At 33.0% G+C, this 144,179-nt stretch overlaps 1 protein-coding gene across 1 annotated transcript; it reads right to left on the bottom strand.

Annotated features, from left to right (window-relative positions):
• Window positions 1–28,820: 28,820 nt before the first annotated feature.
• Window positions 28,821–130,378, bottom strand: LOC142334062 (uncharacterized). Its single transcript, XM_075381730.1, has 5 exons — window positions 130,210–130,378; window positions 114,837–114,873; window positions 55,752–55,877; window positions 46,467–46,570; window positions 28,821–28,991 (listed from the first exon to the last, which is right to left on the bottom strand). Exons 1-5 carry the CDS (start codon window positions 130,303–130,305, stop codon window positions 28,821–28,823), a joined length of 534 nt encoding a protein of 177 aa, XP_075237845.1. The 5' UTR covers window positions 130,306–130,378.
• Window positions 130,379–144,179: the final 13,801 nt, after the last annotated feature.

Below are 144,179 nucleotides of genomic sequence, written 5' to 3'. Positions count from 1 at the left end.
CTTTAGAACATATAAATAATATTACAAAAATTAATTTATGATTTAATAACTTTTTTAAAAAATTATTATTCTAATAATGTGTTAAACAAAGATGATACACCAATATATAATACGAAAGGTAAAGTTGATAGATGGGTGGAATATATTGAAGAGTTATACGGAGGAAATGAATTAGAAAATAGTGTTATAGAGGAAGAAGAGGAAGTTGAGGAGGATGAAATAGGAGAAACAATACTGAGATCTGAATTTAAGAGAGCATTAAAAGATTTAAATGGCAGAAAGGCTCCTGGAATAGACGGAATACCTATAGAATTACTGCGCAGTGCAGGTGAGGAAGCGATTGATAGACTATACAAACTGGTGTGTAATATTTATGAAAAAGGGGAATTTCCGTCAGACTTCAAAAAAAGTGTTATAGTAATCATACCAAAGAAAGCAGGGGCAGATAAATGTGAAGAATACAGAACAATTAGTTTAACTAGTCGTGCATCTAAAATCTTAACTAGAATTCTATAAAGAAGAATTGAGAGGAGAGTGGAGGAAGTATTAGGAGAAGACCAATTTGGTTTCAGGAAAAGTGTAGGGACAAGGGAAGCTATTTTAGGCCTCAGATTGATAGTAGAAGGAAGATTAAAGAAAAACAAACCGACATACTTGGCGTTTATAGACCTAGAAAAGGCATTCGAAAACGTAGAATGGAATAAAATGTTCAGCATTTTAAAAAAATTAGGGTTCAAATACAGAGATAGAAGAACAATTGCTAACATGTACAGGAACCAAACAGCAACAATAACAATTGAAGAACATAAGAAAGAAGCCCTAATAAGAAAGGGAGTCCGACAAGGATGTTCCCTATCTCCGTTACTTTTTAATCTTTACATGGAACTAGCACTAGTTAATGATGTTAAAGAACAATTTAGATTCGGAGTAACAGTACAAGGTGAAAAGATAAAGATGCTACGATTTGCTGATGATATAGTAATTCTAGCCGAGAGTAAAAAGGATTTAGAAGAAACAATGAACGGCATAGATGAAGTCCTACGCAAGAACTATCGCATGAAAATAAACAAGAACAAAACAAAAGTAATTAAATGTAGTAGAAATAACAACGATGGACCACTGAATGTGAAAATAGGAGGAGAAAAGATTATGGAGGTAGAAGAATTTTGTTATTTGGGAAGTAGAATTACTAAAGATGGACGAAGCAGGAGCGATATAAAATGCCGAATAGCACAAGCTAAACGAGCCTTCAGCAAGAAATATAATTTGTTTACATCAAAAATTTATTTAAATGTCAGGAAAAGATTTTTGAAAGTATATGTTTGGAGTGTCGCTTTATATGGAAGTGAAACTTGGACGATCGGAGTATCTGAGAAGAAAAGATTAGAAGCTTTTGAAATCCGGTGCTATAGGAGAATGTTAAAAATCAGATGGGTGGATAAAGTAACAAATGAAGAGATGTTGCGGCAAATAGATGAAGAAAGAAGGATTTGGAAAAATATAGTTAAAAGAAGAGACAGACTTATAGGCCACATACTAAGGCATTCTGGAATAGTCGGTTTAATATTGGAAGGACAGGTAGAAGGGAAAAATTGTGTAGGCAGGCCACGTTTGGAATATGTAAAACAAATTGTTAGGGATGTAGGATGTAGAGGGTATACTGAAATGAAACGACTAACACTAGAAAGGGAATCTTGGAGAGCTGCATCAAACCAGTCAAATGACTGAAGACAAAAAAAATAAAGTTTTTTATAAAAAAACTAATTTATTTCATAAAATGATTACTGTGATTAACGGAATTATTTGAACAAAGTAAACGTGCTTTAAATTGATACAATAATGTAATATTCTATACTAATAATGTAATAATATTCTGAAACAACAACGTGTAATGTTAAATGAGATATTTAGTTTTATTATTATTATTATTACTGCAATTAAGCCGTTGTAGAGTGGACGCGTCTCGGCCTTTCACCCGAAGATCCTAGGTTCGAATCCCGGTTAGGCATGTCATTTTCTACATGCTACAAAATTCATTATCATCCATCGGTAACTACAAAAGGGATTGTAAGATTGTTGTTGTTGTACAAAAAAATTATTTTATTAAATATCAAAGTTCTGTATGTACAGGAGCTAGACCATACCAGAGGATGTTGGGGAAACCTAATGGATTGATTCAGCACTTCAAATAAATAAAAAAATATATATATAACCTGACAAATATCTTACGCGTTTTATTTTCGTTTGTCTACTAATATATATATATATATATATATAGCTCTAGAAGGGAAATTATTGTAACCTGTTCAATTTGGGTATATGCGGTTTTCTCCGGATATTGACGTTTTTATCCCTAAGGAATCAAAAAAAAAAAAAAACAGATGAAAATTTGTCTGATATTAATATTCTAACGTACGTGTGTTCGGTATTAGCCTCTAAAACACTTTATATTTCCTTTCTTTCTTTTTCTATTTTGCCTCCGGGAATTACCGTTCAGGTATTACTTCAGAGGATGAGGTATGAGTGTAGATGAATTTTACAACTAGACCACTATTAACCAGACATGGCCAGTAAACAGCTCCCGTTATGAATTTTTGCGGCCCGCCAAAAAAATTTCATTATTAGTTTTTTTTTTTTTTTTATAAGCAATTGAATATTGGAAAATACGGGAATTTAAAAAAAAACTTGGCAAGAAATATTTAATATCTTCAGCTCAATTTTTATATTTATGAACAAACCATTTCTTTAATAAATCTAAATAAAAATACAAAAAATTCCAAAATAAAATTTTGATTACTTAAATGAATCGTTTTTATATTTAACATTTTTTAATTTTAGTATTTCGTTCGGCCCGTAAAAAAAATTTTCTTTCCAATTCGGGCCGGACGAAAAAGTTTTTATTCTTTTTGTTTAACCTCCGGGACTACCTTTAGGTATTGCTTCAAAGGATGAATAACCTGTAGCGTGTGTGAAAATTCCTAATCGGGAATCGAACCCGGGTTCTCCGGATGAAAAGCCGAGACACAACCATTCGCACCACGCAGGCCAGCAAATGGGCTTTTTATTTTCCTGTTTAGGCTCCGGTAACTACCGTTCAGATAATACTTCAGAGGATGAATGAGGATGATATGTATGAGTATAAATGAAGTGTAGTCTTGTACGTTCTCAGTTCGACCAGTCCTGAGATATGTGGTTAATTGAAACCCAACCACCAAACAACACGGGTATCCACGATCTAGTATTCAAATCCGAGTAAAAATAACTGACTTTAACCTCTTCTTTTTTTCCTCTCAGCTCCCCTGGGCCGGACCGACTTGTTTGTATTACGCCACCCAGGGGAGTGTCTTTATACTCAAATAGGCCTTCCCGCCTACCAGCTATATACTGACATGGCAGGTCGGCCTACCGGTAGCTCTTTTTGAGAGTAATCTTTTATTTTATATGCCCCTTTCAGACACCACGCCATACCTGGAGTGTCATGATGTGGTGTCAAGGTCTTTTCTCTATCTCTTGTGTACTATTATTCCCTAAACTATATCCCCAGGGGCTCATTGGAACCGACAGACCTCGGCATGCCGGCCCTCCCAGCTGAGGCTGTCCTCCCTTCCCTAACCTAAATCAAAAACCCAGTCTCCTTTCGTCGATGTTTTTCTGCAAAAAGATCTGTCTGGTGTAACACGCTATTTTCTTCCAGTTGGATTCCCGACTAGTCATAAAAGGTACTATAGCTTCAGGAGTCATCCCGTCGATCGCCATGTCAAATCTGAGGGCGGCCCATCTTTCACATATGAAGAAAGTATATTCTGCATTGTCGATCTCTACGCAATATGTGCAGATCGCCTCTGTTCTCCTTCCTACTTTATTTAAGTAATTATTAAGTGAGCCATGCCCGGTGAAAAATTGCGTTAAAAAGTGATATATCTCGCCAATACCTCTTCTTATCCACGGTTCGATCTCCGGGATGAGTTGTCTTGTCCAGCGACCCACACCGCTATTAGTCCACCTCTCCTGCCAGGTAGTATTGACTTCATCTTTGGCCTCTTGATCTGCTCTGCCCTTCGTTCTTTCACTCTATATCTCGCGATGAGGTCTATCGATAGTACTCCGGCGAGAACACAGAGGGCTTCATAGGACACTGTCCTATACGCAGCCACCACGCCTAGGAGCACTCTCCTAAGCACCCTCGCTAACTTCTCCTTGTTACGCCTGATATCTATAGCGTGACTCCATGCGGGAACAGCATACATCAACGAGGATACTATCGTTGACACCAACAATCTGCGTTTTGATGCTCTAGGGGCATTCTGCGTTGTCATTATAATATTAATGGTAAAGTACCATTGCTTCAGCTTTCCTACATATGTTACTTATATGGTCAGTGTATCTACAATTCCTCTGGAAGGACTCTGACTCTAACTTTAACCTACACTCACTATAATCTAACCGAATAATAATACTAATAATCTAACCGAATTTAACCTACACTCACTAATTAGGTTAGCGAGCAAAGAGAGTGTAATTTAAGTTTTATTAGATTACATTTATCACCCAGCGGGTGGGTCTAGTGGTGAACGCGTCTTCACAAATCAGTTGACTTGGTAGTGTCGACTACCAAGTCTCGAGTTCCAACGTTCAAATCCTAGTAAAGGCAGTTACATTTATACGGATTTGAATATTAGATCGTGGATACCGGTGTTCTTTGGTGGTTGGGTTTCAATTAACCACACATATCTCAGGAATGGTCGAACTGAGAATGTACAAGACTACACTTCATTTACAGTCATACATATCATCCTCTGAAATAATACTTGACGGTGATTCCCGGAGGCTAAACAGGAAAAAAGAGGTTAATATTGATTTATAACTTAGAATTATAAGCAATAGTGAAAATATATTTCATTTTTATATAAGCTGGGGGTATTGCAATAAGCTTGATTTTTCTTTTCATCTACAACATATATATATATATATATATATATATATATATTTATTTATTTATTTATTAGTTACTCAGGAATTAATATAACTGATGATGATTGTTTCACAATTAAAATGCATAATTAATTTACATACATATATATTTTTACATATACATATATACTTATACATATATATATATTTTTAATATTGTTTTCTATTTTACAAATTAAATTTTTTTTTATGATTGAATGAAAAATTAATTAACATAAAACAATTTATCACTGTAACAATAAATGTATAATCTTAAAAGAAAACTTTTAAAAACATATGTAAAAAAAAAAATAAATAAATAAAAATTATCAACATTTATCTAATATAGCATAAAGGTCATTTGAAGTACAACAAATGTTTAAATTGAAAAAAAAAGAGAGAAGTGTTTTTATATTGATAAATGATTAAATATCTTTAACAAATCATTTTTCCGTTTTAAATGCAATTTGTCGTTATTTCTTTTTAAAAAGAATTATGTTAAAATATTTTTTCTCTTTTGTAGAATAAAAAAAAAAAAGAATTTAATATCAACGATCATGTTAAAGTAATCTTACGACTAAGTATAAAATAAAATTTTATTCCGTACAGAAAGTTTAAATGAAATAAATAGGAATGACAAACAATAAATGCGGTCTAAACATAAAAAGAGTCACGTATTATATTACGTAACTTGTATAAACAATTAAATATTGTAAAAAAATTATTCAGATATACCATAATATGGATAAAGAAAGAAGATGGGTTAAATCTTTTTTAACATTATAATTAAGAGGTAAAAAAATAGCTGAGACAAAGTAGTTCTAATTTCCTGGTTTGGTGATTTAATCTTATATATATATATATATATATATACACAGAGCACACAAGTGAGAAGGATAGACGTTTGCCGTTGTCTTTGTCAACTGAACTGTCAGCTGGCTTTGGTTGAGGCGTTGGTGCGGGGGGGGTTTGTTGTAGACCTAACCCGATGACGTCATTCGATTACTAATAACATTTATATATATATATATAATACTAACACAACTAGTACAGTAGACACAGCAGTTGGTGAAAAGCAAACTTAAGCTCACGTAATATTTGTATATATATGTATATTTGTATATATATATATATATATATATAAATAAAAAAAATCTCTAGCGTATCTCTGTAGTATATATATATATATATATATATATATATATATATATATATACACTGAACTATATATATATATATATATATTTATTTTTTCCCCCAGCACTTTTTCAGCTACTGTCGGGTTTCTCTCTGTCTCTGTCACTCACTCTTTCTCAATCTCTCTCGCTCATTCTATCTATTTTCCTGTAACTCTGTCTCTCTTACCCTCCCACTGTCTCTCTCGCTAACTCTCTCACACTCTTTCTATCTCTCTGGCTAACTGTCTCTCTCTCTCTCCCTCCCCACCTCCCTTTCATACGGTGTGTGTGTGTGTGCGCGCGCGCGCGCGCGCTCGTGTGTAGGCAAATGCAAGTACAGCACCAGCTTGTCAAGGACTGACATAGCTGCATTATTATGTGTAAATTGCCGGTAAACATGTAGTCTTCAACAGACTCAAATCGACCACTCCTGAAACGCATGGTTAATTGAAACCCAATCATCAAATAACACCTGTATTCACAGTCTACAATTTAAATCTATATAAAAGCAACTTCTTTTACAAGAATTTCGAATTCTCGAACTCAAAAATCAGCTGATTTTTAGCAATGACGAGTTTAATAACTAGACTAACCCGGAAGGTTGATTATTTTTAACGAGAGATCTGTTCAGAAAATAACCGATCATTTTTTTTTAATTACGCGCTAACGGGTACATTTAGTGACGTGATTGTACTCCACATAACCTCTTCTGTACTCAGTGTTCTTGGGTTGTTGGTATCTCGTTTAGTTTTCGTGTTATTGTTATTTGAATGGAACGTGTTTAAGAATTAGTAGCGATTTTTGTAATGTGCAATTTTTGCGAGCAAATATAAAACATAAAATTTTATTTCATTAATAATTTCTGGTTTTTTTTCATACTTTTTTTTTATTGTTATTGATTTATTATTTATTACAATTTTTTTTTTACAATCAGAGGTTAATAATTATTAATAAATCAATATATTTAAATTAAAAAAAAAGTTAAAAAAAGGAATGAACGTGGGTTCTTACTGATAATTAGTAAATTATTCTGATTTTTTCTTCCCTTGTAAGAACAAAATATGTCATAAATTAAAATTTTATTTGGCTATAACTGTAGAACCAACGAAAACAAGTACCACGTATGATATATCGTTGATAAGCTCTCAATAAGGGCTTATTACTGCAGTTAAGAAAAATTCCTGCCATGCCGGACCTACTACCGGCAGGTAGGGAGGCCTGTTAGAATCGCAAGGACACGCCTCTGGACTGAGTCATGCTTGACACCAGATCCGGTCCAGGGGAAAAAACTTTCTACAACTTCAAGTCCTTAAAAGCTAAAATAAAGCTATCTATTTCTGAAAACCGATTATATATTCTTGCAAACCGCAATATTATTAATCAAAATTTATAAATATATTATTAGTTTCTGATCTTTTTATTGGAAAAACAAAACAAAAAATAAAAGGAAACGAAATTGATTAGAAAACTTTACCTATTAGTTACGACTTAAATATAAATTCATTTCATTTAGTTTGGTTTAATTCCAGATGAAAATGAATTTAATATAACAATGTATTCTATATCGATTATCCCATGCATATAAATATAACTTCCAAGGCTAATTACGGTTAATCTAACAATTTACTGGAAAATTAGTTTAGAACTTAGATTTTAATTAAACAAAGAAGATAAGCCTTAAAATCTAACTTTAGATAAATGAAAGGACAAAAGCTTAAACAGTTTTTAACATAAATCTTTTTTTATCAAATTCAATCTCCAATTACGGTTTTATCCTAGGTTTTTCTATTACATAACACGAATTAATTATATATAAAAGGACTATACAAATTTAAAATAAAATAAAAAGCATTTTGATTAAAAAACTAAACCTAAAAGAGAATTTTTATTATTAATTAATTTTTTGTAAAAAATAAAACTTTGACTGAACAGCAATTGGTAAACCACTAACTTTTTCCTGTTTAGCCTCCGGTAATTACTTTTCAGATAATACTTCAAAGGATAATATGTATGAGAGTAAAAGAAGGAGGTGTAGTCATGTACAATCTCAGTACAACCATTCCTGAGATGTGTGGTTAATTGAACCCAACTACCAAAGAACATACGTATCCACAATATAGTATACAAATCCGTGTAAAAATAACTGACTTTACTAGGACTTGAACGCTGTAACTCTCGACTTCCAAATCAGCTGATTTTGGAAGACGCGTTCACCACTAGACCAACCTGGTGGGTTTATTTTCCTATATAATTCTTTCATTAATAACTTACTGAGTGATTACGTAATTACAGAGTAGAATTCCTTTCCAAACCCATCGGGTTGGTCTAGTGGTTAACGCGTCTTCCCAAATCAGCTGATTTGGAAAGTCGAGAGTTACAGCGTTCAAGTTCTAATAAAGCCAGTTATTTTTACACGGATTTGAATACTAGATCGTGGATACCGGTGTTCTTTGGTGGTTGGGTTTCAATTAACCACACATCTCAGGAATGGTCGAACTGAGAATGTACAAGACTCTACACTTCATTTACACTCATACATATCATCCTCATTCATCCTCTGAAGAATTATCTAAACGGTAGTTACCGGAGGTTAAACAGGAAAAAGAGAGAGAGAATTCCTTTCCAACGAAAGGAATTCTACGTCTCAGGTTTGTTGTTGCAAATTTTTTAAATTTCGTGTTTGCACAAGTGTTTGCACTTGTACCATATTCAAAGAAATTTAATTTAATTTCCTTTTCCCAGAATAGTAATCTGAATAAACGTATCGATGAATGAAGATTCTTTCCAAAGTTCAGACAACTGTTTATTTTAATGAGTTGGATAATTAATATTATACTGAGTTTATTAAAAAGGTGGGAAGTTGTTGGTTTAAATGTAATTAACTACAAGATGACTATATAGAAATATAAAAAAAAAAAAATATCTGAAAAAAGCTCGTGTATACTTATGTACGGACGTAAGAAGATATATACTTTTTTGGCAGGAATAAAAAAGAATTTTTTTACGCATTTAAACAAATTTGACCGAGTCAAACGATCGATAGACGATATTAAATACTATGAATAAAAGTTTGAATAAATAACACTTAAATTTTATAGATTTTAAACAGTATTCAAATATTCGTTGTCATATAAAACAAAGTTCAGAGATTGCAGGAAAAATTAGTCTAAAAATTTCATACGAAAAAACTAAAATTATGGTGAGAGGCCCACTATGCATAAGCAAAGTAAAAATAAACAATAATGACATAGAACTAGTAGAGAACTTTAAATATTTGGGGGAAAACATCACACACAACCTCCAAGAAAATCCAAACTGGAATAAAAGAATAAATAAACTCATCAAAGCCGCAAAAAAAACACAAAACATCTATAACAAAAATGCATGTCCATAAACATAAAAATAAGACATTATAACTCAGTTATCCGACCAAAAATACTTTACGAATGCGAAACCATATTTGGACCGTACCAGACAAGGTTTACCGACAAACTGGAAAAGATTGAAAGACAGATTCTACGACGATACATCGGGAAAAACATTAAAAAAGACGGTATTTGGAGAATTATTCCAAACGAAGAGATTTACAATATCACGATAACTAATAAATTTATAAAGAAGAGAATTTCCTTTCTAGGACATATTTTCAGAACGGAAGAGACCAGACTTATCAGACGGATAATCGAACTTTTCTGGAACAAGAAAAACAGACCGAACTGGTTATAAGAAGTACAGAAAGAAATGGAGGAGTTAGATATAACCCGTTAAAACCTAAAAACGAAAAACCGGAAACTATGAGAAATTAAAAAATAAAGAAACAAGATTCCTATCAAAACCCAAGCCGGGTGTACTCTGAACAAGAAGATCTTAGAAATTACTGGTAAAAAAGAAAAGCTGAAAAACAAGAAATCAGCAAGAAAAGAAAGTACTTGTAAAAAAAAAAATGAACTAAAGTGATCCATTATGGTCTTAAAAGTAAAAAAAAAAAAAAACTAAGTTCATCGAATATATTTCGATTAGTTTAGTTCGATTAATTCTTCGGATGACGATTAAACAGGCACGAGGGTATCATATGAAAAATATGATACAAGTAGTTTTATTTTATAACAGTGTATTTTATCAAAAATTATATTTTTGGTAAATTTAAAATTACATATATACAAAATCAAGAATTTATCTGATGGGTGCTATTTGTGTCATTAAAAAATATAATTTTACTCATAAAAAATAATATTTAAATAAATATTACCTCAAATTTTGATACAAAATTTTCACAAAAATATATTCTGCAATATAAATAAAGTTTTATGTATACAAACAAAAATATTCACAGTTTAAAATATATATTTATTACGACTCAATATCTGTTACGTTTATAACACGTACCAAACACTTAATCGCATCGAAGGACTGACTAAATAAGACAGTAGACGCATGTACGTGCAAACTGATCCACTTGGGCCTGCCCAAATCTTCATGGTGTGTTACATAGGCGCGCACAACTTCCGTAACTTGCTGAAAATATACTCTGAACAGTTTCTCCTAATTCGTCAAAAAAAGTATAACTTCAAAAAATCTTGTTATTTTTGTCGTCAGAGAAATTTTCAAACGGCCCTTTTTCTTCATTTTTTTCACCTTCTCTCCTTGACCGGATCCTGTAGTTAAGTATAACACATCCTAGGTACAAAATAAAAATCAAACAGCCCTTATATCTACAATAACTTACTATACTGTTTTGATTCTGGAGATATTGATTTATATGGCATTTCTCCCACCCCATTTGTTCGCCCAAAAGCATAAGACCGAATGTTTGTGCCACAAACGGCTACTGAGCCTCGAATCAGTTTACCGATCCTAACTAGCTCCTAGAGCTAATCTATTTGCGTGAGCGAACTAAGCATGGTGCCACACACCACTTCCTTTGTGTCCCACCGCTCACTTTCACTTATCATATATTCTAAAATGGGTAGACGCACTCCGTCAACTACTAAAATATATATGACATTCAATAAATTAAATTTATAACTTCAAGACAGTAATTCGCTGCCTCGCCTAGATAGCTGAATGACATCAAGTATCTGTCCACCAATATTAAAGCGCTTGGAACTTTAATTGGCTGATGGCCAGCCATAATTCTCGGGTAGCTTCCCACAGCAGCGTGGTAGGAGTCTTTCCCTTAAATAAACTACTGATTCCGGTAGAACAAAGCAACGTCATCAAGGAACACCTACACGTCCGACAATGGGGCTCACGCCACATTGATTCGCCGCTTATGACTGACCAATTTTCCCCTTAATCTCTTGTTCCAGGTTGGCCTGAGTTCTGGCCCCCCCAAGTGCCGGGCAGTCGAACATCATATGTTCGTTCGACTGGTCCTCCTTGCAGACGCACAGCTTATCAGCTGCCAGGCAGAATCGAAACAAATATTGGTTCAACTTCGCGTGGATGGAGAGCAACTGGGCACCCTTTGCCCTTAAAATCGAAGAAGAGGCATACCATCCCCCCAAATCCTATATAAATCTATACAAGAACGTTCCCTTAGTTGTGGTGTACCATTCTTGTTGCCATGCATCCATCGCGAAGCTGTAAAGCTTCCTCCTTAGGCGAGAGATGGGCAACTGAATGAAATTTATAACGCATGCATTGTTATTAACGTTCCGCTCCCGTACAGGCCCGGCTCGAAACCGCATCCCAAATACCTCGCCCTCCCACCCTCTTCACAACTTCCACACGGCAGCCCGAACTTTCACCACTAAATCGATTAGGAGAGCCTGGAGGTATGATGGAGTTTAATAAATTCTCATATAAATTCCAATTAATTACAAAATTAGAAATTTTTGATCAAATGTAAATAAAAGCTTTATTAGAAGGGCGGGTAGTAATATAGCTTGTATGATTTTATTCCATTTAAAATATAGCGAAATATCGATTAAACGTTTGGTATAAATTATTTTATAATATATGATTGCTCAATATATTAAAAACCTGAATTCTAAAACCCGTGTTAAATGAGTATAAAAGCTTTTCGTTCGCTTCTTACGTCAGGCAGGGGATTTATTCAGCCACCTGCTACACCACAACAATTATTATTTTTAACTTTATATGAAAAAACAGAACATAATTTAATTATATTCATGTATATAATTAATATGATAGGAATGCTGAATTTTAATTATCATTTTTTTTTCTTTTTTAATGTAATTGGTTATTTTACAATCATTTAAGGATGGTTTCCAATTAATTATTAAATTAATATTTATGGATACGATTTTTGACCGTGACAGAATATTAATTTCCTTGTGATGAATTTAGTAAAATAAGGTAAAACAAAATATTTTAATTTAATATATAATTACATTTAAATATATATATTTATATACAGGATTATCATAAAAGAATGGTGCAGTTTTGAAAATGGTTTAAATTAAAACAGAATTACTTACAGTTTATGTTTTTTATTTTTAAAATTTGTCGTCTCAAAAGTTTTTTTAAATAATTAATAAATTTCATTATGTACGCCCTTAGTCGCTCTACAAATGTCCAAACGATTCTCAACTTCTCAATTCTTGAGAAGGATTGAAGCAGGCTTCATTAAACAGACTTCATTAATCCTGTTTTTTAAGCGTTTAGGTCGCAAATTTTTTGTGTATAAACGCTTTTGATGTACCCCAAAAAAAAAAAAAAATCGCAAGGTGTCAGGTCTGGGCTCCTTGGAGACCAAAGTATGGGTCCTTGGCGGCTTATCCATCGATCTCCAAATTTTTCGTTCAAAGCGTCCGTGACCGATGCATTGAAGTGGGGTCGAGCACCATCTTGTTGGAAATGAAGTCGATGAATGTTTTCGAGTTCATCCGGCTGAGGAAAGCAATAATCGGTTAACATGTCAAGATACACGACTCCATTAATTGTTTTTTCACCAACAGAAAAAAGGCCCTATTACACGATTTTTCATCACAGCACACCAAACATTAACTTTAGGCGAATCGCATTGTTTCTCAATAATTGCGTGTGGGTTTTCAGAGCCCTATATTTGTGAATTGTGTCTATTAACGCATCCGTTCACATGGAATGTAGCTTCGTCTGTAAAAATTATATCGTCTAAAAACGATTCGTTTTCACTTATTCTGTCCGACATTTCAACAGCGAAATTGTAACGTTTTACACCATCATCGAGTTTCAATTCCTGCAGTATCTGGATTTTATTAGCGTGTAATTTCAATTTTCTACGTCAAACTTTGTGAACTGTTGATTTTGGAATACCTAATTCGACGCTTCGACGGTGGATGGACTTCCCAGGACTTCTAATTGCCGATCGTCTAATTAGTTCAACCGTTTCGTCCGGTACACTTGGTCTGCCGGTTGATTTCTGTTTCTTAACCGATCCGGTTTCTTCGAATCGTTTGAACCAACGTGTTATGTTATTTTTGTGCGGTCGATCTCTTCCGAATTCACGTCGAAACGCACGTTGAACTAAAATTACGGATTTTAATTCGGCCATCAATAAAACACACTTTGGTTTGTCTTTATCTGAGAACATAGTAACTCACTAAACTCACCGCAACAACAATTCAAAAACTGATGTCGTGGTTACAACTGCTGATATATAAACTTTTGGGTTGGAGGCTTTCAGGGATACTGATATAACATCTAGAAATTTCCTTACAATCTTCCTATGAATTTCTGAAACCGCACCATTTTTTTATGATAACCCTGTATTTACTTTAAAATTGTCCATTTACATTTAATTTATAGTGTATAATTTTTGTTAAGGTTTTTTTTTATATTATAGAATATTAATTAATTAAAATTTTAAATATGTCAATTTATAACATTTATAAAATTATATGTATTTTATTTATTAATTTCTAAAAATAAATATAAAGTCCCTTTCGACACGCCTGAACGAAGAGATACGATTTTACCAGTGCTAATTAGGGGATAAAAGAGATTACCACCTTAAAGTTAAGAAAAACTTCAAATTTACTTATTACTGTAGTGATTCATGAGTAAAAATTTTTACATGTTTAGCATACGACAAGCCCCATTTTACAATTCCAGCAATACTTTGGTCATCCCTTCCGTAAGGGTTGGTCATATCAAAAATTGTTTCAGACATATTTCTAGGTAATGTTTAGAGGACTAATTACCACTGTGCCTATTAACGGAGGTATGATATTTTTGTCTTCGAAATCCCGTTTCTTCCACCTCCTAGGCCAGTGGTTGGTGATTTACTACCCAAAAAAAAAAATAATAGGAACTTTAAACGAATTCGATATTTTATTTAATTATAAAGTTATAGCGATATTTTGTTTTTTTAAAAAAAAAAAAACATTTCCACCCCCATGGTTTGATTTTGGCCGTTAACAAACTCGGCCGAGAATTTGGGACGAGTTAACATCAACGGAAAACATTACGTTTTCACTTTTTTGTTCGAAATAAAGGAAGTACTGTGATCGCAATAATTTCCGCTTTTCATGTTTTAACGGAAATGTTCATTTTGACAATCCCTAAATCCATTTTGTCTAGTTTCGGCGTGATGTCTATACACATATATCTCACATATCTCAAAAAACCATTAGCCGTAGGATGTTGAAATTTTGGATTTAGGACTGTTATAAAATCTAGTTGCGCACCACCCCTTTTGATTGTAATCGACTGAACAAAAGGTGTCCAAAAAAAGTCCAAACAATTTGGATTTTGGACTTTTTCATAACTGCAGTAAGAAGTTCTCATTGAGAGCTTTTCAACGATATATCATAAGTGGTACTTAGGTATTTTCATTGGTTTCAGAGTTATAGCCAAATAAAATTTTAGTTAATGAATAATTTGGATTGTAAGAAAAATTCAATTTGTCAGCCTCAGCTCGCACAAAAGCCAACCGGAAATATAAATTACGCATATGGTTAGAAAGGGTAGATTACGGGAAGTACTACTATCTGAACGGTAATTACCGGAGGCTAAACAGGAAAAAGAAAGGTATTATTTCACAGGATGATATATATGAGTGTAAATGAAGTATAGTCTTGTACAGTCTCAGTACGACCATTCCTGAGATAAGTGGTTAATTGAAACCCAACCACCAAAGAACACCGGTATCCACGATCTAGTATTCAAATCCGTTTAAAAATAACCGGCTTTACTAGGACTTGAATGCTGGAACTCTCGACTTCCAAATCAGCTGATTTGGGAAGATGCACGCACCACTGTACCAATCCAGTAGTTTTCAATCTATAATCTAATTGACTACAGCATAAAGTTATAAAATTTTACATTTACCTAAACAAATTTAATACACATTTTTCAATAAAAAAATTAATGCTAAATAAATGCTTAAAAGCAAATTTCATCCGCTTCGTTTAAACTACACAAAATACAAAATAATTACTTAAAACAGGTATCAAATGAAAATTTTATAAAACTTTCCCGAACGAACAGTCTTATTATTATTACTGTTCTTCCAATTATCAATTCATTTCAAATTAACGCATTCTGAAATTCTGGGAAGGACAATTAAGGGGCAAATTCAACTGTTTTATATCGGTTTTAAGCTGGGAAATCGAAAAAAAAATAGGTCCCAGAACTGTATCTCTCTTAGTTTCTAAGATATCCCATGTAAAACGCCAAATATAGGGACAAAAATTCATAGGGACATTTTTTTACGTTTTACGTATAATAACGTTGTTAAATTGGCAATAAATCACACATTTTTTAAACATAAATTGTTTTTTTTTTGTCTTCATTCATTTGACAGGTTTGATTCAGCTCTCCAAGATTCCCTATCTAGTGCTAGTCGTTTCATTTCAGTATACCCTCTACATCCTACATCCCTAACAATTTGTTTTACATATTCTAAACGTGGCCTGCCTACGCAATTTTACCCTTCTACCTGTCCTTCCAATATTAAAGCGACTATTCCAGGATGCCTTAGTATGTGGCCTATAAGTCTGTCTCTTCTTTTAACTATATTTTTCCAAACGCTTCTTTCTTCATCTATTTGCCGCAATACCTCTTCATTTGTCACTTTATCCACCCATCTGATTTTTAACATTCTCCTATAGCACCGCATTTCAAAAGCTTCTAATCTTTTCTTCTCAGATACTCCGATCGTCCAAGTTTCACTTCCATATAAAGCAACACTCCAAACATATACTTTCAAAAAATTTTTATCATTATAATTTTTATTATAATGATAAAATTAGCATTTTATCATTATAATAAAAAACAGTAAGTATTCTTTCTTCCTCCAGTTATTTTCCACTGTACATAACGAAAACGTTTTTTCCATCTGTTAAAAATTAATCTGTTTTGTTGTTAATAACATTCGACATATTTAAAATTTTATTATCTTCTTATAATTAAATTCTTCACAATTTATGTTTAAAAAATGTTTGATTTATTGCCAATTTAACAACGTTATTGTACGTCAAACGTAAAAAAATGTGTTTTTTGACTCTAGTTTTGGCGTTTTACATGGGATATCTTAGAAATTAAGAGAGATACAGTTCTGGGATATATTTTCTTCGAATTCCCAGCAAAAAACCATAAACAACTGAATTTGCCCCTTAACTGACCTTCCCAGAATTTCATAAAGCCTTAATTTACCCGGAGGAACTGAAACTCGGGCGAAAACTTTCACTCTGTATAACTCGGTAACGAAGTGTTTTCGGACCTATGTTTATATTAATTTTATTCTTATTTTTAGCCTCTAGAATCAGTTGTCAAAGTATTGCCATAAATTCCTGAATTACCCTATATATGTGTGTGTGTTGCTTCAAAAACACAAAATAAAAGCAAGCTTAAATAGGTTTAAACTTTACCCTCCAACTGATATATTCTGGGAATTTAACATGTTAACAATGAAACAGCTGAACGTCAATAGCATTGTTTTAGCCTACCCTACTAAAGAGCATTTGTATGTGTATCTCTCTCTCACTCTCTCTCTGTGTGCGTGTGTGTGTGTGTGTGTCATCCCCCTTAGCTTAGGCACCAGATTGCACCGTTCATTAGCGGCAAATCCCAAATTCGTTATTACATGTCTGGTGGTGGTCAGTTGTATATTTGTTATATTATTATATATCGATATATCGCATGTATATCGATACATATGCAAAATAAATAATAAAAAATATTTTTTTTTATTATTTATTTATAGGATTGTTTTTCTTCATAAAATAATCAAGTATAACCAAAAAGTAATTATTCAAATTAACCATGATACGACTGGAAAACTGTTTTTTCTGACCATCCTTTTCCATTTAATTTATTTTTCATAATTATTATTTATCGAACATTCATTTTAATTTAAAAAAAAGGAACTGCTAACTTTTTTTTATTATTATCAAGCAGACCTGGTAATGCTTCGTTACTGCTAGATATATATATATATATATATATATATATATATATATATATAGATTAAATGAACACAATTGAAATTTTGATAAAACATTAACAAAATAAAAATTACGGAACTTCACAAAATTTAACCTTTCCCTTTTTCATTTTTACCCTTTTCAACCCCTTTCTCCATTTCGTTTTCTCCTTTTTTATTTTTTTCCATTTTCCCGTTCTTCCCTTTTACCTTTTTCGATTTTCCCTTTTCCGATTTTTTACTCTTTCCCTTTCTCCCATTTTCCCACGCGTAAATCGGTCCAGTAATTTTTTAGTTTATAGTGGACACATATCGGAAACATTGAATCATGAAATATTTAGTATAGCGTGTTTTGCCTTTACGTCCAACAGATAGCGCTGTTTTTAACTGTCACAGGTGTGACATCTTAGGTATATAAATAGTAGGTATATAAAAACGAGCGCGTATTCGAATGCAAAGTTGTTTCAAAATTTCAAAGCAATCGGTGAAAAAATTTCGGAGATTTAAGATTTTGAACAAACGAAAATTTACATTTTTATTTATATAAATACTAATGTTTTAATTAACCTTATAAATTCATGTTTACGATTATTAATAAATATTGAATGTTTATTAATTTTAAGTACTGAGTACTGCGCAGCTGAAAGCAATAGTAGAAAACTTCAACAGTTTTTCTTCTAAGAAAATGTAGCTCTCTGCATTTTCATATAACAAAGATGGAGGCGTCTTCCTTGGTAAAATATTCCGGAGTAATAGTCCCCCATTCGGATTTCTGGGTGGAGAATACTTAGGAAAGGGTCATCAGAAAACGGAAAAATAACATTCTACGAAGAATGTTAGAAGTCTAAAAGAGGTTGGTGGGTTAGAACATTTAAAAAGGGAAATGGATACGATAAATATAGATGTAGTAGAAATTATTGAGGTTCAGTGGGAAAAGGAAAACGACTTTTGGTCAGGTGATTTTAGAATAATTAACTCAACTTCAAATAATGAGCAGTCAGGAGTAGGTTTCATAATGAACAAGAAGAAAGGGAAGAGAGTAGAGTATTTCAAAATACATAGCGATAGAATCATTGTATTAAGGATAAAATCAAAACCTAAACCGACCACGATTGTTAACCTATATATGCCTACAAGCGCCCATGATGATGATGAGGTTTAGTGTGTATACGAAGAGATTGATGAACCAATTAAACTCATTAAAGGAGATGAAAATTTAATAATAATTGGAGATTGGAATGCAAACATTGGAAAAGACAAGGAAGGAAATGTAGTGGGTGAATACGGGCTGGGCAAAAGGAATGAAAGAGGGTACCGACTTATAGAGTTTTACAGGAAGTATAATTTAGTAATTATAATACCCAGTTTAAAAATCATAATAGAAGAATAAACACATGGAAAAACCGGGTGATACTGCAAGGTATCAAATAGATTAAAAGTCCTACGATAACCAAGTTATAGCGGGGTTACACTGTATTATTAAATCTAAAAAGTTGAATTTTAATGTACAGGTGCAAGTTTTCATTTGTTGTAGTATTATTATGTTATATTTCTTTATTCTTTCGTCGTTTTTCTAAGATAGTACCTTTAAATTTTAATTGACCTCAATCTTTAACAATTCAATTTTTTTTTTAAAGACCTTTAATTTTTAAAAAAATATTTATAATAATTAAATTCCATTTTTAGAAATTTTTATTAAGTGGCTCTACCTTGTGCACAGGTTATCATTTGCAAATATTATATTTCTTAATTGTAATTCTTATTTTAATGTTGTAATTTTTACAAAGAAAATAAAGGTTTATTCTTTCATTCATATATGTATTTTTTCAATTATTAAAAAGTTAGATTTCTACCATTTTTCGAAGTTACACATGATTTACAAAATTGTTATTTATATATTTTATACATTTTAGTATACCTTACATTAAAACATTGGAAACAATTTGATAGCTTACATCGTTATTGCGTATTGATTACTATAAGATTTTAGCGGGCATTATGAGGCGAATCCAACGGCTGATCTCAGCCATTTATGTACTCCTAAAAAGATGTTTAATTCGAATCCGAAATAAAAATGAAAGACAAAAGGAGTTCATATAGATACAATTGTAATGTGATACTATAGGGGAATGTTAAAAATCAGATGGGTGGATAAAATGACAAATGAAGAGGTTTTGCGGCAAATTGATGAAGAAAAAAGCATTTGAAAAAATATAGTTAAAATAAAATTCGCATGGCATTTCTCCCGTCACTATCTCATTCGGTCGCCCTAAAGAATAAGACCGAATGCCTGTATCACAAACGGCTACTGAGCCTCGAAACAGTTTAGCGACCAGTGTCCTAAATAGCTGCTAGATCTAATCTACTTATCCACACGGTTGGTCTAGTGTTGAAAGCGTCTTCCCAAATCAGCTGATTTGGAAGTCGAGAAGTCCAGCGTTCAAATCCTAGTAAAGTCAGTTATTTTTAAACGGATTTGAATACTAGATTGTCGATACCGGTGTTGTTTGGTGGTTGGGTTTCAATTAACCACACATCTCAGTAATGGTCGAACTGAGACTATACTTCATTTACACTCATACATATCATCCTTTTTTTTCTTTTTTTTTCCTCTCAGCTCCCCTGGGCCGGACCGACTTGTTGGTATTACGCCGCCCAGGGGAGTGTCTTTAGACTCAAATAAGCCTCCCCACCTACCGGCTATATACCGGCAAGGCAGGTCGGCCTACCGGTTAGCTCTTTTTGAGAGTTCTTTATCAATATTGCCCCCTTGGGGACCCAAAAGGGCAATACTAATACACCACGCCAGACCCAGTTCGCCGCGACGCGGTACCGGGTCCCTTCAGTATTCAGTGTGCTCTTGCCTGACTGTTACCCGTGGAGTCCTTGGTGGCTCATCAGTGCCAACACACCGCAGCATGCTGGACCTCACCAGCAAGGCTGTCCACCCGGTCCTATTCTAGCCAACACCTTGTCTTCTCTCATCGGAGTATTTCTGTAGAACAACTTGTCTAACAAAACTAGCAGAATTATTCCAGTTTGACTCGCTTCTTAGCATGTAGTCTATTGTTGTCTCTGGAGTTATACCTGTGAGTGCCTTACTATGTCTAAGTGTGTCCCACCTATTTCACTCAAAAAAGGTGTGCTCAGCATCATCTATCTCGTTGCAGTAGTTGCAAATTGGCTCTTCTCTCTTGCCTATTTTGTGCAGGTATTTATTGAAGGAACCATGTCCTGTAAAAAACTGCGATAGGTGATGATCAACCTCACCAAATCTTCTCGACAACCGTGGCTTGATGTTGGGGATGAGGGTTCTCGTCCATCGACCCACAGCTTCCTGCGACCATCTTTCCTGCCAGATATTATAAACGGCATCCCTGACCTCTTGTTCTGGCTTGCCTTTTGCCCTCTCCACCCTCTTTTTTGCGATTAGGTCAATAGGAGGTGTACCCGATAACACGCACAGGGCGGCATAGGACACTGTCCTGTATGCGGACACAACACCTAGGAGCACACACCTGTGCGTCCTCACCAGTCTCTCTTTGTTCCGCCTGATGGTGATAGAGCACCACCAGGCCGGGACGGTGGTCGCCAGTAAACGGCGCTTTGAGGCCCGAGGGGAATTCTGCGATGACATAATGATGTTTAGGCTTTTTATCATCTTTACATACATATCATCCTGTGAAGTATTATGAACGGTAATTACCGGAGGAAAAAGAAAAAGCTAACCTAATTGCATGAGTAAATTAAGCATGGTGCCACACACAACTTGCTTCGTATCCCACCGCTCACTTGTCATATATTCTAAAATGAATAGGCGCACCCCGTCAACTACTAAAATATGACATTAAATAAATTAAATTTATCTCGTCAATACGCTGCCACTCCTAAGTTACTGAATATCAGCAAGTACCAATATTAAAACCGTCCACTAATATTAAAACTCTTGCAGTTTTAATTGGCTGATGGCTAGCCATAACTCTCGGGTAGCTTCCCACAACAGAGAGCTAGGGGTCTTTTCCTTAGATAAATTACTGTAAGTGGCCAATTTTCCCCTTGACCTCTAAGTTTCAGGGTGGCCTGAGTTCTGGCCTAACCAAGAACTGGGCAGTCGAACATCATATGCTTGTTCGAGTGGGCCTCCTCGCGGACGCACAACTCATCACCTGCCACGCGGAACCGAAACAGTTAAAAGAAGAGATAGACTTATAGGCCGCATTTTATTCCATCCTGGAATAGTCGTTTTAATATTGAAAGGACATTTAGAAGGGACAAATTGTGCAGACAGGCAACGTTTGGAATAAGTGAAACAAATTGTTTTTGATGTAGGATGTAGAAGGTATACCGAAATGAAACGACACTTCACTAACGGCACTATAAAGTGCCATAAATGGCATTTTATAGGGAATGTTGAAGAGCTGTATCAAACCAGTAAAATGACTGAAGACAAAAAAAATTGAATTTTATAATGAACTGTACGTTCGTTGAATATTTCGTTTAAAATAATAATTTTAATTAAAATGTATCTTGTTTTTTTAATTTTTTAACACTTGGAATGATATAACACTACAATGCTTATATTTAAAAAGAAAACGAGTTATTTTTGTTAGTAAAATGTATTTTTTAATCTCTTTTTATTTAAATATCCCTTATGAAAATATCAGGATTTAAAAAATAAAAACACGTGTTCATGTTAAAGAAAAAAAAAACAACACATGTAACGAGACATGACAATGAAATTTTGACGTTTTATAATAAACTGTGAAATATCATTTTTACAATAAGTCTTTCTCTTCTATATACATATATATTCATAAAATCTACTTTGTAAAAAAAGTATTAAAATAAAAGAATAAAAAGGAAAAATATTATAAAATAATATTTCAACATTTTTCCCCATTATTTTTTATTTTTATTACACCTTTTGAATCTAAACTGTTAAAATACTGTATCTTTTTATAATTTTTTTCGTTGTTATTAACTGTACTATATACTTTCATAAAAAATAAAAACATGTCAAAAATATTATTATAGAACATATTACGTTAAAATAATCTATTATAATTTTAATATAACATAAATAATAATTTTATTAATTATTACAGGAACCAAACAGCTACAGTAATAATTGAAGAACAGAAGAAAGAAGTCGTAATAAGAAAGGGAGTCCGACAAGGAGGTTCCCTATCCCCGTTACTTTTTAATCATTACATAGAACTAGCAGTTAATGATGTTAAAGAACAATTTATATCTGTAATTACAGTACAAGGTGAAAAGATAAAAGATGCTATGATTTTCTGATGATATAGTAATTCTAGCCGAAAGTAAAAAGGATTTAGAAGAAACAATGAACGGTATGGATGAAGTCCTACGCAAGAACTATCGCATGAAAATAAACAAGAACAAAACGAAAGTAATGAAATGTAGTAGAAATAACAATGATGGACCACTGAATGTGAAAATAGGAGGAGAAAAGATTACGAACGTAGAAGAATTTTGTTATTTAGGAAGTATAATTACTAAAGATGGACGAAGCATGAGTGACATAAAATTCCGAGTAGCACAGGCAAAACGAGCCTTCAATCAGAAATATAATGTGTTTACATTAAAAATTACTTTAAATGTCAGGAAAAGGTTTTGAAAGTATATGTTTGGAATGTCGCTTTATATGGAAGTGAAACTTGAACGATCGGAGTACCTTAGAAGAAAAGATTAGAAGCTTTTGAAATTTGGTGCTATAGGAGAATGTTAAAAATCAGATGAGTGGATAAAGTGACAAATGAAGAGGTGTTGTGGTAAATAGATGAAGAAAGAAACATTTGGAAAAATATAGTTAAAAGAAGAGATGGACTTATAGGCCACATATTAAGGCATCCTGGAATAGTTGCTTTAATATTGGAAGGACAGGTAGAAGGAAAAAATTGTGTAGGCAGGCCACGTTTGGAATATGTAAAACAAATTGTTAGGGATGTAGGATGTAGAGGGTATACTGAAATGAAACGACTAACACTAGATAAGGAATCTGGCCCTTATCTAAAGAATAGTAGGAACTTTAAACGAATTCGATATTTTACTTAATAAGAAAGTTATAGCGATATTTTGTTTTTTTCGAAAAAGCCCCCTCCCCTATTTCCATCAGCATAATCCTATTTTGCTCATTAACGAACTCGACCGAGATTTTGGATCGTTATATTTTATGTATCAATTCGAAAGTGATTGGCGCAAAATTACGGCAGTTATCGTGTCCACAAAAAAAAAACTGAAATATATATAAAAATTTTTAAAAAAATATATGTATTTGACATCGGATTCGAACTGTTATATCTATGGTTATACTAAGGCATCCTGGAATAGTCGTTTTAATATTGGAAGGACAGTTAGAAGGAACAAATTGTGTAGGCAGGCCACGTTTGGAATATCTAAAACAAATTGTTAGGGATGTAGGATGTAGAGGGTATACTGAAATGAAACGACTAGCACTAGATAGGGAATCTTGGGGAGCTGCATCAAACCCGTCAAATGACTGAAGACAAAAAAAAAAACCATGGTTACGAATCCGACACGTTCTCACTTACATAACTACTTGAGCGACGTGAAAAAAAATTAATATATAAACTAATATAAAATTTTTATACGGACACCACAAAAATATGTGGTGTCCACCACAATATAATTGAGTAAAGAATTGGAGGATCGTATCTCATTTTCAAATGAAATAAGTTTAAATGAAGTGCAGCAAAAAATACGTATAAAATTGAATAGAAGTAAAAGGAAATCATGTAGTGTCCACAACAGATTTTTTTATAAAATTAAAAATATATAAATTATGAAAACTTAAACAAAAATTTTAATTGTAATTTAAGAAACAAGAATTATTATAATGGGATATAAATTTAAATTTCTAAGTAAAAATACGTATAAAAATTTCTCAACAGACAGAGATGTACTGTAAGACTCACAAGAAAATGATTATATATATTCTAATAAGTAAATAACTCCAGTTAAATGGACTGTTATAACTTGATAGTTCCAGAACTTTGTTGTTGTAAGTATTAATTGAAATTGTTCTACTCTCCATGATGGCAAACATTGCAAATGAGAGAACAGTATTGTTTTCTGCTGTAATATCATATTCTCAGTTATTTCGTTTTAAGGCGTTGATTCAATTGATTTTTTAATATTTAGTATTTATTTATACCTCTAAAACATGTTTCTTTACTATGTTACACATTTTAATTTCCCTTTTATGATATTCAAACGATAATTTTGATTTAAAAATCTCCCTTTTTATATTCAGGAGACATGGTATGAAAACGGGCTTCATAATTCAAAACTAAAAGATACTAAGAGTAAAATGAAGCGCCGATCTATATAATTATAGTGTACTAGCATCCCGTCGCTATTTTGTCCACTCTATGTGGTTACTTGCGTTTCTTGTAGTGGTCAGAGGATGTTTATCCAGGTTGGGTCTGCCCTCTGGAGCTATCCTGGATAAGTTTGTGTTTATTAAACTTATGCTTGTAAAAATAATAAAGATAAATAATAATTAAAGTCTATTTATAAAAAAAATATACAATATAAAAATAGTAAAAGATACTAGATCTATACTATTATACAGAGTGTTTCAAAAATGGTGGTCTGGCTATACTTTATCGGGTTCTATTTCTAAAATTAAACAAAAAATATCCCTACGAAAAATGGCAATTATTCCTTCGTTCTCCCCCTATCCGTAATTTTGTTATTTTTATATAAAAATTTATATTGAAATCTAAATTGTTTTGGATTCTGGACTTTTTTGGACTCTTTTTTTTCAGTCGATTGCAATCAAAAGGGGAGGTGAACAACTAGATTTTATAACAGTCCTAAATCCAAAATTTTAATATTCTACGGCTAATCGTTATATATATAAACTTTTGAGCTGACAGTTGTTTTGGGGTCTGGGGGATGTGAAACGCGAAGAAATTTCAAAATTTTCCGGAAGTCGAATCATGGTACCCCTTAATAGGTAGCTTTCTTATGAAATCTACCAAAAAATTGGTTACCGAGCGATGCGAGAGTAGGTTAAATTTGGTTATATTATAATTATATTTAAAATTATAAGCATAATGCTTACATTGGACCTCTCTCAGGTACATTTGGAATACTTGTACAGATTCTGTTTGGACCACTCGGACCTTTATCCCACGTGTCCTGAGGAAGAAACCCCTCTACATGTTTATTTTAGTTGTACACGATTTGAGAATATACTTCAAGAGATGCTGGAAGCCTTGGGCGCAGAGGTCATGTTTAATTCGGAAGACACTTGAAGAATTATGATTAGAATGCAACCCCTCTACATGTTTATTTTAGTTGTACACGATTTGAGAATATACTTCAAGAGATGCTGGAAGCCTTGGGCGCAGAGGTCATGTTTAATTCGGAAGACACTTGAAGAATTATGATTAGAATGCCCTTCAATGGAATAATCAGCAATTGCGACTCCCTCCGGAGAAGGGGGCGCATTGCTACCTCCAAACAATTAGTGCCCCGTTGTGGCGTATTCCTGCTAGCCTATGAAGCGTTAGCACCGAAAGGACTTCAGTGGACGGTCAAAAGGGGAATTACGTTGAGAGAACAGGTTTTAAAAGCTTAGTCTCCCGGGGTCGGACCCAAAAATGGGTTGAAAAACGCTGGTCCAAACGGATATGGAACGCTATTCACAAATCCGTCCATAAAATTAAAACAAAATTTTAAACTTAGACCCGACATTAAAACAAACACTTGAAACACGCCCGATTAATAAAATCATACAGCAGCAAGGGACGCTGTCCAGGCTCTGCGATTCGAAAGAAGAAATTTGTGAAACTCCCGCCACTTTTGCGTTCCGTTCTGTTCAATGAAATACTATAGAATTATGTTAAACTGTGTTAAAAAAGTGAATGACAAATTACATGTCCTCGGACGACTGGGAATTCGACGCGGAAGAGTACCGGTCCGGACAGGCCCGCGGCTAAACGCTTAGAGGGCCCCCGATAGTGTGGGGGTTGTCTTCGTGCAATGAGGTCACAGGCCCTCCGTATACCGGCATCTGATGGCTGGATACTTCCCCTATCAGAGGTAATACTCTAAGATTTGTTCCAGAAAGGGGAAAAATGTACACTTGGAAGACCAGTGTTTGAATAAAATCGTCGAGTACAAATAAAAGATAGGTTAGCGAGCGAAGAGAGCGTAGGTTATGTTTGGTTATATTATATCTATATTTAGAAGCATAATGCTTATATTGGAACTCTCTCAGGTCACATTTTGGAAGACACATTTTTGAATAAATTCGACGAGTACACATAAAAAAATATTGTTAGCGAGCTATTTGAGCGTATGTTAAGGTAGGTTAAATTATATTTATAATGTACCTGCAAATACTTACAAATACCCACTGATTTGGAAGAAAAAAATTGAAAATAAGTGGCTGTCAGATTCTGTAAAAGAATCTACATTTTTATATACACAAAGTCAACGCTAACTTTTACGGCTGAGCAAGTATATTAAGTACGTGAAAATTTAAGCGCTGAAATTTCACATATTTCGCAGTTTCTTACAATTGTTAAAAAAAAAAAAATGGTTAAATGATAAGGTGAAAAGTAAAAGAATAACAGATAAATAAAATATAAAACGATTTCGATCAATGAACATGTGTTACTTAACGGTCTACTGTACCCAGTAATGTTTTTTTTTTTTTTTTTTATATAGCCGACGTATAAGATTAAACACACAAATAATATGTACGGTTTTTTCCTGCAATTGGAAGTGATTTATTTAAGAAATATTACTTCAAAGAATGAATACTAATGTAAAATAATTCATTATTTAGTTCATAATATTTTTGGGGCGTATCCAAATAAATATAAGACCAAACATAAATAATTCTTATATATATATATATATATATATATATATATATATATATTGTTACGTAATAGAATAAATATTATAGTTTAGAAGCAATTATTCAAATAACAGTGCATAAGATGCCTGTTTCTAAAGGAACTTTTTGTATCAATACAAGGCAAAACTAATTTTTTTTTTCATTTCTAATATAGTTAAATTACATTTTTTAATTTAAATGGTACAAAACAAAATATTTCTTAATGTTAAGATTACCTTTAGTTACAGAAGTATTATTATTTGTCGATTCAATATTACTGAAGAGTTTTTAACAGTTCGAAGTGATTATGAAGTAACAAATTTAGGTTAATTTTTAACAATGAAATCGTTGTTGATAAATTAACTTGAATAATATAAAACAAAAAAAGCACATTAAAAAATACAATAAAAACATTTAAGAGAAAAAAAAACTAAACAAATCTTTAAGATAACAACAACAGTGCGCTATATATAATGTGTAATAACGATACAAACGTATAAAATAACAAGCAACGGTCACTGAAGAACACAACACAACGCATATAAGTTGATGTCTCCCCCCTCCACTAAACAGTTCATCATACAGTTGAACGTTTAACATCAACACGACAATGTACAGAAGGCACCCTTTTACAGTACAACTTCATCAATCTGTTAGCACGTAACAGTTAATAAAAAACATTTATAAATGTATATACGTAACTCTATGTTTCAACAAATTATAATAATATGCAATTATAAATTTTACACTACATTTATGTATCACAATTAATCAATTATTTATTTATCTTTTTTTTATTTTCATAAATTTATACGTATAAAAAAATGTTAATGTTTGTTTGTTCAAAATCTTAAATCTCCGACAGTTCTTTACTGACTGCTTTGAAATTTTGACAGAACGTTGCATTCGGATACGCACGTGTTTTTATAAACCTAATATTTATATACCTAAGACGTCACACCCGTGACACGTAAAAACATGTTTTTTTTAAAAATAAAAAAAACAGCGCTATCTGTTAGATGTAAAAGCCACACACGCTATACTTTCTTTTCATCTTTTGTACATTATTATTATTATTATTATTAATAATAACAAAATTAAAAAAAGAAACGGATTGGTAAAAGAAATTCAGGTAGACCGAAGAAAACTTATTTTTTTTTAAATTAAGAAACCATTTAGGTCAATACTATTATTATTATTGTTGTTGTTAATATAATTATAACAGCCGCCCTCCGTGGCGCGAATAGTAGCGTCCCGGCCTTTCATCCGGAAGACCCGGGTTCGAATCCCAGTCAGGCATGGCATTTTCACACCCTACAAATTATTCATTCATCTCATCCTCTGAAGCAATACCTAATGGTAGTTCCGGAGGTAAAAAAATAAAAAAAAACATATTTATAACAAATTTACAGTAATAATATTAACTCAATTTACCTGGTACAGTAAACATACTTCTGGAGGCTAATTTTCCATTGTGTGGATTTGACTCTAATGTAACGTAATAGGTACATTCTGGTAGAATTGTTAAACCATCATGTAATCCATTAATTTTTAATTGACTGTACTCCGGTACGCTCCAGTTAGTAATTTCCTAAAACAGAGTAACATTAAATTATTACATTTCGTACATTAGGAACATGAATTTTTATTTTTAATTCAATTTAAAATATTTAACATAAAAAAGAATGTTTCAATATATCGAATCTTAAATTTAATTATAAATAAATCGATATTTTAATATACATTATATCACGTGAAGTTGTATATTGTTGTATATTTGTTGTTATTGTTGTATATTGAAGTTGATTATTGTTTTATAAAAATAGGATAAACTACACGTTGTCATTTTCTACATTATTATTTAAACAAATTTTTTATTATTTTAATACTTTATTTACAGTCGAATCAACAATTAAAGTCATTATCCACGTATCAGTATAATGTACCGGTAAAATTGTTGTCTCGAACAAACTCAGGTTGACTACTCCTTAGACGTGTTGTTAATTGAAACCCAACCACCAAAGTACACCGGTATCAAAGATTTAGTATTTTTAATAATCAAATGACATAAATAAAAAATTGTGAATGTTGTTAATGAACGAAGATCTTTTACCTAATTATTTTAACATTATTATTCATTTATTAAAACAAATAAATAAAATTTTGCTTTTTTTTTGTCTTCAGTCATTTGACTGGTTTGATGTAGATCTCCAAGATTCCTTATCTAGTCGTTTCATTTCGGTGTACCCCCTGTATCCTACATCCCTAACAATTTGTTTTACATATTCCAAACGTTGCGTGCTTACACAATTTTTTCCTTCTACCTGTCCCTCCAATATTAAAGCGACTATTCTAGTATGCCTTAATATGTGGCCTATAAGTCTATCTCTTCTTTTAACTATATTTTTCCAAATGTTTCTTTCTTCATCTATTTGCCACAACACATCTTCATTTGTCACTTTATCCACCCGTCTGATTTTTAAAATTTTCCTGTAGCACCACATTTGAAAAGCTTCTAATCTTTTCTTCTCAGATACTCCGACCGTCCAAGTTTCACTTCCATATAAAGCGACGCTCCAAATATATACTTTCAAAAATATTTCCTGACGTTTAAATTAATTTTTGATGTAAACAAATTATATTTCTTACTGAAGGCTCGTTTAGCTTGTGCTATTCGGCATTTTATATCGCTCCTGCTTCGTCCATCTTTAGTAATTCTACTTCCCAAATAACAAAATTCTTCTACCTCCATAATCTTTTCTCCTCCTATTTTCACATTCAGTGGTCCATCTTTGTTATTTCTACTACATTTCATTACTTTGGTTTTGTCTTGTTTATTTTCATGCGATAGTTCTTGCGTAGGGCTTCATCTATGCCGTTCATTGTTTTTTCTAAATCCTTTTTACTCTCGGCTAGAATTACTATATCATCAGCAAATCGTAGCATCTTTATCTTTTCACCTTGTACTGTTACTCCGAATCTAAATTGTTCCTTAACATCTTCAACCGCCAGTTCCATGTAAAGATTAAAAAGTAACGGAGATAGGGAACATCCTTGTCGGACTCCCTTTCTTATTCTATGATTCTATCGCTATGCGTCTTGAAATACTCCACTCTCCTCCCTATCTTCTTGTTCATCACGAAATCTACTCCTGCCTGCCCATTATTTGACGCTGAATGAATTACTCTAAAATCCCCTGTTCAAAAGTCGCCTTCCTCTTCCCACCGAACCTCACTAATTCCTAGTATATCCATCTTCATCCCATTCATTTCCCTTTTTAAATTTTCTAGCCTACCAACCTTTTTTAAGCTTCTAACATTCCACGCTCCGACTCGCAGAATGTTATTTTTCAATCTTCTGGTGACCCCTTCCTTACCCCACCCGGAGATCCGAACGGGGGACTATTTTACCTCCGGAATATTTTACCAAGGAAGGCGCCTCCATTACTGTTATGTGAAAATGCAGAGCCACATTTTCTTGGAAAAAAAAACAGCTGTAGTTTTCCATTGCTTTCAGCTGCGCAGTACTCAGAGGACTGAGCGATGTTGATATGGCCGTTTAAGTCATTGTGACTCAAGCCCCTAACAACTACTGAAAGAGCTGCTGCCTTCTTTCAGGAATCATTCCTTAGTCTGGCTCTCAACAGATACCTCTCCGATATGGTTGCACCTTCGGTCCAGCTACTCTGTATCACTGAGCACTCAAGCCCCCTCATCAACGGCAAGGTCTCATGATTCATAGAGGAGGGAAAAAAGGTTATTTTCTAAATAATGAATGGTTCTGTTTTGTTTTTTTAAATTTTTTAAAAAATTTAATCAACATTTACAGAGTGAACAACAAGGTTTGCAACAATATTAGTGTTTATTCTATTAATATTTTCCAACAATTAGGCGCTAACAATCGTTTAATTTCAAAGTTACTTTGACTGATAAGAGTCAACATTCAAAGTAACGTAGAGTAACGAAAGTAATATTCAATAATTCAAAGTAGCGAATCTAACAAAACAGCAAAAATGAGGATTTTAATTTTTCTTTTGCTCTTTCTGAATTTTATTACACAACAGAATATGTTATTCATAATTATGAATTCCAATTCATAATATTTATTTTACATTATTCATTATAGATTCACATAAAATGTTAACATCTAAAAAAAAATAATCTAAAGTGGACACTACATGACTTCCTTGTACGCCTATTAAATTACATATAACATTTTTAAAAGTACATAAAATTTTATTTCATTAATAACTTCTGATATTTTATTTTTATTGTTGTTATCGAACTATTATTTATTTATTATTATTATTATTATTTATTATAAATAAAATTATAATAAATGGACCGATAAATTTATAAATTAAAGTTTGTGCATGAGAATATGAAATGGAGATATTGTAGTATATAAAAAAGGATTCGAATCTGGGACCTTCAGATAAAAGACCGATAATTTATTATTATAATGCTTATTGTTACTTAGCGTAAATTGTTTTTTTTTTTTTTTATAATCAAAGATTAATAATTTATTAATAAATTATAAACACCGGTATCCACGATCTAGTATTCAAATCCGTATAAAAGTAACTGTTTTTACTAAACTCTGGAACACTTGACTTCGATATCAGCTGATTTGCGATTACGCGTTAACTACTAGACCAACCGGTTGGGTTAATCTTACAATGCTAACCTAAAATATTTTTTCTTTTTTTTCCTGTTTAGCCTCCGGTAACTACCGTTTAGATAATTCTTCAGAGGATGATATGTATGAGTGTAAATGAAGTGTAGTCTTGTACATTCTCAGTTCGACCATTCCTGAGATGTGTGGTTAATTGAAACCCAACCACCAAAGAACACCGGTATCCACGATGTAGTATTCAAATCCGTGTAAAAATAACTGGCTTTACTAACACTTGAACGCTGGAACTCTCGACTTCCAAATGAGCTTATTTGGGAAGACGCGTTCACCACTAGACTAACCCGGTGGTCTAACCTAAAATATCTAATCGGTAGAAATTCTACTTCATGTTTTCAAAGAAATATCGAAAAAAACTGCTTTATAATTGTCCACAAAAAGAAAAAAACTATGTTAAAGTCAAATATAAAAATATGATGTGGACACCACATGACTTCCTTGTATACCTATTAAATTACACATACACATTTTTAAAAGTACATAAAATTTTATTTCATTAATAACTTTTTTCATGTGTTTTTTTATTGTTATTATTGAATTATTATTTATTGTATTTTTTTTTCAATCAGAGGTTAATAATTATTAATAAATCAATATATTTAAATAAAAAAAAAGGGCGATGAAGTCGGATTCGAACCGATGTGCCTTCCTCTTGTAAGATCCAAATATTTTATAAATAAAAATTTTATTTGGCTGTAACTCTGGAACCAATGAAAATAAGTACCATTTATTCAGTCATCATTTATATAATCGTTGAAAAGCTCTCAATTATGGCTTATTACTGCAGATAAGTAAAACTTCAAAATCCAAAGATTTTGGGCTTTTTTGGACACTTTTGATCCAGTCGATTGCAATCGAAAGGAGAGTTACACAACTAGATGTTACCACAATCCTAAATTCAAAATTTCAACATTCTACCGCTAATCAGTCGTTTTTGAGTTATGCGAGGTACATACGTACGTATAGACGTCACCCCGAAACTAGTCAAAATGGATTCAGGGATGGTCAAAATGTATATTTCCGTTGAAATCTGAAATTTTTCCCTATCACAATACTTCCTTTACTTCGTACAAGGAAGTAAAAAAGTGTTAAAATGTTTGAACAAATTTCTATTAGTTTTATCATTTTTTAATAAGTTCGATTACTAACGTTCAAATTTGTTCACTTAAAAACCGGATCGTGTAACGAGTTATCTCAGCCTGTAGAATAATGTCCAACGAGGTGGTCTTTGTAATAGCAGACGTACCTCCGATGGATCTAAAAATACGTGAGCGAATAGACAGATGGATGTACACACCCAATAAACAAGCCTGGAATGTAATGCTGGAAAATTGGAAAAAGAGATAGGATGAGTCTACATCTGGCTGCTGGAAGTATGGGATCATCCCAGATGAACTAACATAGGTGGGTCTTTCAAGAGAATAGAGAGGACAAATTTTGGCTCACCCAGTTGCTGACTGGCCATGGAGCGTTCAAAATGCCTACTTGGCAAGTAGGAAAATAAGAGAAGACGCCGGGTGTGTATTATGGCCTGAAGGATACAATCAGACATTTATTTTTCGAGTGCGACAGGCGGGCAGAAGACAGGCTACTGATAATTTGGTCGTTATACTTCTTTGTAACGGAGAAAATTGAACTGTTACAGAAATGAGTACTGCAAACTGAATACTGAAATGAGAAACACAGTACTGCAGCAGAAGATGATGGATGAGAGAGAGAGAAAGAGAGAGAAGAAGAAGAAAATGGTAGAATATAAAATTTTCTAGAATGTGCTATTTTCTATCTTCTTCGTCAATTCTTCTTATTCTTATTCTTCTTATTTTTAGATTGTACACTATCTGATAATATACAGGGTTATTCACGGGAACCGGATGTTTTTGAAGTGGGTTGTACTCGGGCGTTCGTGGTAGGAGGGGCACGTGGCTGGTGTCTGACGTTTCCTTTGTTCATAGCATTTACATTTTAGTCGTTGAGATTGAGCCGTGGACGCTAGACCAACGCCTATACGCGTATGACAGTTTTGTGCGAAATGACGAATCCGTAACTGCTGTTCAGTCAGATTTCCGCCGTCAATTTAATATCCATCGTAATGCAAGTGTCCCTTCTCGTAACACAATATTGCGACGGGTAAACAACCTTCGAACAAGCCGTTCAATATTGAACAAAATACCACCGGATCCCCGACGAACTGCTAGCACTCCGGAGAACATCGAACGAGTAAGGGAAGCCATTGTCAGAAGCCCACGCCGCTCTATTCAGAGGAATTCAGTAGCGCTTCAAATGAGCTTTTAAGTACGGTAAAACAAAATCTGCATACAGACCTGCATTTCCATCCTTACAAGATAGACGTCGTGCAGCAGTTAAACGAGCAAGATTTCACGCAGCGATTACAATTTTGTCGACAAATGCTTACCGTTTTTGAAGAAAATGAAAATTTGTTATCGTTAATGAGTGACGAAGCCCATTTTCATCTGAATGGCTTCGTCAACAAACAGAATTGCGGGTATCGGGCAGAAAGAAACCCGCATTTGCTTTACGAGAGACCACTTCATAGCCCAAAGGTGAGTTTCTGGTGTGCAATAGGAAAGGTCGGTGTTATTGGACCATATTTTTTTTAAGAAAATGACGCTGCCGTAACTGTAACAGCCGATCGTTACATTGCGATGTTGAATACGTTTTTCATCCCTGAGTTACGAAACCGGGGAATCAATTTTCAAAACGTATTATTCCAGCAGGATGGAGCTACAACGTACACAGCGAGGGCAACGATGGCTGTTCTCCGTAACTTGTTTCCGGGACGGATCGTTTCCAGATTCGGCGACATTCCTTGGCCCACTCGGTCCCCCGACTTGAGTAGTTGTGATTTTTTTCTGCGGGGGTTTCTGAAATCGCGTGTTCACGGCGATAAACCGCGTACATTGGAGGACCTAAAGATCGCAATTCGTCATCACGTCACCCAGATTGATGTAGACATGCTGCAAAGAATTGAGGCCGGTTACCGTGAAAGGCTACAACAATGTATTGCCCAAAATGGACATCACTTGCCTGACATAATTTTTCGTTCATGAGTAAGTAACAAATGCTTTGATTTAACAAGTGTTTCAGTACCAATAAAACTTTTTTAAAGTAAATATTCAATTTTTTATGATTATTTTAAAAACATCCGGTTCCCGTGAATGATCCTGTATATATGTAATTATATCTTGTTTGTTACAAAGAGAAATTATAAGAAAAAACGAGGGCAGTCTTGACTGGCTTCAAGGCTTGTCCTCTCCTCATTCAGCCCGGGCTCAATGGGTTGAGTGGGACAAGACAACCAGGGCAAAGAGACATTTGAGGATCTATAGGGGTCATCACTGCTGCTAATATAACCAGTACTCTTTAATTCATTCAAGAATTCCCACAAGTGTACAGCATTCTCTGTATAATGGTGAAAAGCTGGTATCAGAACTTGTGAAAGGAAGGAGTTTTAGTTGGTAAGAGCCCGACAGTTGCCGTCTGTAAACACAGGCGGCAGCTAGGAGAGCTTTCCTGTTCACCGACAAAAAAAATCTCTCCTCAAATAATAGAAGATTTTTTTAATCATATGATTTAATTAGTATGAATTATTAAACAGTATGTATTAAAAGAAATTGCAATTTAATTTACTTTTTACCGATGTAAAGGATTGTAATCACGAAAAATTTTAGATTTTCAGATTGCAACGGAAATATCCATTTTGACTAGTTTCAGCGTGACGTCTCTACGTACGTATGTATAACTCAAAAACAATTAGCCATAGTATGTTAAATTTTTGATTTAGGACTGTTATAACATCTAATTGTGCAACTCCCCTTTTGGTTGCAATCGACATGATCAATAATACCCAAAAAAAACCAAAATCCAAAAAAAAAATTGGACTTTTTTTAACTGTAGAAATAAGCTCTCATTCAGAACATTTCAACGATATATCATAAGTGGTACTTATTTTCATCGACTCCAGAGTTATAGCCAAAAGAAATTTAAATTAATGAATTATTTGGATTTATAAGAGGAAGTCAAATCGGTTCGAATCAGACTTTATCTTCATTCAGATAGATTTCATAAGAAATTTACCTATTTTAATGGGTACCATAGTTAGAGTCCCAGAAAATTTCGACATATTTTCGCGTTTAACATCCCTCAGACCCCAAAACCTAAAAGTTTAATAAAACTCGGTCTTTCATCTAAAGGTTCCAGATTCGAATCCTGGTTAGGCATGGCATTTTTTATATACTACAATATCACCATTTCATATTCTCATGCACAAACTTTAAATGTAAAGAATCAGCCATGCTGTCAAGGCTGCTCTCTTTTTTTCTTATAATTCCTCTTTGTAACAAACAAGATATACTTATAATTACATATATACATTGTCACATAATGTACAATCTAAAAAAAGAAAATTTTGATAAAGAAGATAGAAAATATATATGTTACGGTAAAACCCCGAATACCGGTAAATCTTAAGTTTTACCGGTAAGTTCTAACGATATTGGAAAGTTGGTACCACGTTACGACAAATGTCGTAAATCGGAGTGGCGACTATGTACAGAAATAGCGTAACTATGTAAGTACTTGTTGCAAATAAAAAATGTATTATTTTCACTGTGGTTTTAATTTCGTGACCGTTCGGACCTTGAAAAAAAAAATAACTCTCGTAGATTAGGTGAAACATCTGATTATTTAATATTAATTGAAAATTATAATTTAGAATCGTATTATTTTTGGATTTTCTAGTTTAATTTTTTTTAATTATTCTGGAATTTCTGTTTAATTTTATCTAAATTAAAGTTAACTACAGTGTGACTAAAAAATAGACCCTCACAAGAACAACATATATACTGAGGCACACATGCCCGATCTTTAATAAATAGCAAAAATTCGTATCTTTTAATTCATTACTCCTCTAATTTTGTCGGACAATATTCTCCCAAAATCGTAAAAGGAAATCAGGTGGTGTTCACATCAGCTTTTTATGGTTCGTTAACACAATACATAAAAAAATAATTTTTAATTTTTTAAATTCTATTAATTCTGTTGATCTCATAACGAAAAATAAAAAAAGTAACCAGAAATGAAAACAAAATGTGTACAAAATTTAATTAAAAATATTTTTTTTTTTATAAAATTATTTAGTAAGATAAAATCACAAGAATAAATGTATCCATTGTTTTGTAATGAATGAGTTATTAATAAAATTTCTTCGTGTAAACTATGCAGCTATTTTTTATAGAACATGATTTAGTCAACTCTCAAAATACTATTACGGCGCTGTAAAATATACGATAAGCTCTTTGTTTAAATTGCTTATTTAATCCGTTTAACTTTACTTTATAAGTTTTAAATCATAAAGTTTTAATCATAAATTTATAAGTTTTTAACTTATAAAGTTTACTTGATAAATTTTACACCTGAACTAGTTTTTAATTTTTAAATGTCCTTTAATTTCCAATGAAAAATTTTTATTAAAGTAATAGTAAAATATTATTTCGTTCATTTAATAATTAAATACCAGTGCTAAAATAATAGGGAAATTTTGATTTAAATATTAACGATATTTTTTCACTAACAGCATTCAGAATTATATAATTTTTGTTATTTAATTATTAAAAAAAAAATATATATATAAGAATTATTCATTTTACAACATAATTTACATTATTTTTATTATATGTTTATTAATTATTTCTTTTAATTAATTCTAGAACTATCCGCTAAAATAAATTAAACAAAATATGAATTTGTTTTTCTTTTAAACATTTTAAATGAATAAAATATAATTATATTTTAATGTATAATAATGTATTTTCAATGTTTACTAGTAGACTCGGCAATGCTTCACTACTGCTAGATACGAGTATATATATATAAATGTAGAGAGAAAAGGAGATAATACAGAGATAAAAGAACAATTTAAATGGAAGTAAAACTTGAACGATCGGAGTACCTGAGTAGAAAAGATTAGAAGCTTTTGAAATGCGGTGCTATAGGAGAATGTTAAAAATCAGATGGGTGGATAAAGTGACAAATGAAGAGGTGTTGCGACAAATAGATGAAGAAACAAGCATTTGAAAAATATAGCTAAAAGAAGAGACAGTCTTATAGGCCACATATTAAGGCATCCTGGAATAGTCGCTTTAATATTGGAGGGACAGGTAGAAGGAAAAAAATATGCAGGCAGGCAACGTTTCGAATATGTAAAATAAATTGTTAGGGATGTAGGATGTAGGGGGTATATCGAAATGAAATGAATAGATAGGGAATCTTGGAGAGCTGCATCAAACCAGTCAAATGACTGAAGACAAAAAAAAAATATATATATATATATATAGATTAAATGAAAACGTTTAATAAACATTAACAAAATGAGCATTACGGAATTTCCAAAAATTAACCTTTTCCTTTTCACCCATTCTCCCTTTTCCCCATTTCCCTTTTTCCCATTTTCATTTTTTACCATCTTCTTGTTTCTTTCTACGTTTCCTATTTCCTTCCCTACCCCTTTCTTTACCAGTTTCCCTTTTTCCTTTCCCTGTTATTTAATATCCTTTCCCCTTTCCATTTCCTTTTTCATTTACCCCTTCTTCTCTTTTTACCTTTTTCCCTTATCCGATTTATTCCTATTTCCCCTCTCCGACGTTTCATTTTCTTCCTTTTCCCCGCGCGTAAATCGATCCAGTAGTTTTTAGTCTACAACGGACACATACATCGGAAACATTGAAATGGAATCGTAAAACATTTATTATAGCGTATATTGCTTTTACGTCCAACAGATAGCGATGTTTTTATAAAAAAATCATGTTTTTATCTGTCACAGGTGTGACATCTTAGGTATATAAAAACACGCGAGTATTCGGTTACAACGTTGTGTCAAAATTTCAAAGAAATCGGTTAAGAATTTTCAGAGATTTAGTATTTTGAACAAACGATCATTTACTTTTTTATTTATATAGATTTTTTAATCCGATTGCACTCGCAATTATTTTTTTGCAATCTCGAATTATGTCGTGGCATAAAAAGGTTGATAAACTCTGCTCTAGAGGTATGATACAACGAAAGTTAAATGTATATGTGTGTAATATTGTCAACACTTTTATTTTAATTAACAGTGAAAAAAAGTAATCGATATTTATTACTAAAAGTTTATAAAAAATAATTGAACAGAAAAATAATATCGATTGTAAATTATACTATTAAAACGATAAATTTAATTTAATAATTAATCCAGCTATCTCACTAATTCAAATTCTGTAATTCACTTGCTACTCCCATTAGTATTACCACACCCGGTGATAAAAGAGAATGGTTCCTAATCTAACTACGAACGTGTAAGTGAGAATTCTCCAGTCCACTTCAATCGATGCGTTAGATTAAAGCGCTTGTCTTTAACACTGCAATCAAACGATATTAGAATTTTATAATGTTTAATATATATATGTGTTTTTCCGTTACTTTTTAATCTTTACATAGAACTAGCAGTTAATGATGTTAAAGAACAATTTAGATTCGGAGTAACAGTACAAGGTGAAAAGATAAAGATGCTACGATTTGCTGATGATGTAGTAATTCTAGCCGAGAGTAAAAAGGATTTAGAAGAAACAATGAACGGCATAGATGAAGTCCTACGCAAGAACTATAACATAAAAATAAACAAGAACAAAACAAAAGTAAAGAAATGCAGTAGAAATAACAAAGATGGACCACTGAATGTGAAAATAGGAGGAGAAAAGATTATGTAGGTAGAGGAATTTTGTTATTTGGGAAGTAGAAATACTAAAGATGGACGAAGCAGGAGTTATATAAAATGCCGAATAGCACAAGCTAAACGAACCTTCTGTAAGAAATATAATTTGTTTATATCAAAAATTAATTTAAACGTCAGGAAAAGATTTTTGAAAGTATACGTTTGGAGCGTAGCTTTATATGGAGGTGAAACTTGGACGATCGGAGTACCTGAGAAGAAAAGATTAGAAGCTTTTGAAATGCGGTGCTATAGGAGAATGTTAAAAATCAGATGGGTGGATAAAGTGACAAATGAAGAGGTATTGCGGCAAATAGATGAAGAAAGAAGCGTTTGGAAAAATATAGTTAAAAGAAGAGACATGACTTATAGGCCACATACTAAGGCATCCTTGAATAGTCGCTTTAATATTGGAAGGACAGGTAGAAGGGAAAAATTGTGTAGGCAGGCCACGTTTGGAATATGTAAAACAAATTGTTAGGGATGTAGGATGTAGAGGGTATACTGAAATGAAACGACTAGCACTAGATAGGGAATCTTGGAGAGCTGCATCAAACCAGTCAAATGACTGAAGACAAAAAAAAAAATTAGTTTTTAATTTGTATTAATACATTTGAAATAAATTATTAATCAAATGTTTTATTCAGTTTAGTAAATAGTAAAATAATACATTATAGCATAGATCACGTAAGAAATGAATAAAATATGCTACTTCCAAGAATAACAATAAAAGAGATGTTCAATTATTTTATAAGGCAGATCAAGGGTACCCGTGTGTTAAAATTTTGATAAAAACAATTATTATAAAATAGAAAATATACTTTATTTAATCCCATATTAATTATTTTAAATATAACAAATATTAAATTTAAAAAAATAAGCAACTTTAATAATAAAAATCAAAAGAGTTGAGATACAAAAAAAAAATAAAAAATCGGGTGGATTAGTGTCGGTGGGCGCACGGCCGTTGGCTTAACGTTAAACGTTACAGACCTTGGATGAAGTTCCTCTAAACTACCAAGAGTTAAATGAGAGAGCCACCATCGTATTTTTGAACAAAACTGAAAGTTTACAGTGGAAAATTTTATTTCTTTCATTTGTCCAACTCTTCAGAAAAATTGACCAGTCTGTATGTCAGATAGTCACTTTTAGTGTATCAAATTGAAATAAAAACGAAACATAGACTGTGTACTAAATTTCATTTTTAACATAAAACAGATACTAAATGGTACATGATATTTATTTCGACTAATATTCGACGATAATTTTGTTTGAGAAGTAACAGACATAAGCAGCGGTAGAGGTGTTCGCGCCGTTGGCGTGGTTTACTAAGCGCGGCGTGCCAGATTTACGACGTTCCCGAAACAGTCCTGTTCGCTAGGCACCGGATATCGGGATACCTGTGCGTGGCCCATAATTATCCCTTTCCAACCATATACGTAATTTATATTTCCGGCTGGCGTTTGTGCGAGCTGAGGCTGACAAATTGAATTTTATATTTTTTTACACGTTTACTTTAATTTTTTATACATAAATATTGTCAAAAATACACTAATTATTACATAAATCGATACATCTTGACAAAATGTAGATATAAACATACGAATTACCGCGCTATCACGTTTAAGTCGTGAGCTACACTGAATGGAAATGAGCGAGAGCCTCAGTTTTGGCCGATCTTCACTGTGCCTTCTTCCCGCCAACCCATTCAACAGTGATCCAAATTGAAAGTCGTATACACGAACTGACTATGTATGTTATAAAATGACACCGAATTTACGTTTCTGAGTTTAATAGTTAGGGAGTTATTAAGGCAGGAAACCTTTTCGAAACGATACTAAATTTCTGTTATGGTACCCGTATTTTTCGGTGTGATTTTAAAGACGTTTCACGTCAAAAATATATTTTTTAGACTTGAAGAATAACTTAAAAAACAAAATTTTTAAAAGTATTTGTAAATACGAGAAGTAAGCTTAAAAAATTTGTTGAAATAATATTTTCTCTAAATCTAACAACCATTTTAATAAAGAGACTACAAAAGAAAATTTTTCAAAAAATATATTTTGTTTTAACCTCGGGTTCTATAATTTAAAATTTTTTTATATGCGTATCTTAAGAGATCTATATGAAGTATATACACTTTTACAAAATTTTCGAAAAATATTTAAACCTAACGAAGAAAGAGCAAAATAACAAAGAATATACATTTCAATTTTAAGAGGTGTGGGTTGAATTTTTTTTAATATTATTTATACAGAGTGTACCACAATGAAACAGAGAAGGTTTCAGGACATATTGTACTGCCAAAAATAATTTAAAAAATTCATATAAACATAGGTCTAGGTTAGCGAAATATTTCGCCAGGATTTCAGCTCTTTAAGCCGAAATTAAGAAGTGAATTTGGTGGTTTCTTATCTAATTTGAGTTGGAAAATAGGAGCCAGAAGTGTAACTCTAGTAGTTTTTAACGTAAAAGTTTTCTTAACTGCAGTTAAAAGCCATCACTGAGAGTTTTTCAGCGAAATCTCATAAATGGTACTTATTATCATTGGTTCCAGAGTTATAGCTTAATAAAATTTTAATTAATGAAGTATTTGGAACTTATAAAGGGAAGGAAATTGGTTCGATAAGACCTTCATCTCCTTTTTATTTATTTTTTTTAATTTAAATGTATTGATTTATTAATAATTATTAACCTCTGGTTGTACAAAATATTTTACGATAAATATTAATTCAATAATAACACTAAAAAAAAAAAAAAATATGAAGAAATATCATAAGTTATTAATGAAATAAAATTGTATGTACTTTTCATTCAAAAAAAAAAAAAATGTATATATGTAATTTAATAGGCGTACAAGGAAGTCATGTGGTATCCAGATCAGATCTGTTTTTCATTGGTATACTTCACTTACTATTGTTGTTTTTTGTTCTCGATGACTCGTAGGAACCCCATTTACAGGCAAAGTCTCGGGCTCGCTACCAGGTTACAGCAAGATGTTATAAAGTATGTATTTTGTACCTGCGCACTACCGACTAGACCGCCTATCTTACCAATCCCCCCTCCAATTAAGTCCAGCAATTAAGCACTATGCAGCCGCGGGAAGTGCCTTTGAGTTCAGGGGATCCAGAGTCTCAGTGCGTCGTCACCGCCGCCCATCTATACAGGCACGGACGAACGGTGGCTCCGCAGGGGGCTGTCCTTCACCTCTTCACTCCTCAACCTTTCAGGTGGACTCCTGTCTTGTTTCATTCAGTCGGCGCTCCACCTGGCTGTCTCTTGCTTCTTAGTCAAGTATATTCCAGGCCAGTGAGGATATCACATTCTATTGCCCACTTATTAATGCTTGAAAAAATTTACTTAAATGAATAATCACATTTTCTCCCATTGGCAAAATCTATACCGGAATTGGTTAATATTATATGCGTACTAGGCTATGGTTTTTTACTGAGACATTTGCTTCGGTGGCATTTTGACTGAGGCCTAGTCTGTGACTGTGACATATAATCATTGTCCGGGAATTAACAAGACGAACCCGCCGGGTTGGTCTAGTGGTTAAACTCGTCATTGCAAAATCAGCTGACTTCAAAGTCGAGAATTCTAAAGTTCAAACCCTAGGAAAGGCAGTTACTTTTATACAGATTTGAATATTAAATCGTGGGTATCGTAGATCCATCGCGTTGGTCTAGTGTTAAACGCGTCTTCCCAAATAAGCTCATTTGGATGTCGAGAGTTCCAGTAGTTCAAGTCCTAGTAAAGTCAGTTATTTTTACACGGATTTGAATACTAGATCGTGGATACCGATGTTCTTTGGTGGTTGGGTTTCAATTAACCACACATCTCTGGTATGGTCGAACTGAGAATGTACAAGACTACACTTCATTTACACTCATACATATCATCCTCGGAAGTATTATTTGAAAGGTAATTACTGGAGGCTAAACAGGAAAAAGAAAGAAGATTATGGATACCGGTGTTCTATGGTGATTGGGTTTCAATTAACCACACATTTCAGGAATGGTTGACCTGAGACTTTACAAGACTTCATCTTCATTCATACATATCATCCTCTGAAATAATACCTTATGGTGGTTCCGGAGAGTAAACAGAATAAAGAAGAGTCAACAAGACGACGATCTCCAGTAAAGCTCAAAAGGGCTTAGAACGGGAAGAAGGGTTGTTGTAGCAAGCGAAATTGTCACTAGATGGTGTCTTCCCCCTAAAGGATTAGGATGGTTGATACATAATGAAGAAACCCCGACAAATATTAAAAGTGGAAACAGTAAATAAAGGTAACGTAATAGAACGTATATTCGCATGTAATCATCTAGAAATTTGATTAAATTTTCAGATGAAATGAGCGTTAAAAATTCAATCTCTTGTAAGATAAATTACAATGGTTCTTTGTGTTTTCTGAAGGATTAATCACAAAAACCGTTTTAGTAAAAGATTTAATTTTTTTTTTCGTTCAATCACAACTGTTAGAAGGTATTATTGTGTAGAAGTGATATCCATAATCAATTTACAGTCTTTAGTTGTAATGCAAAGAACTGTCATTGTAATCATCAATCTCATTCCTTTACGGTTGAACATACAACATCTGAACACTTAGTAGAAAATTAATTATAACTCTCCATTGTTATCGAATAAATATCATATACTCGTGTATATATATATATACAAAGTTTATTAATTCCTTTAAAAACTAACAAGTATTCTATAAAAATAAAAGCTAACAATAAAGTTTTAATATATTCCTGGTATTAATTATTTATTTTTATACAGAGTGCTCCCCGAAGAAACGGATAAACTTTCAGGTTATTCAAGTGAAAAAAAAAACAAAAAATGAAAAAAGTTCATATAGATTGATACAAAGATTTATTATCCATTTTGGAATGAACAATACACATAATTAATTTTTCACTAAATTTTATTACGTTGACTGGAACAGTGCTGAGATACAGGAACAATGCCAAAGAACAATTGCTAACATTTACAGGAACCAAACAGCAACAGTAATAATTGAAGAACATAAGAAAGAAGCCGTAATAAGAAAGGGAGTCCGAAAAGGATGTTCCCTATCCCCGTTACTTTTTAATCTTTACATAGAACTAGCAGTTAATGATATTAAATGACAATTTAGTTCCGGGGTAACAGTACAAGGTGAAAAGATAAAGATGCTACAATTTGCTGATGATATAGTATTTCTAGCTGAGAGTAAAAAAAGACTTAGAAGAAACAATGAACGGCATGGGTGAAGTCCTACGCAAGCACTATTGCATGAAAATAAACAAGAACAAAACGAAAGTAATGAAATGTAGTAGAAATAACAAAGATTGACCACTGAATGTGAAAATAGGAGGAGAAAAGATTACGGAGGTAGAAGAATTTTGTTATTTGGGAAGTAGAATTACTAAAGATGGACGAAGCAGGAGCGATATAAAATGCCGAATAGCACAAGCTAAACGAGCCTTCAGTAAGAAATATAATTTGTTTACATCAAAAATTAATTTAAATGTCAGGAAAAAAATTTTTAAAGTATATGTATGGAGTGTCGCTTTATATGGAAGTGAAACTTGGACAATCGGAGTATCTGAGAAGAAAAGATTAGAAGCTTTTCAAATGCGGTGCTATAGGAGAATGTTAAAAATCAAATGGGTGGACAAAGTGATAAATGAAGATGTGTTGTGGCAAATAGATGAAGAAAGAAGTATTTGGAAAAATATAGCTAAAAAAAGAGACGGACTTATAGGCCACATATTAAGGAATCCTAGAATAGTCGCTTTAATATTGGAGGGACAGGTAGAAGGAAAAAATTGTGTAGGCAGGCAACATTTGGAATACGTAAAACAAATTGTTAGGGATGTAGGTTGTAGGGGGAATACCGAAATGAAACGACTAGCGATAGGTAGGGAATCTTGGAGTGCTGCATCAAACCAGTCAAATGACTGAAGACAAAAAAAAAAGAAATTTTAATAAAACTCAAAAAAATTGATGTTGCAAAACACTTTTTTTTGTGTTTTAACGTAAAATAACTTTGTTAATTGTCAGTAAACAAATAAAATCTTGTAAAAGGTTTATAGGAAAGTTAATTCTGAGAAAAATCTATGTAAATAACATCGACGGAACATTAAGATAAGTTCAAGGAATTTGACATTAATTAAAACATAAATCGGGCACAAAAAACTGTTGTATAATTTATAACTGAAACAAAAATAATTTTACCGTTGGAAAATACAAAATTATTATTAAAAAAAAATTGATATGGGCACCACATAACTTCCTTGTACGCCTATCAATTTACATACACAAATTTTTTTTAAATGAAAAAAAAACAACATTTTATTTCATTACTAACTTCTGATATTTCTTCATATTTTTTATTTATTTTATTATTATTGAATTATTATTTATCGTACTATGTTTTTTTAGAATCAGAGGTGAAATATAATTTCAACAAAGTTGAAATGAAATTTTAATTGAACGGTAATTCCCGGAGGCTATAGAGGAAAAAAGAAAGAATGAAAGGGCGGGCGAAGCTGTGACGTGAATGGTAGTTATTTATAAATTAATATTTTAAATAATTAATTTTAATTTAAAAAAAATACTTACTGGATCTCTTATAAAGCCATAATAGACTTCATCACCACAGTGATCATTCAGCGATGTATTTGATGGAAATACGTGTAAGTTATAGTTGTCTGGAATTCGACCTTCTGTAAAAAAAATAATATTAATAAAAATAAGTAAAATAAAATAAAGAAATAAATATTCTATTCTGATGGTACCTACCATCATGGGCCGTTCAAAAAGTCCATGACATGATAACACTTTATTTTATTACGTAATAATTTACAGCAGACACATCAAATTATATTATTTTAATGTAGTTCTTTTCTTTTTACCTTGTACGAAGTACGAAGTAAAGGAAATATTGTAATCACGAAAGATTTCGATTTTCAGATTTCAACGGAAATATACATTTTAACCAACCCTGAATCCATTTTGACTAGTTTCGGCATGATGTGTATACGTAAAAATATATCGAGCATAACTCAAAAACGATCAGGATGTTGAAATTTTGGATTTAGGACTACAACATCTATTTTTGTACCTTTTTTTTTTATCACAATCGAGTGGATCAAAACTGTCCAAAAAAGCCAAAAACCTAAAAAAAGGACGGATTTTGGAGTTTTACTTCAGTAATAAACCCTCATTTAGAGCTTTTTAATAGTGAATCAAAGTGGTACTTATTTTCATCGGTTCCATAGTTATAGTTAAATGAAATTTAAATTAATGAAATATTTAGATCTTACAAGGGGAAGACACATCGATTCGAATCCGACTTTATTCCCTTTTTTTTTAATTTAAATACAGGATTATCATAAAAGAATGGTGCGGTTTCAGTAATTCATAGGAAGATTGTAGGAAAATTTCTAGATGTTATATTGGTATCCCTGAAAGCCTCCAACCCAAAGTTTGTTTATCAGCAGTTGTAACCACAACGTCAGTTCTTATATTGTTGTTGCGGTGAGTTTAGCGAGTTACTATGTTCTCGGATAAAGACAAAGCAAAGTGTGTTTTATTGATGGCTGAATTAAAATCCGTAATTTTAGTTCAACGTGCGTTTCGACGTGAATTCGGAAGAGATTCACCACACAAAAATAAAATAACACGTCGGTTCAAACGATTCGAAGAAACCGGATCGGTTAAGAAACAGAAATCAACCGGCAGACCAAGTGTACCGGACGAAACGGTTGAACTAATTAGACGATCGGCAATTAGAAGTCCTGGGAAGTCCATCCCCCGTCGAAGAGTCGAATTAGGTATTCCAAAATCAACAGTTCACAAAGTTTTACGGAAAAAAACTGAAATTACACGCTTTTAAAATCCAGATACTGCAGGAATTGAAACCCGATGACGGTGTAAAACGTTACAATTTCGCTGTTGAAATGTCGAACAGAATAAGGGAAAACGCGTCGTTTTTAGATTATATAATTTTTACAGACGAAGCTACATTCCACAACAGACACAATTCACGAATATGGGGCTCTGAAAACTCACACACAATTATTGAGAAACAACGCGATTCGCCTAAAGTTAATGTTTGGCGTGGTGTGATGAAAAATGGTGTAATTTGGCCTTTCTTCTTTGCTGAAAAAACAATTAATGGAGTTGTGAATCTTGACATATTAACCGATTATCGCTTTCCTCCGCCGGATGAATTCGAAAACATTCATCGACTTCATTTCCAACAAGATGGTGCTCCCCCGCATTTCAATTCATCGGTCACGGACGCTTTGAACGAAAAATTTGGAGATCGATGGATAGGCCGGCAAGGACCCATACTTTAGCCTCTAAGGAGTCCAGACCTGACACCTTGCGATGTTTTCTTATGGGGGTACATCAAAAGCGTTGTTTTTACACAAAAATTCGTGAACTAAACCGCTTAAAAAACAGGATTAATGAAGCGATGACAACCATTAACGAAGAAATGTTTACTAATGTTTGGAGAGAAGTTGACTATCGTTTGGACATTTGTCGAGCGACTAAGGGCGCACATATTGAAATTTATTAATTATGTAAAAAAATGTTTGAGACGACAAATTTGAAAAATAAAAAACATAAACTGTAAGTAATTCGTTTTAATTTAAACCATATTCAAAACCGCACCATTTTTTTATGATAACCCTGTATATTGAATTATTAATAGTTATTAAGCACCTCTTATTGTAAAAAAAATGTTATACAATAAATAATAATTCAATAATAACAATAAAAATCAGAAGTTATTAGTGAAATAAAATTTTATATATTTTGCATTTTAATCCAAAAGTTTTTACAGTGGTTAATTATTATTATTATTATCAATAAATCAATATATTTAAATTAAAAAAAAAAAGTTTAAAAAAATTATATGTATATGAAACCGGATTCGAACCGACATGTGCATAGTTATGGATCCAACACGTCCTCATTTACACCACACAACTATTTGAGTGACGTAACAAAAATTACTATATAAACTAATATAAAATTCTGATGACACCAGAAAAAAAGTAATCCAATGTGGTGTCCACAACAATGCAATTGTGTAACTGTCGATTTTTATTAAAGAATTCGAGAATCGTATCTCACTTTGAAATGAAATAAGTTTAAATGAAGTGGAACAAAAAATGTGTATATGTAATTTAATAGGCATACGAGGTGCGACAATAAAGTAATGAGACTGATGTGACAAAAAAAAAATGTTGCTTACCGTTTTAGTCATGTTTAGTGTTGTCTCCTTCAAAGTAGTTCCCCTCTGATTGCACACACTTATTCCAGCGCTTCTGACATTGACGGTAACATTTCTGGAACTCATCTTCTGTAATATCCTCCAAGACCCTCGTCACAGCTTTCTGGACATCTTGTGTTGTTTGAAAATGGTGCCCCTTGACCGCCATTTTGACTCTTGGAAATAGAAAGAAGTCGCACGGAGCGATATCTGGTAAATAAGGTGGCTGTGGTAGTACTGAAATTTGTTTTGAGGTTAAAAATTGCTGTACTGATAGAGCAGTATGGGATGGCGCATTATCGTGATGCAGAATCCAGTTATCAGCAATGTTGGCACGGACACGAAGAACTCGTTTACCAAGTCTTTCTAAAATTTCTTTGTAGAAATATCGGTTAGCTGTTTATCCAGGAGGCACCCGCTCTTTATGAACAATTCCCTTGGAATCGAAGAAGAACACAAGCATGCATTTCATTTTTGACTTTGACATGCGAGCTTTTTTTGGTCTGGGTGATCCCTTTGAGCATCATTGCGAACTTTGGCGTTTTGTCTCTGGATCGTATTGAAAAAACCAACCTTCATCACCGGTGATAACACGGCTCAACAAATCTGGATTGATTTCCGTTTGCTCTAACAGATCGGCTGCCACATTTTTCCGTGTTTCTCGCTGTTGTATGAGATTTTTGGGGACCATTTTTGCACAAATCTTTCTCGTACCAAGATCTTCAGTTATTATTAGACGAACCGTTTCTCGATCGATGTTGAGTTCTTCTGCAATCATTTTCACGGATAATCTTCGATCAGATCATACGATTTCACGCACCCTGGTCAAGTTGACATCCGTCCGTGAGGTTGATGGTCGTCCATTGCGGTCTTCATCTTCAACATTCGTTCTGCCTTCACTAAAAATTGTATGTCACCGATAAACTTGAGCTTTTGACATAACCTCCTCTCCAAAAGCCTTCTGAAGCTTACCGTAAGTTGTCGTCGCGTTTTCACCCGATTTAACGCAAAAAGAAATGACATACCGTTGCGCAATATTTTGCGGTTTCATTTCTGTGAATAGAGATACAAACACGTGTTCACTTATTACAGCACAACTCACGACTGAGCAGTTGCATCAATTTGCCGCTTGGACTAGAAGTAGCTTATAGACCAAAGTCAAAGATGGTATGCCTACGCAAGCTGCGGGTTGCCACATCTTGCAAAGAAAAATTAGTCTCATTACTTTATTGTCGCACCTCGTATAAGGAAGTCATGTATATTTATATCACATTTTTTTATAAAACAATTACAAAAATGTAGTCACATGATTAGAAAACATTTTTGATAACCAAATAATTTAACGTTATAATAATTCGTGATAAATTTTTTTCGCGAATAGTCCTTTAAGGACCACCCAAATATTTCATTTAGTTTCTTTTTTTTTTCACAAGTTCTTCATTCTTTCGGAATGTTTACTTCTTCTTTTTTCAGTCCATTCTCTTTTATTGTGTTTTCTTTCTTTTTACTGACAGAAAATTTTAATTATAAAACTTTCTTTCTGTATTTTTTTTCGACTTGGACAATCTTTTTGTGTAATGTTGAACTTTTTTCAACTGTTTTTTTATCTGCTTAACCACCTTTTACTTTATAATCCCCTTATAATACAAAATAATGTTAAATATAAAATTAAATTTTTAATTTTCGATAAAAATAAAATAAAATAAATAATTTTTTATTAATTTTCAAGTTTTATTTCATTTTTTTTGTCAGTTGTAACGAGATTAAATTTGTAAAAATTAAATATTTTAACACTTTATATATGATTATTGAAAAGTTTTGAAATTTATAACTATCATGAAGCTTAAAGTTGAAACTTAGTTGCTTATTTATATTTGGGACCAATAAATAAAGAAAAAAATTTATTTATAACTAGCAGACCCGGCAATGCTTCGCTATCGCTAGATTTGAGTATATATGTATATATAGATTAAATGAACACAATTGGAAGTTTAATAAAACATTAACTAAATGAACATTACAGAACTTCACAAAATTTAACTTTTCTCTTTCTTCCATTTTCCTTATTTACATTTTAACCATATTCCGTTTCCCCATTTTTCCCTTCTCCCAATTATCATTCCCTTGTTTCCCTTTCACCCCTCTCCCCTTTTTTTTCTATATTCTCTTTTCCATTTCCTTTTCCCTGTTTTCCTCTTTTTTCCGGTTTTCCCTTCTTCTCTTGTACCTTTTTCGATTTTCCCTTTCTCCCTTTTTCCCCGCGCGTAAATCGGGCCAGTAGTTTTTTAGTTTATAGCGGACACAGATATCGGAAAAATTAAAATGGAATCGTAAAATATTTAGTATAGCGTGTCTTGCTTTTACGTCCAACAGAATGCGTTGTTTTAAAAAAAATTATATATATTTTTACCTGTCACAGGTGTGACATCTTAGATATATATGTCGGAGAGGCGAGGAGATTTGTCAGGGATTCAACGTTTTGTGTTTCACTCATTTTTATTATTACAAGTGGAGAATATATAAGATTATAATAAAGTTCAATTAATAAAAATGAGTAGATAACTCGTACAATGAAATAATTACAAATGATAATTATCACTTATCAATAACTCAGTAGCACACGAATTACAATATAAGATTAATTCAATTTAGAATTCAAATAATATTAAAACAACTTGCGATAGACCGAGGCTCAGGGAAATAACGAATTCGCGATCACCAGGACGTCTGTTCGATCTGGGTTCCAAAGCAAGACTGCCTTTTCTCAATATTCTCAAATAATATACCTACTGCATATTTCCTTTTCCTTATTAATTTTATGATACCCCTATCGTCCTGGGATCCCGACTACGTTGACAACCATGTGCCTACCTAGGCCTAAGCCTACCGCAATAAAACAATTTAAACCTTATTTTACAAAATATTACAAGTAATAGTACATTTCTTAAAACTACTAAAAATACAGATATTCTAAAGAATATTCTCATCGTTTTGTCGGAAGATACTCCACTGTACTTTATTCTCCGACATATATATATATATATTTTTTTTTTCAGTCATTTGACTGGTTTGATGCAGTTCTCCAAGATTCCCTATCTAGTTTCAGTCGTTTCATTTCGGTATTCCGAAATTTCGGAATCAATACCTAACGGTGGTCCAGGAGGTTAAAAAAAATATTTTTAGCTCTACAAACCCCGATTAGATTCAAATCCTAGTAAAAACAGTTTATACAGATTTTCATACTAGATAATGGTACTGAATAACCGGTGATCTTTGGTGGTTCGATTTTAATTAAACACAAATTTCAGTAAAGGTCAATTTGAGACTATACAAGGTTACACTTCATTTACATTCATACATATCCTTTAAAGTAATACCTTACGGTGGTTCCAGAGGTTAAACAGAAAAACAAATACTTCACAACCTCAAAAGTAAAATAATATATAATGAATATTATGTAAACTCCCTAACCCCAACCTTATGAAATATAATTAAAATTATTTAACTGCATTGATAAAGCGATATGAATAGGCAGTATACAGATATGAACAATTAACACGTTCCAAATTGTAGTGTACGTGTTCCTTATAATTTGTTCTGCTTTCATATCCGCTTTTGTTCGAATATGCATGTAATATGTTTGAACACAACATGCTGTCAGCAGTATAAAAGAGACGTAATGGATTTCTGAACCTCACTTCAGTTTCAAATGTGAATCAAAGTCTGGAGCCTCAATTTTTTTTTAATCATAATTTCATTGAAAATAATAATCCAGTCTTCGATTTTTTTTCTTTAGTTTGTGGTCAAAACGTTTAACTTTTTTTTAATTTGATTCTTATGGAAAATCAGTAAATTTGTGAAGAAAAAAAAATCGATGTGATCCATCTACATCCAGTAAATCGATAAGTAAAAAGATAAGATTTTTGTTCAAGGACAGTTACTCAAATTATAGTTTTACCACATTGGATGAAATACCGCAGTTCGTTGTTTATTTTCAAGTCCTTTCCGTTAGAAGGATGTAGCAATATAGATTAATTCGATACTTGAAAATTAAACATCCGAATCGTACAAGTAAACCTTTGAAATCTTTAAAAAGAAAATTCCACATTTTGAGAAATCAAAAAGCTTCTATTTGTAAATCAAGTCATACTGATAAAAGTACACTTGAAGCATCTTCTTCTTCTTCTTGAAGCATCTCGTAGCATTAAGAATAGCTAAGATGTCCAAACCATATACAATCGGCGAAAACCTCATATCACCTGCTGCAGTTGATCTAATTATTATTTTAATAGGCGTTGAAGATTTTTAATAGGCAAAAATATTTTTAAAAATCCCCTTTCAACAACACACATGATTCCGCTAAAAAGTAAATATAGGAATCGTCATTCATCATTTGAAAAATCTGCTTTTTGTGTTTCTGAGATACAGAATGTCCCATATAAAACACAAACCAACCTTATATTGGTAGATATTGAAATAATAAAAAGGCATGTGTAAATGTAAATGTAATTTTTATTATAACCATCCATTACCATACATTTAAATTAATTGTTGGTAGTGGCCGCCATCTTCTTGAGTACAAGCTTCAATTCTTTTTACAGCGTTTCTTGCAACTTTTTTCAAAGTTTGTGGCCGGATATTTAATACAGCTTGTTCAATATTAACTTTCAATCGTTCAAGTGTTCGTGGTTTGTTGCTGTAGGCTTTTTCTTTGAGGTAACAACGTAGAAAAAAATCCGCCGCAATCAAATCTGGAGAACTTGGTAGCCACAAGCCTCGACCGATAACTATATTACCAAAGAATTCCTCGACGAAATCAGAAGCTGAACCTGCGTAGTGCGATGTCGCATCGTCACGTTGTTGCCGGCAGTGTCTGTCTTCCTCTTCCAAGAGTGCGATGAACTGAAATAAAATATCCTGATATCGTTCTGCATTAATCATGTACTCGAAAAAAATAGGACCGATTATTTTCTTCCGCGATATCGCACACCACACGCCCAACTTCTGAGGGTGTAATTGTTTTTTGTGATAAACGTGGGAAATTTCAGCGCTCCAAATTCTACTTTTTTGGCTGTTTAAGTAGCCATCCAAATGAAACTGTGCTTCATCTGTGAAAAATAACGAATCCATAACGTTAATTCCCTCACGCAGAAATCAACCGTTGACAATATTGTAGCCGTTTTTCTTTGTCGGGTTCAAGAAGTCGATGAACCGTTTGAATGCGATAAGGTCGTTATTGTAATTGTTTGGTCGCCCGACGAACAGTCGATTTAGAAAAATTAATTTCAGCAGACAAACGTCTGATCGATTTATTTGGCGAGGCGAGTAATCGGTCTTTGATTTCAGCGAATGTATCTGTATTCAACACTGACGCAGATCTTTTGTGTTCCTTATTATTAACAGAACCGGTCTCTCTAAATTTTGCGACTAACCTTAATACTGATGTTTTGTTAGGAGCCGGTTTATCTGGGTACTTATGGCGAAAAAAATCTTACACTGCAACCGCTGATTTCGTACTGAAGTACGACTCGACAATGAAAACACGTTCATCTAGCGAAAACACAATCTTGTCTCCAGCAATACACTGAACGTTATGTTTGCATTGTTGTTTCTATCGGTAGTGTTCCACTGCGTCGCCGTGATGTTCAGATGTTGGACTAGTCCATTTCAGAAACGAGTAGGGCAGTAAGCTTGACTTTTGAAATTTCATGGATGAGTGATTGATGGGTTGCGTTTTATATTGGACACTCTGTAGATACACTTTTGGAGAAGCTTTTAAATAAAAAACAAACATATTAATCTCAACGTATGAGAGAACGGGTCGCGTGGGGTAAACACCAGATGTGCGAAACGCACACCTGGTGTTACGTAGGTTAGGGACAGGAAGGGCAGCCCTCCAGCTGAGGGATGGACTGGTTATCCAGAAGAGGAAATCGGCGTATCCTGATCATACTAGGAAGATTCCAGTGAGATACCTTAACAGGGAGGTCAGACTGCTGCCACGACACCCTGAGGTGCTTAATTTCCGGACTGGTTGCCTTAGGGGGTGTTAATCAGGGGGTAAATCAGAAACAGAAAAAATATATAACCATCTCATTTCACCGAAGAAACTGAAACCTGGGAGAAATTTTTCGCTAGCTGAAACTCCATAACAAAGGGGTTTTCGACTGTATGAACCTTTTTTCCTTATTTTAACAACTTGATTCTAGTTGTTTTTTGTAATTCCAATATTATTTCTATTTCTTCCTGAATCATTCTGTATTATACACATACATCCTGGAATTTTTCAGTGCTAAAATTGCAGGATTTACAAAAATCTTCGATATACAAAATTTGATCCTATTAGAATATTTTTATTATCCACAGCCAGAAAATAAAAAAAAAATACTCTTTCCTCCTCAAGTAACTTTATTTTCTTGGTCTAGTAAAATTGAATATAGGAAACCAAACATAAAGGTCAAATCATGTTTAATTGTTTACTAGAATTATCCTTAAATAAAATTTATACAGATATTTCTTTAGTAAATCAAAACTAATATGTCCTTAGTACGACACCTAAATTTATTTTTTTAAATTCTTTTACATATAAAATATATAAAAAGAAAATATATACAACTAACCTGTAGGTTTTATCCATGATATGTAAAGCTGTAATTTCTTTCTCGAACCCATTCTAAAAACTCGTACATTGACAGTTAGATTCTTCACTAATGATGCGTATATGAAACCGAAATCAGTAACAGAATCTGAAACAAAGATAACTAGAAATTAAATATTGTTATTATAATCTTCTACAGAGTATAAATAAAAATTAATATTTGTTTGTTCCGTATGCGTGTACCATTAATTCGATTGCGATGAAAATTTGGTGAATTGTTGTGCGCACGCCCGCAAAGATTTCTGAATTAGTTTGGACTCGCTAAAGTGAGGAGGAGGGTTGAGATATTTCAAAAGATTATATTTATGTTCCGATTTGGCTAAATATATTTGGCTATATATATACAGGGTCAATACAAACAGAGCATGCTGTACACATGTGGGAATTCTTGAATGAATTAAAGAGTACTGGATATATTAGCAGCAGTGATGACCCCCAACGATCCTCAAATGTCTCTTTGCCCTGGTTGTCTTCTCCCACTCAACCCATTCAGCCCGGACTGAATGAGGAGAGGACAAACCTTGAAGCCAGTCAAGGCTGCCATCGTTTTTTTTATAATTCCTCTTTGTAACAAACAAGATATAATTACATATATACAGGGTCATTCACGGGAACCGGATGTTTTTAAAATAAACATAAAAAATTGCATATTTAATTTAAAAAAGTTTTATTGGTACTGAAACACATGTTAAATCAAAGCATTTGTTACTTACTCATTAACGAAAACTTATGTCAGGCAAGTGATGTCCATTTTGGGCAATACATTGTTGTAGCCTTTCACGGTAACTGGCCTCAATTCTTTGCAGCTTATCTACATCAATCTGGGTGACATGACGACGAATTGCGATCTTTAGGTCCTCCAATGTACGCGGTTTATTGCCGTACACACGCGATTTCAGAAACTCCCACAGAAAAAAACAACAACTACTGAAGTCGGGTGACCGAGGGGGCCAAGGAATGTCGCCAAATCTGGAAACGATCCGTCCCGGAAACAAGTTACGGAGAACAGCCATCGTTGCCCTCGCTGTGTGTGCTGTAGCTCCATCCTGCTGGAAAACACATTTTGAAAATCGATTCCCCGGTTTCGTAACTCACGGATGAAAAACGTATTCAACATCGCAATGTAACGATCAACTGTTACAGTTACGGCAGCGTCACTTTCTTCAAAAAAATACGGTCCAATAACACCGATCTTTCCTATCGCATACCAGACAGTCACCTTTGGGCTATGAAGTGGTCTCTCGCGAAGCCGATGTGGGTTTCTTTCTGCCCGATACCGGCAATTCTGTTTGTCGACGAAGCTATTCGGATAAAAATGGGCTTCATCACTCATTAACAATAACAAATTTTCATTTTCTTCAAAAACGGTAAGCATTTGTCGACAAAATTGTAATCGCTGCGTGAAATCTTGCTCGTTTAACTGCTGCACGACGGCTATCTTGTAAGGATGGAAATGCAGGTCTGTATGCAGAATTCGTCTTACCGTACTTGTGCTCATTTGAAGCGCTGCTGAATGCCTCCGAATAGAGCGGCGTGGGTTTCTGACAATGGCTTCCCTTACACGTTCGATGTCCTCCGGAGTACTAGCAGTTCGTCGGGGACCCGGTAGTTTTTTCTTCAATATTGAACCGCTTGTTCGAAGGTTGTTTACCCTTCGCAATATTGTGTTACGAGAAGGGACACTTGCATTACGATGGATATTAAACTGACGGCGGAAATTTCGGTGAATAGCAGTTACGGATTCATCATTTCGCACAAAACTGTCATACGCGTACAGGCGTTGGTCTAGCGTCCACGGCTCCATCTCAACGACTAAAATGTAAATGCTATGAACAAAGGAAACGTCAGACACCAGCCACGTGCCCCTCTCACCACGAACGCACGAGTACAACCCACTTCAAAAACATCCGGTTCCCGTGAATGACCTTGTATATATATAAATTAGTTACATGAAAAGAAACATTTTTTCAAAAGAAATGATTCGCTACGTGGGGCTGGGGTCGAGATATTTCGGAAAATTGTATTTATGTTCCGATTTGGCACATATTCTACATATATATATATATATTTGTTTCAGAGAAATTGAGAGTCTGACCTTGGGTAGTGATTTTAAAACGTATTATGAAACCATTAAACACAAATGAATTAGAAAAAAAATACAAAAAATATATTTGATTACATATAAAAAATTATTTTTTAAAAAAGCTTTTATTTAACTAATATTATTAACATTAATAAAAAAAGGAAACAAACGTCTTGTTCGCTCTGCATCGGATATCCGTACGTGATCCAAAATCTTCCCTTTCCAACGATATATGTAATTTATATTTCCGGCCAGGTTTTGCGTGGGCTTGTTGCGATTGCACTATGAGGTATGAGGGTGTGAGTGGGCATGTAACCCCCTTTCCAGAAGGAATGCTTCGTTAGCGGTTCCAGGAAGGGTGGAAGCCAGAGATGGCGGTTTAGTCGGTAGTGCGCAGGTTTACATACGCATATTAATAATATCTTTCGGCACCTGTTAGCGAGCCTGACACTAATTAGGCGTCCGTAAATGGGATTCCCCAACTCTTTATTAAAAAAAAAATAAATAAATAAAATAAAACATTCTGCGGCTGAAATATAGAATTTTTATACTTTTTTACACGTTTTTTTTTTTTTATTTATTACACGTAAATATCGTCCAAATTACACTTATTATTACTTAAATCTTGATAAATTCTAAACATGTATACACCAATTATTGTGCTATCACTTCTAAGGCGTGACCTACACTGAATGGAAATGAGTGAGAGCGCCAACTTTGTCCGATCTTCGCTGTGTTCCCCTCTCCGCTAACCTGATTACCAGTGACGCAAACTCAAAATCGTCTCGGCGAGCTGACCATGTATGTTATCAAATGACACCGCATTTACATCTCTGAGACTAATAGTTAGGGAGTTATTAAGGCAGGATGATGTAGACCTTTTCCTTACGCCACAAATTTCTGTTCTGGTACCCATATGTTTACGTGTGATTTTAAAGACGTTTTATGTTAAAATATAAAATAAAAGTAATTAAAGAACTAAAAAAAAAAAAATGAGAAACGAAATACATTCACCTTCTATTCGATGTTTGTTATATTTGTATATTTATTTGAAAATCCTTACCTACAGATTGATGTTTTTTCCATATGTTAGGGGTGATGAGGGAAGCTTAATTCCAGATTTTTAACATCCCCCCTCCCAAAGATTTTTCAAAAAGTCAAAAAGTTTTTGAAATGCGTTTTTCTCTCAATCTATGCATTTTAAAGAAACGTTTTTCAAACAAAAAATATAGAGGACATTCTTTTCTACAATTAATGTTTTTGAAGTTATGCCGTATAATTTGAAATTGAAATACTAGAAGGCGCTGAAATTGTAAAAAACGGGTTTTTTGCTTTTTTCACCGGAAAAAATTGGTTTTCGTCTGTATTCCATTTGGAAAAGTTGTTAATCTCAAAAAACCAGACAACTTTTATTTAAACAATTTTCTTGTACGACTTAACGTTTTGGAGCTGTAACTTGTGAAAGTGTGAAAATGGTTGTGAATTGGGCACGGTCTAGTCGTTTACAACGTTTTTTACTACTTCAGCGCCACCTAGTATTTCGATTTCAAATTATACGGCATAACTTTAAAGACATTAATTGTAGAGTAGAATGTCCTATTTTGTTTGAAAACTTTTCTTTAAAATGCATAGATTCAGAGAAAAACGCATTTCAAAAACTTTTTGAGTATTTCGAGTTTTTCAAAAATCTATGGGAGGGAATGTTAAAAATCTGGAGTTAAGCTTCCCTCATCACCCCTAACGCATGAAAAAAACTCATCACCCCTAACCCCTATAGATCAATCTATAGGTAAGGATTTTCAAATACAGTCTATTTTTATGACAAATTGCCTGTACTATTAGCTAACGCTAAGATCGGACGAAATACATTTTTACTTGTACAAAGGATTGATAACCAATTATATATTATTTTTAACTTATGAGTAAATCCCCATTCCCCCAAAGGGGGATAGTCTTCCCCTTTTTGTATAATAACATTATATATTATTTGAGCAACAATCATAGTAAATAGTAAGTACTAAGTACTAAAATCTCACAAATGTTCGAGAATAAATTAATATTTAGGTATAGTATGAAATCATACGAACTATTTCGATATATACAGTTTTTCAACATTATTAATCTTTATACTCTATCTATATACTCTATATACTCTCTATACTAATCTATATACTCTATGCTGAATAGCTAAATATATTACAATTTGTCAAATACAAAACGGTACAGCTTTCTCTAATTCATCACTGTTAGCTAGAGAATATTTCATTTTGTTCATTAATTAAATACCTCTTCAGACATAAAACGTCACAGTGATACGAAACCAAAGTTAATTGATGGATACATATTTATCTTTTGTCGTATGCAAAACAATCATTAATTACAATTACTTAGTTTAAAACAGTAAAAACTTTTATCTAAATTTCATAAATTATTAATTCATTTATCTTGTCTGTTTCTACTTATATTTTGTGATAGTAATGAATTATGTTAAATATGAATATATAAGTAAATTTACCATTACAATACATTATACTTCTTTATGAAATTTATTACAGTTTTTTCGGTCTAATTTTGTTTTTTGATTGCCTTTCTCAGTTGGTCCAAGTGGTAGGATTTTGGTCTTTAACTCGGAGGTCCTGACTTTAAAACCCGGTCAGGGATTGCGTTTTTCATACGCTACAAATTTCCAATCGGTCTAAATGATCATAGCAGTCGATGCCTGCACATATCATTAAAGAAAACTCCCCCCAAAAAAAACAGCTGATCAATAAAGTGCAATAATATATTAATATTTAGATTATACTGTAAGGTACGTTAAGTATTTTAGTTATATGAACTTTGCTCTCTGAAGTTTTGACGTGAAAGGTCTTTAAAGTTACACCGAAACGGGTACCAGAAAAGATATTTCTAGCTTAACGAAGAGATCTATATCGTTCTGCCTTAAAAAATCCCTATTTATTAACCTTATAGACGTAAATACGGAGTCACTTTATAACTTACATAATCAACTCGCCAATACGACTTTGAGTTTGCGTCACTGGGAAGCGGGTTGGCGGGGAGAGGATACAACGCAAATCGGCCAAAACTGTTGCTCTCGCTCTTTTCCATTCTGTGTAACTGATGACTTAGACATAATAGCGCGGTGATTTGTGTATTTTTGTCTACACTTTGTCCGATAAATCGATTTAAGTAATAATAAGTGTATTTTTGACAATATTTATGTGTAAAAAATTAAAGTAAATGTGTAAAAAAGTATAAAAATTCAATATGTCAGCCTCAGCCCGCGCAAAAGCCAGCCGGAAATATAAATTACGCGTATCTTTGGAAAGGGAAGGTTCTGGATCACGTACTAATATCCCGATATCCGGTGCAGAGCGAAGAAGACTGTTTCGGGAACATCGCAAAGCTGGCACGGCGCGCTCAGTAAACCACGCCGATGGCGCGAGTACTTCTATCACTGCTTATGTCTCTTACTTATCACATCACAGACCGATGTTGAACAAAATTGTCGTCGAATATTACTCGAAATAAATATCATGCACCATTTATTGTCTGTTTTATGTTAAAATTAAATTTAGTACGCAATCAATATCTCGTTTTTATCTCAATCCGATACACTTAAACTGATTCGTTGACATACAGACCGACCAATTTACCTGTAGAATTTTCGAAATGAAAGAACTAAAATTTTCCAAAGAGAGTAAAAAGGATTTAGAACAAACAATGAATGGCATGGATGAAGTCCTACCCAAGAACTATCGCCTGAAAATAAACAAGAACAAAACGAAAGTAATGAAATGTAGTAGAAGTAACAAAGATGGACCACTGAATGTGAAAATAGGAGAAAAGATTATGGAGGTAGAAGAATTTTTTTATTTGGGAATTCGAATAACTAAAGATGGACGAAGCAGAAGCGATATAAAATGCCGAATAGCACAGGCGAAACGAGCGTTCAGTCAGAAATATAATTTGTTTACATTAAAAATTAATTTAAACGTCAGGAAAAGATTTTTGAAAGTATATGTTTGGAGTGTCGATTTACATGGAAGTGAAATTTGGACGATCGGAGTATCTGAGAAGAAAAGATTAGAAGCTTTTGAAATGCGGTGCTATAGAAAAATGTTAAAAATCAGACGGGTGGATAAAGTGACAAGTGAAGAGGTGTTGCGGCAAATAGATGAAGAAAGATGCATTTGGAAAAATATAGCTAAAAGAAGAGACAGACTTATAGGCTACATATTAAGCCATCCTGGAATAGTGGCTTTAATATTGGAGGGACAGGTAGAAGGAAAAAATTGTGTAGGCAGGCCACGTTTGGAATATGTAAAACAAATTGTTAGGGATGTAGGATGTAGGAGGTGTACTGAAATGAAACGACTAGCATAGATAGGGATTCTTGGAGAGCTGCATCAAACCAGTCAAATGACTGAAGACAAAAAAATCCCAACACAGACCCACCCGATTTTTTTCTATGAATTTTACATTTAAACGTAATCTGACTGCCATTGAAGTAATGCCACCATACTTGATTTAGTATTCATTCTGGATGTATGTAATGATAATGCAACAACTTTTGCAGTAAAATATGAAATTGTTTCCCGAATCGCAGGATTCCAGATCTCAAAAAAATTAGGTTTACTTTCGCAATCTTCAGGATACAAATTCGTTCCCTAGTATTCCTCCCGGATTCAAACAATCTGTCCAGTACGTCGCTGTTATTAATGTATTTATTATCGATATATCTCAGGACAGTCCAGAAATTAATACACGACGTCTTTCTAAATGATCAGAGTTTCGCGTTCGATAGTTTAGAAAACACATAAACAAATCACCTTTTATCAAGTTCAACATCTACAAACAGTTCTACTTCGCTTGAAATTTTTGCAACTGGTAGAATACAAATCGACAGTTCTATAAGTACGTTTTATTTATTGACTGTTTCTAAATAAAATTATAATTTTTCTTTGTTTCATTTAAATTTATCTTAACCATAATGTTCAGAATTAAATTCTACACTTCATTATTATTATGGATTTAAAAAAGTTATTTCATGGCAAACATAAAACAATAGGGTTTTTAATCTCAATTTATTGGATTTTACTCCATATTTCTTACAAATTACTACAGATATGGTTCTAAAAACTACTTTAATCGATCATTCAGGTCAAAAACCATAAAAAAAATCATTAATTCTGTTCCTTAATTAACATCCTAGAAATTTTAATACGACTTCATTTCATCGGGGTAGTTGAAATCGTAACTCATAAACGAAGCATTTTAAGACATATGTTTTTATAAATCTTTTACAAGTAAAATGGGTAATGAAAGTCCCAGAAGAACTTCGTGGTACACTCTGTATAATGTACGAGGGTTATTTTTTTTTCAAGGTCCGATCGGTCACGAAATTAAAACCACAGTTAAAATAAAAAACTTTTTATTTGTTTCAAGTACTTACATAGTTATGCTATTTCTCTACATAGTCGCCACTCCGATTTAGACATTTGTCATAGCGTGGTACCAACTTTCCAATACCCTCGTCATACAACGGAGTCGCCTGTGTTTTCAGCCCTGTTTTTCTCGATGACTGTGCCAAAATGTTGTCCTCTTTCCCGGCGTTTCATATGAGCAAAGAGGTGAAAATCGGATGTAGCCAAGTCCGGGCTGTATGGTGGGTGATCAAACACTTCCCGACGAAAACGCTGCAGGAGCTTCTTTGTTACAGCTGCAGCGTGCGGCCAAGCGTTGTCATGGAGAAATACAATGCCTGCATTCCTCTCCACTTGTTATGAATTGCCCTTTGTAGACGTTGAAGAGTCACGCAGTATGGGGCTGCAGTGATGGTTGTGGTGGAATTCCATGATTTTCACCAAGAGAACTCCATTCCGGTCCCAGAACACAGTAGCCATACACTTTCTGTTGAAGGTTCGCTTGAACTTCTTTGGTTTACTGGAAGAATGAGAATGCATCCACTGTTTGGATTGTTCTTTTGTTTCTTCAGTTTCGAAATGGACCCGTGTCTCGTCCCCTGTGACAATTTTGTTCAAAAAATCTTCTCCTTCATTGTGGTAGCGCTGTAGAAACGTTAGGGAGACGTCCATTCTCATTGTTTTGTGATGGTCGGACAGCATCTTGGGAACCTATCTCGCACACAGTTTGCGGTACTGAAATCTCTCACTCACAACGGTGTAGAAAGCTGACCTTGAAATTTCAGGAAACGAATCACTCGATACAGAAATTGTGAACCGACGATTTTCTCGAATCGCCTCATCTACTCGCTGAACAAGATCATCGGTTGACACTCGCTTTCTTCCCTGACCGCCTGCATCATGAACATCTGTACGTCCTGCTTTAAAGTTCCTGCACCATTGTCGCACTTTGCTGTCACTCATTAAAGTTTCACCGTACACATTACATTCCTCAGCCTGAAGAAATCGAATTACCGCACGCACTTCACATTTGGCGGGAGATGCTATTCTTGTAGACATGTTTACGTGCTAGCTGCGTGTACAGAACTAAACGAAGTGACGCGGCGTGATTGAAGGACATACTAGAGACGCTGCGCAACACATATGAATATCGGATATTCATCCGATTTTTATGCGAGGTTTTATTTCGCGACCGATCGGACCTTGAGAAAAAAATAAACCTGGTAAAAGTATTATTCTGTACCGATAAACATAAAGGATTTTTTAAATTAATATAATATTACATCGATAAAAATAAAGGGAAAATAGTTTTATCAATGTAAATTTAGGTAATAAATGAACTGTTGATGTATAATGTAATTTTGTACCTTATACATCAATGTGTACATCAATGGGTATACTTCAATGGGTACATTATACAATGTAATGTATAATGTACCTTTTACGTCTAGGGTTTCACAATAATTTCATGTACTGCTAAATCAACGTAATTTTAATCATTATTCAATTACTAAGAACCATTTATTATAGCATGCATTTAAAATATACTATTTGAAATTTAATCATGAAACAAAGACTAATTAACAATGGTTTAACCTTTCAATTATAAAACCGTTCGTTAAGTTATATTATAATCCTTTGAGTGAAATATTTAATAAGTTTAGATAATGTAAAATATATACTCTATGATGTTATAATTATATAGATATTTAGTGATAGTCGAATTATATTTCTAAAACAGTTAATATAATCTGAATAATTAAACAAAAATAATAATAATACATTAAACACACTTTCTTTGATAATTAATTGAAATACATTATATTTTATTTACAATAGTTATTTATAAAATCTAACAACAAAATTGTTATACTTTACTGGCATAGATTATTTATGCTTACACAGAAGAATAATGTGCGATATATAAAAAAAAATTGTTTAAATCCACATATTTTTCCTTTTCTTGTATCCCCACACCAAAAATTACCACCCAAGAAAAGTTTTTGATCTTTCTACGTTAATTATGTTAAATGAAAGAATGTACTAATAAAATGTTACGTAAGATTTCTTTTTTTTGTGGGGTGGGGGTGAGGAGAGAATTATAATGAGTTTTATTGTAATATAATTATTAACAGTTTATATAAGCAAAAACAATTCAAAACATTTAAAAAAAATCGATATTCTTAAACATTCATCGGTTCTCCACCCAAATTTTTTTTTAGATCACTTGCACAACTACTTTGAGAGCAATAAAAGGTTTTAACAGCAGAAAGGCTACTGGAATAGACGAAATACCTGCATAATTACTGCGAAGTGCAGCTGAGGAAACGATTGATATACAAACTGGTGTGTAATATTTACGAAAAAGGGGAAGTTCCATCAGACTTCAAAAATTGCGTTATAGTCATAATACCAAAGAAAGCAGGAGCACATAAATTTGAAGAAAAAATATATATGACTAAAAATATAAATTACTGCACAACTAGATGTTACAACAGTCCTAAATACAAAATTTCAACATTTTACGGCTAATTGTTTTTGAGTTATGCGAGATACATACGTCGATAGATATCACGCCGAAACTATTCAAAATGGATTCAGGGATGGTCAAAATAGATATTTCCGTTGAAATTTGATAATCTGTAATTTTCACGATCAAAATACTATGATTACTTTGTACAAGGAAGTAAAAAAATTATGGAAATATTTTTTTTTTTAAATGATTCCTAATTTATTAAGAAAATTATAACGGAAGTATATGCCTTATATCGTAACTCGAAATATACAAACGAACATTTATATAGATATAACAGCTGGGATAGTAAAACACAACAATAAAAATGCAAGGGAGTTTAGTCACACAATAAGAAGATGGTCAGTGAATTCTGTTCTACATATAAAGAAATTTACGGAGGAGGGGATAAACGACAGTAAAAAAAAAAATATATATATATATATAAATAAAACAGATTGATTAAGAAAATTGAATATTAACATGTATGTTGCGGTACAGAATACGAATTTTGAATCTTAAAATCAAACCAGTAGAAAGAAATTACAATTTAATATCCTTTTTTAATTTTTATAGTTAAACAAAAATTATTGTATTTTATTTACGAACTAGCGTATCCGGTCGCGACTACGCCCACAATATAGATGTACCTTCATTCGTAATGCTTTTTTAATAGCAAACTTATTTTTTGGTAAATAATAAATATTTAATCGACAATATTATATTTAGATTTTCATTAAATCCTGATAAAACGGTAAATAAAATTTTTTATGAAAAATACTGAAGGAATATACGATAAACAATGAATTGTTGCCCAAAACTTAAATAAAGGAAAACAAAAAAAGGAAGAATAGAAAATTGAACAATATTTGTTAGACCAATCCATTTTATGAACGAATTAAAATAGTTCAATATAAAAGTCCAAGAAAGATTAAAAAAAAATAATTACAATCCAAAATCTAGCATCCCCATCGAGGCTTCACCCGTGCATGGTTACTTGCGTTTCCTGTCACGATCAGAGGGTCATGGCACGCTTCGCTCTCCCTTCCCGTTTGCCTTTCCTTCTCACGTTTCTCTTTCCCTTAAAAAATGTGGTACAATCCCAAATTTAGCATCCCCATCGCGGCATCGCCCGTGCTCTATGGTTACTTGCGTTTCCCGTCACGATCAGAGGGTCATGGCACGCTTCGCTCTCCCTTCCCGTTTTATCCCGTTTCCCTTTCCTTTTCCCGTCTCTCTATCCCTTAAAAAATTATTACAATCCCAAATCTAGCATCCCCATCGAGGCTTCGCCCGTTCTTTATGGTTACATGCGCTTCCCGTCACGATCAGAGGGTCATGGCTCGCTTCGCTCTCTCTTCCCGTTTTCTCCCGTTTCCCTTTTTTTCTTCCGTTTCTCTTTCCCTCACTTCCCTTCCCCTTCCTCGATCTTCTATTCTTTTTTCTCTTTTCCCTTTCCATTTCCATTTCCCGTTTTCCCCTGTATTATTTATTCCATTTTCCTCTCCTTCCCTTTTTACTCTCTTCCCATTTACCTTTTTCGATTTTTCCCTATTTCCCTTTTCCGATTTTTTCGTTTCTCCCATCTTCCACGGTTTTCGATGAATTCGGTATAGATTAATTTTGCCGCTAGGCAGAAATCGTGGTAAAATTCTTCGTTATTCGTAATTTAAAAACAAAACCTTTTACGAACACATGTTTATTATGAACTTTATTCGTTATATTAAACAGAGAAATACATCTGTAAAATTTAACGGCAGTCTTCTGGAGCAATCACACACTCATTCTGTCGCTCTGCGCGCGCACACAATGTATTAATATTACTTATTTGACAGATGTAATGAATTACTTTATATCCATGCTTTACCTTTGCTTTTAATGTCAACTAATTGTTCTGCATCTGACATTTTCAATTATTTGCTTTACATATTCTAATTTTGTAATTCCAATTTAATTTAATTATTTATGAATTTAAATTAATTTAATATTATTTTAATTAAATTTATTTAATACCCTTTGTCTTCCCCCATTTCCCTTTCCCCCTTCCTCTTTCCTTTTTTCTTTTTTATCTTTTTATTTCCTTTTCCCCACTTTCCCCTTTTTATATTTTCCATTTTCCCCTTCTTCCCTTTTACCTTTTTCGATTTTTCCCTTTCTCCCTTCTTCCCCAAGCGTAAATCGATCCAGTAATTTTTTAGTCTATATCGGAAAGATTGCAATGGAATCTTAAAATATTTAGTAAAACGTATGTTGCTTTTACGTACAACAGATAGCGCTGTTAACAGGAAATTTAGTTTTTTATCGATTTGAACCCCTTAAAATGAAATTTTCGCAAAATCCTTTCTTAGTGCACGCCTCCTTAAAGATACGAAGATACCCTGAAAATTTCAAGTCTCTACCTAAAATAGTTTTGGTTGTACGTCGATTATGAGTCAGTGAATCAGTCAGGACATTCTCTTTTATATAACAGATTATTTATTTAAAAATAACAAGCAAAACTAACTTTTTTTAATTAATTTCTAGTGATATCATGGAAATTTTGAATGTCAACTGTAATATTACAAAGTTATAATTGTACTTTATAGTAAAGTGTATAAAATAAATACAGTTATTATTTCCAGGAATAAACAAAGATAAATGAAAATTTTAATTACTGGACGTTGAGTTAATTAATGGACATAACTTGTAAAATTATATCTAATGTAATTATCAAACCTAGTATAATGTCTAACACAAATACTACATTTGTTTTACGTGAAATGTAAAACTACATTCTGTTTTTATAAAAAAATATGCATAGTGTTAATTAAATTTTATTTACAATTTTGATTGAAAATAATAAGCAAATGCAAAAATTTTAGTTATGGATAAAAAATAAAATATATTTTTCATACATGATGAAAAGAATTATATAAACACCACATAACTTCCTTTTCCGCTTATTAAATTACATACACATTTTTAAAAGTACATAAAATTTTATTTCATTTATAACTTCTGATTTTTTATAATTTTTTTATTTATTTATTTTTATTACTGCATTATAAATTAGTATAAAAATTTGTTTACAATCACAGGTTAACAATTATTAATAAATCAATATATTTAAATTTAAAAAAAAAACTAAAAAAAAAAACAAACGAGATGAAGTCTGATTTGAACCGATGTGCCTTCCTCTTGTAAGATCCAAATATTTCATTAATTAAAATTTAATTTGGCTTTAACTCCAAAACCAATAAAAATAAGTAATACTTACGATATATCATTGAAATGCTATCAATGACAGTTTATTAGTTAAAAAAAGTCCAAAATCCAAATCTTTTTGGATTTTGAGCTTTTTTGAACACTTTTGGTCCAGTCGACTATAATCAAAACGGGAAGGTGCACAACTACGTTGGTTTGCTTGACATTTCTCCCGCCACTACCCTATTCGGTCGCCCTAAAACATACGTCCAAATGTCTGTGACACAAACGGCAACTGAGCCTCAAACAGTTTAACTACCGGTATCCTAACATAGCTCCTACAGTTTACCTAACAGCGTAAGCGGACTAAGCGCGGTGCCATATACCACCGGCTTACGTGTCCCAACTGTTCATTTGTCATATATTTACTAAAATTGGTAGGCTTACGTCGTCAACTACTAAAAACATATATATGATATCTATAAATTAAAATTCATTTCGTCTGGACAGCAATTTGCTGCCACGCCTAGGTCGATGAATGCCACCTAGGCATTCAGCGACCTAGGTTGACAGTACCTATGGTTGACAGGTACTGTCAACCATATTAAAGCGCTTGGAGCCTTAATTGGCTGGTGATAAGCCATATATTTCTCTAGGTGAGTTTCCCACAGCAGTGCGGTAGGAGTCTTTTCCCCTCGGGTAAACTACTGATGTCGATTGAACAAAGCAACCGCATCAAGGAACTCCCACACGGTCCGACAGTGCGGCTCTCGCCGCTTGTGAATGACCAATTTTCCCCTTGACCTCTAAGTTCCAGGGTGTCCGGTCTCTGGCTCCCCCAAGAGCTGGGCAGTCAAACAATAGGTGTTCATTTGAATAGATCTCCCCACAGATGCATAGCTTATCAGCTGCCAGGTGGAATCGAAACAGATATTGGTTTAAATTGACATGGTTGGTGAGCACTTCGGCACCCGTTGCCTTTAAAAACGAGCTTGAGACATACCATCCCCTCAGGTCCAGTATAAATTTAAACAAGGATCTTCCGTTAGTCGTGGTGTGCTATTCTAGCTGTCATGCATCCATCGCGAGGCTCTGAAGCCTCTTTTGCAGGCGGTAGATGGGCAACTGAACGAAATTTATATCCGGTGCATTGTGATTACCGTTCCGCTCCGGTACTGACCCGGCTTGAAACCGTATTCCAAATACTTGCGAAGAGAGCCTCCTGAACTCTTCACAATTTCTACATGGCTGCCCGAACAAGTATTGTGCACAAATAGATGTTACAATAGTCTTAAATCCAAAATGTTAACAACCTATGGCTAATAGTTTTTGAGTTATGCGAGATACATTCGTACAAACCTCACGCCGAATCTAGTCAAAATGAATTCAGGGATGGTCTAAATGGATATTTCCGTTAAAATCTGAAAAACGAAGTTTTTCCCGATCACAATACTTCCTTTACTTTGTACAAGGAAGTAAAAATGGGACTAAGAATAAATCACGAAAAATAGAAACGGCCTAAAAAAATATTGTACAGCGTAAATTTATCATCGCATGAAAATCATTTACAATAAAAAAATTCCTGTTAAATAACTCAAAATTGAGATATTATAAAACTGTAGTACTATTAGAAGCACTGTATAGGACAAAATGTGTGCAGTTTTACATTCAGAATAAGAAAAAGTAAGAAAAAAATTTTAAGTAAAAGTTACGGATCAAAATATAAATTTACAGTAAAAAACAGTGGACTTAATCTGGAAAAGAAGATTACAATTTTTTGGAAATTTATACAGCAAGAACGAACAAGGATTGAAAAAAAAAATATTTCTACAAAAACAGAACCAAAAAGACCCAGCGGTTTAAAGAAATACAAACAGATTCTAAAACATTAAACATTTCTATGGATCTGTGTAAATACAGAGATAAATTTAGAAAACTGATTCGAGAATCTAAAAGGTTTCCAGAGAGAAGGAAAAAGAAGGGTATAACCCTGTTTAAATGGATGGCAGAAAGGTGACAACAACAGTTCAAAAGAATCAAAACCTCTTGGGAAAAGAAAAAGAAGTCAAAATTATGCAAACGTGATCCGTTGTGGTCGGAACGAAAGAAAAAATCAAACTTTTTGGATCAAGTTTATGTGTGCGTAAATATGGACTCAAATTATGTTGCTTACCGGCCGGTCTATTGGTTGACTCGTCGTCGAAAATCAGTTAAAATTTGATTTTTGGAGTCGAGAGTTCCAGCGTTCAAGTCCTAGTAAAGTCAGTTATTTTTACACGGATTTGAATACTAGATCGTGGATACCGGTGTACTTTGGTGGTTGGGATTCAATTAAACATACATCTCAGGAATTGTCGAACTGAAACTATACAAGACTACACTTCATTTACACTCATACATTTCATCCTCTGAAGTATTATCTGAAAGCCTGCCTGCCTGCTTGTCTAAATTAAAGAGTAATTTTTTTTTGGCAGTCGTTTTTTAATTTTTAAATATTTATTTAAATAACTAATATGGACTTAAGTCACATATGTTTTTATCTTATAATTTATTTTTATATTTATAATGTAACTTGTGTAGACATGACCCATACAGTACTAATATTTTGTGATCAGAATAAACATTCTGTTTATTTCAAAATACGAAATGCATTTGTTATAAACAAAAGATATTATACGATTCATAAACATATTGTCGCATGTTCGCGGTTCGACCAGGATATTGATAGATACCCACCTACTCTAGTGATCTAGTAGTTAACTCGTTATCACAAATCAACTGATTTCGAAGTCGCAAGATCTAAGGTTCAAATCCTAGTTAAGGCAGTTGCTTTTATACAGATTTGAATACTAGATCGTGGATACCGGTATTCTTTGCTAGGTAGGTTTCAATTAATCACACTTCACAAGAGTGCTCAACCTGAGACTGTACAAGTCTGCACTTTATTCACATTCAAAGGCAATACGACTATTAAAATTAAAACCGACTTTGACGCTGTTTGCGGGGACACTGTCGCATCATTTACCACCGTGAAAAGATTGGCAGGTGAATTTAAACATGGTTGTACCAGCTTGGTTGATAATGAATGTCAGGGACGGCCAAAAACTGCAACTACCATCGATATCATCGAAAAATTTCACCAAATGATACTGGACGACCGACGAATTAAGGTTAAAGAGATAACAAAGGTTCATATCGAAAGAACGTGTTTGTCATATATTAACCGAAAAATTGGATATGCGTAAATTAATCACGCGGTGCGTGCCATGTTTGCTCACTTTGAACCAAAAATGCATTCGAATGGATATTTCCAAGGCCCTACTAGAGCAGTTTAAGCAAAACGAGTCAGGTTTTTTGCACCGATTCATAATTGTAGATGAATATGGATCCACCACTACACTCCTGAGACGAAACAACAATCAAAACAGTGGAATGCCACAAAAAAGGGTGAACCTGCTTTGAAAAAGGTAAAGACGGTTCCATCGCTCGGGAAGGTGAACTGTTTTTTTTGGGATAGTAACAGAATTTTATTTATCGATTATCTTCAGAAAGGTAAAACAATAACGGGATAGCATTACGCATCATTATTTGATAAGCTAAAAGCAGAAATTAAAAAAAAACGACCACATTTAAAGTAAAAGAATGTGCGTTTCCATCGGAACAATCCGCCTGCTCACACTTCAACCGTCACCATGGATAAAATTCACGAACTGTATTTTGAATTGGTTGATCACTCACCGTATTCATCAGATCTGGTTCACAAACGACTTTTTCTTGTTTCCTAACCTTAAAGTTTTGCTTGAAAGAAAGAGATTTTCATCGGACGAAAAGGTTATCGCATACTTAAACGTTTATTTTCCGGAGAAAGACGTCAGTTATTATTTGGAAGGGTTATAGAGGTTAGATCATCGCTGGAAAAAATGTATCGACTTTAAAGGAGAGTTTTGTTGCAAAAAAAAACTATTTGAATATGTTAAGACTCAAAATTTTTCAGATAATCTAGGTATATATTCATTATTTTTCAATTTTCTCTGTAGTTTTGACAATCTAGATGAAACATCTTCAGATTTTTGTTTTTTTTAATAGAATTTGATAATTTTTTTCTGTTAATTATATTTTATTTCAAACGAACATCAGTGTATTCTTGAAAATTTTCTATAATTTTATTCTCTGAATAAATTTTTAAACAACACTTTGTTGGGGCATGACATTGTTGAATTCTATCCAGCAGATGTTTGTGAAATTTGAATTTGTAAGCACAAACTACAAAGTTTAATTTACCTTTCTCGCTTTTAATAATCGATTCATTACACTTGCTACACATAACATACAGTTTGATAACTTTTAGTAACGAAAACTAAACGAGGAATAAATTCTGGAAAGAGTATAAATACAATAAGAAATAAATTCGGGGGAGGTTTTGAATCGTTCTTATTGTTGCAATTGATAATAGAAGCTTGACATTAGCAACAAAATCAGTTATTCTACATGTTATTTTACCTGTTAATTGCGTTTACATATTAAATTTACTGAACATTTGATTGTGTAGTTGGTTTGTTTATTTAGTTAAATGAGTGAATTTAAAGATTAGATGGATTACTTGTCCAGATATTACTATTCAATTGCAAACCATATAAAAATATGATATTTCTAATATATCACAATCCATCCGCGAAAAAAAAATTTTTTCTTTACTTTTAACAAAAGAATTAAGTAAAAATTAATTTTAATACAAAAATTAGAGAATTTTAATAAAATGATATAATTATCTTAAAAAAAAAAATTAAGAAAGTATGTTACAGTTTCATTAAAATTTCCATCAATTAAAACAGAAAAAAATATTTAACCTCAATGTATTTCTTTGATACCCGATAAAAAAAAGAGGAGAGAAAGTTGGTGTATAAATATGTATATGTGTTAGCGTGTTTGTAGTTTAATAACTTTTGACTAGATGTAACGATATTAATGAAATTTGGCAGAGAGAATCCTATGAGGCAATTTGTTGGTAAAAGTTTTGGGTAAATACTTCTGAGAAGTGAGGTCCAGAGTTTGGTTGATCTCCTGGGAAATTCTGTATATATATATATATATATATATATATATATATATATATACAGAATTATATATATATATACAGAGTGTTTCTAAAATTCTGGGCTGGCTAAACTTTATCGGATTTTATTTGTAAAACTAAACAAATAATATTCTTAGGAAAAATGGAGATTTCTCCTTTCTTCGCACCCTGTCTGCAATTTTGTTTATTTTTATATACTAATTTATATCTCAATTTCAGATAAAGAAATCATATTAATATTTGGTAAGCATCTCGGTAACAAAGTTTTAAAATTATCAAAATAATCAGGACTTAAATACATTTGCAACTTACAAAATGGCGCCCATGTTTATTTTTCAATCCGTTATATCTTTATAAATATTAGTTTTATCAAAATTTATGTTGTACTAAAATATTAAGCCAGGTACATAAAAAAAGCATGATTTACCTGTTGCAGGTGTGACATCTTAGGTATATACGAAGTGCGACAATAAAGTAATGAGACTGATTTTCCTTTGCAAGATGTGGCAACCCTGTAGCTTGCGTAGGCACACCATCTTTTACATTAGTCTATAAGCTACTTCTAGTCCAAGCGGCACATTGATGCAACTGCTCAGTCATGAGTTGTGCTGTAATAAGTGAACACGAGTTTGTGTCTCTCGTCACAGAAATGAAACCGCAAAATATTGCGCAACGGTATGCCATTTCTTTTTCCGTTAAATCGGGTAAAAACGCGACGAAAACTTACGGTAAGCTTCAGAAGACTTTTGAAGAGGAGGTTATGTCAAGGTTTTTCGGTGGCATAAAATTTTTAGTGAAGGTAGAACTAATGTTGAAGATGAAGACCACAGTGGACGACCATCAACCTCACGGACAGATGTCAACTTAACCAGGGTGCGTGAAATCGTATGATCGGATCGAAGATTATCCGTGAAAACGATTGCAAAAGAACTCAACATCGATCGAGAAACGGTTCGTCTAATATTAATTGAAGATCTTGGTACGAGAAAGATTTGTGCAAAAATGGTCCCCAAAAATCTCACACAACAACAGCGAGAAACACGGAAAAACGTGGCAGCCGATCTGTTAGAGCAAACGGAAATCGATCCAGATTTGTTGAGCCGTGTTATCACTGGTGATAAAGGTTGGTTTTTTCAATACGATCCAGAGACAAAACGCCAAAGTTCGCAATGGTGCTCAAAGGGATCACCCAGACCAAAAAAAGGTCGCATGTCAAAGTCAAAAGTCAAATGCATGCTTGTGTGTTTCATCGATTCCAAGGGAATTGTTCATAAAGAGTGGGTGCCTTCACACAAGAAATTTTAGAAAGACTTGGTAAACGAGTTCTTCGTGTCCGTGCCAACATTGCTGATAATTGGATTCTGAATCACGATAATGCGCCATCCCATTCTGCTCTATCAGTACAGCAATTTTTAACCTCAAAACAAATTTCAGTACTACCACAGCCACCTTATTCACTAGATATCGCTCCGTGCGACTTTTTTCTATTTCGAAGAGTCAAAATGGCGGTCAAGGGACACCATTTTCAAACAACAAAAATGTCCAAAAAGCTTTGACGAGGGTCTTGGAGGATATTACAGAAGATGAGTTCCAGAAATGTTACCGTCAATGGCAGAAGCGCTGGTATAAGTGTGTGCAATCAGAGGGGAACTACTTTGAAGGAGACAACACTAAACACGACTAAAACGGTAAGCAACATTTTTTTTCACATCAGTCTCATTACTTTATTGTCGCACCTCGTATATATTAGGTGAATAAAAACACGCGCGTATTCGAATGCAAAGTTGTGTCAAAATTTCATAGCAATCGGTGAAGAACTTTCGGAAATTTAAGATTTTGAAACGAACGTTTACATTCATTATATAGAGTGATATTTAGTCCTGTTACCCAATTATAAATGTAATTTAAGAAAGGGAAATTTAGGTGGAATAAAAAAATGTATTTGTTACTCACAAAAGAGATTTAATAAAAAGCTGTTACTTATATAATTGTTAAAGAATATGCTCAAAATGCCCACCACTTGCGGTCATACATGCAGGGACTCTTTTCAGCATATTAGCAGAAACCTTTTTAAGAGTTGCATTGGAAATATTCGTGATTAAGTCTGTAATATTGACATCAATATTAATAAGTTCATCAATATTGTGAGGATTGTTTTTGAAGGCCTCGGACTTAATATAGCCCTACAAAAAGTAGTCAGGAGATGTGAGGTCTGGGGACCTTGGAGGCCGTAAGCCCTTGCTTATTATTCGATCATCAAAGAACTCTTGCAGAAAATTCACGGTTTCTCGAGACGTGTGGCATGTAACGCAATCTTGCTGAAACCGGCAATACCGCTCTTGAGGTTCCATGAGGGATACAAATTGGCGCACAATATTCCTGTATACTTCACCATTTACTGTCTTTTTGAAGAACACGGGTCCGACTATACGATGACGAGATATCGCACACCATACACCAATTTTTTCAGGATGCAAAAATTTGTCTTGTAAAGCGTTAGGATTTTCAACCGCCCAAATTCGACGGTTTTGACTGTTCACATAACCATCGAGATGGATCTAAGCTTCATCTATAAAGAACAGTGTTTAAAAATTCGATTCTGTTATCATTTACCAGAGTCCTAAACCGACGGAAATATTGCAATCGCTTGTTTAAATCTGGAGGCTGAAGCTCTTGGACAAATCGTACGCGATACGGATACAATTTCAAATTTTAGCGGCTTTCTGAACACTCGAATATGACAAACCGACTTGCGTGGAAAGTTTTCGTAAACTTTTCCGTGAAGTATTGAGCAATCTTGTTTTCACACTCTCTAAAACGTCATCTGTCAAGCGAGTCGGTCGACCGCTACGTTTTCTGTCGCAAACGCTACCTGTTTCTCGAAATCGGTTTCCTAGCCTAGAAATTAGCATTCTTTCTGGCGGAGGAACACCAAAAAATGTAATTTGAAATATTTCTTTTTTACACTCGCGTACGTTTCGTGGCAAAATATTGTTCAAGAATGAAACCTCGTTGTTCTATGGTAAAAGACATTCTGTTCGTAACACGATCGGAAACAGCACAAAAGTTTACACAGTTTAAAGAGAATCAACCAACAATGCCGTATCTATATCGGTTGAGTAGCGCTACCAACTTCGTGTACAAAACAAAATTTCCCTTTCTTAGAAATAAATTACCAGAAATTAACAATTGGGTAATAGGACTATAAAATCACTCTGTGATTTTATAGTCCTGGCACGGACAGATGTCAACTTAACCAGGGTGCGTGAAATCGTATGATCGGATCGAAGATTATCCGTGAAAACGATTGCAAAAGAACTCAACATCGATCGAGAAACGGTTCGTCTAATATTAATTGAAGATCTTGGTACGAGAAAGATTTGTGCAAAAATGGTCCCCAAAAATCTCACACAACAACAGCGAGAAACACGGAAAAACGTGGCAGCCGATCTGTTAGAGCAAACGGAAATCGATCCAGATTTGTTGAGCCGTGTTATCACTGGTGATAAAGGTTGGTTTTTTCAATACGATCCAGAGACAAAACGCCAAAGTTCGCAATGGTGCTCAAAGGGATCACCCAGACCAAAAAAAGGTCGCATGTCAAAGTCAAAAGTCAAATGCATGCTTGTGTGTTTCATCGATTCCAAGGGAATTGTTCATAAAGAGTGGGTGCCTTCACACAAGAAATTTTAGAAAGACTTGGTAAACGAGTTCTTCGTGTCCGTGCCAACATTGCTGATAATTGGATTCTGAATCACGATAATGCGCCATCCCATTCTGCTCTATCAGTACAGCAATTTTTAACCTCAAAACAAATTTCAGTACTACCACAGCCACCTTATTCACTAGATATCGCTCCGTGCGACTTTTTTCTATTTCGAAGAGTCAAAATGGCGGTCAAGGGACACCATTTTCAAACAACAAAAATGTCCAAAAAGCTTTGACGAGGGTCTTGGAGGATATTACAGAAGATGAGTTCCAGAAATGTTACCGTCAATGGCAGAAGCGCTGGTATAAGTGTGTGCAATCAGAGGGGAACTACTTTGAAGGAGACAACACTAAACACGACTAAAACGGTAAGCAACATTTTTTTTCACATCAGTCTCATTACTTTATTGTCGCACCTCGTATATATTAGGTGAATAAAAACACGCGCGTATTCGAATGCAAAGTTGTGTCAAAATTTCATAGCAATCGGTGAAGAACTTTCGGAAATTTAAGATTTTGAAACGAACGTTTACATTCATTATATAGAGTGATATTTAGTCCTGTTACCCAATTATAAATGTAATTTAAGAAAGGGAAATTTAGGTGGAATAAAAAAATGTATTTGTTACTCACAAAAGAGATTTAATAAAAAGCTGTTACTTATATAATTGTTAAAGAATATGCTCAAAATGCCCACCACTTGCGGTCATACATGCAGGGACTCTTTTCAGCATATTAGCAGAAACCTTTTTAAGAGTTGCATTGGAAATATTCGTGATTAAGTCTGTAATATTGACATCAATATTAATAAGTTCATCAATATTGTGAGGATTGTTTTTGAAGGCCTCGGACTTAATATAGCCCTACAAAAAGTAGTCAGGAGATGTGAGGTCTGGGGACCTTGGAGGCCGTAAGCCCTTGCTTATTATTCGATCATCAAAGAACTCTTGCAGAAAATTCACGGTTTCTCGAGACGTGTGGCATGTAACGCAATCTTGCTGAAACCGGCAATACCGCTCTTGAGGTTCCATGAGGGATACAAATTGGCGCACAATATTCCTGTATACTTCACCATTTACTGTCTTTTTGAAGAACACGGGTCCGACTATACGATGACGAGATATCGCACACCATACACCAATTTTTTCAGGATGCAAAAATTTGTCTTGTAAAGCGTTAGGATTTTCAACCGCCCAAATTCGACGGTTTTGACTGTTCACATAACCATCGAGATGGATCTAAGCTTCATCTATAAAGAACAGTGTTTAAAAATTCGATTCTGTTATCATTTACCAGAGTCCTAAACCGACGGAAATATTGCAATCGCTTGTTTAAATCTGGAGGCTGAAGCTCTTGGACAAATCGTACGCGATACGGATACAATTTCAAATTTTAGCGGCTTTCTGAACACTCGAATATGACAAACCGACTTGCGTGGAAAGTTTTCGTAAACTTTTCCGTGAAGTATTGAGCAATCTTGTTTTCACACTCTCTAAAACGTCATCTGTCAAGCGAGTCGGTCGACCGCTACGTTTTCTGTCGCAAACGCTACCTGTTTCTCGAAATCGGTTTCCTAGCCTAGAAATTAGCATTCTTTCTGGCGGAGGAACACCAAAAAATGTAATTTGAAATATTTCTTTTTTACACTCGCGTACGTTTCGTGGCAAAATATTGTTCAAGAATGAAACCTCGTTGTTCTATGGTAAAAGACATTCTGTTCGTAACACGATCGGAAACAGCACAAAAGTTTACACAGTTTAAAGAGAATCAACCAACAATGCCGTATCTATATCGGTTGAGTAGCGCTACCAACTTCGTGTACAAAACAAAATTTCCCTTTCTTAGAAATAAATTACCAGAAATTAACAATTGGGTAATAGGACTATAAAATCACTCTGTGATTTTATAGTCCTGGCACGGACAGATGTCAACTTAACCAGGGTGCGTGAAATCGTATGATCGGATCGAAGATTATCCGTGAAAACGATTGCAAAAGAACTCAACATCGATCGAGAAACGGTTCGTCTAATATTAATTGAAGATCTTGGTACGAGAAAGATTTGTGCAAAAATGGTCCCCAAAAATCTCACACAACAACAGCGAGAAACACGGAAAAACGTGGCAGCCGATCTGTTAGAGCAAACGGAAATCGATCCAGATTTGTTGAGCCGTGTTATCACTGGTGATAAAGGTTGGTTTTTTCAATACGATCCAGAGACAAAACGCCAAAGTTCGCAATGGTGCTCAAAGGGATCACCCAGACCAAAAAAAGCTCGCATGTCAAAGTCAAAAGTCAAATGCATGCTTGTGTGTTTCATCGATTCCAAGGGAATTGTTCATAAAGAGTGGGTGCCTTCACACAAGAAATTTTAGAAAGACTTGGTAAACGAGTTCTTCGTGTCCGTGCCAACATTGCTGATAATTGGATTCTGAATCACGATAATGCGCCATCCCATTCTGCTCTATCAGTACAGCAATTTTTAACCTCAAAACAAATTTCAGTACTACCACAGCCACCTTATTCACTAGATATCGCTCCGTGCGACTTTTTTCTATTTCGAAGAGTCAAAATGGCGGTCAAGGGACACCATTTTCAAACAACAAAAATGTCCAAAAAGCTTTGACGAGGGTCTTGGAGGATATTACAGAAGATGAGTTCCAGAAATGTTACCGTCAATGGCAGAAGCGCTGGTATAAGTGTGTGCAATCAGAGGGGAACTACTTTGAAGGAGACAACACTAAACACGACTAAAACGGTAAGCAACATTTTTTTTCACATCAGTCTCATTACTTTATTGTCGCACCTCGTATATATTAGGTGAATAAAAACACGCGCGTATTCGAATGCAAAGTTGTGTCAAAATTTCATAGCAATCGGTGAAGAACTTTCGGAAATTTAAGATTTTGAAACGAACGTTTACATTCATTATATAGAGTGATATTTAGTCCTGTTACCCAATTATAAATGTAATTTAAGAAAGGGAAATTTAGGTGGAATAAAAAAATGTATTTGTTACTCACAAAAGAGATTTAATAAAAAGCTGTTACTTATATAATTGTTAAAGAATATGCTCAAAATGCCCACCACTTGCGGTCATACATGCAGGGACTCTTTTCAGCATATTAGCAGAAACCTTTTTAAGAGTTGCATTGGAAATATTCGTGATTAAGTCTGTAATATTGACATCAATATTAATAAGTTCATCAATATTGTGAGGATTGTTTTTGAAGGCCTCGGACTTAATATAGCCCTACAAAAAGTAGTCAGGAGATGTGAGGTCTGGGGACCTTGGAGGCCGTAAGCCCTTGCTTATTATTCGATCATCAAAGAACTCTTGCAGAAAATTCACGGTTTCTCGAGACGTGTGGCATGTAACGCAATCTTGCTGAAACCGGCAATACCGCTCTTGAGGTTCCATGAGGGATACAAATTGGCGCACAATATTCCTGTATACTTCACCATTTACTGTCTTTTTGAAGAACACGGGTCCGACTATACGATGACGAGATATCGCACACCATACACCAATTTTTTCAGGATGCAAAAATTTGTCTTGTAAAGCGTTAGGATTTTCAACCGCCCAAATTCGACGGTTTTGACTGTTCACATAACCATCGAGATGGATCTAAGCTTCATCTATAAAGAACAGTGTTTAAAAATTCGATTCTGTTATCATTTACCAGAGTCCTAAACCGACGGAAATATTGCAATCGCTTGTTTAAATCTGGAGGCTGAAGCTCTTGGACAAATCGTACGCGATACGGATACAATTTCAAATTTTAGCGGCTTTCTGAACACTCGAATATGACAAACCGACTTGCGTGGAAAGTTTTCGTAAACTTTTCCGTGAAGTATTGAGCAATCTTGTTTTCACACTCTCTAAAACGTCATCTGTCAAGCGAGTCGGTCGACCGCTACGTTTTCTGTCGCAAACGCTACCTGTTTCTCGAAATCGGTTTCCTAGCCTAGAAATTAGCATTCTTTCTGGCGGAGGAACACCAAAAAATGTAATTTGAAATATTTCTTTTTTACACTCGCGTACGTTTCGTGGCAAAATATTGTTCAAGAATGAAACCTCGTTGTTCTATGGTAAAAGACATTCTGTTCGTAACACGATCGGAAACAGCACAAAAGTTTACACAGTTTAAAGAGAATCAACCAACAATGCCGTATCTATATCGGTTGAGTAGCGCTACCAACTTCGTGTACAAAACAAAATTTCCCTTTCTTAGAAATAAATTACCAGAAATTAACAATTGGGTAATAGGACTATAAAATCACTCTGTATATCTCAATACCAAAGAGCTACGATTAATAAAATTAATTGAAAAATTCTGTTTCGTTTAATAACTGTTTAAAATCTTCCACATTTTGATATATATTTAATATCTATGTATTTTACTGGATCAACCAAGGGAAACCATGATGAAACCTTGATTAGAACAGAATCATTAAATAAATTAAATATACAATTAATTATAAAATGAAAAATAATTTTGATTAAAATCCATATTTATTGTTTAAAATACAGAGTGATTGACAAATAATGTAATAAAATTTCAGGACATATTCTGTAGGTGAAAATAAAAAAGAAAATTCATATAAATATAAGTTTCGAGATCGCTTCTTTAGTATCGGCTGGTGAAAGATTTCCTCTGATTTTTGCGCCTTCGGTAGAATTAAGCCATACTAAAATTATTGAGACCAAAATTAAGGGGTATATTTAGTGGTTTTATATGAAAATTGTGGTGAAAATACCCTTTCACTTAATTTTACCAAGGAACATTAATCAAAAGCCATGTCAAATTTAGTTGTTTTTATCTTTTAGTCCTGATTTCACTTTTAACAGAGTCCATAAAATGTCTAAATTTATTTTCCTCTTTCATATATCTGGGACGCTATACTTACGCTGTAAAGTTGCTTTGATTTTCCCGTATATTCTCTTTTTTATCCTACTGAATATAATTTACGATTTTGTAACATTTTATATTCTGAACTCTCAAATTTTTTTACACTTTAACCGTATTTCAATTTCGCTAGGTTTTAGAATTTCTGACAGGTACAGTTTTTTATGGATTCTTTGTTGAAGTGTTTTATTTTTTCCACGTCCGTGAAATTCTTTGGAATGTAACGTTTACGGTCAACTAGAAGATGTGATGAGATCGAATTTTATGTTAAAATTGTACTGCAAAACCGTTCGCTGGAGAATTTTTACTGTTTTAACTTAACTTTCAGAAATAAAAATTTTATTTGATAGACTGTGTTGTTACATTTTACTTGCTTGTACGAAGTAAAGTATTGTGTTCGCAAAAAGTTTCGGTTTTCAGATTTCAAAAAAAATATCCATTTTGCCTATCCCTGAATCCAATTTGATTTTTTTTTTGGCGTGACGTCTGTACGTATGTATATATCTCGCATAACTCAAAAACGATTAGCCGTAGGATGTTGAAATTTTTGATTTACGATCAAGGTAACATCTGTTGTAACATTCTAGTATCATCTAGTTGTACATCTTCCCTTTTTATTGCAATCGACTGAACCAAAAGTGTCCGAAAAAGCCCGAAATCCAAAACATTTGGATATTTTGTTAACTTCAGTAATAAGCCGTCATTAAGAAGTTTTCAAGGATAAGTGGTGCTTATTTTTATCGGTTCTAGAGTTATAGCCAAATAAAATTTTAATTAATGAAATATTTGGATCTTACAAGGGGAAGACACATTGCTTCGACTTAGACTTTATCTTCTTTTTCGTGTGAACTTTTTTTAAATTTAAGTATATTGATTTGCCGGCCTCTATAGCGTGAGTGGTAGCGTCTCGGCCTTTCACCCAGAGGTCCCGGGTTCGAATTCCGGTCAGGAATGGCATTTTCACACACGGCACAAATCATTCATCTCATCTTCTGAAGTAATGCTTAACTGTGGACTCGGAGGTTAAACGAAAAAAAAAGTATATTGATTTATTAATAATTATTAACCTCTGATTGTAAAAAAAATTACGATAAATAATTCAGTTATAACAATAAAAAAGATAAAAAATATCAAAAGTTATTAATAAAATAAAATTTATGTACTTTTCATTTTAAAAAAATGTTATATAATTTAACGGGAGTTCAAGGAAGTCATGTGGTGCCCACATCAGATTTTTTGTTTTTTCATCACGTAAATGATTGATTATTAAACGAAAATGAGTACAGATATTATATCCCGGATTCAAAATGAGAGACCCACCAGGTTGATCTAATAGTGAACGCGTCTTCCCAAATCAGCTGATTTGGAAGTGGAGAGTTCCAGCGTTCAAGTCCTAGTAAAATCAGTTATTTTTACACGGATTTGAATACTACTAGATCGTGGATACCGGTGTTCTTTGGTGGTTGAGTTTTTCAATTAACCACACATCTCAGGAACGGTCGAATTGAGACTTTACAAGACTTTACACTTCATCTAAACTCATACATTTCATTTGCTGAAGTATTATCTGAAAGGTAATTACCGGAGGCTAAGAAGGAAAAATAAAGAATGATGCAAAATGAGAAGCAATTTTTTTTTCATTGCATTAATAAAATTCTCGACTGGCGAATTTGAGAATTTTATGCGACAATTTATTATTTTTTTAATATTACTTTACTCTTTCTACAGAGTGATTCAGAAGGATAGGGCAATACTTTGACAACTCATTCTAGAGGCTAAAAATAAGAAAAAGTTCATATAAACATAGGTCCGAAAACGCTTCGTTACAGAGTTATACAGAGTGAAAGATTTCCCCCGAGTTTCAGTTCCTCCGGGTAAATTAAGGCTTTCTGAAATTCTGGGAAGGTCAATTAAGGGGCAAATTCAATTGTTTCTTATGCTTTTTGAGCTGGGAAATCGAAAAAATAGGTCCCACAACTGTATATCTCTTAGTTTCTATGATATCTCATGTAAAACTCCAAAAATAGGGTTAAAAAACACATTATTTTTACGTTTGACGTAGAATAACGTTGTTAAATTGGCAATAAACGATACATTTTTTAAACATAAATTGTAGAGAATTTAATTATAAGAAGATTGATGTAAATAATGTCAACAAAAAATAAATAAATATATAAACATGTCGACTTTTATTAACAACAAAACCGACGAAAACTTAGAAGAAAATGTTGCAAAAAAAGAAATCATGTTTAGTAGGTACAATAATTTTAGATCTACGAAAAACAAGTTGGCAACACTGATTTTCTTCATCACAATTTGTTTAAATACTACTCATTGTTGTCAGTTAATTGTGGTAATGTATTAAATAACCTTTCGCTGATCAATCGTGTTTGCAGTATTACGTCGAATTCTTATTGTAAAAATTTCAGAAAACTGTTAAGAAGTGTAATTTTGTATTAATTTTACAGTGCATAAAAATGACGTCTATTAAAAAAAGTGAAATTCTGTTTGCTTTTATTTTGAAAAATGCTGCGTATCTTCACTAATGCCGAATATGCCGGCATGATTTTCATCTATGGATTTTACAATGGAAGTGCTGCGGCAGCGGTTACGGAATATCGACATAGGTATCCCGATCGTGTTGTACTAAATCGTAAAGTATTTATTTGAATTTTTAATAATCTTCGTGTGAATGGTACACTTCCCAGCGCTCATATTTCATCTGAAAGACAAGCAAATCGTGCTGATGAAGGTGAAAACATTCTGCAGATGGTTCAACGTAGTCCGGCAACGAGCACACGATTAATTACAACACGCTCAATATTTCACAAAGTAGAGTATGGAGGACGTCAAATAGTAATGGACTGCATCCTTTTCATACTCAGAAAGTGCAACATCTCCGGCCTGGTGACTACGCCAGCCGGCTGCAGTTTTGTCAACGGGTTAATAGGAATCAACATTTAATTCAATTTATATTATTTTCGGATGAAGCTACTTTCACTCGTAACGGAATAAACAACACACGGAATGCGCATTGATGATCTGAAGAAAACCCACATGCTACAGTAGAAAAAAATTTCCAGCAACGATTTTCAGTGAATGTTTGGTGCGGTATCATAGATGACCAATTAATCGGTCCTTTCATACTACAACTCGTGTCACAGGAAGAAATTATCTGGAATTTTTACGTAATGAATTTATAATATTGCCGGAAAATATCCCCTTAGCAAAACGAATTGAAATGTATTACCGACTTGATGGAGCTCCTACACATTTCACTAATCAAGTAAGGCAATGTCTTGATGAAAAGTTTGCTGGTAAATGGATAGGACGTGGAGGGCCGGTTAATTGGCCACCGAGATCCCCAGACCTCACTCCAATGGATTTTTGTTTGTGGGGATGGTTGAAAAATGAGGTTTACAAGCAAAACGTAGACACACGCGATGAACTGATCGCTCCCATTCTCAACGCTGCAGCTATAATCGAGGAACGCAAAGATACCGTTAGACTGGCAACACAAAATCCAGTACAACGCGTTAAAAAGCGCATTGAACACAACGCTGGCATTTTTGAAAGTTATTAAACCACATGAAATACTACTTGTAAGTAGCATTTTGTCATTATTATAAAAAAACCGAAAGTATTCTTTCTTCCTCCAGTTATTTTCTATTGTACATAACGAAAAAGTTTTTTCAATCTGTTTTGTTGTTAATAAAAGTCGACATGTTTAAAATTTTATTTGTTTTCTGTTGACATTATTTACATCAATCTTCTTATAATTAAATTCTCTACATTTTATGTTTAAAAAATGTATCATTTATTGCCAATTTAACAACGTTATTGTACGTCAAACGTAAAAAAATGTATTTTTTGAACCTATTTTTGGCGTTTTAAATGGGATATCGTAGAAAATAAGAGAGATACAGTTCTGGGACCAAGCAAGTGACTGAGCAATGAATACGTATTTGAATTAACAGAAATATAAACATAAAAACGTTTTTTATTTATTTATTTTTTTGTAAAAGGAAATTTTAACTTATTATCAGTTTTATGTGTTTTTTTTTTTCAGTTCAGCATTATTCCCTTTGTTTATTGTTTTATTTTTACGTGATTTTCAATTGTTTTTTTCTTTTTTTTCAATCGGATGAATTTATTTATTTTGTGTTCATTTCCATCTAGATGTTTTTACGTACATTTGCATATTTACATAGTGTGAATATCCTTCATGTTAAAAGACAATGAAATATAAAAAATAAAATCTGTTATACCTTTTTATATTTCATTTAAATTATTTTCTGTTATTTATATTTATTATATATACGTTACCATTTTAAAATAAAAAGATGTTTAATATAACTTTTTATATAAAAAATAAATAAAATTATTACGCGAAAACCAACCGAACGATTAGAACGAGTAGATTCGTGTTATCCCAGGGAAGATTTAAAACTATTTGGGTCCCGATCCCTGGGGGTCCTAGCACTCTTAGAGGAGGCGTTATCAATTTTCCCTTTTTGACAACGAATTTTAAAACAGTTCTTGATTTCGTTTTTCAACGTAAAAATGGAAAACTATGCGTTTTACAACATATTCGATTTTCAGCTCTCTCCCGAGATATGGTGTAAGGGAAAGGAGAACCAAAAAGAATATTTTCGTCCACAACAGGAAATTGTATATCAAGAACGAGATATTGAAGGAAAGAGAGCTTTTCAGGGTTCAATTATTATTTATTAGTATTATTCTCATAACCATTATTCCATTTTATACAGGGGCTCTTCCCCTTAGCCGACTAGTTTTTCAATAAAAATTTTATTATTATTTTAAAAAAATAATATTAACAATTTTTTTAGTAGAATAATTCGTAAAATTTGATTAATCAAAACTTCTATAACTCGAACATTAACATTTTCCAGTTCAGACAGGGGCTCTTCCCCTTAGCCGACTAGTTTTTCAATAAAAATTTTATTATTATTTTAAAAAAATAATATTAACAATTTTTTTTAGTACAATAATTCGTAATATTTGATTAATAAAAACTTCTATAACTCGAACATCACCATTATTCCAGTCCAGACAGGGGCTCTTCCCCTTAGCCGACTAGTTTTTCAATAAAAATTTTATTATTATTTTAAAAAAATAATATTAACAATTTTTTTAGTAGAATAATTCGTAAAATTTGATTAATCAAAACTTCTATAACTCGAACATTAACATTTTCCAGTTCAGACAGGGGCTCTTCCCCTTAGCCGACTAGTTTTTCAATAAAAATTTTATTATTATTTTTAAAAAATAATATTAACAATTTTTTTTAGTACAATAATTCGTAATATTTGATTAATAAAAACTTCTATAACTCGAACATCACCATTATTCCAGTCCAGAGAGGGGCTCTTCCCCTTAGCCGACTAGTTTTTCAATAAAAATTTTATTATTATTTTAAAAAAATAATATTAACAATTTTTTTTAGTACAATAATTTGTAATATTTGATTAATCAAAACTTCTATAACTCGAACATCACCATTATTCCAGTCCAGACAGGGGCTCTTCCCCTTAGCCGACTAGTTTTTCAATAAAAATTTTATTATTATTTTTAAAAAATAATATTAACAATTTTTTTTAGTACAATATTCGTAAAATTTGATTAATCAAAACTTCTATAACTCGAACATCACCATTATTCCAGTCCAGACAGGGGCTCTTCCCCTTAGCCGACTAGTTTTTCAATAAAAATTTTATTATAATTTTAAAAAAATAATATTAACAATTTTTTTAGTACAATAATTCGTAAAATTTGATTAATCAAAACTTCTATAACTCGAACATCACCATTATTCCAGTCCAGACAGGGGCTCTTCCCCTTAGCCGACTAGTTTTTCAATAAAAATTTTATTATAATTTAAAAAAAATAATATTAACAATTTTTTTTAGTACAATAATTCGTAATATTTGATTAATAAAAACTTCTATAACTCGAACATCACCATTATTCCAGTCCAGACAGGGGCTCTTCCCCTTAACCGACTAGTTTTTCAATAAAAATTTTATTATTATTTTTAAAAAATAATATTAACAATTTTTTTTAGTACAATAATTCGTAATATTTGATTAATAAAAACTTCTATAACTCGAACATTACCATTATTCCAGTTCAGACAGGGGGCTCTTCCCCTTAGCCGACTAGTTTTTCAATAAAAATTTTATTATTATTTTAAAAAAATAATATTAACAATTTTTTTAGTAGAATAATTCGTTTTTTTTTTTGTTTTTTTTGTCTTCAGTCATTTGACTGGTTTGATGCATCTATAAACGCCAAGTATGTCGGTTTGTTTTTCTTTAATCTTCCTTCTACTATTAATCTGAGGCCTAAAATTGCTTCCCTTGTCCCTATACTTTTCCTGAAACCAAATTGATCTTCTCCTAACACTTCTTCCATTCTCCTCTCAATTCTTCTGTATAGAATTCTAGTTAAGATTTTTGATGCATGACTAGTTAAACTAATTGTTCTGTATTCTTCACATTTATCTGCCCCTGCTTTCTTTGGTATCATGACTATAACACATTTTTTGAAGTCAGACGGAAATCCCCCTTTCCATAAATATTACACACCAGTTTTTATAATCTATCCTCACCTGCACTGCGCAGTAATTCTACAGGTATTCCGTCTATTCCAGGAGTCTTTCTGCCATTTAAATCTTTTAATGCTCTCTTAAATTCAGATCTCAGTATTGTTTCTCCCATTTCATCCTCCTCAACTTCCTCTTCTTCCTCTATAACACCATTTTCTAATTCATTTCGTAAAATTTCTATAATTTCTAATAATTCGTAAAATTTGATTAATCTAAACTTCTATAACTCGAACATCTCCATTATTCCAGTCTAGACAGAGGGCTCTTCCCCTTAGCCGACTAGTTTTTCAATAAAAATTATATTATAATTTTAAAAAAAATAATATTAACAATTTTTTTAGTAGAATAATTCGTAAAATTTGATTAATCAAACTTCTATAACTCGAACAAATTTAATTTTCCATTTTTATTTTATTTAAAATGATTTAATTATTTTTAACGACTTTTTGAAGAAAAGTATTAATTTCGATCGCATGGTGTGAGTGGAGAGGAATGCATTTTCTTTATATTTTGATTTATCATGAGTATCAAAGTACCAGTCACATAATTTGGGTTTTCCTTGTTATAATTTTATATATATAAGCTTATATATAACATTTTGTGGGACGAAAGTTTCCAAAACTACTAAATCAATTTCATTGAAATTAAGGTAAGTTGTAGTAGTGCATATGAAGTTGTGCATGTGAAAATTTCAAGAAGATTAATTTAATTATTCTTAAGTTACACTGAATTTAAGGTCGAATTTATTGAAGTATGGAAATAGCTTTATAGTGCATATATTAAGGAAGATAATTTTAGAAATTTTATGGACTCGGTTAAAAATGAAATCAGAATTACAAGAAAAACTAGTAAATTTGGCGAGGCTTTTGATTAGAGTTTCTTGACAAAATTAAGTGAAGGGATACCACAATTTTTTTCTAGCAATGAAATCTATTATAAATTTCAAATCTAGCAATAGCGAAGCATTGCCGTGTCTGCTAGTTTATTTATATAATAATAGTTTCTGCTTACCAAAAATATCTAATAATATATTCGAACGCTTTCGGATCAGTAATCCATCATCAGGTACATTGATATGTTATAATTATAATTACTTACTTTAAAATATCATTAATTGTACTAACTTGAATTTTAAAAATAAAAATTATAAATATAGGAATTGATCGTCAAAAGGTGTGTCAAAAGTAATGTCAACTTTAACCGTCATGTCGGTATGAAAGTGTCAGTTGTTCTGTTGACATGACGGATAACGGTGACATTATTTTATCTTTTGACGATCAATTCTTATATTTATAATTTTTATTTTTAAAATTCAATTTAGTACAATTAATAATACGTGAAGTAAATAATTACAACACATCAATGTTGCTGAGGATGGATTACTGATCCGAAAGCACTCAAACATACTATTAGAGGTTTTTGGTAAACGAAAACTACAGTGTCCCATATAAAATGTAACCCATCAATCACTCATCCATGAAATTTCAAAAGTCAAGCTTACTCCCCTACTCGTTACTGAAATGGACTCGTCCAACATCTGCACATCGCGGCGACGCAGTAGAACACTACCAATATTAACAACAATGCGATCATAACGTTCAGTGTATTGCAAGAGACATGGTGGTGGATTCGCTAGATGAACGTGTTTTCATTGTCGAGTCGTACTTCAGTACGAAATCAGCAGTGGCAGTGCAAGATTTGTTTCGCCATAAGTACCCGGATAAACCGGCTCCTAACAAAACATCAGTATTAAGGTCAGTTGCAAAATTTAGACAGAACGGTACTGTTAATAACAAGGAACACAAAAGATCTGCGTCAGTGTTGAATACAGATACAATCACTGAAATCAAAGACCGATTACTCGCCTCGCCAAATAAATCGATCAGACGTTTGTCTGCTGAAATTAATTTGTCTAAATCGACTGTTCATCGGGCGACCAAACGATTACAATTACGACCTTATTGCGTTCAAACGGTTCATCGACTTCTTGAACCCGACAAAGAAAAACGGCTACAATATTGTCAACGGTTCCGTCGATTTCTGCCTGAGGGAATTAACGTTATGGATTCGTTATTTTTCACAGATGAGGCACGGTTTCATTTCGATGGCTATCAAATCAGCTAAAACAGTAGAATTTGGAATATCCCCGCGTTTATCACGAAAAACAATTACACCCGCAGAAGTCGGGCGTGTGGTGCGCGATATCGCGGAAGAAAATAATAGGTCCTATTTTTTTCGAGTACACCATTAATGAAGAACGATATCAGGATATTTTATTTCAGTTCATCGCAGTTCATTGTAAAATTTACAAGAAACGCTGTAAAAAGAATTGAAGCTTGTACTCAAGAAGACAGCGGCCAGTTCCAACATTTACTCTAAATGTAAGGTAATGGATGGTAATAATAAAAATTACATTTACATTTACACATGCCTTTTTATTATTTCAATACCTACCAATATAAGATTGGGTTGCGTTTTATATGGGACAACCTGTATTTAAAAAAAAAACTATTTTTTTAAATATAAAATTGTTAATATTAAACACCAGGAGAATTGTATCTATACATATATAAAAATCAATGTTTGTTTGTCTGTCTGTTCCAACTTAACTCGAAATCTTCCGGACAGATTTGTTTAAAATTTTGCACACCTACACTTTGAAGCCCTGCAGTGAATATAAGCTAATTTTTTTGAACCTCCGACATAACGAAATTTAAATCACTTTATTTCTTTCTTAAAAATTATTAAATTTTCTAAATGACTTTGATTTAGAAGAAAAATTTAATTTTTAGCTAACATATTTTTGAATCGATTAATTTTGAAAAGGGCTGAAATTTTAACGTACAGTTATTCCTAAGTTTCAATTGATTAAGTGCACATGCATATGTAATTTTTACGATTCATTCATTTACAATTTTTTTTACAGCTGTTTAAGAACATAAATAAATAGTTGCTTTTGTTTATCATGTATGTGTTACTATTTTAAAGCGTGTCAAATATTTAAATGCAATCTATTAAATGTTGTGATCTTATTTCAAAATATCATATCGTGCCTAAAAGACATTCTTCAATTGGGAGAAATACAATAAATTATATAAAATAAAAAGATTGACCACCACGGGAAACGCAAGTAAACATATAACGCGAGCGAAGCTGCGAGTTACATGAAAAGAAAAATTTTTGCAAAAGAAAAGATCCGCTAGGTGGGGCTGGGGTCGAGATCATCGAAAAATTGTATTTATGGTCCAAAATTTGGCTAAATATATATATATTAGTTACGTGAAAAGAAATATTTTTCCAAAAAATGGACCCGTTAAGTGGAGCTGGGGGTCAAAATATTTCGGAAAATTGTGAAAATTTAAATACAAAAAAGCACGTATGATCAAAACTGTTCGTTCGGCAGAGACTGAAGACGAAAGACAGTCAAGATTGGAAAGCGAGCGAATATACACAGCCCGATCCCGTTCGACTGAAACAACTGAGCGACGAGAAATGCGATATACCACCGTTACTGTATTTTATAAAAATAACAAATACAAAGAAATTTGTATTTATATGTAAATTATACTTTTTTTTTGTCTTCAGTCATTTGACTGGTTTGATGCAGCTCTCCAAGATTCCCTATCTAGTGCTAGCCGTTTCATTTCAGTATACCCACTACATCCTACATCCCCAACAATTTGTTTTACATATTCCAAACGTGGCCTGCCTACACAATTTTTCCCTTCTACCTGTCCTTCCAATATTAAAGCGACTATTCCAGGATGCCTTAGTATGTGGCCTATAAGTCTGTCTCTTCTTTTAACTATATTTCTCCAAATGCTTCTTTCTTCATCTATTTGCCGCAATACCTCTTCATTTGTCACTTTATCCACCCATCTGATTTTTAACATTCTCCTATAGCACCGCATTTCAAAAGCTTCTAATCTTTTCTTCTCAGATACTCCGATTGTCCAAGTTTCACTTCCATATAAAGCGATACTCCGAACATATACTTCCAAAAATCTTTTAATTAATTTTTGATGTAAACAAATTATATTTCTTACTGAAGGCTCGTTTCGCTTGCGCTATTCGGCATTTTATATCGCTCCTGCTTCGTCCATCTTTAGTAATTCTACTTCCCAAATAACAAAATTCTTCTACCTCCATAATCTTTTCTCCTCCTATTTTCACATTCAGTGGTCCATCTTTGTTATTTCTACTACATTTCATTACTTTTGTTTTGTTCTTGTTTATTTTCATGCGATAGTTCTTGCGTAGGACTTCATCTATGCCGTTCATTGTTTCTTCTAAATCCTTTTTACTCTCGGCTAGAATTACTATATCATCAGCAAATCGTAGTATATTTTATCTTTTCACCTTGTACTGTTACTCCGAATCTAAATTGTTCTTTAACATCATTAACTGCTAGTTCCATGTAAAGATTCATTAGTTATGGAGTTATTAAGGCAGGATGATATAAACCTTTTAGTAACGTTACAAATTTCTGTTCTCGTACCCGTATGTTTCGGTGTGAATTTAAAGACGTTTTACGTCAAAAATAGAATATGTTATGTTAGGTTTATTTTCAGATGTAAAATCAAATAAAGATTTGTTCTCTATTTTGGAGTCATGGTATGTAACTGATTATTAATAAATATATCGTACTTTATTTGTTTAGTTTGAACGATTCCTAGATGAATATATCTCGTTTTTAATACGATTTTAAATGTTTACCTATTTATATATAAAATCTCTACTATTTGATATGGTTCGCGCAATTAAAATTTTAAATAACACGTTTTCAGTTTGAATAAATTATAGTCTAACCTTTAAATATTCTGTTGCTTCATTATTTACGCCACCGCCAATTCTGTACGATTCATTAGCTAAGCAGTTAAAATATATCGCAATGATTGTACATATTTTAAAATTCACTTTTCTATGATTAACTATTGGAATATTATTTATAGGTTCTATCAGTCTGTATTTTGAATATATAAACTTTAATTTTCATGTAAACAATACTGAATTATTTCAGGTAAAATAAATATAAACTGCAGTGAATAGACTATACTTTTATTTGTGTTTTTTTTTTTCATTGTAAATAGTGGAAAATAAATAGCGTAAATAAATGTTACAAAAATATTAATTAAACATCTACGGAATTTTTAAATGCTTCATTTTAAGAATAATTAAATATGTACATAAATTTATTAAATATGTAGTTTATAATTTATACAATTTAATATGTATGGTAATTACTGTTTTGTATTTATTAATTTAATATTTTGTAATAATAATTGATCAAGAATTTAAAATAGTTTCCCTTGATCCTTCCAGGCAAATATTGTAGTTGTTTATTTTTATTATTCGATAACGTAGACTGGAATAAAATGTTCAGCATTTTAAAAATTAGGGTTCAAATACAGAGATAGAAGAACAATTGCTAATATGTACAGGAACAGCAACAGTAATAATTGAAGAACATAAGAAAGAAGCCGTAATAAGAAAGGGAGTCCGACAAGGATGTTCCCTATCCCCGTTACTTTTTAATCTTTACATAGAACTAGCAGTTAATGATGTTAAAGAACAATTTAGATTCGCAGTAACAGCACAAGGTGAAAAGATAAAGATGCTACGATTTGCTGATGATATAGTTATTCTAGCCGAGAGTAAAAAGGATTTAGAAGAAACAATGAACGGCATAAATGAAGTCCTACGCAAGAACTATCGCATGAAAATAAACAAGAAGAAAACAAAAGTAATGAAATGTAGTAGAAATAACAAAGATGGACCACTGAATGTGAAAATAGGAGGAGAAAAGATTATGGAGGTAGAAGAATTTTGTTATTTGGGAAGTAGAATTACTAAAGATGGACGAAGCAGGAGCAATATAAAATGCCGAATTGTAAATGCTAAACGAGCCTTCAGTAAGAAATATAGTTTGTTTACATCAAAAATTAATTTAAATGTCAGGAAAATATTTTTGAAAGTGTATGTTCGGAGTGTCGCTTTATATGGAAGTGAAACTTGGACGATCGGAGTATCTGAGAAGAAAAGATTAGAAGCTTTTGAAATGCGGTGCTATAGGAGAATGTTAAAAATCAGATGGGTGGATAAAGTGACAAATGAAGAGGTATTGCGGCAAATAGATGAAGAAAGAAGCATTTTGAAAAATATAGTTAAAAGAAGAGACAGACTTATAGGCCACATACTAAGGCATCCTGGAATAGTCGCTTTAATATTGGAAGGACAGGTAGAAGGAAAAAATTGTGTAGGCAGGCCACGATTGGAATATGAAAAACAAATAGTTAGGGATGTAGGACGTAGAGGGTATACTGAAATGAAACGGCTAGCACTAGATAGGGAATCTTGGAGAGCTGCATGAAACCAGTCAAATGACTGAAGACAAAAAAAAAATTTTATTATTAATGTTATAGCAAACTTATCAACCCCTTCCAGCTTGATCACATTTACATAATGTTTTAAATAAATATTAATTTATTTCTTAATTCAAAAGAGAATAATAAATAAAATATGTATAAATTAATTTTTTTTTAAACTTTTTTGATTTATCTAAACTTTTAATAATAAATTTACAATAAAACTTCTATCAAAATTTCCAAAAATAAACCTTACGTAAATTTTTATTGCCGGACTCCGTGGCGCGAGTGGTATTTGTGTTTCAACTGGAGGTCCCGGCTTTGAATCCCGGTCATGCATGGCATTTTCACACGCTAAAAATCATCATCTCAAGTAGTATGAAATCCGCAGATTCAATATCAGGCCGACCAGTCCTGAGCCAAAGTCACTGATCCAGAGAATGTGCGTAACTTATTCAATACATAAATATATTATTCAATACATTTTATTAATTTATTTGAATAAGTTACTCGGGTTCTGGATCAATTTATTGAAATCGATTATCCCCCTTTCGCTGAAAGTAATGATGTCCGATTTTTAAAAATTAATTTAAAAGTAAAACTGTTAACCGAATATGTTTTCAATTCATTTCGGCAACAATTTCAACAAAAAAAAAAATGTTGTGAAAAGGGCGTAACTCGAGAATGGGTGGACTTGGCCGGATGAAACTACCGGAAAGCTACTAAAGTACCCTTTGATCAATCGGAAAGTACCCTTAGGTTAAGCTTTTCAAAATCGCGTTAGAACTGGGCTAGGACGCATCGTTTTCGAGATACGCCCTATTTTTAAAATTCGGCAGAATCTTTTTTAATGTAATAAATAATTTATTTGTATCATGGATCAATCTTCTTTAATGTATTTGAATAAGTTACGCACATTCTGCATCAGTTTAAGGTATTTGAATAAGTTACGCACATTCTGGATCAATTTATTGAAATCGATTTTCCTCTTTCACTGAAAGTAATGATGACCGATTTTTAAAAATTAATTTAAAAGTTATTAAAACTATTGACCGAGTGGTAAAAAACATATTTTCATTTTATTTAGGCACCAATTTCAAAAAAAATGCTGTGAAAAGGGCGTTACTCGAGAGCGAGTGGACTTGGGTGGATGAGACTAGGGAGGATCGATTCAACAATTCGGATCGTACGGTGAAGAATATCAAAATCGCGTTAGAAATCGGCTAGGACGCATCGTTTTCGAGATACGCCCTATTTTTAAAATTCGGCAGAATCTTTTTTACTGTAATGAATAATTTATTTGTATCATGGATCAATCTTCTTTAATGTATTTGAATAAGTTACGCACATTCTGCATCAGTTTAAGGTATTTGAATAAGTTACGCACATTCTGGATCAATTTATTGAAATCGATTTTCCTCTTTCACTGAAAGTAATGATGACCGATTTTTAAAAATTAATTTAAAAGTTATTAAAACTATTGACCGAGTGGTAAAAAACATATTTTCATTTTATTTAGGCACCAATTTCAAAAAAAAAATGCTGTGAAAAGGGCGTTACTCGAGAGCGAGTGGACTTGGGTGGATGAGACTAGGGAGGATCGATTCAACAATTCGGATCGTACGGTGAAGAATATCAAAATCGCGTTAGAAATCGGCTAGGACGCATCGTTTTCGAGATACGCCCTATTTTTAAAATTCGGCAGAATCTTTTTTACTGTAATGAATAATTTATTTGTATCATGGATCAATCTTCTTTAATGTATTTGAATAAGTTACGCACATTCTGCATCAGTTTAAGGTATTTGAATAAGTTACGCACAGAGAATCTTTTGTAATGTAATTAATAATTTACTTGTATACTGGATCAATCTTTTTAATGTGTTGAATAAGTTACGCACATTCTGGATCAGTAACCTTGGCTCAGGACTGGTCGGCCTGATCTTGAATGTGCGGTTTTCATACTACTATCTCATCCTCTGAAGCGATACCTAACAGTGGTACCGGAGGTTAAACAAAAAAAAGTGGGGTAAATTTTTATTGATAGTACATTTTTCAGCAGAATTTCTTTTAGTTTTTCCGTTTCAGATATTAAACGCAGATAAAACAAATTATTTTTTTGGAAAGTGGTTTTCGGTGGGGAGCAGAAAAAAAATGATTTTTTTGAAGATTATAAACTTTTTCGTGTACAATTATTTTCCCATTATATAACCAACAAATAACCAACGAAAGTACAGAGTGTCCCATATAAAACGCAACCCATTAATCACTCATCCATGAAATTTCAGAAGTCAAGCATACTCCCCTACTCTTTACTGAAATGGACTCATCCAACATCTGAACATCGCGGCGACGCAGTAGAACATTACCGATAGTAACAACAATGCAACCATAACGTTCAGTGTATTGCTAGAGACAAGATAGTGTTTTCGGTAGATGAACGTGTTTTCTTGCAGTACAAGATTTGTTTCGCCATAAGTACCCAGATAAACCAGCTCCTAACAAAACATCAGTATTAAGGTTAGTTGCAAAATTTTGAGAGACCGGTTCTGTTAATAACAAGGAACACAAAAGATCTGCGTCGGTGTTGAATACAGATACAGTCAATGAAATCAAAGACAGATTACTTGCCTCGCCAAATAAATCGATCAGACGTTTGTCTGCTGAAATTAATTTGTCTAAATCAACCGTTCATCGGGCGACCAAACGATTACAATTACGACGTTATAGCATTCAAACGGTCCATCGACTTCATGAGCCCGACAAAGAAAAACGGCTACAATATTGTCAACGGTTTCGTCGATTTCTGCGTGAGGGAATTAATGTTACGGATTCGTTATGTTTCACAGATGAAGCACGGTTTCATTTGGATGGCTACGTAAACACCCAAAACAGTAGTATTTGGAGTGCCGAAAATCCACGTTTATCACGAAAAACAATTACACCCGCAGAAGTTGGACGTGTGGTGCGCGATATCGCGTGAGAAAATAATCGGTCCTATTTTTTTCGAATACACCATTAATGCAGAACGATATCAGGATATTTTATTTCGGTTCATCGCATTCTTGGAAGAGGAAGATAGACACTGCTGGCTACAACATGACGGTGCGACATCGCACTACGCAGGTTCAACTTCTGATTTCGTCGAGGAATTCTTTGGTAATCGTGTGGTGGCCACCAAGTTCTCCAGATTTGATTGCGGCGGATTTTTTTCTACGGGGTTACCTCAAAGAAAAAGCCTACATCAACAAACCACGTACACTTGAACAACTGAAAGTCAATATTGAACAAGCTGTATTAAATATCCAGCCACAAACTTTGAAAAAAGTTGCAAGAAACGCTGTAAAAAGAATTGAAGCTTGTATTCAAGAAGATGGCGGCCACATCCAACATTTATTCTTAATGTAAGGTAATGGATGGTAATAATAAAAATTACATTTACATTTACACATGCCTTTTTATTATTTCAATACCTACCAATATAAGGTTGGGTTGCGTTTTATATGGGACACTCTGTATAACAATCTTTTTTTTTAATTTTGTTTTGCATATAAATTTTGTCTTATATATGTGTATGTGTGTATTTGTGCGCGCGCGTATTATTTACGCGTACATTGTAAAATACCAAAAATACATTGAAAGCTAATAATACATTACAAACAAATACTTTGATATAATAATGAATTTATTCCATTACATGTGGTGGTAAGCTTTTCAATAAGTTTGAAAATTAATGATAGAATAAAAAATAGGAGATGTAGTAATCGGTAGAATTAAAATATAATCAAAACATAATTGGAAATGTTGTTTACATTCGTACTTCATTCAGTTTTCAGAAAAACAAATTATATCTTCTGATAACAATTAAAATAAATTATTTTAACAGATAATGTATTCGTTGTGCGGTAAACAGTTGGTATTTAATAATTCAATACCATCAATCATTGCCAATATTGATTTAATATTTAAAGGGAATATTTATTTTCAGCGGGATTAATTTAAATCTTCAATAAAATTGCCCTTTAAAATTAAATATTAAGTAGTGTAAAAACAAAGACAATATATTTTTCTACAGATTCAAAAACTTATTACAACTATATTACTAATTTTTAAAATCTTATTTTTAACGATATTATGAACTTACGGTAATGTTATTTGACAGTAAAAATACAGGATGTCTCATATAAAACGCAACCCAACCTTATATTGGTAGTTATTGAAATAATAAAAAGGCATGTGTAAATGTAAATGTAATTTTTATTATTATCATCCATTACCTTACATTTAGAGTAAATGTTGGAAGTGGCCGCCATCTTCTTGAATACAAGATTCAATTCTTTTTACAGCGTTTCTTGCAATTTTTTTCAAAGTTTGTGGCTGGATATTTAATACAGCTTGTTCAATATTGACTTTCAATCGATCAAGTGTACGTGGTTTGTTGCTGTAAGTTTTTTCTTTGAGGTAACCCCGTAGAAAAAAATCCGCCGCAGTCAAATCTGGAGATCTTGGTGGCCACAAGCCTCGACCGATAACACGATTACCAAATAATTCCTCGACGAAATCAGAAGTTGAACCTGCGTAGTGAGATGTCGCATCGTAATGTTGTAGCAGGCAGCGTCTGTCTTCCTCTTCCAAGAGTGCGATGAACTGAAATAAAATATCCTGATATCGTTCTGCATTATTGGTGTACTCGAAAAAAAGTAGGACCTATTATTTGATTCCGTGATATAGCGCACCACACGCCCAACTTCTGCGGGTATAACGGTTTTTCGTGATAAAAGTGGGGATTTTCAGCGCTCCAAATTCTAATGTTTTGGCTGTTTACGTAGCCATACGAATGAAACCGTGCTTCATCTGTGAAAAATAACGAATCCATAAATTTAATTCCCTCACGCAGAAATGGACGGAACCGTTAACAATATTGTAGCCGTTTTTCTTTGTCGGGCTCAAGAAGTCGATGAACCGTTTGAACGCGATAAGGTTGTAATTTTAATTGTTTGGTCGCCCGATGAACAGTCGATTTAGACAAATTAATTTCAGCAGACAAACGTCTGATCGATTTATTTCGCGAGGCGAGTAATCGGTCTTTGATTTCAGCGACTGTATCTGTATTCAACACCGACGCAGATCTTTTTGTGTTCCTTGTTATTAACAGAACCAGTCCCTCTAAATTTTGCAGCTAACCTTAATACTGATGTTATGTTAGGAAACAAATCTTGCACTGCAACCGCTGATTTCGTACTGAAGAACGACTCGACTTCGAATGCAAACACGTTCATCTAGCGAAAACACAATCTTGTCTCTAGCAATACACTGAACGTTATGTTTGCATTGTTGTTAATATTGGTAGTGTTCTACTGCGTCGCCGTGATGTTCAGATGTTGGACGAGTCCATTTCAGTAACGAGTAGGAGAGTAAGCTTGACTTTTGGTATTTCATGGATGAGTGCTTGATGGGTTGCGTTTTATATGGGACACCCTTTATATATATAGATTAAATGAACACAATCGAAAGTTTGATAAACATTAACAAAATGAACATTACGGAACAAAATTTAACCTTCTGCCTTTCATTTTTCCCCATTTTCTTTTTTTTTTTTGTCTTCAGTCACTTGACTGGTTTGATGCAGCTCTCCAAGATTCCCTATCTACGATTTAAATCGTAGATAGGGAATTTTTGTTGTTTTCCTTTTTACCATATTCTATCTGTTTCCCCATTTCCTCCTCGGTTTCCTTTTCCCCGTTTTCCCTTTCTTATTTTTTCAATTTTCCCTTCTTCCCTTTAACTTTTTCGATTTCCCTTTCTCCCTTTTTTCCCCGCGCGTAAATCGGTCCAGTAGTTTTTTAGTCTCTGACACAACAGTTTTTTAGAACTGACACACATATCGGAAACATTCAAATGGAATCGTAAGATATTTAGTATAGCGTGTGTTGCTTTTACGTATATAATATAGTGCTGTTTTTCAAAAAAGCATGTTTTTACCTGTCACAGGTGTGAAATCTATATAAAAAACACGCGCGTATTCGAATGCAACGTTGTGTTAAAATTTCAAAAGCTTCTAATCTTTTCTTCTCAGATACTCCAATCGTCCAAGTTTCACTTCCATATAAAGCGATACTCCAAACATACACTTTCAAAAATCTTTTCCTGACATTTAAATTAATTTTTTATGTAAACAAATTATATTTCTTACTGAAGTCTGGTTTCGCTTGTGCTATTCGGCATTTTATATCGCTCCTGCTTCGTCCATCTTTAGTAATTCTACTTCCCAAATAACAAAATTCTTCTATCTCCATAATCTTTTCCATCTTTCTTATTTCTACTACATTTCATTACTTTTGTATTCTTCTTGTTTATTTTCATGCGATAGTTCTTGCGTAGGACTTCATCTATGCCGTTCATTGTTTCTTCTAAATCCTTTATATTCTCGGCTAGAATTACTATATCATCAGCAAATCGTAGCATCTTTATCTTTTAACCTTGTACTGTTACTCCGAATCTAAATTGTTCTTTAACATCATTAACTGCTAGTTCCATGTAAAGATTAAAAAGTAACGGTGATAGGGAACATCCTTGTCGGACTCCCTTTCTTATTACGGCTTCTTTCTTATGTTCTTCAATTGTTACTGTTGCTGTTTGGTTCTTGTACATGTTAGCAATTGTTCTTCTATCTCTGTATTTGAACCCTAATTTTTTTTAAATGCTGAACATTTTATTCCAGTCTACGTTATCGAATGCCTTTTCTAGCTCTATAAACGCCAAGTATGTCGGTTTGTTTTTCTTTAATCTTCCTTCTACTATTAATCTGAGGCCTAAAATTGCTTCCCTTGTCCCTATACTTTTCCAGAAACCAAATTTGTCTTTTCGTAACACTTCTTCCACTCTCTTCTCAATTCTTCTGTATAGAATTCTAGTTAAGATTTTTGATGCATGACTAGTTAAACTAATTGTTCTGTATTCTTCACATTTATCTGCCCCTGCTTTCTTTGGTATCATTACTATAACACTTTTTTTTAAGTCTGACGGAAATTCCCCTTTTTCATAAATATTACACACCTGTTTGTATAATCTATCAATCGCTTCCTCACCTGCATGTTCATACATTAATTTATTATTATTAAAATACATATGAAATTTTTCTAGTCTATTTCTAGTATTCTAGTATATTAATAATTATTAACCTCTGATTGTTAAAATTTTTACAATAAATAATAATTCAATAATAACAATAAAAATATAACATAAGTTATTAACGAAATAAAATTTTATGTACTTTTTATTTAAAAAAAAATATGTATATGTAATTTAATAAGCGTACAAGAAAGTGATGAGGTGTCCACATCATATTTTTGTATGTAATATTATTATAATTTTGTTAAATATTTGTTAACATTAAAAATAGGGAAAGAAATTTATCAAAATAATTACTCCATACTTTATCTGAAACAATAGATTCAATACTTCTTATTGTGTAGACGTAAGTAAAAGTTTAATAAATTATTATACAACCGTAATGTGAAAACGGTGAATCTGCAGTGATATATCTTCTAACAGAATTTATATATATCAGTATTAACTGTCCCATGATATTCAAAATGGAATTTCCAAAAGTAATAAAAAATCTAATTTTACCAAAAGAAATAAATTCTACTTTAAATCGTCTTCCTTTAACGAAAAATAATATTTTCAACATAGAAAATCTAAGCTCACAAAGAATATATATATAAAAAAATAAAAAAAAAATTCTGACTACAGTGTTAATAATTTTTTTTATCATTTTGAATAGAATTTAATATTTAAATATTTTTTTGAATGATAAATATTAGAATTATTATTTCTTAATTGAAAAATAATGTAATAGATTTTTTTTTAATTGGAAATTATAAAAATTACAACAAATTTAATTCGATGTTAATTTAAGTTTTACTTTAAAAAAATATATATTTAGAGAAAAATCGTAAATAGTTATAAAAAAAAAAAAAAACAGACTAAGAATTGTATAACACGTTCGGCGTATTTTTGTCAACGATAAAAATGGTAATGTAGATAAAAATAAATTGAATTCAATAAAATAAATACAGTTTAATAAGAGGAGACAATAAATAAAAATATTTAAAAAAAAAGAACTGTACACGCTCCTGATAAAAATAAAAATATAAATTTTTTTCTGATCGGTACAAAAGATGAATTATACACATCATATCATTATACAATAAATAATATTAATTGCCACAAAATAAACAGTTTACAAGTAAAAATATAATTATTTACAGTTACAAATTCTTAATACAGGTTCATTCACGGGAACCGGATGTTTTTTAAAATAATCATAAAAAATTGAATATTTACTTTAAAAAAGTTTTATTGGTAATGAAACACTTGTTAAATCAAAGCATTTCTTACTTACTCATGAAGGAAAAATTATGTCCGGCAAGTGATGTCCATTTTGGGCAATACATTGTTGTAGCCTTTCACGGTAACTGGCCTCAATTCTTCGCAGCATGTCTACATCAATCTGGGTGACGTGATGACGAATTGCGATCTTTAGGTCCTCCAATGTACGCGGTTTATTGCCGCACACACGCGATTTCAGAAACCACCGCAGAAAAAAAAACACAACTACTCAAGTCGGCGGACCGAGGGAGCCAAGGAATGTCGCCAAATCTGGACACGATCCGTCCCGGAAACAAGTTACGGAGAACAGCCATCGTTGCCCTCGCTGTGTGCGCTGTAGCTCCATCCTGCTGGAATAGCACATTTTGAAAATCGATTCCCCGGTTTCGTAACTCAGGGATGAAAAACGTATTCAACATCGCAATGTAACGATCAGCTGTTACAGTTACGGCAGCGTCATTTTCTTCAAAAAAATACGGTCCAATAACACCGATCTTTCCTATCGCATACCAGACAGTCACCTTTGGGCTATGAAGTGGTCTCTCGCGAAGCCGATGTGGGTTTCTTTCTGCCCGATACCGGCAATTCTGTTTGTCGACGAAGCTATTCGAATAAAAATGGGCTTCCTCACTCATTAACAATAACAAATTTTCATTTTCTTCAAAAACGGTAAGCATTTGTCGACAAAATTGTAATCGCTGCGTGAAATCTTGCTCGTTTAACTGCTGCACGACGGTTATCTTGTAAGGATGGAAATGCAAGTCTGTATACAGAATTCGTCTTACCGTACTTGTGCTCATTTGAAGCGCTGCTGAATGCCTCCGAATAGAGCGGCGTGGGTTTCTGACAACGGCTTACCTTACTCGTTCGATGTTCTTCGGAGTGCTAGCAGTTCGTCGGGGATCCGGTGGTTTTTTCTTCAATATTGAACCACTTCAAACGTTGTTTACCCGTCGCAATATTGTGTTACGAGAAGGGACACTTGCATTACGATGGATATTAAACTGACGGCGGAAATCCCGCTGAACAGCAGTTACGGATTCGTCATTTCGCACGAAACTGTCATACGCGTATAGGCGTTGGTCTAGCGTCCACGGCTCCATCTCAACGACTAAAGTGTAAATGCTATGAACAAAGGAAACGTCAGACACCAGCCACGTGCCCCTCCCACCACGAACGCCCGAGTACAACCCACTTCAAAAACATCCGGTACCCATGAATGACACTGTACATAAACTTAGTAGATACAACCAAATAATATAAAATAAAGTATACATTTATTACATAATCTTGTGCAACTAGGTAAACCCTATAGTAATAACTGTATTGGAGTAAAGTTACTTTTATACGGATTTGAATACTAGATAGTGGATACCGGTGTTCTTTGATGGTTGGGTTTCAGTAACCACACATCAAAGGAATAGTCGAACTGAGATTGTACAAGACTACATTTCATTTACACTCATATATATCATCCTCAGATGTATTATGTGAACGGTAATTCCCGGAGGCTAAACAGGAAAAAGGAAAGAAGCTTCTTGGAAAAGGGTTTCGATTATAAAACGAGTGGTTCTTGCAAGATGGAGCCAGATCGCTCACAAATAATGTTGTTTTAGACTTTCTGCATGAAACTTTTAACGCAAATGTCATTTTAAATCGTTTTGCGCGTAGACAAAACTCGCCCCCGAATATTCCTGATTAGAATTTGTATGATTATCTTTGGGATTTTTTTATGGGGAATATTTTCCCTAAACATTCTCGTATAGTGATGGAACGAGAGCTATTCATTGAGATGTGCAACGAGATAATCGAGGATATATGTCGTCGAGTTGGTAACAACATAGGAGTCTTGTTAATCCATCGAGTTCATCTAATGGTGAACGCGTCTTCCCAAATCAGCTGGTTCGCAAGTCGAGAGTTCCAGCGTTCAAGTCCTAGTAAAGTCAATTATTTTTATACGGATTTGAATACTAGATCGTGGATACCGATGTTATTTGGTGGTTGGGTTTCAATTAATTAAACATCTCAAAAATGGTTGAACTGAGACTGCACAGCATTAAATTTCATTTACATTCATACATATCCTCCTCTGAAGTAATACCTTACGTGGGGGGAAACAAATGTCGTTGTATATATCGATAGATATCGTCTACATCGATTGTCATTGTCTATAACTACCGTTGTCTTTGTCAATATGATTTACTCAGACAGTTATTACGTGATTAAATATTCCCGGGTTCGAATCCCGGTCAGGCATGGCATTTTCACACACGCTTCAAATCATTCATCTCATCCTCTGAAGTAATGCTTAACTGTGGACTCGGAAGTTAAAATATTACGAAAGACAGTTACTTTTATAGGGATTTGAATACTAGATCGCGGATACCGGTGTTCTTTGGTGGTTAGGTTTCAATTAATCACACATCTCAGAAATGGTCGAGCTGAGACTGTACAAGACTACACTTCATTTACACTCACACATATCATCCTCTAAAGTAATACCTGAACGATAATTTCCGGAGGCTAAACAGGAAAAAGAACCATCCAATTATTTACAGTGTGCAAAATAATAAACTAAACATTAATTGTATAATGTTGAGGTATGCATTTCTAAGTGGATTTCAAAATTAATTACACGATACAAGTATTGCAATAATAAAATTTCAGCTAGTGACAAAATTATATATACATATGTACAGATTAAATAACTTAGAACCATAAATACAATTCAAGAATATAGTGATAAAATTGAAAATTAAATTAATCCTAGATAAAATTGAAAGAAAAAAAATAATTAATAAAAATATAAAATTTTTAGAATCATCAATTCTATCCAGAATCACAGGCCAGTCAATTAAAAAAAAAAAAAAAAAAAAATTTCGACATCTTCAATTGACCAATCATAAATTGTTGTAAAAACCTTTTAGTCTTCTATCTGTTCAAAATCCTTTGGTAAGTGATTAAATATTTTTGAAGTATAAATAAAAAACGTTTAAATAATTCAATTTTTGGCCTTAGAAGGAACTACTCAGGCATGACATTTTCACACCGTTATAAATCATTCACCTTATCCTCTGAAGCAATATCTAAGTCCCGGAGGAAAAAAAAATATATAGAAAAGTAGGAAATACCCTATCAACTTGCCGCTAAGGCCTCGTGACTAAAGTACCAAGAATCCTACCCTGTTTATAGCCTTTATAATACGTCATTCGTATTTTATAGAAACACATATGATGCAGTAGCAAGATCTTAAAGCCTCTAAATAATGTATTATTTATTACTAATACATAATAATAGAAAATTATTACTTATTTTTATACTAATTTACAATATTAGAATTAAGAGTAAAAAAAAAAAAAAAAAAAAACAATTAATATTTAATAGATTTGAACGTAAAGTGAAAGACATGAAAACAGACACTTAATTATAATATCAATTTTCTACCATAACTCGGCTATTTGTTAACCGATTTAAAAAAATAAAATGTCATTTTGTTCAAAATAAAAGGCTTAATATTTTAGTAAAAACATACATTTTGATAAAAATTATATTTACGGACATATAACGGATTGATAAATAAACAAGGCCATCATTTTTAAATTTACGAAGATATTAAGTTTTTGCTAATTTTAAAACTTTGTTACAAAGACGTTTACAAAAGATTAATATGATCTCTATCTGAAATTGAGATATAAATTATTATATAAAAATAAAAAAATTGCAGACAGGGTGAGAAGAAAGGAGAAATTTTAATTTTTCCTAAGGATATTTTTTGATAGTATTATGCGTAGAATTCGATAAAGTATATCCAAATCACCCTTTTATAAACACTCTGTATATATATTCTGAAATATAAATTAATATTCGTATTATATAACAATATAGTTTATGAATAATAACCTTCAAGCCATTATTTTATATATTTATATTTTACACAACTAAAAAGGGTAAGATATGTTTATATAAAAACATAGCGGGAATAAAATTAACTTACTGTTAACGAAAGCATCAAATATATTTAATATATTAAATATTGATGAGAGAAGAGATATGACATTTTAATTAGTATTTTACGAAAAACAATTAAATACGTATTTATCTTGTGTTTTTTCTTCCCCTTCACAGGGTATATTATTTAAATTTTATTTTTAATATAATCTATTGTATAGTACTTGTTTTTAATTTGTAAACTGTTTCTTGCAACTTTTTTCAAAGTTTGTGGCTGGATATTTAATACAGTTTGTTCAATATTGACTTTGAATCATTCAACTGTTCGTGGTTTGTTGCTGTAGGCTTTTTCTTTGAGGTAACCCCGTAGAAATAAAATCCGCCGCAGTCAAATCTGGAGATCTTGGTGGCCACAAGCCTCGACTGATAACACGATTACCAAAGAATTCCTCGACGAAATCAGAAGTTGAACCTGCGTAGTGCGATGTCGCACCGTCATGTAGTAGCCGGCAGTGTCTGTCTTCCACTTCCAAGAATGCGATGAACTAAAATAAAATATCCTGATATCGTTCTGAATTAATGGTGTACTCGAAAAAAATAGGACCGATTATTTTCACGCCCGACCTCTACGGCTGTAATTGTTTTTCGTGATAAACGTGGGGATTTTCAGCGCTCCAAATTCTACTGTTTTGGCTGTTTACGTAGCCGTCCGAATGAAACCGTGCTTCATCTATGAAAAATAACGAATCCGTAACGTTAATTCCCTCACGCAGAAATCGACGGAACCGTTGACAATATTGTAGCCGTTTTTCTTTGTCGGGTTCAAGAAGTCGATGAACCGTTTGAACGCAATAAGTTCGTAATTGTAATCGTTTGGTCGCCCGATGAACAGTCGATTTAGACAAATTAATTTCAGCAGACAAACGTCTGATCGATTTATTTGGCGAGGCGAGTAATCGGTCTTTGATTTATGTGACTGTATCTGTGTTCAAAACTGACGCAGATCTCTTGTGTTCCTTGTTATTAACAGAACCGGTCTCTCTAAATTTTGCAACTAACCTTAATACTGATGTTTTGTTATGAGCCGGTTTATCTGGGTACTTATGGCGAAACAAATCTTGCACTGCAACCACTGATTTCGTACTGAAGTACGACTCGACATTGAAAATACGTTCATATAGCGAAAACACCATCTTGTCTCTAGCAATACATTGAACGTTTTGATTGCATTGTTGTTACTATCGGTAGTGTTCTACTGCGTCGCCGTGATGTTCAGATGTTGGACGAGTCCATTTTAGTAACGAGTAGGGGAGTATGCTTGACTTTTAAAATTTCATGGATGAATGATTGATGGGTTGCGTTTTATATGGGACACACTGTATTTGTCTTTTTTAGATTAGGTTTACATATTTTACAAGATAAAATGAAAAAAAATTTCTTTAGTACGTATATTACAATAATTTTAAAAATTTAATACCACCTAATCATTCTTAAATGTAATTTAAACTGTCTTTTTGGTATTTAAATATTATATTGATAAATGTAAAACATAAAAAAGCACTTTAAATATTAAAAGGACGAAGCTTTTATATTAAAATGTTGAAAGAATGTATTATTTAGATTAAAAATCTAAATTAATTCTAATAAAAATTCTTTGAACAATAGAAAAAGTATAACAATAGTGAAACAAATATTTATTAATAAATTCTTATGAATAATATTTTTATTAATTTTGAAATTTAAAAAAAGACATATAAAAGGCATATTTTTTTTACATAAAAACAAAACAAGGATAAAATAAAGAGAAATAAACCATAAGAAAAAGAGAAATAATGAAAGGAGCTCATTAGAAATGTAGAAAGTCTGAAAAAGTAACAAATAGATAGAAAAAAGTAGTGAAAAATGAAGGAGTAATGAGAAAAGTGATAAAGGATAGACTTAATGCTCTTTCAGTTAATATTGTACGTAACATTAACCTTTCTACCAAGAAATACTTTATTTTAAGTATTAACAAACCTACAGAAGGAATAAATTTATAACAAAAGAAACGAGAAAGATTTTTCTTTTATAAATTCAAAATAGATTAATGTGTTTTTATTAAAACACATCACTATATTTACAGAATCCTAATGAAGTATGGGAAAGGTTAAACATAAAAAATTCTGCTAACTTAATGATACAGACAGATCATAAATTATTCAACGCATTTTCGGTATTAATAAAAAAAAAAAAATATAGCAGTGTACATTTCAAACAGTTTTTTTACACTTAAAATAACATCCGTAGAAACACCTTCTGTAGTGCGTAAAATATCTAGATTATATTAATTTTTACTATAAACATTTTTTTTATTTTCAATAATTTGACTGGTTTGATGCAGATCCTATATAAAGTAATGTGTGAGACTATTATGCTATACGTGGCGCCTATTTAATTGGATAGGCTAAAATATAAATGCTATCGGGACATATTATTAACAGCTCAACGCGTTTCTTTCTTTTTCCTGTTTAGCCTCCGGTAACTACCGTTTAGATAATACTTCATAGGAAGATATGTACGAGTCTGAATGAAGTATAGTCTTGTACATTCTCATTTAGACCATACCTGAGATGTGTGGTTAATTGAAACCCAACCACCAAAGAACACCGGTATCCACGATCTACTATTCAAATCCGTGTAAAAATAACTGGCTTTAATAGGACTTGAACGCTGTAACTCTCGACTTCCAAATCAACTGATTTGGGAAAACGCGTTCACCACTAGACCAACCCGGTGGGTAACAGATCAACGCCTAATATTGTTAACGGTAACGTATGGTTACCGTACAATTTAATGGGAGGCGATCTTGTTGATCGCAAGCGTGACACCGATAAACTTGATTGCGTCAGAAAAACAGTAGCGATATGTTGCTAAAAAGTCAGATGAGTTGGCTTCGAATAAAGTTCGAGAAATTGAACAATATGGTAATGCCTTGTGGCAAGCTAGGTGGAATGAGTTAGAGAGTGGGGGTTATTCGTATGATCTCTTTCTGAATGTTGTTGGTTTGCGGGACGCCTCTTGGGTACACCCTAATAAATACGTGACGCAATTTCTTTCCGGTCATGGTGCTTTTAGCGCCTGCAGAAATTTGGCCTGGTAGATTCTGGGATGTGTCCTCAATGTGAACAATTTGATGATACCTACCATGTTTTTTATGAGTGTCTACCAAGTACGAGTTAATACGCTCGGAGACCATCTCTTAGTTTGGTCTTATTAGGTCGGCGTTGGACCGCTGTGTAAATTGGAGAAGTCAAATCGAATGGGCAATAGTGGAGATTTTTAAAGTGTACTTAGCAAAGGAAACGATTGCTTAGGGAATCTAGAGTCCTTCTTGGATTTCTCTTGAATCCTATTTTTGTTGTTTTGTTTTATACATTATGTTTTTTTGTTCTTTTGTTACTGTGTCCTTAATGTTCCGAGCAATATTTTTAGTTTCCGTGTTGTTTGTTGAACTCACTTTTGCCTTCTACAGTTAGAAGATTAAATTCCTTAAATTACTTAGGTCCTTTCAGTCTTACTTTTAAGACTCTGTGAGATGTGTTTTGTTCTTAGTTCGTTAAATAGTAGTACACCGAAGGGAATGTTACTCGTGTCATTCGCATCTATCACATCCTGGCCGAGCTAGACTGAAATATATCAAAAACCGATGTTCCAAAGATGACCTCCGGTAAAGCCCATAAGGGCTAGGAACGGAGAGAAGGTGGAGATTGTCTTCCCCTACGGGATCAGGATCTCTCCAAGTTTTCCTATTTAGAGCCAGTCGTTTCGTGTTGGTATACCCCCTACATCCTACATGCGGAAAATATTTTTACATATTCCAAACGTTACCTACCTGCACAATTTTTTCCCATCTACCTGTACCTCCAATATTAAAGCGACTATTCCAGGATGTCTTAATATGTGGCGTATAAGTCTGTCTCTTCTTTTAACTTTTGGCTAGATAAATTAATTATTGATAGTCATATATGTTTTAGTAGCTGACGGGGTACGCCTACCCATTTTAGTGATATATGTCAAGTGGGCTGTTGCATGGACGTCGATATCAGGAAGCGTATGGTTACAACGAGTGATGAACATTCTATTGTGGACAGTGGGTAAATGCAGGAAGTTGTTCGGCAAGTTATTGATAAACCGTAGTGAAAGTGAAAGGGGGTGTTGTTTTAATTGTGGAACTGAGGGGCACCTCCGGAAGTACTGACAAACGGAAGTTAAATGTTCGTTATGCAACACTCCCGAGCATTAACTTGGGGTTCGTAGCTGCAGGGTGAGCATTAAATATGAAACCTGTCGCCTTTGCTTGTGGAGGGCCTAAGGTTAAGACATCAGGACACCGCTCCGATCAGGAGCGGTGGGCCGCTTAGGTGTCCCATTATCGTTGAATGGTCGGAGACTCCCTTGTGTCTTTACCCCTTGGGGGGGAGGCAAAGTAAGACTGTAGTCCCGGTGGGGGATTCCTTTAGGGTTTGAGTCGTGGCGTCAAGACCGGAGTCCCAGTGAGGGGATCCCTTGGGGTTCTCTCATTAGAGGCATGGTGTATAATTAAAAGACCAGGTCTCGGCTACCTTTTTTTTTTTTTTTTTTTTTTTTCTCTCAGCTCCCCTAGGGCGGACCGACTTGTTGGTATTACGCCGCCCAGGGGAGTGTCTTTAAACTCAAACAGGCCTCCCCACCTACCGGCTATATACCGGCAAGGCAGGTCGGCCTACCGGTTAGCTCTTTTTGAGAGTTCTTTATCAATATTGGCCCAAAAGGGGACCCAAAAGTCCCTTGGGGACTTTTGGGGACCCAAAAGGGTAATACTAATACACCACGCCAGACCCAGTTCGCCGCGACGCGGTACCGGGTCCCTTCAGTATTCAGTGTGCTCTTGCCTGACTGTTACCCGTGGAGTCCTTGGTGGCTCATCAGTGCCAACACACCGCAGCATGCTGGACCTCACCAGCAAGGCTGTCCACCCAGTCCTATTCTAGCCAACACCTTGTCTTCTCTCATCGGAGTATTTCTGTAGAACAACTTGTCTAACAAAACTAGCAAAATTATTCCAGTCTGACTCGCTTCTTAGCATGTAGTCTATTGTTGTCTCTGGAGTTATACCTGTGAGTGCCTTACTATGTCTAAGTGTGTCCCACCTATTTCACTCAAAAAAGGTGTGCTCAGCATCATCTATCTCGTTGCAGTAGTTGCAAATTGGCTCTTCTCCCTTGCCTATTTTGTGCAGGTAGTTATTGAAGGAACCATGTCCTGTAAAAAACTGCGATAGGTGATGATCAACCTCACCAAATCTTCTCGACAACCGTGGCTTGATGTTGGGGATGAGGGTTCTCGTCCATCGACCCACAGCTTCCTGCGACCATCTTTCCTGCCAGATATTATAAACGGCATCCCTGACCTCTTGTTCTGGCTTGCATTGTGCCCTCTCCACCCTCTTTTTTGCGATTAGGTCAATAGGAGGTGTACCCGATAACACGCAGAGGGCGGCATAGGACACTGTCCTGTATGCGGACACAACACCTAGGAGCACACACCTGTGCGTCCTCGCCAGTCTCTCTTTGTTGCGCCTGATGGCAATAGAGCGCCACCAGGCCGGAACGGCATACATAAGCGAAGACACGACGGTGGTCGCCAGTAAACGGCGCTTTGAGGCCCGAGGGGCATTCTGCGATGACATAATGATGTTTAGACTTTTTATCATCCTTTTTGCCTTGTTGCATACATTGACTATGTGCTCGGTGTATCTACCGTTTTTCTGGAGGATAACTCCTAAGTACTTGATGTTATTCGCTTCTTCTATAGCAGGTCTCGGCTACCTGGATGGAACTTAAGTTCCCGATGTGATTGTTTGAGGCGATTGTTGTTGAAATTGAAACGTGTCTTAAAAGGATGTCGTTTTGGAACACTGGAGAACATTCAAAAGACTGTGACTGACCAGTTAAAAGCCCTACTAGTTGAAACCTTCCTGCGCTGCTCTCAGGAGTGGGAACAACGACTCTGCCGGTGTATAGCTGCCCAAGGGAACTACTTTGAAGGGGATAATATTGTTGTTTGAAAAAAATAAAATCTTTGGTAAGAAAAAAGTCAGTCTCATTACTTTTCTCATACACATCGTACATACTACATTTTTAGTATGAAAATCTGTTTTTTTTTTAATTTAGATTTTTATTTAAAAACAAAAAAATACATGTTAAATATATGTAATAGATAATAAATAATAAACAATGTTTAGGCGTTCCATACAATAAAAAAAATTAGTTACAAAACTCTTATAGGCCCGATTTCATTCATTAAACAACGAATAATCATAAGAATTGTATTATTTCTGTAAATGTGACATGTATTACATATAAATGAAATCCGGCCGGTAAGAATTTTGTAACAAATCTTTCTTTTCTTTTGTTTATTATATGGAACGCTTAAATATTGTTTATTATATATTATTGTATAATCTATTGTCTATTACATATACGTAAACAAAATTCTAAATTAATAACAGATTTTGATAATAGAAATGTAGTATCTTACCTTTTTTGATATCAGTATCGTTTTGTTAAAAACAGTTTTATTTATATTACAGAAATTTTTGTTTTTTGAGCGGAAGAAATTATATCTGCGAGACTCTTACCGTACGGTTTACAATATCATTGTAATTTTTTTGGATAAAATTTACAGGAAAATTAAAATTATTACTTAAATAAATTTTAATTCGTTTTTAAAACTGTTACTAAATCTTAAAACGAAACAGATTAGATAATAAGAATAATATTAAATTACGTTTACTGTTACCTGATAACTCTGTTGTTTGCTGAACGTAATTAAGTATCTGAAACAAAATTACAAAGTAAAATTTATTATTACTGTTATAAAATATTTAATTACAGAAAGCTACTCTATAATTTAAAAAAAAAAAAAAAAAAAAAAAATGGTAACAAACGAAAAACCATTTGATGTAATAAACTGAAACGGTTTAGTGTTTAAATTGGTAAACCAATTAAAGTAAATTGTTACCATTTAAATGTTAAATTTAAGTAAATTGTTACCTGACATAGAAAACACTATTTTTTTTAAAAAGAATTCTGTTATTATAAATTTTCTTTTATTTCAAAATGTCTGCTCCGCTTGCAACGTGATCGTGAAGAAATAGCGGCTGTGATAGAATTTGTATTTTTTAAAGATATAAAACCGGCTGAAATTCAATCGCGGATGTTAAAAAAGTTTGATAGTCTATTAAGTATACAAATCTTTATAAGCTAATCGAATAGTTTAAATCGAAAAAAATATCTTCAATTTTCATAATACAGGATTATCATAAAAGAATGGTGCGGTTTCACTAATTTATATGAAGATTGTAGGGAAATTTCTAGATGTAATATTGGTATCCCTGAAAGCCTCCAACCCAAACGTTTGTTTATCATCAGTTGTAACCACAACGTCAGTTCTTGTATTGTTATTGCGGTGAGTTTAGGGAGTTACTATGTTCTCGGATAAAGACAAAGTAAAGTGTGTTTTATTGATGGCTGAATTAAAATCCGTAATTTTAGTTCAACATGCGTTTCGACGTGAATTCAGAAAAGATCCGCCACACAAAAATACCATAATACGTTGGTTCAAACGATTTGAAGAAACCGGATCGGTTAAGTAACAGAAATCAACCGGCAGACCAAGTGTACCAGACGAAACGGTTGAAGTAGTTAGACAATCAACAATTAGAAGTCCTGGGAAGTCCATCCCCCGTCGAATTAGGTATTCCAAAATCAACAGTTCAAGTATTACATAAAAAACTAAAATTACAGGCTTATAAAATCCAGATACTGCAGGAATTGAAACCCGATGATGGTGTAAAACGTTACAATATCGCTGTTGAAATGTCGGACAGAATAAGTGAAACGAAATATTTTTAGACGATATAATTTTTACAGACGAAGCTACATTCCATGTGAACGAATGTGTTAACAGACGCAATTCAGGAATATGGGGCTCTGAAAACCCACACGCAATTATTGAGAAACAACGCGATTCGCCTAAGTTAATGTTTGGTGTGGTGTGATGAAAAATCGTGTAATAGGGCCTTTCTTATTCGCTGAAAAAACAATTAATGGAGTCGTGTATCTTGACATGTTAACCGATTATCGCTTTCCTCAGCTGGATGAACTCGAAAACATTCATCAACTTCATTTCCAACAAGACGGTGCTCCTCCGCATTTCGATGCATCGGTCACGGACGCTTTGAACGAAAAATTTGGAGATCGATGGATAGGCCAGCAAGGACCCGTACTTTCGCCTCCAAGGAGTCCAGACCTGACACCTTGCGACTTTTTCTTGTGGGGATACATCAAAAGCGTTGTTTTTACACAAAAATTCGCGAACTAAACCGCTTAAAAAACAGGATTAATGAAGCGATGACAACCATTAACGAAGAAATGTTTACTAATGTTTGGAGAGAAGTTGAGTATCGTTTGGACATTTGTCGAAGGACTAAGGGCGCACATATTGAAATTTAAAAAATGTATGAGACGACAAATTTGAAAAATAAAAAACATAAACTGTATGTAATTCTGTTTTAATTTAAACCATATTCAAAGCCGCACATTCTTTAATGATAAACCTGTATAGGAAGACCAGTGGAAGTTTCAACTGAAGGTTTTACAAAATCGGATAAAATATCATATATTGGGAAGGATTATTTGCATGAATATTTTGGAGATCATTTGTGGTGGAAATATTAGAACTGTCCATTCCATTATCCTGAATTAACGTAAAACCTGTTCAAAGTAGTTTCAGAGATATTTGACTCAAAATCATGATGATACACGAATTTACATTTGTGTGAATGTTAAAAGATGAAAGAAATGTTTCTCTTTTAGATCGTATCAAGAACTTAATGAAAATAGAGATAAAATATTGAGACTGAACTTAATAGAGTATTCAAGGATATGAATGTGAGAAAGGCTCCTGGGATAAACGGGATACCTACAGAATTACTACGCAGTGCAAATGAGGAAGCGATAGATAGATTAAGCAAACTGGTGTGTAACATTTACGAAAAACGGGAAGTTCCGTCAGACTTAAAAAAAAAGTGTTACTGTCATGATACCAAAGAAAGCAGGAGCAGATAAATGTGAAGAATACAGAACAAATGCTTAACTAGCCGTGCATCAAAAATCTTAACTAGAATTCTATATAGAAGAATTGAGAGGAGAGTGGAAGAAGTGTTAGGAGAAGACCAGTTTGGTTTCAGGAAAAGTATAGGGACAAGGGAAGAAATTTTAGGCCTTAGATTAATAGTAAAAGGAAGATTAAAGAAAAATAAACCAACATACTTGGCATTTATAGACCTAGAAAAGGCATTCATTAACGTAGACTGGAATAAAATGTTCAGCATTTTAAAAAAATTAGGGTTCAAATACAGAAATAAAAGAACGATTGCTAACATTTACAGGATCCAAACAGCAACAGTAATAATTGAAGAACATAAGTAAGAAGCCGTAATAAGAAAGGAGTCCGACAAGGATGTTCCCTTCCCCGTTACATTTTAATCTTTACATAGAACTAGCAGTTATTTATGTTAAAGAACAATTTAGATTCAGAGTAACAGTACAAGGTGAAAAGATAAAGATCCTACGATTTGCTGATGATATAGTAATTCTAGCCGTGAGTAAAAAGGATTTAGAAGAAACAATGAACGGCGTAGATGAAGTCCTACGCAAGAACTATCGCATGAAAATAAACAAGAACAAAACAAAAGTAATGAAATGTAGTAGAAATAACAAAGATGGACCATTGAATGTGAAAATAGGAGGAGAAAAGATTATGGAGGTAGAAGAATTTTGTTATTTGGGAAGTAGAATTACTAAAGATGGACGAAGCAGGAGCGATATAAAATGCCGAATAGCACAAGCGAAACGAGCCTTCAGTAAGAAATATAATTTGTCAAAAATTAATTTAAATGTCAGGAAAAGATTTTTGAAAGTATATGTTTCGAGTGTCGCTTTACATGGAAGTGAAACTTGGACGATCGGAGTATCTGAGAAGAAAAAATTAGAAGCTTTTGAAATGCGGTGCTATAAGAGAATGTTAAAATTCAGATGGGTTGATAAAGTGACAAATGAAGAGGTATTGCGACAAATAGATGAAGAAAGAAGCATTTGGAAAAATATAGTTAAAAGAAGAGACAGTCTTGTAGGCCACATATTAAGGCATCCTGGAATAGTCGCTTTAATATTGGAAGGACAGGTAAAAGGAAAAAATTGTGTAGGCAGGCCACGTTTGGAATATGTAAAACAAATTGTTAGGGATGTAGGATGTAGAGGGTGTACTGAAATGAAACGACTAGCACTAGATAGGGAATCTTGGAGAGTTGCATCAAACCAGTCAAATGACTGAAGACAAAAAAATAATATATATATATATATATATATTGCAAATAATTTCAATATCCCTTGTATGGATGAAAATGTTTTTCAAATTATTTTTGATATAATAGATTTCTTATACAAAGCGAGTTAAAAGTATGGAAACTTCTCAATAATTTTAAAAGATTTCCAGATAGAATAGTGTAACTTACAGGATAAGATATCGATCAGCTGCTTTACCTTTTGACAAGAAATAAAATATCAATTCTTCTTAAAGGGTGGCCCAATGATTATAACTCAAATATTTTAAATTGTAACATACTTTGTTAGATATATTATTTTTTAAAAATTTTTAAGATAAGAAAAATTATATTAATAAAAAGTCGCTGAAATATTTGTATCCTAAATTACGGCCGGATAAATTTTGGAAAATATTAAATTTCGTAACTATAAAGTATTGTCTGCGTAGTACAAAGCAAATTATGAAAAATTATTATAATATTATTTTTTATGTGCTATCACTGGTATTTATTTGTCACTTAGTGAACAAGACAGGATCACACTTTTAATCATGAAGGGATATGGTCGTATAATGAACTTTGTGAATTGTCCAATGCAACATTTAATTACCGTAATCCTATTTCGAAAGTTACAGCGTCAAAAACTATCAAACGATTTGAAGCAATAAGGAGCATTAATAATAGGTAAAAACCAGCGAAGCTTAAATTGCAAAAAATAATAAAAAAATCGTTAAAGATTATGTTAAAATTTATTAAGAATCCTAATTCTTAAACTCAAAAAAAAGCTCGAGAACATAACATCAGCCAAAGTTCAGCGATTTGAACATTAAAAATTGAAAATATCAAACCCTTCAAAATTCGTCTGGTCCAAGAATTTAATAAACTTGACTAAGATCGTAGTTTTTTTTAGTTTTTTTTATACTTTTATGATTTTATAGCCAAAAATAAGAAAAAATATTCATATAAATATAGGTTAGAAAACAGCTCGTAAGCGAGTTTCGTCTAACGAAACGTTTAGCTTTCTTTCTTATATGAAATTATACCCGTACTAAAATTCTTGAAGTACAAATCGAGGGGCAAATTTTTTTACTTTTTTTATCTAAGAAATTCAATAAAAGTAGTCCCAAACTTTTATGTCACTTAGATTTTAAGGAAAATGGAGGTAAACGAGAAAAGATTTTTTGGAAAATATACTTTTTTTAAATTTGGAATAAAATATCTTTCTTAATTTACAAATTGAAATACAAAAAATAAAATAAAATTTCTAATTAACTTTGTAGAGAATTTAATTCTGATAAAATTAATGTAATAGCTATTAAAATTAAACTCAAATTACGCAAATTAAATTTGCGTATTTTAAATAGAAACAAAATACACAACTGAAACATGATCAGATTTTAAACAGAATAATTTTCTTCGATGTTTGATCATCTTAAATGTAAATGAAACAGTAAACTTATCAGCACCAAAAAAAAAAAATATGAATGAAAATTTAATTGTAAGATTTAACTTGTATTTTCACATGCAACCATTGTCGTATTGAGTAAATTTGAATTTTTTGTTAACTTTAAGGTGGAAATCTTTTTTATCCCTTACTTAGTCTTGGTGAAATCTACCTCCGCTTTCCAGCGACCTGAAAGGGATTTTTTTTTTTAGATTTTATTTCGACCAATCTAAATAGTTCCCTTTAAAGCTGTAGATCATATAGCAAAATTTACTGCTGCAGGCGGAGAAGTAAAATTCAATTTTAACATAAAATAAATGAAAGATTTTTAATTAAATTAGAAAATTATATATTCTTTTTTTTATGTTAATTTTTATATTACAGAAAATAAATTATTTTTCCTTTGATAACATAATCAATATCCCACACACACGCAACTGAAATATGTTGGCAGATCAAAAAAAAAAAAAAAATACAAATAACATTTTTATGAAATTGCAATTCTAATTATAAAATAAAAAAGAATAAGTAAAATTATTATTGTAATATTTCAAAATATTTATTTTTATATAAAATTACAAGTTATATGTATTTTATAAATATGAGATATTTTTTTAACCTGGAATCATTTTTATAAAATTATGGAGGAAAAACTCTATTCTGTTTAAAAAAGTATACATTAACGGTCATTTCTTTGTTTTTATTTTAATAAATGATGAAATTTTTACAAAAACCATTCGCTCTCTCTCACTCACTCACCCAACCACCCACACATCCTAACGCGCGCACACAAAAAAGGAGAGAGAGAGAGAGAGAAAATGTTTGTGATTCTCTCTTTTTTACTTCTTTGTACGAAGTAAAGGAAGAATATTGATCGGGAAAAATTTCGATTTCAACATAAATATACATTTTGACCACCATCCCTATATCCATTTTGACTAGTTTCGGCGTGACGTCTGTATGGTATGTATCTCGCATAACTCAAAAACGATTAGCCGTAGGATGTTGAAATTTTAGATTTATCAATGTTCTAACATCTAATTGTGCACCTCCCTTTTTGATTGCAATCGAAATTAAAATTTTAATTAATGAAATATTTGGATTTTAAAGGGAAGGCACATCGGTTTGAATCAGACTTCATCTCCTTATGTGCTTTTTTTTATATATATTTTTTTAATTTATATACAGAGTTATCATAAAAGAATGATGCGGTTTCATCAATTCATAGGAAGATTGTAGGGAAATTTCTAGATGTTATATTGGTATCCCTGAAAGCCTACAACTCAAAAGTTTGTTTATCAGCAGTTGAAACCACAACGTCAGTTCTTGTATTGTTGTTGCGGTGAGTTTAGCGAGTTACTATGTTCTCGGATAAAGACAAAGCAAAGTGTGTTTTATTGATGGCCGAATTAAAATCCGTAATTTTAGTTCGACGTGCCTTTTGACGTGAATTCGGAAGAGATCCACCGCACAAAAATAACATACACGTCGGTTCAAACGATTCGAAGAAACCGGATCGGTTAAGAAACTGAAATCAACCGGCAGACCAAGTGTACCGGACGAAACGGTTGAACTAATTAGACGATCGGCAATTAGAAGTCCTGAGTAGTCCAACCCCCGTCGAAGCGTCGAATTAGGTATTCCAAAATCAACAGTTCACAAAGTTTTACGTAAAAAACTGAAATTACACGCTTATAAAATCCAGATACTGCAGGAATTGAAACCCGATGATGGTGTAAAACGTTTCAATTTCGCTGTTGTAATGTCGGACAGAATATATGAAAACTAATCATTTTTAGACGATATAATTTTTACAGACGAAGCTACATTCCATGTGAACGGATGCGTTAACAAACACAATTCACGAATATGGGGCTCTGAAAACCCACACACAATTATTGAGAAACAACGCGATTCGCCTAAAGTTAATGTTTGATGTGGTGTGATGAAAAATCGCGTATAGGGCTTTTCTTCTTTGCCGAAAAAACAATTAATGGAGTTGTGTATCTTGACATGTTAACCGATTATTGCTTTCCTCAGCTGGATGAACTCGAAAACATTCATCGACTTCATTTCCAACAAGATGGTGCTCCCCCCCCCCCCACTTCAATGCAAATCGTATGCTTTGAACGAAAAATTTGGAGATCGATGGATAGGCCGGTAAGGACCCAAGGAGTCCAGCACTGACATCTTGCGACTTTTTTCTTGTGAGGGTACATCAAAAGCGTTGTTTTTACACAAAAATTTGCGAACTAAACCGCTTAAAAAACAGGATTAATGAAGCAATGACAACCGTTAACGAAGAAATGTTAACTAATGTTCGGAGAGAAGTTGAGTATCGTTTGGATATTTGTCGAGCGACTAAGGGCGCACATATTGAAATTTATTAATTATTTTAAAAAATGTTTGAGACGACAAATTTGAAAAATAAAAAAAACATAAACTGTATGTAATTCTGTTTTAATTTAAACCATGTTTATAACCGCACCATTCTTTTATGATAATCCTGTATATTGATTTAATAATTATTAACCCGTAATAGTAAAAAAAAAAAATTACAATAAATAATAATTCTAAATAAAAAAATAATTAGTGAAATAAAATTTTATGTACTTTTAAAAATGTGGAAATGTAATTTAATAGGCATATACATATGTGTATATGTAATAGATTTGGTGATCTATTTATTTAATATTAATTGAAAATTATAATTTAGAATCTTTTTTATTATTTTTGGATTTTCTTAGCAAATTCTTATATAAAAATTGTACATTTATTTTTTTAAAAAATCGAGTTATTTAATTATTTGACAGAAAAATAAAATACATTTTTGAATTGAATTCAATTTAAAATGATTTTTGAACATTTTTTCACTTGCGCGTAATATGCGCAAGATTTCTGGTGTGTCGTATAAATAAATGTTAATATTAATTAAACTATTCCGTTTAGTGAACTCCTGTATACCGGTTACAAATATATTTTGACCTTACGGTGCAGAATAATTATTGTATTATTGGTTTATTTGGGAAACATTCAAAGAGTAATAAAGGGGCTTTTACTTAAACCTAATATTTCAGGTAATATTGTTGAATTAATAATTGTATAAATATTTGATGTTAATAAAAACTAAAATTTTAATATTTGTCCGACTGTCCACTTTTATTAAAGAATTGGAGGATCGTATCTCACTTTTAAATGAAATAAATGCAGCAAAAAATGTGTAAATGTAATTTAATTGTCGTACAAGGAAGTCATGCGGTTTTCATATCACATTTTTTAATATTTAAATTTACTATTCGGTTTTCTATTACTGATAATTATTCTACAATGTAAATATCTTAAGTTTTAATTAAACTCGGGTTTATAAATGAACGGTATTTGAATGTAATATTCCGTTTGATATTTTTGAATTTATAAAAAAATAATTACGTGAAATAATATTTAATAAAAAAGTTTTGAATAAGTTATTAAGTTGAGTAAATATTATTTTAAATTCTCGTCAAATAATTATGAAGGAAACTTAATTTCTTCTCTGTTTTATTTAAAAACCCATCGAGAAATTCCTTTAGGTCTGTTAAAAGAAATATCTTTTAATTAAATTTTAAATATTTTAATAAAATATATTTAAAATCCTAAACAGAATTAATTTTACAAAAATAAAAAAATAATTACATTTATAGATATATCTATTAGAGTGGTCCAAATAGGGCAAAATTTTTGTCGAAAAACGTGCACCCCCTGATTTAAAAGTACTCTCAAAAACAAAATTTTTGACGCGTTGATGAACCCTTTCCGTTCGAAAAAAGTCATCCCCCACTCCACTTGAATTTTAAAGGGGATTTAACATGGGTTTTAGGTTATTTTCAAGTCTTTACGATATAGCGTTTGCATGTTTCATCACAAAACTTCAAAAATAACGTATATAAGGGTTTTTGGGGTCGGAGAACACGAATTTGAAGTCAAAAACTTATTTTGACACATTATAACTGTCAAAATCTCTGTCAATCAATTGACAACTAGCGTTCTTATGAAGGAAAATTTTATATTCATTTATATAATTATTCAAATAATATTGTTAAAATTTGATGACAGTTTTTCCTGGAGGAACAGATTCTTTATGCACGATACCCCTACTGTCAAAAAAGCAAATCAGCACAGTTTTGATCTTTCATTTGCTCATTCGACATTTTTTCGGTCGATGAGATGATGGAGTGTGCCACTCTTCGCTTTGCCGCTTTGTTTCAGGATCGTAATCAAATATCCAGGATTCATCACCCGTGATCACACGATTGAAGAATTATTGGTCGTTGTCAATCCTCTCAAGAAGATCAACGTAAAACATTTCTTCGATTGTCCTTCTGTTCCGTTGAGTTTTCGGCACCAATTTCGCACAAACCTTTAATGTCCAAATCGTCTGTTAAAATTCGATGTACGGTGAAAGTGTTTAACTTTAACTGTTTACTCATAATCCTCATTGTTGAACGGCGGTTCAACATATATATAAATCCGTATAAAAGTAACTGCCTTTATTAGGAATTGAACCTTAGAACTCTCGACTTCAATATAAGCTGATTTGCGATGACGAGTTAACCACTAGGCCAACCCGGTGAACTTACTTGTTTATTACCTTTCTTTTTCCTGTTTTGGCCTCCGATAATTACCGTTCGGATAATACTTCAGAGGATGATATGTATAAGTGTAAATGAAGTGTAATCTTATACAGTCTCATTTCAACCATTCCTGAGATGTGTGGTTAATTGAAACCCAACCACCAAAAGAACATCAGTATCTACGATCCGTATAAAAGTAATAACTGGATTTACTAGAATTTGAACGTTGGAACTGTCGACTTCCAAATCAACTGATTTGGGAAGACGCGTTCACCACTAGACCAACCCCGGTGGATCGAGATTGCCACTGGCGTAATTAAAATGAAAAACTCTATATACGTATAGAGTTAGATAGATACATAGTTAGAGAGAGAGAGAGAGAGAGAGAAAAAAAATAATCCATTATATCTGAGATAAATTATTTTCTCCGTTCAATCTCAATGAAGTAATACAAGGAAATAATGAAAATACAAAAGATTCATCTGTTTGTCATTTAAATCGTTTTATCTGCTCTTTTCTTGACAACCAATTGTGTATTTATCTGACATTTACAAAGTAATATCAATTTCAGTCTTCTTTACTTGTTTTTTTTTGTTTTTATAATAAAATAAGACTATTATCTTACTTTTGCATAAGCTATAAAACATATCTGTAACAATAATTTTAAAACTATTTTCCATTTATAATAAAGTCGCTTGTTTTATATTACATCCATGTTTTTTTTTAATATCATATTAAACGTTTTATATATTCTAATTATTCCTAATTTTCTTTTAGATAACTTCAGTAATTTTTACTCATTTCTTGCCTTTCTTTTTTACACCTTCTGGCATTATTTTAATCAATCTTTTTTTGCCTATATTGAATCAAATTTCTGATTATAAACGATAATTTATTAAGCTACTATATTTATTTATTCTTTTTTTTTTGTCTTCAGTCATTTGACTGGTTTGATGCAGCTCTCCAAGATTCCCTATCTAGTGCTAGTCGTTTCATTTCAGTATACCCTTTACATCCTACATCCCTAACAAATTGTTTTACATATTCCAAACGTGGCCTGCCTACACAATTTTTTCCTTCTACCTGTTCTTCCAATATTAAAGCGACTATTCCAGGATGCCTAAGTATGTGGCCTATAAGTCTGTCTCTTCTTTTAACTATATTTTTCCAAATGCTTCTTTTTTCATCTATTTGTCGCAATACCTCTTCATTTGTCACTTTATCCGCCCATCTGATTTTTAACATTCTCCTATAGCACATCATTTCAAAAGCTTCTAATCTTTTCTTCTCAGATACTCCGATCGTCCAAGTTTCACTTCCATATAAAGCGACACTCCAAACATATACTTTCAAAAATCTTTTCCTGACGTTTAAATTAATTTTTAATGTAAACAAATTATATTTCTGAGTGAAGGCTCGTTTCGCCTGTGCTATTCGGCATTTTAATCACTCCTGCTTCGTCCATCTTTAGTAATTCTAATTCCCAAATAAAAAAATTCTTCTACCTCCATAATCTTTTCTCGTAGTATTGTCACATTCAGCGGTCCATCTTTGTTATTTCTACTACATTTCATTATTTTCGTTTTGTTCTTGTTTATTTTCATGCGATAGTTATTTATTCTAGTAAAAAAAAATGTTTATACTAATTAAGAAATAATAATAATAAACGGGGTTTATATGCTACATATAAACCCCGTTTATTATTATTATTTATTATATGTAGCATATAAACCCCCGATTAAATAGTAGCAACAAGAAATTTATTCTTAAGGAAAATGTCAACATATGTAGGTTATGAACGCAACACAATGAAACAATAGACCATATAATCACTGGCTGTCCGATTCTAGCTCCAACGGAGTACACCAGGAGGCACAACAACGTGGCAAAAATTTTACAGATAGAACTCTGCAATAGATACATGTTAGAGTTTCAAAATAGGTCTTACTAAACTTATGAGACAGCCTCCTTTTTGGAGAAGAACAACGCAAAAATTTTCTGGAACCAAGGAATTGTAACGGAAAAACCCATCAACTGTAATAAGCCAGATATAGTAATAGTTGACAAAATGGAAAAAGTATCTTAAATAATAAACGTAGCCATCCAATCAAGTAAAAAAATCAACACTAAACACTATGAGAAAGATCTTGGTTTTTGAAATTAAAAAAATGTGGAATCAAAAACAAGTTTATATAATCCCAATAATTTTATATGAGGAGGGAATAATACCATCTACTTTGCATAACAGTCTTGAAAAACTGAAGATCCAGTGGAAGACCATCGCGCCAATGCAAAGGAGCGTGATAATTGACACTTGCCCGGAAGACACTTCGTCAACAATAGCAAGCCTAATCTCGATGGTATAAATTATTCCGAATTAAGGGAATATCACCGGCAAAAGTAAAAAAGCTGTGAAAGGGTGTGATAATAATAATAATCCGAGATCAGTGTGATGGATAGGTTCGAGGGAGTTGCATGGGAGTTACTATGCGGCGCTTATGAATGAAACAGTAGATCGAAATGCGTCTGTAGCCTGGCTGGAGTATGCCGAGTTGTTTGCTGAGACGGAGGGCCTTGTATTTGCTATAAAGGATAGGGTCGTCAGCACACTCAGCTACAGAAAGCAAGTCGTTAAGCTGCTGTAACCGCTGACCTGTGCCGTCTTTTTGGATCGACCAATGAGTCCATCGGACATATCGTTAGCGGGTGTCAGTTTTTAGCTCCAAGGAAATATACAATCCGACATAACAACGTGGCGAAGATGCTTCACCAGAGGCTCGCTTTGGATCTAAGTCTCCTTGCCGTTTCAGTCCCGTATTTTAAGTATACTCCTCGGTCTGTATTAGAAGACGATCGGTATAAACTGTACTATGATCGTACTGTTCTGACGGACAGGACAGTGGAGCATAATAGGCCAGACATCGTTCTGACCAAGAAAAAGGAGAAGATCACTTTCTTGTTTGATGTCACAATCCCATTATCCACCAACATAGTGAGGAAGTACAAAATAGTGAAGTATAGGGATCTTTCAGATCAAGTCAGGGAAATTTGAGACCAGGAGAGTTTAATCGTGGTCCCGTTGGTTTTGGGCGCGATGGGAGAGATTCCACGTTCTCTCCATGATTCATTAATATCCGTTGGAGTACCAGCAAATCTGTTCCGACCAATGTAGAAGGCTGTGTTGCTAGATACATGCCGCTTGGTTCGTCGGTAAGTCACAAGCTCGAGCGATAAGATAACGCCTCTTATTAAGGGGGACGATCAGGTAAAGCTACAGGCCGAAGACAATGTCCGTTAACATCTGGCAGTTCATAAATTTTCATGTCTGGTATTCTGTCTTCCATTCATATATCTCACCCATATTATTCAATAGTTCATGTTACCATATACAACGCATGTCGGAACAATAGTTATAGCTCCTGTGCCTTGCCTTTGGGCCCGGCCAGGATGCTTTTTACTGGGCTTGCCCAAGAGAATAATAACAATAGTTTTCTTCTAATCTTTTATAAAGTAGATATTTCTTACAAAACTCCGCTGAAATTTAATAACAATTCTTGCAAATTTAAAATAAAATATACACACATATAGACATAAGTAAAATATACGCAGCTACACACACACACACACACATATATATATATATATATATATATATATATATATATATATATATATACACACACAGAGAGAGAGAGAGAGTGAGAGAGAGAGTGATGAGAGCGTGAGAGAGGGGTCCAAAAAAATCTACTCACTGTTTCTCAGTCCATATCTCGTGTCAAATTTGACTTGACGTGAAACATATTTGGTACTAAGAGAGAGTGTTATGTGTTCGAAATGACTACATAAACCTGGAGTAATAGCAGCACATGGCTCTACGATATTTTCACGTATCTCATCGATTACTGCGGTTTAATTTTTGCTGATTGTTGTGGTGTCAATTCAGGAGAACGATGTTGGTACTCAATAGCACATCTTCGATCCATCCACCGTCCTTTCTTTTTCCTGTTTAGCCTCCGGTAACTACCGTTTCGATAATTCTTTAGAGGATGAATGAAGATGATATGTATGAGTGTAAATGAAGTGTAGTCTTGTAAATTCTCAGTTCGACCATTCCTGAGATATGAGGTTAATTAAACCCAACCACCAAAGAACACCGATATCCACGATCTTGTATTCAAATCCGTATAAAAATAACTGGCTTTGGCTACAGTTTTATCGAGATACAACCTAACATTTCGATGGTAGCGAGGCGGGGCTCCGTTTTTTGCATGTCAAAATGTTTTTCACCAAACAAGTTTTTGGGCGACAGACAAAATCCTTATCTTAAGCATATCAAGATACGCCTCACCAGTACGATACCTTCGAAGAAGAAAGGACCAATCAAATCACACATTAATAGACCACATGATACAGCAATCCTCGGTAGATTCACTGCCCTGTCCACATGAGTGTAAGGATTTTCAGGAGCCCAGTCGACCCGATTGTGGCGGTTCGCAGTACCGTGTTTGAATTACGGCTCTTCAGTCCGCATAAACCTTCCTGAAGCTCAGAGCTTCATACTGACATGACGTACTCGTCGACATTACTTTTACCATTTCACGACCAGTCGTATTTATAATTTTTTTTTTTTTTAATTTAAAATTCATATAATATATTAATTTTTGAAGTAATAAGTATAATACATAACACATAAATGTTCCTGATGATGGATTAATATCCGAAAGCGCTCGGACATAATAATAAAAATTGTTGGTAAATGGAAATTATTATATAATTAATTTATGTTAATCATGACCAATTTATCTTCATTTAGCACACGGTTTTTCAGATGTTGAAATAGAATGTATTATCATTTAGATAATTTAATTACTTTAATACTTTTTGTCTTAAGTCATTTGACTGGTTTGATGCAGCTCTCCAAGATTCCCTATCTAGTCGTTTAATTTCGGTATACCCCCTACATCCTACATCCCTAACAATTTGTTTTACATATTCCAAACGTTATCTGCCTGCACAATTATTTCCTTCTACCTGTCCCTCCAATATTAAAGCGACTATTCCAGGATGCCATAATATGTGGCCTATAAGTCTATCTCTTCTTTTAACTATATTTTACCAAATGCTTCCCAAATTTTTTCCAAATTACTTTAATATAATATTCAATAAAACCCCCACGGCCAAATGAGGTGAGGTTGATATGTATGACAAGTAAATGAGGTGTAATCTTGTACAGATTCAGGACGACCATTCCTTAGTCGTGTGGTAAATTGAATTCCAACCACAAACATTGATATACCACAAACCATTGATGATACATCCATTATCCAGTATTCAATTCATATAAAAGCAGTTAAATTTAACTAGGATTTAAACCTTAGAACCTTTGACTTCCAAAATCAGCCGTTAAACAACTGATTTGCAATTAAGAGTTGTGTAAATTCCTATATTTGTGTAAATAAATTTATTTAACCATCCCGGCTTTCGTGGCACGAGTGGTAGCGTCTAGGTCTTTCATCCGGAGGTCGTGGGTTCGTATCCCGGTCAGTTACGGTATTTTTTATACGCTTTATTTCTATATTCCACGCACAAGCTTCTATAGCGATATCAAGCCAAAAAAAGTGCAGATAACTTTTAAGGGCTTTGCTTTTTGTATATATATATAGAGAGAGAGAGAGAGAATTATATACCTATTATCATAAATAATAGTAAAAATGTAAAAAACTGATAACATACCTCTTTGTTGAAAGTAGATACTACAAATTTTTGTGGTAAAATATCAAAAACACTAAAAAAAATGTAAATTTTTAACAGCACAGATGAACGATTCATTACTCAAATGTAAATAATTTTAGCTTCGAATATTTTTTTTACATTTTAATTAATTAGTGTTTCTAATGCAGCACTTTTTTCTTCCCTTTAAACAAAATCGAAATTCCTTCTGAAACATACAAAGAAAAAAAAAATTTAATTAAAAACAAATAATCTTTATTTTTTAATTAAAATTTTTATTAATTTACTTTTATTATTTATTATTAATAATCTTTATTAAATTTAATGGAGGTAATAAAAGCAGGTAACAAATTATCACCTTCCATTACGGTGCGAAAGTGTACTGCGGGGTGAATTGGAATAACTTGATTGTTTGTCAACGAATTTTTATAAATCAGGTGTCATTTTGTTCAAAATAAAATTCTTAATAAATTTTTTAAAGTAAAAATTTGATCAAACGAATAATTAAAAAAATATTAAAGATTAAATAAAAAATATTTCCGCTATTTTGAAATTTTTTAAGATGACGTTTTCAAAATGTAATTAAAAAATTTAATTTAAGTGAAAAATTAATTAAACTAAAACAATTAATTAAATTAGGTTTACTCGTTCCTGAGAAATAATTTTTTTTTTTTGAAAATCCTAAATGGCGTTTAGAAGGAAAACAAAAAAAAATAGAACTTATATCGATATGAACTTTTATTCTCACTCTGGTGTCCAGAATCGATACTTGAAGTTCGAGAAATACGATCCGCCGGCCTCCGTGGCTCGATTGGTAGAGTCTCGGCCTTTAATCCAGAGGTCCCGGGTTTGAATCCCGGGAAGGCAAGGCATTTTCACACACGCTACAAGACATTCATCTCATCCTCTGCGGAAAAATCGCTTAACTGCGAACCCAGAGGTTAAACAAAAAAAAAGATTAAATGAACACAATTGAAAGTTTGATAAAACATTAATGAAAATATGAAACATAATGAAAATTCTATTCCTCTACTTAATTAGGTTAAAAGAAAGTATATTTAAAAACGATGAAAGCGTGTATCTAAAAAATATTACATAAAAAGAATTGATTAAAATATTTTTTTAAAAATACAAATTTTAAAAAAATGTGTTGTGTGAAAATATCTCTATAACAATCAAAAGAAAAACATTTAAATATAATAGAAAATTAATTTTTCTTGATAACCTTAAATCCTTAAACCTTTATATAGGGATTACATTACCTATATGTTTACGTTAAATTTTCAATGTTTACCTATTTCAGAAATTTCATTTTTTTATAAGATACCAAGAGGATTTTATATTTTGTATATAAAATATAAACATAACCAAACATAGTGTAAAAATGTTTATGTTATGTAAAACGAATATATTTACCATATAAATACGAACACATGCACTAATATTGAGAATTATATTTTCAATTTATTTAAAATTAATTTTAAATTAATGCAGTTTTTTTTTGTAAGAAACAACGGGAATCAACAGTTTTAGTCATTAGCCCAGTAGATTGGTAGCGTATGAAAAAATTCCATCCCTGACCGGGATTCGAACCCGGGATATCCAAACGATATGTTACCTATTTAGCCAAGAAGATCGCTATTTATTCATTTTTACTTCCTTATACGAAGTAAAGGAAGTCTTATTATCGCGAAAAATGACGGTTTTCAGAGTTCAACGGAAATATCCATTTTTACTAGTTTTGGTGTGACGTCTGTACGTCTAAACGATTAGCCGTAGGATGTTGAAATTTTGGATTTAGGATTGTTGTAACATCTACTTGTGCATTTCCCCTTTTGATTACAATCGACTGGACCAAAAGTGTTCAGAAAAGCTCAAAATCCAAAAAATTTGGAAATTGGACTTTTTCTTAACTGCAATAATAAGCCCTAATTGAGAGCTTTTCAACGATATATCATAGTTTTCATTGATTTTTGAAAGTATATATTTGGAGTGTCGCTTTATATGGAAGTGAAACTTGGACGATCGGAGTATCTGAGAAGAAAAGATTAGAAGCTTTTGAAATGCGGTGCTATAGGAGAATGTTAAAAATCAGATGGGTGGATAAAGTGACAAATGAAAAGGTGTTGCGGCAAATTGATGAAGAAAGAAGCATTAGGAAAAATATAGCTAAAAGAAGAGACAGACTTATATGCCACATATTAAGGCATCCTGGAATAGTCGCTTTAATATTGGAAGGAGAGGTAGAAGGAAAAAATTGTGTAGGCAGGCAACGTTTGGAATATGTAAAACAAATTGTTAGGGATGTAGGATATAGGGGGTATACCGAAATGAAACGACTAGCACTAGATAGGGAATGTTGGAGAGCTGCATCAAACCAGTCAAATGATTGAGCTGCATCAAACCGGCTAGGTGGCACTGGGGACAAAAAAATTGTATTTATGGTCCGATTTGGCTCACATTCAATATATATATTTATTAATTGCGTGAAAAGAAATATTTTTGTAAAAAATGGTCCCGCTAGGTGGGGGTGGGGTTTAGATATTTCGAATCGAAGGAAAAAATTGTGTAGGCAGGCAACGTTTGGAATATGTAAAACAAATTATTAGGGATGTAGGATGTAGGGGGTATACCGAAATGAAACGACTAGCACTAGATAGGGAATGTTGGAGAGCTGCATCAAACCAGTCAAATGGTTGAGCTGCATCAAACCGGCTAGGTGGCACTGGGGACAAAACAAAAATGGTATTTATGGTCCGATTTAGCTCATATTCAATATATATATTAATTGCATGAAAATAAATATTTTTGTAAAAAATGGACCCAATAGGTGGGGGTGGGGTTTAGATATTTCGAAAAATTGTTTATGGACCGATTTGACTCATATTCAGAATATATATTAATTACGTGAAAATAAATATTTTCACGTATATATTGTAATATTTACATAATATTGTAATATTTTATCGTAAATATTGTTAAAAACCGTCTAACAAACATAGTAAGAAACAAATGGAACGCTAAATGAAGGAGTTTAAATACAAAATTAAACTCAGTAAAAACTTCTCCTTATAAATGGAAAAGCGACTTTAAGTTGACTCGCCGTGAACAAGTAGCGGTGACCAGACTTAGAATCGGTCACACACGATTAACAAATTTATATTTGTTAACCGGCGAAGTGAGACCAATGTGCGGTGTTTGTAATAAAACACTGACAATCAAGCATCTAATAGAAGAGTGTACCATATATGAGGACCTCAGAAAGAGGTTCCGTCTTACAAATAATATTAGTGCTGACCTGGATAATGGAAATGAAGAAAATATAGTTGCATTTCTACACGCCAGTAGACTTCTTAAAAGTCTATAAAATGAAAGTTTAAAGCTGTGACAAAAGAAACTCTAAGCGGTAGTTTATATGTATATAAAGAAAAAATGGTATTGATAAGTTTAATTTTAATTTTAATTTCATGGTCTTTTGAGAACCTATCTCAAATTTTAATATTGGGGCCCTTTACACCCCGTAAGTGTTTGTGATTGTCCTTGTCTTTTATGTCTTAATGTTTTGTGTAGTTTGTGCTTTTAAATAAAATGTAAGGGCCCTTTACACCCTTACATATGACGATCCAGATGGTGATAGTAATTTCTTTTAAAGATTGTGACGAGGGCTAATGACCTTAGCAGTCGATGCCCGTAAAATTCCAGATAAAAAAAAAATAAAAATAAATATTTTTGTCAAAAATGGGTAGAGGGGAAGGGGTGAAGATTTTTAAAGGGGAAAAGGGAAAAAGTGAAAGGCCAAATTTTGTGAAGTTCCGTAATGTTCATTTTGTTAATGTTTTATTAAACTTTCAATTGTGTTCATTTAATCTATATGTACATATATACTCAAATCTAGTAATAGCGAAGCATTGCCGGGTCTGCTAGTCATCAATAAAAAAAATAATAATAAAAAAACCTATTCTTTTAACTATTATTAATAACTTTAATTAACAAAAAATAAAATAAAAAACATTTTAATTATTAAAAAAGCTGGCAAATTATTGCAAGCTTTTTTATTGCAAATCTTTGTCATTTAACAGTTCAAAATGGTGGCCATGTTTATTTTTCTATCCGTTATTTCTCATAAATATAAATTTTATCAAATTTTATTTTATTTACTAAAGCCTTTTATTTTGAACAAAATGGCATTTTACTTTTTAAAATCGGTTAACAAATACCCAAGTTATGGCCAAAAATATTGTTGTAATTTTGTGTCTGTTTTCATGTCCTCCACACTTGACGTTCATTCGATTAAATAGTGTTTTTATTTATTGTTAATTCTAATGTTATTCTAGTATTACAAATTTACTAATATTTCGTTGTTTTTGTCAAGTAACATTTTATTTCAATTTATAAATATATCAGCTGTATTTAGTCTAGCAGAGTTAATTTTTTTCGCACTTGTAATTAAATCAACTTGCAATTTAATCATTAAAAAGTATTTTTTTAATTTTTTTTCATAATAAATATTTACTTTTAAATAACAGAACAAAAATTTTCCAATTTCTTTTAAAATTTGGTGACCCCATTATCAATGGAACTTTTTACTTCCTTGTACGAAATAAAGGAAGTATTGTGATCGCGAAAAATTTCAGTTTCCAGATTTCAACGGAAATATCTATTTTGACCATCACTGAATCCATTTTGACTAGTTTCGGCGTGGCGTCTCGCATAACTCAAAAACGATTGGAAGTAGGATGTTGAAATTTTGAATTTAGGACTGTTGTTACGTCTAATTGTGCAACTCCTCTTTTGATTGTAATCGACTGACCAAACCTGTTCAAAAAAGCCCAAAATAAAAAAAAAAACTATTGTACTTTCTTAACTGCAGTAATAAGCCCTCCTTGAGAGCTTTTCAACGATATATCATAAGTGGTATTTATTTTCATTGGTTCCAGAGTTATAGCCAAATGAAATTTTAATTAATGAAATATTTGGATCTTACAAGGGGAAGGCTATCGGTTCGAATCAGACTTCATCTCATTTTTTTTTAATTTAAATACATTGATTTATTAATAATTATTAACCTCTGATTGTAAAAAAAAACTTTTATGATAAATAAACAAAAATTATAAGAAGTTATTAATGAAATAAAATTTTATGTACTTTTAAAAATGTGTATATGTAATTTAATAGGCGTGTAAGGAAGTCATGTGGTGTACATGTCGGATTTTTGTTTATAATGTGGTAAAATAAATATTCAAATAGTTGTTTGATTTAATTTGTATATCGATATATAGTAATTTAAATAAAAAAACATACGAATATTATGTTTTTAGATTTTTTTAAGGTTAATTTGTATTATTGTACTGAATTTACACGTATAAATTTAATTACCAGTTAATATATCATAGGATTTGGGATAAATTAATTAATATCCCATCAAATTATTAATTTGTATTTGATTTGAATATATAATTAGTTATAATATATATATAGATTATCCATTAGGATTTAATCTTGAAGAGTTATTCGTTTTAGATTACTAAAAACAATTTATCATAAGATATATCACAGCCTAAATATATGATCAACGAAAACTGTCATCAATGAAAACTTTCGTAAGGCTTTCCCCAACGAACATTCTATTGTATCTATAACTTCTACTTACGCTAAGTTAATATAATTAATTTATTTATCTAGTGTTTTCGCGGATTTATGATATACTAGCCGCTCAGCCCGGCTTCGCCGGACCTCCCTAGCAGGACTCGCTTCGCTCGGCGCTTTGGTTTTCCAGGGTTCCAAACTTCTTTTTTCAACTGAAAAATTTTTAACGTTATCAACTTTACTCCAAGTTAAGAGCTTAATATTTTTAGAAAAAATTTCATGCAATTTAGATACGTTATCTGATAACAGAAAATCCATTTTTTTTTAATTTACCGAAATGGGGGCTACGCCCCCAAACCTAATCGCATTTCCCGTTGCTCAATTGTTTCAGTCGAACGGGATTGATCTGTGTGTATTCGGTCGCTTTCCAATCTAGACTGTCTTTCGTCTTCAGTCTCTGCCGCACGAACAGTTTTCATCATACGTGCTTTTTTTGCATTTCTTCCGATTGAAGAATGTCTTTTAGGCACGGTATGATGTTTTGAAAAAAAATCATAGAATTTAAAAGATCGCAGTTAAATACTTTACACACTTTAAATTAGTAACACATACATGATAAACAAAAGCAGCTATTTATTTATGTTGTTAAACAGCTGTAAAAAATTGTAAATGAATGAATCGTAAAAATTACATATGCATGTGCACTTAATCAATTGAAACTTAGGAATAACTGCGTTAAAAGTTAACGTACGTTAAAATCTAACGTTAAAAATATTTCTTTTCAGGTAACTAATATATATTCTGAATATGAGTCAAATCGGTCCATAAATACAATTTTTTTAATTATTTTGACTTCAACGCTACCTAGCGGGTCCAAACTAATTCATAAATCTTCATGGAAGTGCACACAACTCACGAAAATTTCATCGTAATCAGATGAATGGTACAAGAACGCATACGGGATTTACAAACATTCATTTTTATATATGAACAAGATATACGTTAAATAAATATAGAATTTAATAAAAAATATTCCTTTTTTACGAAAATGTTACACTGTAACTTGAACATATATATTTTTTTATTTATAAATAATATTAATACATTTTATATTCTTAAAGCGTTTTTTTTTTTTTATAAGTAGTTATTATCATAAGGTAGAGAGTTAATTGATTGAGTCTTATCTTCTTACTTTGTTAGCATTATAACTAGTAACATTCGTTGTTGACGTGTTTCCTTAAACGGGGAGGAACACAATGAAACGTACCGCCAATCTTAAGACTACTTTTAGTACTGAATCTTCCTGTGACAGAACGGAACGCAAAGATAGCGGAAGATTTATGTATCTCCCTATTTATCGCAGAGCCTGGACAACAGTCCCTTGCTGTTGCGTTATTTTTTTATCGGGCAGATAATTGGTTTTTTTTTCTGGGCTGGTATTGCAAATCTGGAGTTGGACGATATAATCCCGTATATGCTGACGTCGCAGAGTTACTGGAGGAAAATGGAGGAATACTCAAGGGAGGTGCTTCGATGCAAAGATACGGAAGGTAGAAGAAGAGGGTTTTAGTGTATGGTTAGGGGAACAGCCCCAATCGAGAGAGCCATTGAGATCGATTGAAGACTCCAAGGGAGACTAGGTTAGGGGAAACAAACGAAAAGTTCCGATACCGGTGGCGGGAATCCAGTAATGGATTACCTACCAATTTTTTTTTTAGGCAAATAAGAATTAAAAGATCCAACCGAGGAGGTGGACCTACCATGCTGGTTTTTACTGCCGGTAGGTGAGGAGGCCCCTTAGAATAAAACACATTCCCCTGGGTTAAATTTTACTTAATTGTATGTCCAGCCCGGGGGAATAAGGTGATAAAAAAAAGGTAATTGTTTGTATTGCGTTCCGATCTTTTAGACCAGATAAAAAGATTGAACAAAACGAAATTAAAGAAATTTAGTAGAAATTGCAAAGATGGACCACTGAATGTGAAAATAGGAGGAGAAAAGATTATGGAGGTAGAAGAATTTTGTTATTTCGGAAGTAGAATTACTAAAGATGGACGAAGCAGGAGCGATATAAAATGCCGAATAGCACAAGCGAAACGAGCCTTCAGTAAGAAATATAACTTGTTTACATCAAAAATTAACTTAAATGTCAGGAAAAGATTTTTGAAAGTATATGTTTGGAGTGTCGCTTTATATGGAAGTGAAACTTGGACAATCGGAGTATTTGAGAAGAAAAGATTAGAAGCTTTTGAAATGCGGTGCTATAGGAGAATGTTAAAAATCAGATGGGTGGATAAAGTGACAAATGAAGAGGTATTGCGGCAAATAGATGAAGAAAGAATCATTTGGAAAAATATAGTTAAAAGAAGAGACAGACTTATAGGCCACATTACTAAGGCATCCTGGAATAGTCGCTTTAATATTGGAATGACAGGTAGAAGGAAAAAATTGTGTAGGCAGGCCACGTTTGGAAGTTTGTTAAAAAAAACTAGAATACGTTTTCTTGAAATTTTATGAAAATAAGTATAGAAGAAATGTTACTACATTTCCTCCTCTCACATCGAATTTAATTCTTTCTTAGACTTTTTTTTTTAATATCACAAAATGAATAGAAAAATAGATATTTTTATTTTCTTTTACATACAAAAACAAAATGTTTTATAGATTTTCCTTTAGATGTTATAAAAGAGAGTTGTTACATAAAGAGGTACACAAATCCTCATCGTCACTGTAATTTCCTTTCATGTTTATATAAGCTTCAAACAAATCTTTTACATCAAAGACCTTTACTACAGCAGAACCACATTCTATTATCAATAGATAAACTTCGTAAATTTCATTGATAAGGAAATATCGTAGGAACAAAACATAAATACAAGATATTAGTATAAAATAAGATTTATTTATCATACGAGATGAAACAAATTCTTGAGAATTATTCTTTTTATGAAATTTCACGATATTTTATAATCTTTTACGTTTCATAAATGTCTTACTAGTGTGTAAATAAAAAAAAATTATTTATTTTAACGTTTTATTTAATTTGATGGATATATAAATTCTTATAAAGTTGTATAACGAAATGTATTAAGAAATCTGTTAAACGTAAAAATTCGTTTTTGTAAAAAAAAAAATATCTAAATTAAAACATATTTCTATTTATTTATTAAATTTATTGTTATAAATACAATAGAACTTTTTTTTAATGAAACTTGTTAATTAATTAACAAAATAAAAAGTTGAAAAAAGCCAATTTTTGTGGATGAGTGGTAGGGTCTCGAACTTACATCTGGGGATCCTGGGTTCAAATCCCAATTATTAGGCATGATATTTTTAATACACTACAAAATTTCATTTCTATATTCCCACTTACAAGTTTCTCTGTAAGATTCTATTTTTTTTTTGTCTTCAATCATTTGACTGGTTTGATGCAGCTCTCCAAGATTCCCTATCTAGTGCTAGTCATTTCATTTCAGTATACCCTCTACATCCAACATCCCTAACAATTTGTTTTACATACTCCAAACGTGGCCTGCCTACACAATTTTTTCTTCTACTTGTCCTTTCAATATTATAGCGACTATTCCAGGATGCCTTAGTATGTGGCCTATAAGTCTGTCTCTTCTTTTAACTATATTACTTCCCAAATAACAAATTCTTCTACCTCCATAATCTTTTCTACTCCTATTTTCACATTCATTGGTCCATCTTTGTTATTTCTACTACATTTCATTACTTTTGTTTTGTACTTGTTTATTTTCATGCGATAGTTCTTGCGTAGGACATCATCTATGCCCTTCAATGAGGGCTTATTACAGGAGTTAAGAAAACGTTTTTTGGATTTTGGTCCAATTTTTTTCTTTTTGATTCAATCGATTGCAATCAAAAGGAAATGTGCACAACTAGATATTAAAACAGTCCTAAATCCAAAATTTCAACATCCTACGGCTAATCGTTTATGAGTTATGCGACATACGAGTTGTGTGAGAAAAGTAATGATGTTGGTAATACTGCGAGCGATCTGGCAACGCTGTGTCTATCGGTCTGTGCTAGATCGGTTTGTTCATCCCTTCCACATCCTCAGTACGAGTTTCAATTCCGTTCAACCAACACATTATTTTTGACAACGCCATCAGTGAAGTTGTGTTTTTGTTATATGTTACGAAAATGGAGCATCGAAATTTAGTGCGACGTTGTGCAATCGAGTTTTGTGTTAAACTTGAGAAATCCGCAAGTGTGACCTTTGAAAAGTTGAAACAGGCCTACGGGAAACATTGCTTATCAAGAGCACAAGTATTCCGCTAGCACAAATCATTTCTGGAAGGACGAGAACATGTTGAAGATCAACCTCGCTCAGGGAGACCTTAGACTTCAAAATCTGACGAAAACGTTGAGCGTGTGAGGGTTCTTGTGAGATCAGACCGTCGTTTAACAATAAGGATGATGAGTGAACAGTTAAATTTATACACTTTCACCGTACATCAAATTTTGACAGACGATTTGGATATGCGAAACGTTTGTGCGAAATTGGTGCAGAAAAACCTCACAACGGAACAGAAGGACAATCGAAGAACCGTGTCCGTTGATCTTCTTGAGAGGATTGACAACGACCAAGAATTCTTCAATCGTGTGATCACAGGTGATGAATCCTGGATATTTGAGGACGATCCTGAAACAAAGCGGCAAAGCGAAGAATGGTACACTCCATCATCTCCTCAACCGATAAAATGTGGAATGAGAAAATTAAAGATCAAAACCGTGCCGATTTGTTTTTTTGACAGTATTTGGGTATTGTGCATAAAGAATTTGTTCCTCCAGGACAAATTGTCAACCAAGTGTTTTACAAAGGTGTTCTTGAAAGGCACAGGAAAAGAGTGATGAGCGTGAGACCAGACATTGCAGACAAGTGGATGCTTCATCATGACAATGCTCCGTGTCATACCGCCATTTCCATCACGGAAGTTTTGACCTCAAGACGCATTCCTACGGTTCCTCAACCCCCCTATTTACCTGATTTGAGTCCTTGTGATTTTTCCTTTTCCCGAAATTGAAAGGTATCTTAAAAGGACGTCGTTTTGGAATTCTGAAAAACATTCATAAGACTGTGACCGACTGGTTAAAAGCCCTACCAGTTGAAGCCTTCCAGCGCGGCTACTAGGAGTGGGAACAACGACTCCGCCGGTGTATAACTGCCCAAGGGAACTACTTTGAAGGGGATAATATTGTTGTTTGAAACAAATAAAAACTTTGGTAAGTAAAATGTTAGTCTCATTACTTTTCTCACACACCTCGTATATGCGTACGTAATAACGTCACACCAAAACTAGTCAAAATGGTTTCAGGGATAGTCAAAATGGATATTTCCGTTGAAATCTAAATACCGACTTTTTTCGCGATCACAATACTTCCTTTGTTTCATACAAGGAAGTAAAAATGGTTTTCAGCCAAAATATTTTTCAGTTTTATTTCAGGTATCATAAACACTACTAAAGATATAGTTCTGAAATCTATTTATTTTATTCAATTTCCAGATAAAAAATCGTAGGATGAAATTACTTTATCTCTCAATTAACGTCCTAAAAATTTCATTACGACCTCATTTTACCGGGGAAGCTGAATTCCAACCGAAATTTTTCGCTAACTTAACTCGCTAACGAAGCATTTCAAGAACTATGTTTATGTGACTTTTTTCATTAATTTGATGAAAGGAATACATCTGAAAAGTATTTCGGTTTACGCGTGGAATACTCTGTATTGAGTATTTAAAAAACATTTCATTAAAAAAAAAAATTTTGAACAATAAATAATACATAAGGACCCATCAAGTTTACCCCTAATATAATACCTTAATGATTTCAGTATCACTTCATTTCACCTGGCAAAATGTTTCATTAATGTAACTAGATAATACAACATTTACGAACAAATATTTGTATGAACGTTTTTTTCTTATTTCAAACTCTAGAATCAGTTCCCAAATTATTTCCTTTTTCCTTCTAAATCACTCGGTATACTGAAAGATTTATTTTATTTAACAAATCGTGTTTATTTTACCTGGATAAAATAAACTACACCGAGAGAAAGAAAAACAGCGAGTAAGAAAAATTTTGTCAACACCAAACAAATGTAGGTTGATATTTATTTAATGACAATTTCCTTTCAAGACAACTTCAAAAGTTTTCTACCGTTTTCTATCAGCATAAACCTTTTAAATTATTTTTTTGTTTACGTTTTTTATACAACAGGATAGTAACATCAAAGGAAACAAGAGATGATAAAGGACAAAAAGAAAAAACACACGTCAAGAAAGAAAATATTAAATGTACTACTTATAATGTTTTTTCTAAAAGATACAATATTGAATAAATAAAATTAGAACTTCTATAAATACAAAAATATTTGTAAAATAAATTAAAAAAACTTTTATATTATTAAACGTATATAAATATTTATTAATAAATAAAAATATGATGTGGAACCTTGTACGCCTATTAAATTATATATAAACATTTTTTTTTAAATGAGAAGTACATAAAATTTAATTTCATTAATAACTTCTGATATATTTTCTTTTTTTTATTGTTATTACTGAATTATTATTTATTGACTCTTTTTCTACAACAACAAATTGATAATTAATAATAAATCAATATATTTAAATTAAAAAAAAGGAGATGAAGTTGAATTCGAATCGATTTGCCTTCCGCTAGTAAGATCCAAATATTTCATTAATTAAAGTTTTATTTAGCTATAACTCTGAAACCAATGAAAATAAGTACCGCTTATGATATATCGTTGAAAACCACTCAATGAGAGCTTGTTACTGCAGTTAAGAAAAAGTCCACATAGATACACATAGGATTAACATCTTTGTGTTAATCCTCAAAATTTCATGATTTTTTGGCAAAAAAATTCATAAATTTTAGTCATATTTATATAATTTAAGATTTTTATAACTGTCTGTACCCAAATCATTATTAGGTTGATTTGAGTGAACAAATGGGTGAACATTTAAATGGGTGAACAGTTTAAATGGGTGAACATTTCTGCCGGCCTCCGTAGCGCGAATGGTAGCGTCTCGGCTTTTCAACCGGAGGTCCTGGGTTCGAATCCGGTAATAAAACTTAAGAGGATGATATGTATGAGTGAAAATGAAGTGTAGTTTTGTAAAGTTTCAGTTCAACCATTCCTGAGATGTGTAGTTAATTGAAACCCAACCACCAAAGAATACCGGTATCCACGATCTAGTATTCAAATCTGTGTAAAAAGAACAGACTTTATTAGGACTTGAACGGTGGAACTCTCGACTTCCAAATCAGCTGATTTGGGAAAACGCGTTCACCATTGAACCAACCGGTGGGTTTTTTACATGTGTACTTATAAATGTTTTTTTTTTACTTCATAAATATTTATCATTATAGTTTCCGTGTAAAGTTGCAGACTAATTTCTTGATCTCTCTTTCATCATCAACGCGACTCACAAGGTTGAGAAACTTTGGTCTAAATGAACTATTTACTAATGGTGAACTCGTCATCGCAAATCAGCTGATTTCAAAGTTGACAGTTCAAATCCTAGTAAAGAAAATGAATTACTTTTATACGGATTTGACTACTGGATCGTGGATACCGATGTTCTATGGTGTTTGGGTTTCAATTAACTACACATCTCAGGAATGGTCGACCTGAGGTTGTATAAGACTACACTTCTTGATGATATCGCCACATAAGCTTGTGCGTAGGTAATAAAAGTGGAATTTTTTAAGATATTAAAAATTACATGCCTGACTGGGATTCGAACCTGGGACCTCCGAATGAAAAGTCGAGACGCAACGGGCATAATTTATATTCATACATATCCTTTGAAGTGATACCTTACGGTGGTTCCGGAGGCTAAACAGAAAAAAAAGTTGAACTACATGGGCCTTAAAATGTAAAGATTTGCTTATAAACCTGATAACCCATTTTTGAATGATCATCATACCTTCCCCTTTAATACAGCTAAGCTCACCGGAAAAATACATTTTTTATAGCTATGAATGTGCAATCTTTGATACAAAAAAATACCATTTTGAAAAAATAAATATTAACACCAATCTGTTTTCTGTAAACAAGATAGTAATGTTAGTGTGTGACAACACAAAACTTTAACCCACCGCCTTTGTCTAGAGATGAACGCGTCTTCCCAAATCAGCTGAATTGGAAGCTGAAAGTTCCAGCGTTCAAGTCCTAGTAAAATCAGTTATTTTTACACGGATTTGAATACTAGATCGTGGATACCGAGTGTTCTTTGGTGGTTGGGTTACAATTAACCACACATCTCAGGAGTGGTCAGACTGTAGAAGACTATACTTCATTTTACACTCATACATATCATCCTCTAAAGTATT

The sequence above is a fragment of the Lycorma delicatula genome, chromosome 13 (genome assembly GCF_047948215.1).
Source record: "Lycorma delicatula isolate Av1 chromosome 13, ASM4794821v1, whole genome shotgun sequence".
NCBI lineage: Eukaryota > Metazoa > Arthropoda > Insecta > Hemiptera > Fulgoridae > Lycorma > Lycorma delicatula.
The sequence above is the reverse complement of the archived record's forward strand: the minus strand, read 5'-3'. Positions and strand labels throughout refer to the sequence as shown.

Bases quoted from the DNA above. Each gene is read 5' to 3' on its own strand.
- LOC142334062 (XM_075381730.1), bottom strand. From the start codon at position 130,305: ATGAATCGTTCATCTGTGCTGTTAAAAATTTACATTTTTTTTAGTGTT. The intron at 114,874-130,209 runs GTATGTTATCAG...ATTTTGTTTCAG, and splicing joins TATCTACTTTCAACAAAGAG to ATACTTAATTACGTTCAGCA. The intron at 46,571-55,751 runs GTTAGTTGTATA...TTTTTTTTACAG, and splicing joins ATCATGGATAAAACCTACAG to AAGGTCGAATTCCAGACAAC.